This window comes from Rhizophagus irregularis, chromosome 23 (genome assembly GCF_026210795.1).
Source record: "Rhizophagus irregularis chromosome 23, complete sequence".
Taxonomy (NCBI): domain Eukaryota; kingdom Fungi; phylum Glomeromycota; class Glomeromycetes; order Glomerales; family Glomeraceae; genus Rhizophagus; species Rhizophagus irregularis.
Genome location: NC_089451.1, coordinates 3,072,134 through 3,176,329, shown reverse-complemented (window position 1 = coordinate 3,176,329; position 104,196 = coordinate 3,072,134). Strand labels below are relative to the sequence as shown.

At 25.2% G+C, this 104,196-nt stretch overlaps 21 protein-coding genes across 22 annotated transcripts in view; 5 read left to right on the top strand and 16 right to left on the bottom strand.

Moving 5' to 3' along the window:
• Positions 1-646: 646 nt before the first annotated feature.
• Positions 647-2,029, bottom strand: OCT59_015640 (uncharacterized protein; the record flags this gene model as incomplete). The annotated part of the gene is made up of 1 exon (XM_025328605.2): positions 647-2,029. The coding sequence occupies one exon, from the start codon at positions 2,027-2,029 to the stop codon at positions 647-649; it is 1,383 nt and encodes a 460-aa protein (XP_025165870.2).
• A 1,242-nt stretch (positions 2,030-3,271) lies between these two features.
• OCT59_015639 (uncharacterized protein) lies at positions 3,272-3,922 on the bottom strand (the record flags this gene model as incomplete). Its single annotated transcript, XM_025330934.2, has 1 exon — positions 3,272-3,922. The coding sequence occupies one exon, from the start codon at positions 3,920-3,922 to the stop codon at positions 3,272-3,274; it is 651 nt and encodes a 216-aa protein (XP_025165869.2).
• Positions 3,923-5,248: 1,326 nt separating this feature from the next.
• On the bottom strand, positions 5,249-5,815 carry OCT59_015638 (uncharacterized protein; the record flags this gene model as incomplete). The annotated part of the gene is made up of 2 exons (XM_025332886.2): positions 5,249-5,284; positions 5,375-5,815. The coding sequence occupies 2 exons, from the start codon at positions 5,813-5,815 to the stop codon at positions 5,249-5,251; spliced, it is 477 nt and encodes a 158-aa protein (XP_025165868.1).
• Positions 5,816-8,287: 2,472 nt separating this feature from the next.
• OCT59_015637 (uncharacterized protein) lies at positions 8,288-8,896 on the top strand (the record flags this gene model as incomplete). The annotated part of the gene is made up of 1 exon (XM_025322611.2): positions 8,288-8,896. The coding sequence occupies one exon, from the start codon at positions 8,288-8,290 to the stop codon at positions 8,894-8,896; it is 609 nt and encodes a 202-aa protein (XP_025165867.2).
• A 4,895-nt stretch (positions 8,897-13,791) lies between these two features.
• On the bottom strand, positions 13,792-14,366 carry OCT59_015636 (uncharacterized protein; the record flags this gene model as incomplete). The annotated part of the gene is made up of 2 exons (XM_066140160.1): positions 13,792-13,812; positions 13,905-14,366. The coding sequence occupies 2 exons, from the start codon at positions 14,364-14,366 to the stop codon at positions 13,792-13,794; spliced, it is 483 nt and encodes a 160-aa protein (XP_066002968.1).
• Positions 14,367-15,686: 1,320 nt separating this feature from the next.
• On the bottom strand, positions 15,687-17,043 carry OCT59_015635 (uncharacterized protein; the record flags this gene model as incomplete). Of its 2 annotated transcripts, XM_066140159.1 has the most annotated exons (10): positions 15,687-15,691; positions 15,775-15,843; positions 15,914-15,937; positions 16,014-16,025; positions 16,148-16,158; positions 16,246-16,270; positions 16,445-16,527; positions 16,600-16,660; positions 16,845-16,962; positions 17,041-17,043. In XM_066140159.1, 10 exons carry the CDS (start codon positions 17,041-17,043, stop codon positions 15,687-15,689), a joined length of 411 nt encoding a protein of 136 aa, XP_066002967.1. The 2 variants fall into 2 exon arrangements, with proteins under 2 accessions (XP_066002967.1, XP_066002966.1); XM_066140158.1 differs by lacking the exons at positions 15,687-15,691; positions 15,775-15,843; positions 15,914-15,937; ... (1 more) ...; positions 16,148-16,158; positions 16,246-16,270 and adding an exon at positions 16,346-16,368.
• Positions 17,044-19,553: 2,510 nt separating this feature from the next.
• On the bottom strand, positions 19,554-20,960 carry OCT59_015634 (uncharacterized protein). Its single transcript, XM_066140157.1, has 2 exons — positions 20,694-20,960; positions 19,554-20,611 (listed from the first exon to the last, which is right to left on the bottom strand). The coding sequence occupies exons 1-2, from the start codon at positions 20,913-20,915 to the stop codon at positions 20,114-20,116; spliced, it is 720 nt and encodes a 239-aa protein (XP_066002965.1). The 5' UTR covers positions 20,916-20,960; the 3' UTR covers positions 19,554-20,113.
• A 5,118-nt stretch (positions 20,961-26,078) lies between these two features.
• On the bottom strand, positions 26,079-27,674 carry OCT59_015633 (uncharacterized protein; the record flags this gene model as incomplete). Its single annotated transcript, XM_025312037.2, has 4 exons — positions 26,079-26,110; positions 26,188-27,067; positions 27,162-27,178; positions 27,482-27,674. 4 exons carry the CDS (start codon positions 27,672-27,674, stop codon positions 26,079-26,081), a joined length of 1,122 nt encoding a protein of 373 aa, XP_025165865.2.
• A 488-nt stretch (positions 27,675-28,162) lies between these two features.
• On the bottom strand, positions 28,163-29,560 carry OCT59_015632 (uncharacterized protein; the record flags this gene model as incomplete). The annotated part of the gene is made up of 3 exons (XM_025329626.1): positions 28,163-28,190; positions 28,359-29,158; positions 29,228-29,560. 3 exons carry the CDS (start codon positions 29,558-29,560, stop codon positions 28,163-28,165), a joined length of 1,161 nt encoding a protein of 386 aa, XP_025165864.1.
• Positions 29,561-29,621: 61 nt separating this feature from the next.
• On the bottom strand, positions 29,622-30,044 carry OCT59_015631 (uncharacterized protein; the record flags this gene model as incomplete). The annotated part of the gene is made up of 1 exon (XM_066140156.1): positions 29,622-30,044. The coding sequence occupies one exon, from the start codon at positions 30,042-30,044 to the stop codon at positions 29,622-29,624; it is 423 nt and encodes a 140-aa protein (XP_066002964.1).
• A 9,311-nt stretch (positions 30,045-39,355) lies between these two features.
• On the top strand, positions 39,356-40,277 carry OCT59_015630 (uncharacterized protein; the record flags this gene model as incomplete). The annotated part of the gene is made up of 8 exons (XM_066140155.1): positions 39,356-39,452; positions 39,531-39,542; positions 39,629-39,670; positions 39,742-39,774; positions 39,869-39,922; positions 40,001-40,048; positions 40,115-40,183; positions 40,267-40,277. 8 exons carry the CDS (start codon positions 39,356-39,358, stop codon positions 40,275-40,277), a joined length of 366 nt encoding a protein of 121 aa, XP_066002963.1.
• Positions 40,278-42,855: 2,578 nt separating this feature from the next.
• On the top strand, positions 42,856-43,140 carry OCT59_015629 (uncharacterized protein; the record flags this gene model as incomplete). Its single annotated transcript, XM_066140154.1, has 1 exon — positions 42,856-43,140. One exon carries the CDS (start codon positions 42,856-42,858, stop codon positions 43,138-43,140), a length of 285 nt encoding a protein of 94 aa, XP_066002962.1.
• A 5,445-nt stretch (positions 43,141-48,585) lies between these two features.
• Positions 48,586-48,888, bottom strand: OCT59_015628 (uncharacterized protein; the record flags this gene model as incomplete). The annotated part of the gene is made up of 1 exon (XM_025322610.2): positions 48,586-48,888. One exon carries the CDS (start codon positions 48,886-48,888, stop codon positions 48,586-48,588), a length of 303 nt encoding a protein of 100 aa, XP_025165862.2.
• Positions 48,889-51,177: 2,289 nt separating this feature from the next.
• On the bottom strand, positions 51,178-54,129 carry OCT59_015627 (uncharacterized protein; the record flags this gene model as incomplete). Its single annotated transcript, XM_066140152.1, has 2 exons — positions 51,178-51,225; positions 52,150-54,129. The coding sequence occupies 2 exons, from the start codon at positions 54,127-54,129 to the stop codon at positions 51,178-51,180; spliced, it is 2,028 nt and encodes a 675-aa protein (XP_066002961.1).
• Positions 54,130-64,950: 10,821 nt separating this feature from the next.
• OCT59_015626 (uncharacterized protein) lies at positions 64,951-68,698 on the bottom strand (the record flags this gene model as incomplete). The annotated part of the gene is made up of 4 exons (XM_066140151.1): positions 64,951-65,321; positions 65,757-65,835; positions 65,912-65,976; positions 66,238-68,698. The coding sequence occupies 4 exons, from the start codon at positions 68,696-68,698 to the stop codon at positions 64,951-64,953; spliced, it is 2,976 nt and encodes a 991-aa protein (XP_066002960.1).
• A 4,105-nt stretch (positions 68,699-72,803) lies between these two features.
• OCT59_015625 (uncharacterized protein) lies at positions 72,804-74,810 on the top strand (the record flags this gene model as incomplete). Its single annotated transcript, XM_066140150.1, has 1 exon — positions 72,804-74,810. One exon carries the CDS (start codon positions 72,804-72,806, stop codon positions 74,808-74,810), a length of 2,007 nt encoding a protein of 668 aa, XP_066002959.1.
• Positions 74,811-81,529: 6,719 nt separating this feature from the next.
• On the bottom strand, positions 81,530-82,663 carry OCT59_015624 (uncharacterized protein; the record flags this gene model as incomplete). Its single annotated transcript, XM_025330826.2, has 1 exon — positions 81,530-82,663. The coding sequence occupies one exon, from the start codon at positions 82,661-82,663 to the stop codon at positions 81,530-81,532; it is 1,134 nt and encodes a 377-aa protein (XP_025168113.2).
• Positions 82,664-87,993: 5,330 nt separating this feature from the next.
• OCT59_015623 (uncharacterized protein) lies at positions 87,994-88,682 on the bottom strand (the record flags this gene model as incomplete). Its single annotated transcript, XM_066140149.1, has 2 exons — positions 87,994-88,375; positions 88,456-88,682. 2 exons carry the CDS (start codon positions 88,680-88,682, stop codon positions 87,994-87,996), a joined length of 609 nt encoding a protein of 202 aa, XP_066002958.1.
• Positions 88,683-88,804: 122 nt separating this feature from the next.
• OCT59_015622 (uncharacterized protein) lies at positions 88,805-89,557 on the bottom strand (the record flags this gene model as incomplete). The annotated part of the gene is made up of 2 exons (XM_066140148.1): positions 88,805-89,152; positions 89,225-89,557. The coding sequence occupies 2 exons, from the start codon at positions 89,555-89,557 to the stop codon at positions 88,805-88,807; spliced, it is 681 nt and encodes a 226-aa protein (XP_066002957.1).
• A 9,275-nt stretch (positions 89,558-98,832) lies between these two features.
• Positions 98,833-100,238, top strand: OCT59_015621 (uncharacterized protein; the record flags this gene model as incomplete). Its single annotated transcript, XM_066140147.1, has 6 exons — positions 98,833-98,892; positions 98,964-98,974; positions 99,036-99,180; positions 99,267-99,465; positions 99,826-100,155; positions 100,231-100,238. 6 exons carry the CDS (start codon positions 98,833-98,835, stop codon positions 100,236-100,238), a joined length of 753 nt encoding a protein of 250 aa, XP_066002956.1.
• Positions 100,239-103,372: 3,134 nt separating this feature from the next.
• Positions 103,373-104,196, bottom strand: part of OCT59_015620 (uncharacterized protein) — a gene marked incomplete at both ends in the record, with an annotated part of 1,709 nt that continues 885 nt past the window's right edge. The window contains 2 exons of the mRNA XM_066140146.1: positions 103,373-103,490; positions 103,550-104,196. The exon at positions 103,550-104,196 is cut by the window's right edge and continues 580 nt beyond it. Coding sequence (XP_066002955.1) covers positions 103,373-103,490; positions 103,550-104,196 — 765 coding nt within the window. The remainder of the gene's footprint in view (positions 103,491-103,549) is intronic.

Genomic DNA, 104,196 nt, shown 5'->3' with positions numbered 1-104,196 from the left:
AGAATACCTTCATAATTGGACGGATAAGTTTACCAATATTTTTGTCAATAACGTGTTTCAAACTTTTACTATCCGGGTCCCACCAGAAAACCCCATGAGGATCTGCACAGGGAATGAAATAACTGCAAAGATACCTCTTGGCTTGATCGAGGTCACTCATACTCTTTGCAGCGACAATAAGCCGTTTAAGCTCATTGATACTAAAGGCTTTCGTTTGTTCACCGAATTTGGGGATAACTTGAGCTTGAGTGGTCATTTTTTCGTTCTATTAAATCGAGTACTAATTTATAGTTACCTAATCTTCAATTGCCGAATATATTTTTTCCAAAGATCCGCGCTTCTACCCGGTTATCTCTCTGTGGCTTTACAGACCTTTTAGGGGCTATTAACCTACCTGTTTACTCGGTTTGCTATCTCACTGCTTCCGACAGATGAATAGACTGAATCCTGATCATATGACAGATCTATGACAGAATGACAGATCTGGGGGGGTAAAATCAAAACTTTTTTCTGGGAGTATCCTCTCCCGATTTTTCTGAAACATCTGTCATATCCGTCATATCTGTCATACCCCTCTGATTCTATCGTATTTTCCTCTCTTTTCCCTTATTTCATTCTTTTTTAGTATATTATTATATGACAGATGTTAATGACAGATGGTGACAGATATAGGGGATTCCCTACCCCACGGAGGGGAGATGTAGGTACTGCGAGGCCGCGAGGCCGAGGTGGGGTGAGCGTAGCAAGACACACTACCAGCCCGACGACGTTTACGGTTGTCACTTGTTGTTTTGAAGTTCTTATCGTCACAGTTTTGAGAAATGTGTAACGGTGATCCACAAGTGTTGCATGTTTTGGCTGATATGTGCCCTGGGATGATGAAGATGGTGTGGTTAGCAAATTGTGATGACGCGCCTCCCGTTGCGTTATCAGGATAATTCTCTGGTGAAACGTATATGTAGGCATTTTTCATGGTTGAGTATCGAGTAGTTTGTGTAAACGTACAAGTACGTCCATAAATGTGTTTGATAAGTGGATCAAGATCCGTAGCAGTGGTGTTAAGTGGTAGTCCAGTAATTTTAAAATATTTACTGGTACGTTTTTGAAATTCAGGATCGTTTTGATTGCCTGGTAAAATTCTTACTACGAAATTTTCTATTTCTAGGCTCCAATAGTTTTCTTTCATGAAATAGTCATAGGCAGATTGTTTATCGAAGCGTACGATTAGTTGTTTGTATGCAGGTTTGATGAAAATTGGGCGTCCGCGATTGTTGCGGTTAGGTAATTTTCTCAGCGGCTTTTTGAGCTCTTTTTGGTCTATGATGTTGCTGCCGGTTTTAATAGCGAGGTGTTTGATAAGCATTGTTGTGTCGTAATTATAAGGTATGTCCATGATTTTTATGACAGCTGAGTCCAAATCAGCGAATTTTTTATCCAGTAATGTGTTGATAGCTTCATTGGTTAATTCGTATATTTTAACTTGTTTAAGGTTGTCGGGACTCTTTTCTATGTAGTAGTTAAGCGAGTCACGTGTTCTAAAGTATATAGTGAAATATTTGTATGTGGAAGTTGTATTAGATTCAAATTTAAAGGCGTTACTGTCACAGATAAATGCCGTTTTTAGTAAGTTAATGATTTCATTGTTAGAGAGTTCAGGTTTAAAACTATCTCTGGGAATAAATCCTTTGTGTGCTTTGTTAGAAGCTTGTGATGTTTGTGTAAAAATATCAGTTAGCACGGTCATTGGAATCGCATTTGGCAAGTTTGTTTGTGTGGCTGTTTGTGATTCCGGTGATTTTCCTTTATCTGGGTTAGGTTCTGAGGGATCTTCTTCCATATTAGTCAAGTTATCATTGATTGGTGTTTGCATGTGAGTATCATTTTTTATTGAGTCACGTGATGTGAGTTCAATTTCGCTGTGAGAAAGGTCGTGAGTTGAAGAGGTAGCTATTACTTCTTCTATAGGGCAGTCCGTAGATACTTTATCGATATTGGTAACAGTGTTATTGTTGGGTTTACTGTTAGACATATTTTTAACTGTATTTGGTGAAGAATATGTAAAGTATATGTCTTCTTCGTTAGTCACCAAACGATGAGATTTTTCTATATTTTTAAGGAATTTTTTTGAAAATTTTTTTCCGATATTAAAACTCATATGATAATGTTCCGAAAAGAACGTAGAGGCCAAAACTGGTGAAAAAAGTGGTACTTGTCTATAAAGAAATATGTGTTTTAACGAAAATTTCTTCTGTGAATTTTTGGTATTTTACGATCGTCGGAAAGAGTTCTCCTTTTCTTTACACTACAGACATACACTACATGTTATCGTAACACCATCATCAGAAGAATGCACCCCTGATGTGGGCGTGATTTATATGATCACGTGAAATTTATTTATACAGTTTACAGTAGAATTGGCATCATGCATGAATAGAAACCGCGCCCACAAAACGGAGCGGCCAGAAAGAATAAATGGATAAATGAGGATATCATCTACAATACATGTGACATTTGGCCAATTAAATTTCGGCTTTATTTATATTCATGAACCCCAATAAAAAAAGTACTTGGTGGCCGGCATTATGCGGAATTATGCACTGTCACGTGAACAGTGCGGTGACAAATAATAGTGATGAATAAGTTTTTACCCGATAAATTTAAACATTGAAAACACTGACAGAAGTGATGATTTTTACATGGTCATGTGTCAAGTGCTTTTTTTCTTGGGAACGTTAGGGATGATATATATATAAGAATTTAAGGCCGGGCAAAAAAAAAAAATTTAGATTCTCGTGACCCGGCCGGGTCAGTTTTTCGAGAAATGGGATTTTTTTTTTTTTATAGTAAAAAATTTTTATCACGTGATTTTAAGTTTTTGGCCAATGTGCGTAAAAAAATTTTACATATGAAAAAATTTTACATCGGCCGGCCGGGTCATTTTTAAAATTTTATGTCACGAGAATCTAAAAATTTTTTTTGCCCGGCCTAAGAATAGAAAATTTAATGTGTGATCGAATAATAATAATTATAAATATTACAAAATATATCTATAGGAGTCACTGCAAAAAAAGTACGTATTTGATGTATAAATTTATTGTTTATTCCATTAAGAATATAAAATAAAATAAAAAAAATTCTATTAATAATTTTAATTAAATGCTTAATAGATATAACTTATTATATTGTAAATTCACATTTTCCTTAATTAAAAAAATTTAAAAATTGAAATATTATATAAAATAATCCCAAAAATGAATATATATTATAAATATCATACCTTTAAAAATTTTTTTAATAATTCTCTATTTCTATATTTATGTAAAAAAATTCTAGATTCCTTTTTAAAATCTCTTTTATGTTTTTTTGTTTCAATTTCTTTCTTATATTTTAATATTAAGTGATGATCTATAATATATTGTGGATGTTTAAATCTACAAAAATTTTTTTTACAATTAGCTCCATACCAACACATTCGATCATCGGAAATTGGTAATTTTTTAATCATATCTTTATTACGTCTCTCTTTAAAAATGGCTTGTGAAAATTTTTCTGGTAAATCTTCATTAATTATATTTGCTGTTATCAATGAAGTTTCCGTTTTCTCTTTTTCTTTAACTGTTGAAAATCTATACTTGACTTGTTCATTATGTTTAAAAGAATGAGTTTTATATTGACAAATATTTTTCATCAAATTATTTAATTGATTTCTTGCATCATTAATTCTATTTTCAAATGGAGGATTTTCTTTTTTCTTATTAATATAAATTTTAATTTGTGCAGGATTTGATTTTGTATCAATATAAATATGGGTACCAGTTTTTTCTGAAATGGGTTTTAGGTTACGTCCTTCACGACCAATTAATTTACCGATCTCAATATTTTGAGGGATCAAAATTGATGATTTTTGAATTTGTTTTGACATTTTGTAAAGAAAGTGAAAAGAAATTTAAATTTTTTTTTTTTTTATCCAACTATGTAAAATAAAAAGTAACGAAGGGTATATTTATAATGAAAATCATCTTTTCTTTTTAACAAAAGCAAAAGTATATTATTATTATTTATTTATTTATTTTGTATTTGTTTTAATTTTTCAATTACGTATTAAATGTTATTGTAATGTCATTGTTTAAAGATATTCAAATATGTCGGATATCAGTTTCCGAAAGAACGACGGGACCTCATGATTCATGAATTACCATATTGGTACAACAAAAAAGAAATTCCGACTTGACAAAAAATGGAACGATCTTCGAATTACGTTTTGTGTAACATTATCAATTTTTACGATTATTATTTTTTTTAAAAAAAAGTAATAATTAATCTCTAAAATAGTAAGTGAATTTGTATTTTGAAATTTAATAATATTATTTTATTGGCATGATAAATTTAATTTTAGACATTATTTGACGTAAATGTTTAAAATAAAAAAACTAATCATTGTAACATTTAAAGGATCATCTAGAAGCTAATCATTAGTTACACGTTCAGAAGATCATTGCTACGCTTAAAGGATCATCCGTTATGCTACGCTTAAAGAATAATCTAGTAACTTCATGTATTAACGTCCAGAACGGAAATCTAGCAATGATAAATCGGAATCGAATATAAAAAAAAATAGCTCAGCGCAGGAATAATCATAAATAATAAGAGTCATAGTTAGTAATTTTGCATTTAGCTACACTTTTAATGTACCCCTCGCTAGATTATTTATGCAAGGGATCACAGGAAAAAATTTTGCAGTGGTTTGAACGTTAGTATAACAAAAAAACTTGACGAAATTAATCAGTAAATGTATAGCCATTACCATCATCTCTGCTATAGGTTATACCTCATTATAACACATACATCCTAGTAAACGATTTTTTTAACGTAAAAAAATACTCGAAATGAAAAAAATATGATATTACTTCTAAAACTTCCAAAGAAAGGAGTTTTATAAAGAGCAGTTTTAACTAACTAATGACGAGATTGAATTTCGTTATGATGAAACATTTTCTCTCAGTGAGAATTGAGAGTGATTAATTGATTTTGATTTTTGATACTAATATATTTTGGCTATGAATTCCTTTATTTTTTTTAAAAAAAAAGGTTACATAAGGATATTTATTTCTATAACTAAAAAATGCATAATTGATAATAAAGAATAAAATAAATGATAAAAATAATGCGTAATTGAATGATAATAAAATGAAAAAAAAAATGCATAATTGATAATTGATAATAAAAATTAAAAGGGAAAAAAAAAGAATTAAGCATTTCTTTTGACATTTTCCTTATTTCGTGACTAAATATGGGAAAGATGAAGAATATTATATATTAAAAAAAAATTATCAAATAAATATTAATAAATTCAAATGTTTTTGAAATATCTTACTTGTCGTGTTTTGGTCGTATGCGACATTTTTCGGTTAAATCTTTTTCTTTTTTCCTTCGAATCGTTATCTTTATGATTTCTTGGTGTTGCGTGTTGATGGTTACCATTATCTGAAATTCTAACATTTTTTTCCTCTTTTTCCATATCTTTTCTTTGACTTTTTGTCTCGATATCTTCTAGTAATTTATTTAATTGAAATTTTGCTTCATCAATCCTCTCCCAAGGAGAACTATTTCCAATTCTATCTTTAATTATTTCAATTTTAATTTCTATTGGATTTGTATTTTCAATTATGTGTATATGTGTACCAGTCTTTTCAGCAATGGGTTTTAGGTTACGTCCTTTACGACCAATTAATCTGCCAACTTCAATATCTTTGGAAATTTTAATAGTAGTCGAAACGATTGAATTTCTGATGGAATTTTGCATTTGTTTTGCCATTTTGATGAAGAATTTAGAGATGATTGATTATTCTTTATTATTATTATTATTAGAAGAATATTTTTTTTTTTTTGAAAAATACGAACTCAAAAGAGGGGAGTATTTATATTTTAGCAAATATCTCAAAATATAAACAAAGACATTTTATTAACATAGTTATCTCAAAATACAAACAAAAACATTTTATTAACATAAAATCAACAAAAAGTTTTTTGTTACTATTTTTTTTCTTCAAACAAAACCAACAAAACCATCGTTTTTTATTAACAAAAAAAAAAATTAAATGATTTTCACAATAACGAGTAAAACTATTTTTAAATAAATTTTGTAAAGCCAAGATTTTATTATGAACTCTTTTTAATCATGAAAAACAAAAAATATTTGAAAAGGATTTTCATGTGATGATGATGAGTGAAGACTATCACAAAAAGGGTATGGCCGGATACTTTTGTCCGGATCATCGGGTCTTGTGTCATACATTACCTCATTAATTTAATAAATGTTTTGTTATCAAAAAAGGAAATTCTTACTGCGTTGACTATAATTGAAACATATTGAACATATGATTTTTTATAATGAATTATTGATAGTAATTAATCAATATGTTTTTGTCTTTTTCAAAAAAGGAATTTTTTCACTTTTTTGTTTACGGTATCTTATAAAATTTTTTTGACTTAATTAATTTTTCTTTAAATTAGAAAGTAACTTGCATTGATTTTAACTTTATTTTGCACTAAACTTGTAACTGGATTTCGTACATGTTGTTACTATAATTCCTATAGTCCTATAATTCTCTCAACAATGACACTTTAGAATTAAAAAAAAAAATAATGAATTCTATTTTTGACTAAACTTTTAATAACAATTTCTAGATAATTTTTATTCAAAGCAATTTAACAAGATAAAATTGGTTCATATTGCGTAGTTAATATTTTGGAAATTCTTATAACGTAAAATCACGTGACTTTAACGAAATAGTGACGCTCTTTATTATCCAAATATTTTTAATTATTGTGAAGTAATATACTTAATTACTTATTATGTCTAAAAAGATTTGTTATTTGTTAGCACTGCATCCTTAATACAAAACATACGATAAACGTTCAATCCATATAGTATTTGAAGGTCGCAAACGTGTCGAATTTTATTACGTACCGAGATTAATATGAATATTATTATATATGAATTATTTAGAAATGAAGAAAATATAAGTGTAAAATTTACTAATACTTTATTATTGCTACAGTTTACATGGGTAGACTTTTTATATTTAAAAATATTTTAGAACTAAAAAACACTATTGATTATAATGATAATAATAATTCATACGGGTAATTATTATTTTAATTTTATTATGAATTCTAACCCTGAAGTATTTTTGAGCGTGAAATTTATGAAATTATTACAAACAAAAAAAAAAATATTTAAATCATTAATCATAATTTAAAAGGGTTTAAATGTTTAAATACTGTTTTGTTTTGGAAATACCAAAGAAAATAAATTAATAAAAAAAGTTCATGTTAGTAAAAAAGAAAAATGATTTTAAATAAATGGGAATTTTAATTTTAATTTATTTTTTTAATCATAATAATTATTTCTATTTACCAGCAGTCGCATTTTTTTTTTCATAAAGCATAAAGACTATATTATAAATATATATATAACTGAACTGAATACATTTGTTAATAATTCATTTACCTATAACTAAAGAAATTACATATTGAAAATTTTAATTATTTTTTTTTTATAAAATAGTCGATAGTCGATAGTTGAATAACGCAGTACGAAATAGGGATAATAATAACTGATAACAAAAACATTTGTTAATTGAGATAATTTGTGGCACAAGTCCGGTGATTTGATTTGGACAAAAGCAGTGATGTACATTTGTACTTCCAATAGTACAATAATTTGGTTGAAACTAGAAGCTTCCAATCCAAATGGCTTTATTAGAAAATTATGCTTCCAATCTTTCCAAAGGTGCTTCAAAAGGCGCTTCCAATCTTCCAAGGGCACATCACTTGACAAAAGTATCCGGTTATCCCTTTTTTGTGATAGTCTTGACTATCAATCACATCATCACACGAAAATCCTTGTCATGTTTTTTTTCATGCTTAAAAGAGAACAATTACCTTTTATGATAAAAACATGATAAACATGGTTTAAAAATAGAGTTTTCCATTTATTGAGAAAATCATTTTTTTCATGGATCGTCATCAAAACCATCGTCTTTGTTAATTAAAAAAAAAATGGTTTTGTTAAAATAATATAAAACTTTTGTTGGTTTTATAATAATGGAATGTGTTTTGTTTGCAATTTGCGATGTGTTTTTTGCTTATAATTTGCGATAATTGCTAAATTATAAATACTCCCCTTTTTTGTTCTGTTAAAAAAATCATATTTTTCTTCCTCTTTTTTTTTAATAAAAAAAAATAATACTATAATATATCATCTTTAAATTCTTTATAAAAAATGGCAAAGGAAATGCAAAATTCCATCAGATACTCAACTGTTTTGACCATTTTTGAAATTCCAGACCATGTTGAAATCGGTAAATTAATTGGTCGTAAAGGACGTAACCTAAAACCCATTGAAAAAGGAACTGGTACACACATTTACATTTATAAAGAAATAAGTCCTCGACAAATTGAAATTAAAATAAATAATGATAATAAAGATAGAGGTGAAAATATTTCAACTGGGGAGCGGATCAATAAAGCAATATGTCAAATAGACAAGTTATTAGAAGATATTAAAATAAGAAATCAAAGAAAAGATAACGAAAAAGAGGAAGAAAATGTTAAAATTGCAGATAGTGATACTAATCATCAAGACGCAACAGTCACAACAATCACAACAGTCGCAACACCAAAAAATCATAAAGATAACGACCTAAAGGAAAAAATAAAAAGGTTCAAACAAAAGAATATCCCATACGACCAAAACACGACAAATAAGATATTTCAAGAATGTATGGATTTGTTAATATTTTATTTGATAATTTGTCTTTCTAATATAAGATTTTACATCTTCTCCAAGGAAGATGCTAAAAGAAATTCTCCTATAAACCGTATGAATTAAATCAATCCAATTAGTCATATTTTTATTTTTATTTTTATTTTTATTATTAATTATGTATTTTTTCATTCGTATTATTATCACTCATTTATGCATATAGTTTTTATTATAGATTATAGATTATACATTTTTTTATTATAAGAAATAAAATTTATTATTATATAAGCAATAAAGTTTTTTTTTTAAAAAAAAAAATAAGATTTCCCAATTCTTCACAAATCATAAAATTGGCAAATTTTTTTTAATATTAAACAAACGCAATAGTGATCCTTAAAATAATTTATTTTGCTGATTTTATTTTCTTCGTTTCGAATATTTTGGCTAGTTTTTTATTGTCCTACCAATGAAACATGTTAGCTATTTATAAAACAATTAAACAATTGCATCCCTCCCTAATTAAAAAAGTTTGTCATCGTAATTCTTTAATTAAATCGTGATTCGTGAGATCATGAATATAATAATAAAAGATTTTATATTAAAAATGAGAAAAAAAAAAATTCATGTAAATTAAGTTAATTGACAATTTGTTGCCTTAAGTGACGATTTATCTTAAATATAACGATATAAATAATGATTTTATATTCAGTATCGTTAATATTATGATTTTATAATAACGATTCTTATGCAAAATAATTTGTGCTCATATAACTATTTTATATTATCGTTCTTCTTTACTTGCAAAGAAAAAGATGAAATTCTGAAACATATTAAATTAAAAAAATATTTTACCTGGGGTAATAAAGAATCATATTAAATTAATGTTTTTATTATTTTACAAATATCTATTTTAAAATGTCTAAATATTGTTCAAATTATGCAAAGTAAAAAAATAAATAAAATAAAATAATGACTTCCGAAAATTTGCCTGCATTTTTTTTAGGTTATTTCATTGTATAGAAATTAAAAAATTAATATAAACTTTATGGCCATTTGTTTTCTACAATCACTTGCCAAATTGCCACATGATATTTAATATTGTTTTATCTAACGATAAAATAATTTTAATTCAAAATGAATCTTCATTATCGATATGTAATGTATGTAATGATAATTGAATTACGCTTTATAAAAGATTATTATTCAAACCATAAATTTCTCAAATTCAATTAACAAATACTGTAGGTAAAATCAGTGTTTCATAATATTTTATTAAATTTTATAAATTCTTTGTCTTGAGTAGTCTAAGAAATTTTTACTGTATTTATTCTTGTGCTGTGCCTGTGATCAACTGATCATCAGCTGATCATCAGCTGATTCTAATTATAAACAAGTTAACATTAAACATAACAGGGAGCTTTAAGCAGTTTTATTTAAATTAAATCATTATAATTTGACAAATCTTACTTAAATGTTAAAATTTATTGTTATTAAAGTGATAAAATCATGCATTACAAAAAATGAAGTTTAAGATATTGTTAAATAGTTAAAACCCAAAAGATGTGATTAATCTATCATACTTTTCTTGCAGACGACTATATTCCATGATGACCTTTTCATCTGTTTTTATTGAGTCATAATCAAGAGCAGTTAAAGTTAAAGAATCCCAAGTTTTGGCACGACTAATTGCAACATATGCTTGCCCAGCTGCAAACATTTGTGAGTCTAATGCTACTGTAACATCTGGTAGGGTTAGCCCTTGAGTTTTATGTACTGTTAAAGCAAAAGCATTCTGAATAGGAAATTGATGTCTTGAAGCTGGTTTTCCATTGTAATTGAATCTATCAGTTGTTTTTTTAACAGTTATATAGGATATTCCAGTTTTGGTTGGAAATGCTACATCAATAAGTTCTTCATTTTGAATTTCCATTATAATGCCAATTGAACCATTGCAAATTCCATTTTCATATAGGGTATTATTGAGAAACATTACACGTGCTCCTTTTTGAATTTGAATTGTATCTGGAAGATTAGTGTATTTTCTGAAATGTTTGTTACATTTTTTAATATCCCAAGATTCATTATCAAGTTTATCTTGTGCAAATGAAGTAAATGATAAATCATATGATTCATCAATTGGTAAGTAAGACATAGCTATTTCATTAATCCTATCAGCCATAGAGCGATATCCCATTATATGAGTTGTTTCTAAAGGAGATTTAGTATCTGAAGGAGCTATTACTTTACTTTTTAATTTTTCCCGTGTTTCATTTGTAATTTGATTAAAACGTATTTCTTGTAAAGTTTCAAAGTAATCTATATCTTCTGATTGTCGTTTTGGTGTATGAAGGAATAAAGGCATAAAAAATTCCCATGATACTGATTTAAATACAAATGGTGCATTGATAGGAGGTAATTGTGCCAAATCTCCAACTAATAATACCATTATTCCACCAAATGGCAATGTACAATTATGTAGTTCACAAAACATTTTGTTAATAAAATCTAATAAATATGGAGATACCATAGAGATTTCATCAATTATAATAGCATGAATTTTTTTTAACCTAGTTCTATTTTCAGCATTTTCCATAGCTAATGACATATAATTGCCTGAACTTGGTCTTATTTGTAATTCAGAGTGAATGGTTTTGCCATTTATATTTTGGGCTGCAACACCTGTTGGAGCCATAAGCAAATAGTTCTTATGATTATTAGTTAGATAATCTGTAATAAGTTTTAACATATAGGATTTTCCAGTTCCTGCTGGTCCTGTTAAAAAATAGCAGGGATGCTTTTTTTGGTGAATAGGTCCCCAACTTGTAACTAATATATTATAATTGAAATATTGATCATTTGTACTTGTTATTGATGAATAACTTGGTAAATAAGGAGCTGGATTAATTAATGAATCCAATTGTTGACTAATTAGGATTTTCAAATCTGTATTGAGATTTACAGTAATCTGTTGAATTAATTGTTGATAATTTTCAATTACTAAATTGTATCTAACAATTGACTTTTGCTTTATATCACTTATTAATTCCTGATATTCTTGGGGAAATTTTGATTGAAAATGTTCTTTATATGTAGTATAATTATTCAATAATTCTGCTTCATTACGAAAAGAAAATTGTAGTAGCAATTGTTGATAAAAAAATTCTTCACCAGATTCAATTGTAGTGTAATGAAAACGCACTAATATTTCCTTTTGTCTTTTTACTACATATCTTCCATTAAGATCTATCCAATATGGCCTGTTTGAATTGGGTAATTTAGAACCTATTTTATATTGCTGATGATATTTTGGATATGTTATTTCATCAAAAATAACATCTTGAGGTCTTTTAAGATATTTGTCTATTGCATCATCCCAATAGGGATTTTCATTATCATCTAATATCATATGAACAGGTTTAATTGATTTTGATCTGGAAAAAGGTGGTGCTGAAGGTAAATATTCAACAGCTATTGAAGATCGACAGAGCTTATAGCCAAGTAATAATACCATAACTTCTAATGAAGAAATTCTTCGAGCTATTATATGCTGACGATAAGCATTATGTTCTTCTAAATCAAATGCTCCTATAGGTTCAGCTTTTGTAATATATTTGGTAATATAATGAGCAAAATATTTTGAAGTAACATACATGAAACAACAATGTGCTTGCCATAGCAATAAAGTTGGTGCATGGTAAGGAATTACCCATTGGTCTTCAGGTTTGGTTCTTTTATAAGTGTAATAATATGCATTAGGTAAAACATGAGTTGTTTCTGATAATGGTTGAGGAAATCCTTTGGAACATCTTTCACCTGGTACACAAGGTCCATTGCACATTTCAGGTCGGCAATGATGAATTTGATATTTCATTACAAGTTCATATAATTCAGGTTCATATTCTGGATTTGGAACATCTGCTCTAATTATATTTAAGTTAATTAGTTCTTCAATTGGTTTTTCTAGCCATGCTACTCCATGTGTATGGATAGCACCACGGTTTTGAAATTCATCTCTTTCCCAATAATGAATCCATTTACCCCAATTTGAAAGCTTTGGATTTTTCCATAATTTGTTTTTTATTGATTCTAATCGATGATGATAGTGTAAATATGTATGTAATGGTCCATTTGTAGGATTTGTATCTCTGTTATCAGTCAAAGAAAGTACAGTTTTAAGATGTTCCCAACCATTTTCATTCATTGTAGTAGTATAGAATATCTGTGGCAATTGAAATGCATCAACTATTGTTTGTACTTGAAATTCCTTTTCTTTAAAATAAGTATTACCTGTTCTTATATAGGATGGCAATGTTGTTGTAATATTTTCATTGATTATTGGTCTATTATTATATACACTTGTAGAAATTAAATCTGCAGCAGTTAAACAATTTTGTTGATTTGCATTTTTTTGTCTTAGCATTCTGGTGCGATTTTGATGGTTGCGTATTTTTTCTAAATTCATATATGACCAATGTGGCCAATATGGATGCAGACGAAATCTAGGATCTGGTGACAATAAGCAACGTTTGATATATTTTTGATAACTATCAACATATTTTTCTCTATTTTCATTATCATTATAAAAGCCTGATCCTGTTGGAAACAGATCTGGAAATAAAAGAGCTTCTAAATGCTTATCATTATAAGAAATTGGAAGTTCTTTTTCGTCTGGATTGGTAATAAAGCCTGCCATTAATTTATTATAATGAAAATCTTCATTATGAATTTCAGGATTAAAGTCATAAGGGGGCATTATTAATTCAGGGCGTCTTATAGAATTATTGGGAGAAATTAAATTTTGAGTATCAGAAATTCTTGCTGTTGGAAAAACTACTCTTGAGCCATTTCTATCAGTATTAAGAATAATATGTGTATATGGTTTAAAAAAAGGATTATTATTTTTAAGCCAAATTGCAGCATCATTTAATGATTCATGGTACCAATTTTGGTTTGAATTATTTTCTAGGATAGCGCCCATCATTCCAGAATATAAAAATAATGCACGAGTATTTTTTGAAAAATTAAATTTTCCTGAAAGAGTCCTATAATTTGTATATGAATTAGAATTTGGAATTCTACCCAAAGAGCAACTTAAAAATATTGGGGAAAGCCAACGTCTATAATAGATTGGTACATTTTCAATTTCAGATGGAGTTTCAACAATATTGGGTGGTGATCGGCGTAATCTTAAATTTTTGCAAGTAGAACAAACTGCAATTTTAGAAGAATCATTTATATGTTCAACTGGTTCTTCATCAGGAAATACTGTTGTTAAAGGATAAGTTATATTTTCTTTATCAATCCATTTAACATTTAATGGAAGCATAAGCATTGAACAGAATGAACATGGTACCGATGGAAATTGTATTAAAATCTTTTCATTGAACTGATTTTGTAGTGATAATAACTCTTTGGATGGTCTCCAATATAGAAAAGTTGATTGAAAGGGTGTTTGATAATTAATATTTGGTACTCTTGAGTGATTTAAATTTTGATAGCGAAGAAGTTCTGCACTGTTCCAAAATGAATTATTTTCATTACTATCTTGTTCAATATCAAAATCGTCAAGAGAGTAATTTATAAATCGAAATGCCATTTTAAATTTCAAATATTTATTAAAAATATTTTTATTTTTATCTTTTCAAACTCTGGTATGGATGGGATTTTTTTATACTTTCGCCTGGATGGCCTGGCCATCATACAGAACAATCACATCAAAAAATCATATTAAAAAAGAGATCTAGAAGTTTTGAAAATCTAGTCGGATTAACCCGAGATTATTTACGATCTGACCCGATTTGACCAAAAATTTATTTAATATTTGTGTTCTAGAATTTGCAAATATAGTAACTTACCAATTATAATTTGCAAATTATAGGGAAATTGTAAATTCTAGAACATATGGCATTAAGTATAATAATTTACAATTTACAATTCACAAAATTATTCATATTATATTTTATTATTAATAAAAAAAAATTATTAAAAAATTGGGCTGAGTACTAATATTTTTTTTATTTATATGCGTAATTTATCTTTTTTTTTCTGCTTATGGTTAGAATGAAGATCCAGAAAAGACTTTGAATTTACCACAATTGATTGGTAGATCTTACCAATACTATTTAGTAGTAGAAAAATGTATTTTTTATCTAGGTTCAATTTTGGCGTTCTTAGCGATAGCATATACTATTTCTTTTTTGATTAACAAATTAATTTTTTATTTCTTGGCTAAGTAAAAACAATATTAAATTTTGCCAATTTTACAAGGTTAAATATTTAATGGTAGTAACTTTTTTTTTTGGTTATTAATTCGTGATTTTATATCAATCACTAGTAATTTTTTAATTTTTTCTGATATCTGATTTTCATTCTTTAAATAATGCTTTTTATATGTATTCATTCAACATTAACATAATATATAGTATTTACCCCAAAAGTTTATTTTTTAAGATAATTTTTTTTAGAGATAAAAAAAAAAAAAATTTCTTAAAATACATAATTTTTTATTTTTTTATTTGACGCAACCATTTTCTGCAGATCTTTTGCAGTTGACTCATGGATGACGGATTAATTTTAATTTAATTTTTTATTGATATATGTTTTTTTTGACTACCTTTTTTAGTATCATTTTAATCAAAATACATAATATGGCTTAAAGCGAGGTGTTTTATGGTAGTTATAAATTTATTAATATTTTTGAAAATTCGGTTGTTTTGGTAATACAGGATAGCATCCGAGGGACGGGACAGATGGAGATCAGCAGTTACTGTAAATCTTTAAGATTAATATAAACAATGCATACATCTAAAGTAACATAAGCATTACAGTAGTGTGGTAAGATTATCTCACCATGTATAAGCTAATCATATGATTATCTAAGATTGTTAAAAAATTTTCTTTATTATTTATTATTAAGCTATTCTAATAATACACGGTATACAAAAAAATTAAAGTATGTTATATTTTTATTTGTTATGAAAAAATGCCCATAAATTATTCTTAACGTGATATCCTTTTTAAGAATATATCATCTTTTTTGACTTGATTTTTTTGATTCGGCAAAGTCCGGATCACTGTAAAAAAAAAATAAGAAAAAAATTAATATGGTTTTTTTAATGAAGTTTAAAGATTTTGATAACTTACCATTTTGAAATCGAAGCCGGTTTCCTATATAAAGCATTAATTAAATATTTCATTAAATTCATTAAAATCAAAAAAAGAAAAAAGAATAAGAAAAACTTACCGCCAAAGCTGTCTTAAATCCACAATTACAAAAGAAAAAAAAACAAAGGAAAAGATAATATATATTTTGTTTCTTTAAAGATAAGAAATGTAAATTAAGAAAAATGGACTACTTATCGTAACTTGACGTTCAACCAGATGTTAAACTACAAGAGTAGAAGAATGAAATATTATCAAATATTTTGTTTTGTTAAAAGTAAAAAAAAACAATAAAAAATGACTTAAACATCTACCAAAACCCTATATCCATAACAAAAGCTACAAAAGAAGTATTAATAAACGTTTCGTTAGAGAGACAATTCATAAAAATCTTATCCTCACTAAAATCCATGATTATAAATATTTAAAAAAATTGCCTAAAAAAAAATTAAAGCATTAGAAATATTTTGTTAGTTTTGTTAAAACAAATAACAAAGAAAAAACATAGCTCACCTAAATCAGACGCGTCTAGACTGGGAATAAGCCGTTTAAAAATGAAAAGATAATAGCTTTCCGACCAATGCTCTCCTGGCCATCTAATAAAAGAAGATAAGATGTTAGTAAATATATAGCTGAAAGAATTAATTTAAAATAAAAAAATACTTTACCTATCTGTATCTGCATTCGAGTGACTTAAAGAATCACTTACGAAAGAAAAAGTAAAAAGAACTTTCTGTTAGTACTAACAGTTCATTAAAAATAAATTCTGAATAAAGCAAATTTCAAATTCCCTAAGAATTTAGAATTGTGGTAAATTACCTAAAAGGAAATCCAATCTAAGTGCTAAAGTTGAGACGTCTAATACTCGAATAACAAAACCCGTTTACAAAAGAAAAATTGAACTGTTAGAAACAGTTCGTTGCGCCAAAGTTTTCATTTATCCAGAGGCTTGGAATGTTTTCATCGAATTTCGCGTCCAAAAAGTTGAGAATCTGCCCGTTCCAGAGTTTCAGACCAAAATCCAAGTCCAACTAAAGAAAAAAAAAAGAAAAAGATCGTTGGTAACATGTCCATAATAAAAAAAACACGAATTCACCTTTTCAACTTACCATTCCAGAATTTCAAGCCGAAATTTGAGTCCAGGCGAAAAAATATATATATTTTTTTAAAATTAAAAAACCAATAAAAATAGTTTTTTTAAAAAAAAATCATTCGGTTAAAAAGGTTTCTTTTTAAAAATTATTCGGTTTAAAAAAACTGAAGATAAATAATTTTTTTTATTTAAAAAATCGTTAAAAAAAGCTTCAAAAAATGATTATCAACGAATCGATAAGTTATATGATCTATGCTGAAGTCGCAGTTATTTTTTGTAAACAGAAAATTTGTAAGTCGAAATCTAACAAAGGTCGTGAGAAAATCACCTTGATTTTATAAAGTAAGACTATAAGAATAGCGTTTAATAAAATACAGCTATAATGTAATCATACTCACTTGGCTTTTTAATATAGTCTTCAAGTTTAATGTCATTATGAATTTTTTATTATCGGTTATTTTTTCATTACAAAGTTTTGTAAAAAGTTGTTGTCAAGTTCTTGACTTTTTAGTTTATTAATTTATCTGCAAAATAAAAACTTTTCAGTTTCCATTCTTACAGCCTGTCAGCAGTGGTTTCCGCTTTGGTGGAAGACATCTTTCTTTTCTAAATACGAGACTATAGTGATAAAGTACTTCGCTGCTCACATGTATGCCCCAACTTTTGACGCATACAGTACAAAAGTCTGGGGAATGTTGGCTGAATTTCTACATGTTCTCACACTTTATATCTTACTGAAAAAGAAGGAAATGAGATATAATATAATTAATGTCTATTGTTTGATGCCAAGAAATCTTTGAAAACACATGAATATGGAACTTTCATACCTTTTCACATGGGGATCTACCGTAAGACGCAAATTGGACTAACTCCGCCTGGCGATCTTGAAATTGAGAAGTCCTCAGCCTTCATAACATATACTCTTGACACTTATAAGGTAGCTCCGTGTTGCTGTGGATCTTTTCACATTATTCTTACATTCGGTTGGGAAAAAATAAAGGTACTGGTTAACTTGAATTTTTTTTTTTTGAAAATCACTGTCTGGTGATTTATTTATTTATTTTTTCTTGTCGTACAAAAGTACATGGTTTGTCATGTGTGACATAACATTTTATTTAAGCCATTTATAATAATAAAAAAAGCCGAAAATTAATAAAATTTATTATGTAATTTGTAATTTTCTAAGCTCATAGACAATATACAAATTAAAATTTTTGAAACTACTACTAAAATACTAAGATTTTCATTTCGCTTTTGTGAAAATATTTTTTTGTATAATTTTCTCGTGATTTACCCCTGCAGGTGATACGTCTCACTAAATGGTAGTGGTGCATATAGACCAGACTGAAGGGTTACAACATTGTATCACTCTCAACTGCAAAAGGAAGTAAAGGAAAAAGCTTGTGCTCCTGATTCATGTCATATCGAGTAAACACAGAATGTTATTAACCTGTTAGAAGGATTATAAGTTGGAATAGAACCTATTTGTATTTTTTCAATTAGAATTAATATTTTTTCAATTATAATTAACTAAATTAAAATTTAATTAGGCGACTCTTGGGCAAAGGAGAGTATAATGTGTGTTATTTTTTATTTTAGATATTACTAATAAAAAGAATACGCGATTTTTTTCTATGCAGCCATAGTATTTTTTGTCGATGATTATATATTTGACACAGTTATTTTAATATAAAATTGTCGATCCCAAAAAATGGATTAGTTTGTAATTGGGAGTACGACCAAATTGTTGTAGTTGTTGTTACAATTTGGAAAACGTGAACTTTGCATTGCACAATTATCTATATATGCGTTCATTTGGAGGCTTAGCTCTCACATTGATAAAGAACGTTGTTAAAATTTTATGTTTGAACTTCTTTTGAAATGTTACATTTAGTTGATCATAAAAAAGGGAGTGATTATTATTCATGGTAGTTTATCCTTCAAGATTATTTATAGATATCAAAGGTTATTTTGGAATATATCTAAGACCATAATGTTTAGTATGATGGTAAATACAAAAGCACTTCTCATAAGTATTTAGATTGTATTTAAATTTTATCCAATTAACTGTATTTCGAAACTTTAATTATGAATTAAATATAAAGTTCTTCCAACATCTATAGTATTTTTTTTTAATTTTACATTTGCAATATTATCTATAAAAATACTCCGCTCATATAATATATGCAGGTGAAATTTTGGTATTTGACAATTAAACCAAGATATATGCAGGAGAATATCACAATAAAGAATTTGTAACACATAAACGTGGTGCAATTGTTAGTTTATTTATACAGGTAGTCTAAACGGTATAAATTTTTTGATATTCTTACAAATTTCTTGATAATTGTATAAAACCTTGGTATAATGAACGTCAAGCAGAGCGAAAATCCATTTTTTCCCACAATATATTATTATATTGTATTACTACATATTTTTGGTCAATGATAAAAAGAATGTACGTAAATTTTTAGTTAGCAGGTATGATGTAGTAAATTGACTGATATTAAAAAAAAAATTATAATTTAAGAAGCTATAATTTTATTTAAGCATTATATATCATTATAAGAGCTAAGAAAAAATAATACTCATTTATTATAATAATAAGATTATAATATATAAAAAAAGCTAAAAATTAACTTCTCAATAACAAAATTTACTATGTAATTTGTAATTTTCTAAACTAATAGACAATATACAAATTAAGGTTTTCGAAACTACTATTCAAGTACTTTCTTCTGCTTCCATTAGAACATTATCCTCCTTTTGATTTTCATATCGCTTTTGCGATCTTGTTTTAACTTTGGTATTTTTGGCTGCTTTCTCTAAGCGTTGGATTGATAAATCGGATAATTCCATCTTTCTTTTGCTATTTTTTTTGGTTGATTTTTCAGAGATTGATGAATCCTTTGCCTCAATCTTTGAAGCAGACGTGATTGGTGATTTTTGTTCTTCTTCACTTTTGTTATCTATTTGTTCATCATTATCAATAATTTCAATTGTTTTATTCTTTTTTTGTGGGGGAGACTGAAGTAATTTTTTATTACTTTTAAATTTAGCATGTGGCAATTCTTCTTCACTCTTATCATCTATTTGATCATCATTATCAATAATTTCAATTGTTTTATTTGCTTTTTGTTGGGAAGAATGAAGGAATTTTTTACTGCTTTTAAATTTAGCGGTACGTGAAAAGGGGATTGTAAAGTATTATTTGATTGAGTCTGTGATGGATTGTCAGAAAATTCATTTAATATATCAATTTCTTTTGCTTCAACGAAGGGAATTTCATTTTCATTAAGATCAAAAAAGCCAGAAATAAAAATCAACTTTCCAACTTGTAATCTTGATGCGAGCTTAATAAAGCGCGAGGTAGGCCCTGCCTCATACACAATATGTATTCTGAAATTAATTTTTTCTTTACTTGCAAAACTAAAATTATTATATTCTAGCAAATTCACTCCAAATTTGCAATCACTCCCGTTTTGTTCCACTTCTTCGTATATTCTCCCAACAAAGGAACCATAAGGCAAATTAATATTATCATGATTTTCTGACGTTGGAATTTTAAACGCTGCAGAGACTAGCACCTATATTAATAATAATTTTTTTACATTAAAAAAATTATGCAGTAGTGCTGTATAAAGAAAAAATAATATTCTTAATACTTACATATATATTTCCACGGTTAAAAACAAACTTTCCACATAGTAACCCATGATCACCGACTTGCAAATCATGTAGGAATAGAGGAGAAAGCTGTTTTTTAAAGTATCCATAATGGAAAGTTTTAAACACTCCAGGTTCAGACATATAATGTGCTAATCCGGTGACAAACCCTCCATCTAACCCTTTAGATTTTATTTGACATAGAATTGTAATAGAAGAAGGCATTTTGAAAAATATGTTTGTTTAAAAAATGAATAAATGATTTTTATTCTGATTTGAACACGCTATCAACTCGCCATTTTTATATAAAAAACCTGTGCTGATCACTCATCGAATGAAAATAATAAACCATTTATATAGCAATTTATTTTAATTTAATAAGAAAGAAGAATAAATAAAATAGATTATAATAAAACAACCGTTTTTATTGTTGTTAATTGGCTATTAAAATTTTAAAAAATTCATATTAATTATTGTTTATACAATTTAATTTACAATATTAGTAGATTTATTGATTATTTTTGGAATTATGGCTTTGGAAAAAAAATTTTCGTGATAACATTATAATAAAATGAAAATAATGGAAAATTTTACTGCTTGATTGTTGTCTATTTTTTTGGTTCAAAAATAAGTATCTGAAATATGTGATTATTTTAAATAATATGAAATAATACGAACAGATTGTTTTTACTTGATAAAGCATTTATTTAAAATTTATCATCCAATTGTTGATCATTTTTGGAATTATGATTCTGAAAAAAAAAATTTTCATAACAAAATGATAATTTTACTATCTAATTGTTTACGGCTTTGGGAAAAAATTTTTCATGATTACATTGTAACAAAACAATTCTAATATCCGATTGTTGATCATCTATATCTATTTATCATTTATCTATATATAACATATAATATAATATAATATTAATATACTAAAAAAATACCTGTTAAAATGGTGATTTGATATTTGTACGGGTTAATCTAAATTTCTGAAATGCATGATTTACCTGCGCCAGTTCTGCGCCTATTTTTTGTTAGCTAGGGTTAGCTAGATCGGATAGTTTGATCGGCGGATCCACTTTACCTATGGACAATAATTTGATCAGACAATTTGATCAGCAGATCCTGAGGTTGATTACTAATGTATAATAAAAATTCTTTAAATTTCCCAGTGACCGATGTTTGCTAATACTAATGGGTTGTAGATCAGTATACTGTCTTTAGTAATTTTTTTTGCTTTTCGGTAACTGACGTTTGGCTTATACTAATACGTATAATAAATAATTGATCTTAACTCTTTAGTAATAATAATAATTCACAAGAGATTTTTTTGGGTTTTTTTTCGAGAAATTTTTCTTTTTTGCGATAATAGGCAGATTTTTTTTTCAAATTTTTTTTTTTTTTTTTTTTGCAATACAATTTCATAAAACTTTCACTACATTATAAGTTATAATACGTAATAATTATCAAAACAATCATACAAAAATATTATATGTAAAGAAATCTTTTATTTATTCATATAGAACATAAATATAATTGTATTTATTAATAATATAAATAAATTGTAATTATAATTGTATATAGTAATATAAATTGTAAATATAATTGTATTTATAAATTGTGCCATTTCAATATTGTGAAATATTCCAAACTATAAATAAATAATAACCGATAATTAACATTATAAAATTTTAATATACCCGTTACAGCTAGTTTTTAACTGAAAATATTTCATGATAACTGAATACCATAATAATGAGATGACAATAATGAAAGTTTTACCATTCGATTGTTGTCTATTTTTTTTGGTTCAAAAATAAAAAAAAAAAATTTTCTGAAATATGCGGTTAACTTTAAATAGTAATACGAACAGATTGTTTATTACTTGATAAAGTATTTATTTAAAATTTACTATCATCATTTTTGGAATTATGGCTCTGGAAAAAAATTTTTTCACAATTACATTGTAATAAACAAATCTACTGTCCCGATCGTTGATCATTTTTTAATTCTGGAAAAATTTTATAACTGAACATTATAATAAGACAACAATAATGAAAATTTTACCATTTGATTGTTGTCTATTTTTTGTTTCAAAAATAAAAAAATGTTTTTGAAATAAGTGATTAACTTTAAATAAATAATGCGAACAGATTGTTATTACTTGATAAGGTGTTTATTTAAAATTTATTATCCAATTGTTGATCATTTTTGGAATTATGGCTCCGGGAAAAAAAATTTTTTACGATTACATTGTAATAAAATAATCCTACTATTTAATTGCTGATCATTTTTAGTTCTGGAAAAATTACACGATAACTGAACATCATAATAATAAGACAACAATAATGAAAATTTTACCATTTGATTGTTGTTTATTGTTTTGTTTCAAAAATAAAAAAAAGGTTTTTGATATATGTGATTAACTTTAAATAAATAATACGAACAGATTGTTTATTACTTGATAAGGTATTTATTTAAAATCCCTGGAAGAAAATTTTTTACGATAACATTGTAACAAAATATCTGATTGTTGATTATTTTTAGAATTATTACTCTGGAAAATTTTCATGGCAGCATTATAATAAAATGACAATAATGGAAACTTTTACCATTCGATTGTTGTCTATTTTTTTGGTTCAAAAATAAAATAAAAAATGTTTCTGAAATATGGGGTTAACTTTAAATAGTAATACGAACAGATTGCTTATTACTTGATAAAGTATTTATTTAAAATTTACTATCATCATTTTTGGAATTATGGCTCTGGAAAAAAATTTTTCACGATTACATTGTAATAAACAAATCTATTATCCGATCATTGATCATTTTTTAATTCTGGAAAAATTTTGATAACTGAACATTATAATAAGACAACAATAATGAAAATTTTACCATTTGATTGTTGTCTATTTTTTGTTTCAAAAATAAAAAAATGTTTTTGAAATAAGTGATTAACTTTAAATAAATAATGCGAACAGATTGTTATTACGTGATATGGTATTGATTTATCCAATTGTTGATCATTTTTAGAATTACAGTTCTGGGAATAATTTTTTTACAATAACATTATAACAAAACAATTCTATTATCCGATTGTTAATTATTTTTAGAAAAAAAATTTTTCATGATAATATTATAATAAAACAATTCTACTACTCAGAAAATTTATTATTATAATAGTATTATAATAAGATGATGATAATGAAAATTTTACTCGTTTTTTTTAGTTCAAAAATAAAAAAAAATGTTTTTGATTATGTGATTAACTTAAATAAATAATACAAACAGATTGTTTATTACTTGATATAACATTTATTTAAAATTTATCATCCAATTGTTGAGAAAAAAAATTTTCAGGATAACATTATGACAATCTAAAAATTTTACTATCTAATTGTTGATTTATTTTTGGAATTATGGCTCTGGAAAAATAATTTTTTACGATAACATTGTAACAAAACAACAATTCTATTATCTGATTGTTAATCATTTTTAGAATTACTACCCTGAAAAATTTTCATGATAGCATTATAACGATAATGAGATGATGACAATGAAAATTTACTGTTCAATTGTTGTTTATTTTTTTTGGTTCAAAATAAAAAAAAATATGTATCTGAATATTTTTAAATAAGTAATATTAAAATTTATCATCCGGTTATTGATCATTTTTGGCTGACAAAAAATATTATTCAGTTTTCACATGATTTGCCAAAAATTTTATCCCACAATTTTTTAGCAAGAGAGGACATTCTATAAAAGTGCAATATGACCTTATGGGTGGGTGGGTGGCGCGTCACGTTATTGTAATGACTTGAAATGATTGACATGTCATGATAGGTTAACGTTAACTTAACGTTAACATAAGATTAGTTTTTGAGTGATTTCCATTTTAAGATGCTGATCCCCCATCTTTGGTATTGATTTGCTGATTATATAAATACATTTGAATCAAGCTTTTCTATTTTAGTACGATCGACAACCAACAAATCTTTTAGTGTTTTAATTAGATTTGTTCGTGCGAAGATTTTTAATATGAAAGATATTAAAGATCAGTGATAATATATTTGAACAAATTAAAGTTTTTGACCATCTTTATTTAACAGAAGAACAAAATTTGTTAATTAATAAACCAATATTAAATAAAGAATTAAAAGTACGTTATAAAGATTATGGTTTGTGTAAAGAATGTAAGCAGCCCAAAATTACTTGTGGTTGGTGTCAATGTAAATTGCAACAGAATTAGACTAGTTTCTAGTGGAAACAATGTAGTTGATAAATTTTTTCAAAAATTACAACTTAAAGCTAAATATTATATTAAAATTTTGAAGTGGATCGAATATGATAGGGTTGAAAATATTGAATATTTGGAAAGGGGATAAAGCGATTTGAAAAGATGGACATATAAAATATTGATTTTGAACATAATCGGTAAAAAAAAATATGTTTACATTATTCAAAATATATTACAGCAGAATTTTTAAACGAAGTCAGTCATTTATTTGTATTATTTTAGATGTCTTCCATTTATAAATATTACTATTCTTTTTTTTTTTAAATTGTAACATATATTATTACGATTAATTCGCATTGTAATTCGCTGTCATGGCTTTACTAAGGATCCAAATTAAATAATTTTATCATGGTAATAGAACTTACAGAAAATGGTACTTTAAGACAATACTTAAATAATAATTTAATTCAATGAATTTGGATGAAAAATTAGATATTTTGTGCCAATTCGCAAGTGGCATGCCTTCATTTGATGATATTCATAATAAAGGACTAACTCATCTTAATTTTCATGGTGGTAATATAATAAAGTAGAAATATTACTTATTACTGATTTAGGATTATATCAACTAGCAAATGTAAAATCTTCATAAAGTAAACGAAAAAAGTATTTAGAGTATTACCTCATGTACACTTGAAGTTTTAAGAAAAGAATATACTCGAGAAAGTGATATGTATTTATGTCTTAATACTTGTATTTCTTTAAATGACTTTGAATTCTTATAATAATTTTCTTTCATTAAATAACAAAGGCATTTCAACGCCACATTTTTAAATTCATATTACAAGGGATATTATTTTCATTCATGTATAAGTAATAAACACTTAGTACTAGGACTGGGTTAATTTATACAATAGATTTATTTATATACTGAGTAGTTTCATCAATACATATCAAGTTTTTATTATAAAAAGAATATTCCAATAAAATATGTAGTAATAAAGAAAATAAATAGTAGCAAATAATAGATACTAATAAAGAAATTTATATTCTGAATAATTGTATATTTTCTTTCTTTTCTTTACTTTAGTTGTTTCTATCCATAAATTGTTAATGTTATTAATAAAATTAAACATGATGTAAATTAATAACTAGGTAGTGAAATCTATTGGTTCTATGGATTCTATAGGATAAAGATAATTTTACATTAGTAAGCATTTCAAGAATTATTTTGCGAAAATAAGCTAAGACATGAATTACCTGAATATTCAAATGAATTATCGCCATCATCCTTACTATCAACAGCATTTTTTGGTTCTGGAAGATTTTTAAAGTCTAAAAGTCTACTTGTGTAAACTGCTTGAGGATTTGTAGTATATGAAAGGGTATTACCAGTATATAATAATGAAGAGGAAGTTAATTTCTCATTAATTTTATCTGCTTCTTCAATTTGCTTATTGATTATGTCATGGTCACGTCTACTTGAAAAATAACTTGAAATATATAAATTATATAATAAATCATATAATTCATTTGCTTTAGGTCGTTTTAAAGGATCAGCATCCCAACATTGTTTAATTATATTTAAAATTAGTTGAGGAATTTTATAATCAGATTTTGGTCTAAGTCCTTGACAAATGCTAATAGCTAAGAATTTATCATGAGAAATATCATGATAAGGAGGAAACCCTGTACAGACTTCATATGCAATAATTCCAAATGAATAAATATCACTTTCTTGGGTATATTCTTTTCCTCTTAAAACCTCAGGTGCTACATAAGGTAATACTCCATAAATTTTTTTATTTTCATCTTGAGAAGGTACTACATTTGCTGGTCGGCATAATCCTAAATCAGTTATATAAGTAATATTGCTTGCACCATTTAATATATTACCACAATGAAAATCATGATGAATTAAATTTTTATTATGAATAGCAACAAGTCCATTTGCAGTCCTTTGTAAGATATCCAACTTTTCTGCCCATTTCATTGAATTAAAATAATTATTTAAACGTTGTCTTAAACTTCCATTTTTTGCATAATCCATTACCATCATAAAATTATTGGATTCCGGATCTTTAGTAATGCCAAAACATTGAAGTACATAAATTGAATCAGTCTTTATATGTAATTCAATCTAAAAAGAATTCATAAAAGTTAGTTTATCATTTACATTATTTTATAAATTAGAAAGTTTCAACATATAACAATATCTTATATAAGTAACTCACTTCTCTTAAAAATTCGGCTGTAATATTTTGCGAGTTATGTAAGCATTTTAAGACAACTGAAGAATTTACATTAATTCTATTCCATTGATTATTTTCAGAATCCCATTCTTCTATATTTCCATCTTTCCAAATTGCTTTATAAATAGTTCCAAATCCTCCTTTAGTCAAATATTCAACATTTTCAAATCTATCATATTCAATCCATTCTAAAATTTGTTCGTATTTACTAGCTTTAAGTTGTGCATTTTGAATAAACTGGTCAACTTCATTATTTCCACTAGTCCAATTTTTGAAATTTTGTTGAAAACGTTTGGCATTACATAGCTGACACCAATTATAATAAGTTTTGGGCTGATTACATTTATTACATAAACCATAATTTTTATACCGTTTTTTCAATTCTTCATTTGATATTAACTTATCAATTAACGAATTTTGTTCATCCGTTAATTTCCGATGGTTAAAATTTTTTATTTGCTTAATCACATCACCACTGAGCGTAATTTCTTCCATATTTGGATGTTTAAATAGAGTAAAACAAAAGGATTTTTTTTAAAAAGACAAAAATCACAACATTATAAACGTATTACATTCGCACAGCAGCGATCGACAAATCTTATCTTAATTTGGGTCAAAAGGGTGCTCAAAAAATCAGCTGATGATCACAAAAATAAAATACTCCGTAATACAGATTTCATAAACTTATTATTTGTGATTATCATTATATTGTACAGATATATTTGAATAACTTATTTTATAAAATTTTTAATTGGAAATCCGGCACTATTTTTATAATTGATTTTGGGGATAAGGTACTTAGTAAAATTTACTAATAGTTTGAATCTACTGTGCATAGAAATAATTATAAATTCGAAGAATTGATTTTTTGAGCTTATAGGATAGTACCTTTTATATTTAAGAAAATCTTTTTTTTTTTTCCAAATTTAATCTTTATTAATATTGTGATAATTATATCAAAACAACCTATCACAATCTAGACGCTATGCATCTGCTAATAAAGTAACTATCCTATATTTACATAAAAACAAAACAAAATATAAATAACATAACAAAACCAAATAAACTAACTATCTAACATTTCCTGCGTTAGCATTTTTTAATTTCAATTTAACCATTTTTTAATCAAAATTTATACTAACCCTTTCACCATTAACACGTCCCTTACAAAATACTTACCACCCTTTCTTACTTTTTTTCTTTGATTTTCCACCTTTGCCACCCTTTTTACCTTTTCCTCCTTGTATTCCCTGCTTTTTATCATTTATCTTTAAATCTTTAGTTTCTGATCCACTATCATCATCAGTATTATCACTACTAACCATGCCTCTATTTAACTCATCCTTATTATTTCTCTTCTGTCCAACTTTTTCGTCTACCACAACTTCCTTTTTAATTTCAGGTGGCAGGCGTGATGAACAAGCTTCATTAACTTTATTATATATTTCCAAATCTTCTTGAGACACTGAAACCTCTCTACTATGATTATCTTTGCCCGTAATCTCACTTCTATCTTTCATCCCTTTGTTAGTCATTTCATTAATCACATGATTATTCACGTCCAAAAGTTTTCTCAATTTATCACCTGATTTTGAAATATCACCCTTAATCATCTGTTTAGCATTAGCTTTTTGTATTTCTTGGAACAAAACTTCAGTTTGTCTATCTTTATTTACACTGCTAATGCCAAAATCTATATCATCTAACTTTAAACCCATCATACCAGCGATCTCTCTTGCAGTCTTTATAACGTTCTCTTTGAACAAATTCTTCTCTTTTATCTGGTCCTCTATTGCTTTTGCCACTAACTCATTCACATCTTCTTCTGTGTATTTAAACTTAGAAATTATCTCTTTATCTTTTTCTCTTTGTTCATTAATCCGTTCCTCTAATTTTTGTGCAACCATCAACTCTAAGTCTTTTTCCGTGTATTTATATAACGCCAACATATCATCCACATCTTTTTCCGTATATTTATACTTACCATAATCAACAAAATCTTAGGTCCATTCATGCTTTCTGATCAAATGATCAACTGCTTTCTTCACCTTCTCTTCTGCTTCTTTTTCTGTATACTTGATTCTAGAGTCTCTACTATTAACTGCCTTTGCAACTCTCTTTTCCAAATCCGCTTCTGTATACTTAAATCTTGACAATTTTTCTTTAATCAACTCTTGCTCTTTTATTAGATCATCAGTTTCCTTTACAACAATCTTTCTCACATCATCATCCGTGTACTTGAACTTTAACAGCTCTTCTCTAATCAACTCTTTCTCTTTTACCTGATCATCAATTGCCTTTTCCACAATCCTTCTCATATCATCTTCCAAATATTTAACCTTGTCAGAAATCTCCTCTTTATCAATATTATCCACAACCATTTCATTTTCGTCCTTTCCTTTCACGTGACTTGACGTACTGCTCCTACTTGAAATAAAATAATCAAAATTCTTTTTTTTTTTGTGGAAATATCCAAGCTTCCTGTAAACCCTGACCTAAACTCTCAGTTACTGCATGTTCTAACTTGTTCTCATTCGCAAAATATACATATATAAACTTCTTTCCTTTAATAAAAATAATCTTCCCATAAAACCAATCTCCATGCCCTTTATAAAATTCCAAAATCTCTTCGTCTGTCAAATCTTTCAAATCTGCCTTAACCTCTTTGTAAGCTGTATACTTAAACCTTTCTCTAATATCTGACAACTTCATATACTCTGGAAACCATCTACTAAACCAATACATTTTATCGTTCATTTGTATATTAATACTATGTCTACTTCTCCATTCAGCATCCACTTGATCCAACTTTAAAAATATACATAACTTAACTGACTTATACTTAAACTGCTTTTTAATTGACATCCTTCTAACTATACCTAAACTTCTAAAAACTTTAATAATATCTTCATCTTTCCATCGTGCTGGAATGTTGTACACAAGTATCTTGATCGGCGTCACCTGATATAATGACGTATCAATTTTCTCAATCGGCAGCTGATCAACCTGAATTTCAGTAACACTTTTTTCCTGATTTACTCTATTCCTTTTACTGTAATTTTTAGTGCCTACCCTAGCCTTTTTCAGCTCTATCCTCGTTGATTCAACTTCTTTATGGCAAGCCGTACTGGTCAAAAGGTTGATAACTTTTCATCATGTTTTATGATGATTTTTCATCATGTTTCATGATAACTTTTCATCATGTTTCATGATGACTTTTCATCATGTTTTATGATAACTTTTCATCATGTTGACATGACGACTTTTCATCATGTTGATCATATTTTTCATCATATTTTATGATGTTTTTCACCATGTGACATGAAATTTTTTCATCATGTGTTGAATAATCTTCATCATGTTTCCTAATATGAAATTAAAAATGTCTTGCCAAACTACTGGTTTTTTGATGTTCAGATTTAGAAAATAAGAAATTTTTTTTTTACAAACTTAGAAATTTACCGATTTTCTGGTATTTTGCCATTACACAAATATATATCACATAAAAAATTTTATCACATCACATTAACAGTATATGAACAAAAGAAAAATAATTCAATAAAAACAATACATATACATAAATATAGGTTGTAAAATTTTTCGTATGGGAAGAGTTCGTATGGGATATCTTTGATAGAAAATATTTTTTTTTGAGATTTTTTGAGTTCGTATGGGAAGAGTTCGTATGGGACTTTTTAATAAAGATTTTCTTTTTGTAGGGTTCGTATGGGATATTTTTAATAAAAATTTTTTTTTTTTTTTTTTTGAGATTTTCTTAGAGTTCATATGAGAGGATGTCTTTGATAGAAGAGTTTTTTTTTTGAGTTCGTATGGGATATTTTAAATAAAAAATTTTTTTTTTGAGATTTTCTAAGATTCATATAGGATATTTTTGATAAAGATTTTTTTTTTGAGATTCTCTTAGAGTTCATATGGGAGGATGTCTTTGACAGAAAAGCATTTTTTTGAGAGATTCTAGGGTTCGTATGGAATATTTTAAATAAAATTTTTTTTTTTTGAGATTTTCTAAGATTCATATAGGATATTTTTGATAAAGATATTTTTTTGAGATTGTTTTTAATTTGATAATTCATCAAATAACGTTGTGAGAACGTTTTTTAATATATAATTCAATAAAAAAAAAGTTCGCAACATTTTTTTTATTGAATTATACATTAAAAACATTCTCACGGCGTTATTTGATGAATTATCAAAAAAATATTGCGAAACTTTTTTTTTATTGAATTAGTATACATTAACGTTCTCGCAGCTATTGATGACATCAGGAAATTTTTTATGCGCAGTAAATGCACAAAAAGGTTGCAAAATTGTGCAAAATTTTGTGCATAAAAAAAATTGATTTGCGCACCCTGAAAATGCACAATGATTGTATATTTAGTAATGTGTAATTAATTGTTCAAAATTTTGCACATTTTTATATAATATATTGTAACTTTATTGAAATGTGCAATATTTGCAACTTTAATAACATAACTTTATAAATTGTGCAAATTTGATATTACTTTATTGCATAATTTGTATTCTAACCTAAAAATACAAGCTAACGCTAAAATCTAAGGCTAAAATCTAACACTAACGCTAAGCAAATTGACAAAATCTAAACCCAACCATAAATATAAAAATTCCAAGAATAGTAAAATCGAAACGCGTGAAAATATAAAAAATAACCAAGTAAAATTGTTAGTAAAATTGAAATTAACCGAAATCAATAAACGAAATCAAATAAAATAGTACCAACCACAAATATAAAAAATCCAAAGAGTAAAATCAAAATAATACCAAGGAAATTAGCAAAATCGAAACGCGCATGTAATAACAATTAAAGGAATAAAAAGTTGAAATTTACCGAATTGTCACATCCAAGGAGACCGAATAATGTAAAAAAGAATCGTTAGAAGCTGTTTGTGAAGATAAAAAATATTAAAAGAATAAAAAAATAAAAAACCATACCGAAATATCGCATCTAGGATAATATTTTAATAGGTAGTAAGCATTAGTATACTTCGGAAGGTTCACTTCCTACAAAATAATGAAATGTTAGTACATTTCTTCAAAGTAAACATTAAACAAACTGACCTCCACACACTTACCCCATATTCCAGGAAGCTGAAACCCTGTAAATTAAAGAAAAAAATTAAAAAATAATTTATTTTTTTTTATTTTTTTTAAAAAAACAATAAGTTTTGAAATGAAACTTACCTATCGAACGTTCAAGAACAGAAGCTGAAACCTACGTTCAAAATGAACTTACCTATCCAAAGTCCAAGAACTGAAGCCGAAACCTACCAAATAAAAGAAAATAAATTAATTAAATAAAAAAAAAAATTTAAAAAAAGACTCGAAGCTTTTGCTTCAAAACCATCTATCAAAGCCCAAAACCGAAGTTGATATCTACAAAACAAAAAAAAATCAACATATAATTTTTTTAAAAAAATTATTTAAAAAAAAAAAGAATTTCGAAGTGTTTACTTCAAAATTCACCTATAAGAGCCCAAGAACGCCAATACCTACAAATAAACAAAAAAAATATTATTAAAAAAGTATATTTATATTGAATAATAAAAGTTTTGAAGCTTACACTTCAAAACTTACTCATCCAAAGTCTATGATCCGAAACCCGAAACCTAAAAATAGAAGAAAGAAATTAAAAAGAAAATATTTTAAAAGTTTCAAAGCGAAAGCAAAGCTTCGAAACTCACCTAACAAAGACCAAGCATCAGAAGACGTAACTTACAAAAAAAAAAAAAAATTATTAAAAGTTTAAAAAAACTTTTTTAAAAAAAAGTTTTGAAGCATTTAACCACCTAACAAGGCCCAAGTATCAGAAGGTGAAACCTATAAAATAAGAAAAAAAAATTTTTTAAGTTTCAAAGCCAATATCTATACAATAGAAGAAAAATATTTAATAAAAAATAAATAATAGTTTCGAAACGAAACTTTGAAAAACATTAAATTAAAAGAAAAAAATAAATAAAAAATATTTTTTTTATAGTTTCACAATGAAACTTTGAAAAGAAAAAAAAATAATTTATTTAGTTTTGTTGTGAAACTTCGATCGAAAGAGTTTTAAATAAAAATAAATTAAAGAAAAAAAAATAAAATAAAAAATATTTTTTTTTATAGTTTCGTAACGAAACTTTGAAAAGAAAAATAAAAAATAATTTTTTTAAAGTTTCGTTGTGAAACTTCGAAAGAGTTTTAAATAAAAAAAAATTTAAAAATTAATTTGTTAAAGATTATCACTTATCTATTATATACGTGATAATCATTCTTCGGAAAGATATCATGTGTCAAAATTTTGGTCAAAATTTCGCACAGTCCGAACTTTGGCCAAAACTTAGCCGAAAGTCACATGACCGAAATCGACTAGTGGAACGCAGTGGTTATAAATAGTTTTAATTGGCTATATTTCTCTTATGTGTATATGTGCAATATTTTGTGCAAAAATGACATATACAATATTTTACAATAAATTGCAAAAAATTTTGCTCATTATTGCATAAAATTTGTGCAATTTAAAATTTTGTGCAATATATTATTGAACAATATTGAACTTATTGCACATTAATGTACAATATTGACCCCTCCGAAATTTACTGATGGAATTATCAAAAAAACTCTCAAAAAAAAATTATCAAAAATATTTTATATGAATCTTAGAAAATCTCAAAAAATTTTTTTATTAGAAATATCCTAGAATCTTTCAAAAAAAAACTTATCTATCATCCCATAGAATTCTTAAAAAAAAAATCTTTATTTATCAAAAATATCCTATACGAATCTTAGAACATCTCAAAAAAAAAATTTTTACTAAAAATATCCCATACGAACCCTACAAAAAGAAAATCTTTATTAAAAAGTCCCATACGAACTCTTCCCATACGAACTCAAAAAATCTCAAAAAAAATATTTTCTATCAAAGATATCCCATACGAACTCTTCCCATATGAAAAATTTTACAACCTATATTTATGTATATGTATTGTTTTTATTGAATTATTTTTCTTTTGTTCATATACTGTTAACGTGATGTGATAAAATTTTTTATGTGATATATATTTGTGTAATGGCAAAATACCAGAAAATCGGTAAATTTCTAAGTTTGTAAAAAAAAAATTTCTTATTTTCTAAATCTGAACATCAAAAAACCAGTAGTTTGGCAAGACATTTTTAATTTCATATTAGGAAACATGATGAAGATTATTCAACACATGATGAAAAAATTTCATGTCACATGGTGAAAAACATCATAAAATATGATGAAAAATATGATCAACATGATGAAAAGTTATCAACCTTTTGACTTAGTACGGCTTGCCATACTTCTTGAGATACTTTCCTAATTTATTTAAGAAAATCTTTGAAAATTTGTCAAAAAAATACTTAATTGGTATATGTACACATACAGTAAAATAAATCAATAATTTATTTTAATATTTATTACTTACCTATAGTATACGCAGCTCAGATTCCAAAATGATAAAAAATCATAATAAATTTGCCCCAAAATTTATTAATACGTTTATATAGCGATAATGCCGGATTGCCAATTAATCTACAATTCTAACGTGATGCGGATAATGATAATCTTTATTATTAATATAAAAAAAATTTTTACTATAGTTATTAATGTTTATGAAAGAAAAATTCGACTGCTGGTAAATAAAAGTAATTATTGTTATTATAAATAGTAATAATAATAATAATAAATTTAAAATAACTCATTTAATTTCGTTAATAATTTAAATATTTCTTCAAAATATGGTAACTGGTAACTAATAATGTCATAGGTTTTACACTCAAAATACTTTAATCATTTTTTTAATAAGAACAAAATCAACGTATTGTTCTTTGAAATAATAATTATTATATTATATTCTACTTTCCATGGGAAAAAGTCATCGCTGTATTAAAAATGCCGCAATCTTGCTTTAGATAAATATAAATTACATATGATATCTAACGACATTGGTATTGCCAAATATTACAAAATTATGTAAGTGTATCTCTTTGCTTATCTAAATTAGAATGTTTCGCTTTTCATTTTTCAAGCTTATTAGTTAGGCAATTACAGTAATACACTATGAAAAAAAATTAATTGCTGTGGCTTATTTTTTATTTGAACGTACAATTTTATTTCGACATTTTAATCACTTTTTTAAAGCAACTCCTTTTTCATTCAGAAATTCTTTATGATTTCGAAGAACATGACACCTTTTACAAGCCTTGCATTATTGACTTAACAAAGTTAAATATATAGTGAAAGAATATTTGATTTGTGAAATCGTTTATCTATTTTGACGTAATTAAAGTAAATAATTATCCGAAATCACGTGTAACTGGCATGTTGTACCGGCATATAAATCCAGCTACCATTTTTCGATAGGATCGTTGATTTGACCTGATAGGTAGGTTGGGTTATATATTTCCTTGACACAGTTTTTGACCCGGATGTGTTTAACTCTGGCTAAATTATAATATCGGCCGGAATTAACCTTGTAGTTGGCTATTAGTAAAAATAGTAAAATAAAGATACTAGAACATAACAACTAGAACCATTTTTTTTTATTAGTAAATTTAACCAATAATCAAATTAAACTGTTGTATTTAAAATTTTATTGATTTCTTTATTAAATATTAATATTAAATGATTAATAATAAAATTATGAATTTTATCTTAATTTAATTGCTAAAATTCACGAATTTAGTAGATCTACTTGATTGATCATTTATAGATCAATTCATTGAATTTAGTTAACTATGCTTGGGTCGAGTCAGGGTCGGCCGTCGGTTTATAAAAAATGTGAACCGATCACTTACAGGTCTTGCTTTTTTTGTTTAGGTCGGGTCGAATATTTTCTCCAAACCCGACTCGAGTTGACTCGGTAGGAGCACTACTGCGGTAAGTTTTATAAAAATTATTTTATGAACAAATAAACTGATTTATAAATTCATATTACAAGGGAAATTATTTTTCGTATAAGCCCCTTAGTACTAAGGCTGGCTCATTTATACAATAAATTTTACTTTATATACTGTGCATTTTTATAACTACTATTGTTATTCATTAATTTACGAATGTATTTCGTAAACTCGTACATTCGATAAAATTAATCTCATAACTGCGGGACAGTAATCACGTGCTACTGCGGAGAAAAACCTTAATCGTTAACAGCTTCGTCTAAAATTAAAGACGTAGTACGATTCCTTTCTAACATCAATTTAAATTAAGTTTCTATTACAAAAAAAATATTAATAAAACATATATTTTGAACAATATGTGATTAAGAATTCATAAAAGTTAGTTTATCATTTACATTATTTATAAATTAGAAAGTTTCAATATATAACAATATCTTATATAAGTACACTGTGTAACTCACTTCTCTTAAAAATTCGGCTGTAATATCCTGAGAATTATGTAAACATTTTAAAACAACAGATTTGTTATTATCTTTCAAAATTGCTTTATAAATAGTTCCAAATCCTCCGTTAGTTAAATATTCAACATTTTCAAATCTATCATATTTAATCCCGAACATTCTAAAATTTCTCTGTATTTACTAGCTTTAAGTTGTGCTTTTTGAATAAAACTGGTCAACTTCATGATTTCCGCTAGTCCAATTTTTGAAATTTTGTTGAAAATGTTTGGTGCTATACAATTGACACCTAAAATAAGAAGTTTTGAGTTGCTTACATTCATTACATAAGCTATACCATTTATAACGTTTTTTCAATTCTTCATTTAATATTAGATTATTAATTAACAAACTTTCATCTGTTAAACTCCAAAAGCCAAAATCTTCTTATTTGCTTAATTACATCGTCACTGAGTAAAAATTCTTCCATATTTGGATAATAAAAGTGACATCAACTCCATGTTTAAACAGAGTATAAAAAAAAATAAAAGCCACGGCATTATAAAACGTATTACTGTCGTACGACAACACCGACAATCTTAATTTGGCAAACAAGGTTGTCAGCTGATGATCACAAAGAATTTCGGTAACAAATTTCTGTCAAAAAAAATAAAATCACTCCGTAATGTAGATTTCACAAAAAAAAAAAGGTCTTATCGCCGATTACTATACATAAATTCGAATTTTATAAAAATTTTAATCTAAAATTCTAACGTGATTTAAATTATTTTTAATTTTTAATACATGTTAATAATATATGTTTTCAAGATTCATTAAATCTATTTAACTAAAAACAAAATGTCTGACGTTTAGAATAGTCTCCATATAATAATTTGAATTGTGTAACATGAAAACCCATGACATATTGACATAACCCCTTATTTATTTTTACACTAAAATAACAGATAAATTCAATTGAAAATAACAAAAAAAATTGGCTTTTCATTGATTTTTAAGTAAGATATAAATAATTACAAATTAATAGTCTATTGTAGTCTATTGAATAACAATCATTGATTTTTGTTTATCTAATTATTTGAATATTAATAAGGATACTATCTATTCATTAAGTATGACAATCAAATTTGTTAAACGCAAATTATATTCAAAAAAAAAAATAAAAATAAAAATAAAAATAAAAAAAAGTAAATTATTAATTTTTAAATTATCATTAAGTATAAAAAAATTAGGAAATACGAAATATTTGGTTATGAGGCGTAAAAATACTACGCCTTAGGATCACATTTATGTGGGCACAATATGAAGTTTTGATCAACAATTTGCATTTTACTAATTTATCACGGAGTTCGAGTGAACTTACTTAAAATGAATCATTAATTATTTCTTTCTTATTGTTTACGTTATGTCCACACTTCGATATGGATTAATTTATGCAATAAAAAATAGAACACTTGCATTATTAGATACTAATATTTACAATGATATATACAAACAATTAGAATTTCAAAAACAAACAGTCCTTGCTGATAAAATTCTTACAAATGATGAAAAAACTTATGCAATAAGGTTGTTAACTAAAGATTATGATCGAGATAAAGTTATTTTTAATTCAGGAACAAAAAGAATTTGTGAAAATTGTAAGCAAGAATGTTTAGCCACATTATATTGTGAATATTGTGTTCTAAATTATTTAAAAGAAAATTTTTCAAATTGGACATCCGGGAATGATGATATTGATAATTTAATACAGAAATGTCAAATGGAATCACTCATGCCGAATATAATAGTTGAATGGATCCCATATAGTAAATTAGAAAATATTAATTATTTGACAAAAGGTGGATTCGCTGAAATTTATACAGCAGACTGGATTAATGGAGAGTATGTTGAATGGGATTCTGAAAAAAAAGAATTAAAAAGAGGTAAAGTTCCTGGAATACAAAACTTAGTGGCAAAAGTAGTACTTAAAACGTTAGAAAATGTTGAAAGAGCAAATCAAAGTTGGTTTGAAGAGGTTTGTAAAATTTATTTAAAATTTATTTATAAAATCCTAAGTTTTTTGTATTAACAATAGCATGTTGTCATTTAGGCTAAATCACATTTAACTATAGGTAATAAATGGGCAGATATTGTTCGATGTTTTGGTTTAACACAAAATCCATCAAATGGAAATTGTATGCTTGTAATGAAGAAAATGGATATAGATTTAAGGAAATATTCACAGCAAAATCATAATAAACTTACATGGAAAGTTAGAATCAAATTATTAATGAAATAACTCATGCACTTTATTCTATTCATTTTGAGAAAGCAATTCATAGGGATTTGCATTCTGGAAATATATTGTATTCACAATTTGATAATTATTGGTATATCAGTGATCTTGGATTTTGTGGACCTGCTGATAAATCTTCAACAAGTATATATGGAAATCTTCCCTACATTTCACCCGAAGTTATTGTTGGAAGAGAGTATACTTTTGCATCTGATATTTATAGTATTGCAATTCTTATGTGGGAAATTTCATCTGGACAAACACCATTTATAAATTATGAACATGAAAATGATATTGTAATGAATATTATTAATGGTATAAGACCAAAAATTGTGCCAGGAACTCCATTAGAATATAAAAATTTAATGAAAGAATGTTGGGATGCTGATCCATTAAAAAGACCTGACGCTTGTGCACTTATGAAAAAAATGCATAAAATTAATTTAGATTATCAAAATATGTCTTATGAATTATTCAAATCAGAAATAGATAATTTAGAAATGAATAAAGTAAAAGAAAATTATACGAGAAGCAGATTATTTACAAGTAAAATTCACAACTTTGAAAATCTACCTGAACCAAGAAATGCAACAGAAGGTATAAGTGTATAATATTTTATTAATGAATATATTTATTTTAAAATACATTATTAATGTTATCTTTTTATTATAATAGAAGAACAAGAAGGTATAATCATATAAATAATAATCTCTACCATTTTTTGGTTACTATAATAATTTAGTTTTTAAAATAGTTTATTTTACTACTAATAGTGTTTCATAGTAAATTGTATGATTTTAACATTCCTAACAATAGTAAGTACTGTAATCATTAACGTTACCATTATAATGACATAGGTTTATAATTGAATTATATTTGTTTTTAGTTAACGATTTTAATGGATCAAATAAGCAGTATAGTAAGAAATTAATAAGTATAATTAAAATGACTTATTTGAAATAATAGATTAATAGATTAAATATTAAAATCTATTTCTACATTCTTAATTTTAGGTGATAGTGAAAAATTACCCGAAGAATTTATAAAGTTGCAAATAAATTCAAATAGTAAGTAAATAAGTGAAATAAAAAATATTCATTGTATCAGTTTCATTTATTAAATAACGTGACTTTTATTTTAAAAAGAAATAATTCAACAACAAATGAAAAGACAAAATATTGGTGATATTGATGGTATGCTATGCGAATTTTTAATTTAATTTTATATTATTTTTTAATTTAATTATTTATTTCTTACAGATGAAGACGAAGTATATAATAATCCAAATCTTCATTCAAAAGAACAAGATGAACTGGAAATTCCTGACGGTAAGATCTTAAAATAAAGTTTAAAAATAAATTTTTTCATAAAGCAAATAATTAATTTATAATTTGTTATTTTTAATTTTTAGATGGATTTTGAATCATTTAACAATGTTTTTTTTATATTTTAAATTATTGTCATTTATTTATTTATTTTTTTATGTTGGATTATTTAAACGCTAAGATTAGAGTAGTAAATGTTTTACAAATTCTTAGTTTGTAATTAAATAATTATAATAAATCTATTCAAATTATTAAATGTATTTACTACCATATATTGATTTGGGCGAAAATTAAATATCTTATCGTAAATTTATATCATAAACATTCCCGAAATTATTAAAACAAGTTGAAAGAATATTCTTGCTTATATTGTGCAAACGTTTTATTTATTTGTAATAGATAGGTTAGATAACTTATTATTTTAATCTTACGATAAAATTATTAAGAAATTTATAAGATAGTTAAGAAGATAAAATTATGATCTTCAGTATGCAAAACAATTCACTTAAAAAGTAACAAAACATTTTTTTATCTAATATTCGATCGGAATTACTGATGCAAATGATAAAGAATTTTTTCAAAATATTTAGATACCGAAAAATTATCTTCAACATTAAGATTAGAATAATAAGTATGATTATAAAAGTATCACTCAATTCAGAACGACTATAACTAATAATTTATAAGAAATAATAAACAAAAAAATTAATTTTCGTGCTTTATATAATTAATTAATGTCAAATAATCAAATCTACTAACAGATTTTAATCGTGAAATTTCTTAATAATTCTGAACACGTGATCGACATGCAATGTATTCTGTGTGACATATATCAAATTAGGACGTTAAATTTTTCTTGATTTCTTAACCAATTTTAGAAGATTTAGAATCAATAACTTATTTTTATTATAGTTTTGCATATTTACAATATAAATATGTAGTTTTTATTACATAATTTCGATATGTAACGAAAATATTTTCATTAATATGCTCTACTACATTATTTTGAAAATGGCGATAAATTAATCATGAAAATTGTCATTATCAATAATAGTAAATAACTTCGCAAATATCAATTAAATATACTACGCCACCCTAAATTACAGTATATTAATATATCCTCCGAGTATTGGTATACAACATAGAATAAGAAACTCATGTCATTTCAAAGAAATTGTTAATTTGTTCATTAATCAACGTATTTTTGCGCCAATGGCATCATCAATTTCAATCGTTATTCGTCGATCATCCAAAATATTGAGATAAAATTTATAATTTTAATATCTTTTTTTTAAAGAAAAAAAAAGATTTATGAACGGTCGTCTTAAATAATTGTTTTCTGTTATTACTCTGATAATTCTAATCAAAATTTTGAGTATAATCAAAAAAAAAATTTAAAGTAACGAACAAATAGTCAAAAAAAAAAAAAAAAATATTATTAGCGAAAAATCTATATTCTTTTAACATATAAAACGACCACTTATTTTAATATTTAGATATAAAATTTCCGGAGAACTTAAATCCTGTGATTTCATTTGCGTATAAAAAAAATTGTCATTCAATATGACGGACAATTAGTAGCGGACTGAATAAATTACCGCATATATTTTTTTGCAATACCTCTTTGGCTCTTTAGTCTTTTGTATGTGAGTTGTCTATTAAATTTATAACAAACAAACAAATCTCTTCACTTTAATTTCGTTGAAAACTTGTTATACTAAAAAATATTCAAAATTTCATTGACTTAAATCATATAAATATTAAGAAGCGATAATGGCTAGTCAGATTACTAGCTGTGGGAATTGCTGTTTGTACCACGAACCTAAGCCTATAATCTGACGACTGACTTTTTTTTTTTAAAAAAACTGTAACGCATTTCTTTATTTAGGTTAATTCTTTGAAATATCAATATCATTTTCGATGAAATCCAAAATATTCAAGAATTAAATACTAAATGTAATCGCTATTTTTACTGTTTAATTTTTCGATAATAAACCTTCATTCAATGTCGGTCAAAATTACGACTTGTGTCATGTTTTCCGTAAAGGTGACATCATGAATTTGCCAACTCCGACTCCGATCCGTTGCAACCATTTTATGGAATTTTGATTCCATATTTATTTTCATTGATTCTAAATTAACGAAAGAAATAATAAATAGGTAACAAGAGAGAGATCGGCACTCATCTCTTCTGGGACAGAATTACGTATTACCGGCTGACATTATTCAAAAAAAAAAAGGATCTACACATTATTTAGGCATCCTTACTATTGCTCTGGATTTTCTTGGAATAAAATATTACTGCTCGGGTCCTGTAACGCCCAATAACACTATTTATTCTTTTATTAGGAAACTGATTTCTTTTTTTAATCTAAATGATTTAATTAATTAATTATAAAAAAATAACGCTCAATAACGTAAAAGACGCCAATCATTCTTTTTATGAGAAATTTTAATTTTCTTTTTCATTGATTTCATTGATTAAAATGGAAGCCCAATAACAAGTATGGTATACTATTTCCATTATTTTATTCCTTTATTTAGAATTCTAATTCCTTTTAATCCTCATAAATTTAATTGAATATAAATACGCCTAATAATGTAAATAATTTTCTATCGCAAATATACGAAAAAAAAATAAAAATAAAAATAAATCTAAAATCTTCAAATATAATATGAATAAAGAGAATGAAACTCGAGTTTCAACAGAATCTAATGAATTAAATATTTCCGATAATTCTAACATCAACCTTGATAATTGTTGTAATTATTGTAATAAACTATTTACCAAAGAATTATGGTGTGAAGAATATGACCCATTTAGAATGATTGAAGGTTGGACCAGTGGAAATAATGATATTGATAGATTTATCAAAGATACAATTTATGGCGTAAAAAATGATGAAAGATTTCTTGAATGGATAACACAAATTTCTTTAATTCACATCACCTACCTTTAGAAGAAACTCCGAAATCCAAGAAATGTTATATAAGCTTCGTAATTATTTATTTTTCTTATTTTTATCATTTTTTATCGAAAAACATTTTTAGAAATACAAAGTCATAGTAATTTTCTATTTTTCTTTCAATTTCTGTGATTACGGATTTTTGAGAAACAGTTCTACTTTTACATGTAACTTATCTGTAACTTTGCTTATTCAATAAAAGATTGTTATATTGCACATTTAAAGTTTTTACGATTTAGTATGTTAACAATTAAAAACATATATTTATTAATGCTTGCTCTTGGCCAGATATAGTTAACCTATAGCTGTTTCTCCTGAACACCATGTAGAGGTGGCAAGCTACGTTCAGGCTTACCTGCTACAACCAGTTTATAATTATTTAAGAGCAATGACATATAATAACCAATAAAATTTATAAGAAAAATGATTAGTTGCAATATCTTACCTGAAAGTATAAAATAATATTAGCTAATACATGTCACTGCCCTTAATGGATGATAAGCTACAAAATATTAAAAAATAAAATATGGGTTTATTAAGAAAAAATTGAGTAGAGACTTTCTGATCCGTGCCTCTTCTGTTACGTATTATACCTTCTAAATCCTTTACCTATGCAACATGGCACTAAAATGAGAAAGAAATTATTCTTAAATAAACTTTCCCATTTTACCCATATAATCATATATAAATATTTTGAACTAGGATCAAGGATTAAACACAGGTTTCTCTACCAAATTCAAACTTTTATATTCATTCAAGTATGCTTTATTATGTGGAATATGTGGAAATACGTAGAATTGATTGTACCTTACTTTTGCCATACCTGACGAAATATAATAGAAGAAAAAAAGAGGAAAAAAAGAAAGGTAAAAAATTTTTTTCTGCTTCATGAGGTTATTTAAATATTAAAAATAACTATTGATACTCGTTGACTCATTGAAGATCACAATGTGCTGACTCATTTCTTTGTTGATGTCGTCACTTTTATGTTAATAATACACAAACTATAGTTAACAAAGGATGCAAATTAATGAGATGGAAAAAATTAAACGATAAACAAATAATCATCGTTATTGTTCCTTAGAATTGAATCTCAACTGATGTGAGTAGTTTTAACTAAGAAAAAATGTGAAAATATTATGGTCTCCAAATTTATATTATATGATAAAGATTTAATAGGTTTAAAAAAATATATGATTTACAACTAGAAATATTATGTAAAAATTTACTTTATCAAGCAAATGGTAATAAGATGATGAAAAAATTATTTAATATACAGATAAGACAATTACAAAAGACCTTTGGATCACAGGTTGTATTAGGGATAATGGTAAAATTATAATGAAAAATAAAATAGTTTTATTGGAGACACGATCAATTTGAAAATCAGGAGGTTTGACGGAAATTAGAAGTATATTAGAATGTAATTTTTCGGGAGTGCAACCAAAATGGTATAAAATAATACGAGATATAATTACTACGGGTGATAGTAGATTTTTAAAAAGAGAGTTTGTTAACAGAGAAAAACAAAGTAAATAGAATGGAGGTTTCAATGAAGATGTTAAAATTAACAAAATGTGATTATAACGTGAAATATTTTTAAGGAAAATGATGCTTCATATGGAAAGATGCAATTTAATTTAGTCATAGCATTTTAAAATAGAAAATAGAGTCTGATGATGAATATGTGATTTTCTTTGTCGTTAATGTTTAAAGATTTTGGTAGAACTAATAAACTAAATCGAGAATGATAGTTCAAATGGATGATTATGATATAATATTAATATTATTAATAATTCCTTCTAATAGTAATGTAATGAGCAGATAATGAGAATTTTTATTAAGTATTGACTTTATAAATGAGAGAAATATACGAAGACATCTTGATAATAAATATATGGTCGATTGAGTAATCATTTATTGAAGAATGGTAAGAAGGATTTAGAAGATGATATTAAAAAAATTAATGTTCACTTATTAATTGATTATATGTTAAGACTCAAAAGTAGTAATATAATAATTCAAGAATTCGTGTTATTGAAAGAGTTTTTTAATTACAGGAAATTATCGTAACTGGGCAATCGCTAAATACAAAATTGAAATATTACATTGTGTGCTATTAAATGATATTTTTGGTATTATTAGTCCTCATGAAATTGATTGGCAGAAGGCATTTGATTTATTAGTAATAGAAATACTGATAACAACTTTCAATGTAATAAGAAAGATCAAAAATTTCTTGAGAATTTTACCAACATACATTTATTACTAAATCCGCTATAAAAGTTGATAGTAATTTTTATATTTAAAACGACAAGTAGTTATGAAATATGTTGAGTAAAGTAATTTTGAACAAACAAAAATATTGCCAGTATTTTATTAGTCATAAAGGTACTGTAAAGCCGAAAATTTGTTAACTATTGTTTTTTAATAATGCATCCTATATTAATGGGCACATATTATTAATGAAAGGTATAAACGTGTTCCTTTATTGGAAAGTTCTTGTCTCACATATTACATCAAATTTACATAATATCAATTTATATCACATGTTATATTTATAATAGTTGCGTGTAAGAATTCAGACTTCTAACTTTTCTAAATTACCATATACTGTCTATAAGATAGTCTTAGTTATATCAATGTTATGCCAGGAATAATTGTAAATTTTTTGTTTAAATTCAAAATAAATTAATTATGACAGAATCTTTTACTGTTTTTTATTTCACTCCTTAACTAAATAATATAATGATATACTACATAAGAAAACCTACGTGCACACACATAAATACGCGTCGATCCTACTTTAATGCACTAACACGTGATCATATTACAATTGTTCCGTAGGGGTAACCTACTACATAATGCTATAATTATATAGAATATTTATGTTGAATTATTAAACATTTGAATCTATTATATCTTTGCCAATATTAATACTGATCAAATATTATGCCTATTAAAAAAAAAAAATTTTGATTAGTAAAATTATTTTATTCGAGTTAAAATTAAAAACAGGATAATTTACTGATTTTGGGAGATTTTTGTAATTTAATGTCTTAATCCGCTTTTAAATTGTTTTTCTTCAATTTTATTACATTCTTTTATTTGAAACAAATTTCACTTTTTAATTCACTATCTTAACTATCTCCACTACCTTTATTTTTAATTTTATTATTCCAGTTTTTTAATATCTGATGTAACTCTTCAATGGTTGGTTTATTTTCTTTTTCGGTATCCCAATATTTCATTATCAAACCTGCAATAATTTTTGGTATATCTTTAGAAATTTTATTTAACTCCTTTAAATATTTTAAAATTCATCATTAGAAATATTATTATAAGGAATTTTTTAGAAAGAAGTTCATCTATTATTATTCCAAATAGCTCCTTATGTATATTGATCTACGTAAACCTTCTGGTGCAATATAGGGCAATACCTTCTACCATTTACTGGTTGACACATTCCTAATCACTTATGTATGAAAAAACTAGTATTTTTCCTGAATGACTTTTGCAAATTCAGATAATCAATATACTTAAACAATACTATTTTATAATCATACAGTATAATTTTTATTAATTGGATCTTAAGTTATACCGAAACATCTGACAACGTCTTCAAAATAAATAAGATGGATTTGATCTAATATGAACATTAATAAAAGATAAGGAAAAAAGTCAAATTTATTTCTCATATAAAAATCATATTTATTAGCACAAAATAATTATATACATGAAATAATATAGATTTCGAATTATTCATTTTTATTTTATCAAAAGAATTATTCAAACTTTTAATGCAACCGTGAAATACGAATTTTTTTTATCGATTCTGATTCTCAATACCCGACACCTAATATATCCTTCACCAAATAAATTTACTAAATCCACAACATGTAATATATATAGTAATATCTTGTAATATCTTTAGGAATTTTTAATGTATCCATTCAAAACATTTCGTAAAGTATAAAATTTTTATAATTTGGAATTAATTCATCAATTTCTTTATTTATATTGGTCATATTTTTAAAATTTTCTTAAAATTTTTAGTATTACAAGGTTGACATCAAAAACTTCTTGCCCAGGTTCATTACATTCTCCACATATTCATATGTATTTAAGAGGGAAAGAAGGAGAATAAATTAACAATAGTAAAAATTTAAACATTTATATGAAGTTTTCAGAAAAAAGTCACATAATCATGTGGCACTATGTTTTACCATTGATTATTTATGGTCTTTTTTCAAAATGTGATCATATTAAACGAACTTTAAATTGGTGGCTTTTATCATTAAAATTATAAAATATATATAAACCATTAATCATATAACATTATTGTAAAAAATAAATTTTTTACATACTAATATTTTTTCCTATAATCATGTTTCATAAATTCCTTAGTCGTTCGGATTTCTTGATAATTCCATACTAGATTAATTTGAATTAATATATTTATTTTATTTCATATTTAATTATATTAAGTCAATACAAAATAAATTTATTTATTTCAAATTATGTACAATGATGAATGAAAGTTGAATTTGTAATTTTGAAATAGGAATTTAAAATTGCATAAAAATCTATAATCACTATTCATCACTAATTTACTATCTATCAATCTCAAATCTCAATTAGGAAAGGAATACTAGGGGTAATAGTTTAAGTTGATTCAGTAAGACTAACATAAATGATACAACTTCAATAAATAAATTTTATGATAATACTTGGGTGTAAAGTTGCTATTATAGTTGATATCCAAGTTCATTTCATTAAAAACCCATTTTTCTGAAGAAATTTCGCTAGAGATGTTTCACTAAAGTGCCATTTCGCCAACAAACAATTTCCTGAATGGACATTCTCCCTAAATGGCTATTCTGCTGAAAGACGTTTAACAAAGCCATTTCAGTGAAGGGACATTTGCCAAAGATATAGAACTTCTTAAATTTCCTTTTATTTTAAAGAAAAATAAATTATTTATATGATATATTAACTCATTTCTTTTTTATTAATTTTATTTGATCTTAAGTTTAAAAAAGATAATGAAATCACCATACTCCAATTTTCTGAAATAAGAGAAATATGTCAATCGCTAACATTTTAGGCAGTCCTCCAACAAAATAGATGATTAGTCAGCGAAATGCCCATTTTCCCATTTGATGAAATATCTCTTTTACAAAACTTCCAAAACTTCCCTTCAGAGAAATGACTTTGGAAAAATGAGTTTATGCGAAACAGACTTAGGTGAAATGTACCATAATCATTATAATTATAAGGAATAATAAATAAAAATATTGTATAAACGAACATTATTCAATAATTATAATACTTGTATTTAATTACAGTATATTTATTTTATTGCAAAAATTGTAAATTACATAATAATATAAATATTTTCTATATAATAACCAATAAATAATTCAATAAATAACAAGATCATTGATTTTCAATTATACATTCAAAACACTCAGAATTTTCTTGAACTACGATTTCAGATTTTTCTTGAGCTAAAATTTCAGTAAATTTGCGACTTCTATAATATGCTTGTGGATGAGATTGCATAATAGAAGTATTTGCTTGTTCTTGTACTAAAGTTTTGTCTGCTTTTACAAATTCAAGCATATCATCTTTTAATTGATTATCAATATTAGGTACTAAATATTTATAATCTCCATCCCTGTTTATTTCATAATATTCATTAATACATCTAATCCATTCAGATACAATATATTCAAGCATTCTTATAGTTGGTCTATTAGAAGGATCTGAATCCCAACATTTTTTCATTAAATCCATATAACATTTTGGAGTATTTTTTATAATTTCAGGACGTTTCCCCCTACAAATATTCAAGCTAAGGTGATGATCATGTGCTTCATGATAAAATGGAGGAGTACCAGATGTAAATTCCCACATTATTATTGAAAGACTATAAATATCACTTGCTGGAGTATAGGGTTTATTTCTTAATATTTCAGGAGCCATATTATATAGTTATTGGGTAAGAAGTATTCAATATGAAGATTTATGACCGTCGATGTTAAATGATTGGCCGTTATTGTGCCACGTAGTGGCACAATGGCCAATCATATAATGTTGATGGTCAAAATGGTAATATTGAATACTTCTTACCTAATAATGATTTTATTGTGGCAGACCACCAAGATCATGTTTTAAAAGTTTATTTAAACTTTCTTTTAAATTTCAATTTTTACGCGTCTTTTTCTTTACGCGTTTAAAAGTTTATTTAAACTTTCTTTTAAATCCACTCATTTGTACACATTTTTTCTTTACGCGTTTTTTCTTTTACACATTCTTTTTTATATACACTTTTTAAATACCCTACTTTTTCTTTACACATTTTTTTCTTTCAACCTATTCTATTATTTATTTTAATAATGAAGGAAAAAACTAACAAAAATAAAATAAATAATGATAAAGTATGTTGTTATTATTACCAAAATATTGTTATATTAATTTGCTAATACAATATTTTCTATTCAAGTTTTATTTACCTACAGAAGACGAAATAAATTTTTTCAAAAAGAAGTCAAGAGTAGTAAATACAGATAAATCCACAGCAAATTGGGTTCACCAATTTGAAAACTTTCGTGAAAAAGCTGGATTTACTGGTAAAAGCATAGATATTACTGATAGAAAGGAATTAGAAAGTCAAATCTGTAGTTTCGTAACAGTTATGAAGACTAATTCTGGTGAAGAATACAAGGCTAGATCTATCCTCAGTGCTATACATGCATTAAACCGACATTTAAATGATTTATCATCACTATCTCCAATGGATTTTACTTCAAGAAAACAATTTCCAATATTATATGATGTATTAGATGGCAAAATGAAACATGTAGCAGAACAAGGAAAGGCCAATGTTCAAGGAGCTGATGGTCTTTCTGTTGAAGAATGTAAAAAAATACTGTATTCACCAGTATTAAACATTGACACACCCACTGGATTGTTAAAAAAAGTCTTTTTTTTAAATGCATTATTCTTAGCTCTTAGAGGTGGTGAGCACTATTCATTACAATATTCTCATTTTAAGTTTAGAGCTGATGGTCAGGGTTTTGATGTAAATATTCCTCGAAGTAAAACAAATCAAAGGGGTATTAATGGCTCATTAAATGATGAAAAATTAAGAATTCCATATCATCCAATGATAATGGAAACTTATAACAAATATTTTTCTAAAAGACCAGGTAATGCCGATAAAGAATTCTATTTAAGAGAATATGTGTCTGAAGATGGTGAGTTCAATGTACTTTATCATTTTATGCTATTTTTTTCAGTAATATGACATTTATTAGTTAACTTATTTATTTATTTATAGATTATATTATTTATAATCGTTGGTTTCAAAAGTTTCATGTTGGTGAAAAGCGATTAAAAAATTTTTTACATGAAATTGTAATAGAATGTGGTATTGATATTGGCAATCGAAAGATCAGCAACCATAGCGCCCGAAAAAGTTTAGTAGGAATATTGAAAGAACTTGGTACTAGTGACAATGAAGTTATGGCAATTACCCGGCATAAATCAAATTCAGGATTTACTAGCTATGAAAGAACTAAAGAAAAAATGCAGAATGTTAGTTTAAACAACTTAATGAACGTTCTTATAGATAATGATCAAATGGAAGGCTCGGGTGAGTTTTAATTTTAATTTTTAAATTGATTTTCAATATACTAATTATACAATATGGAATTTTAGATGTTTTAGAACCTTTGCCACATTTTTCAATGCCAGATAAGCAAGCATTAACACCAATTGAACTTAAATCAACTTTTACTAGTGCACGCGAAATTTTTAAAGGTAATTTATTAATAGTTTGTTTTATTTTATTTTATTTTATTGATTTCTATTAATAAAATTAGCTGAAATCAATCAAGAAAGCCGAATTCCATTTTCTAACAAATCCAACAAATTGACAATAAATGAAACTGAAACTTTACAGGATATTTTTAAAGGAAACGGATCAATTTTCAATAATTGTACATTTGTATTCAATAGATAATACTAATATAGTTTAAGTAACAGTTTTTCAAATTGCTGTACAGTATTAAGCTAAACTAATGTAAATGATATTTGGTAAATGACGTAATGCGTTAGCAATATTGAGCGGAAATTAAATAACATGATCCTATAGGGATGCCCAATAAAAGGTAAAACTCCATAAATTTCATTAACCTTATTACCAGAATCACTTATAGGTTTACATAATCCTAAATCAATAATAAATAACTCATTGTGATTATCTGACATTAAAACATTACCATCATGAAAATCGCCATGAGTTAAATTTGATTCGTGAATTACTTTAAGTCCTAACATAATTGTTTTCAATAATTGTAACCTATCTTGCCACTTAAATTTAATTATATCAGATAAACATTTTCTCAAACTTCCTTTTTTCGCATAACTCATTATAATTATATAATTTAAATTATTTGGATCTTGAGTAATTCCAAAGAATTGAATAAATTTTGAAAATGATTTTTTTTGGCAATTATAATGATATTTCCACTATAGATGATAAAAAATTGTTAAATTTTTTGCAAAAAAAAATAAAATTTGCTATTAAAATAAATACTATACCTCATCCAGAAATTTACTATTTAAACTTGATGAATTATTAAGTATTTTAAGAATAACCTCATAATCTACTTGTCTATTCCATTGTTGTTTTTTAAAATTCCAACTATAAATAGGTCCATCTAACCAGATAGCTTTATGGATTTCACCAAATCCTCCTTTATCATAATAATCAATACTTGACAATTTATTATAAGGTATCCATTCTAAAATTTCATAACTATTTTTAGCATATAGTTGTGCTTCTTGAATAAATTTATCAACAAATTTATTGTTACTAGTCCACTTTGAAAAATCTTGTTGAAATCGTCTAGTATTACATTGTTGACACCACTGATAATCAGTATATTGTTGTTTGCATTCATTACATGATTTAAATTCATTTTTAGTATTTACTTTATCATTTTCTGCTGCTTTTTGATACCAATAAAAGGCTTTTTCTAAATTCTTCTTTGTTCCTTCTCCATTTTCATAACATATGGCTAACCTATTCATTGCTTTAATATGATCTTTTTCTGCTGCTTTTTGATACCAATGAAAGGCTTTTTCTAAATTCTTTTCTGTTCCTATTCCATTTTTATAACATATGGCTAAACTAAACATTGCATCAGTATAACCATTGTCTGCTGCTTTTTGATACCAATGAAAGGTTTTTTCTAAATTCTTTTCAGTTCCTACTCCATGATAATAACATACAGCTAAAGCAAACATTGCTTTCTCATTGCCATTGTCTGCTGCTTTTTGATACCAATGAAAGGCTTTTTCTAAATTCTTTTCTATTCCTACTCCAAGATAATAACACATGGCTAAACCAAACATGGCTTCAATAAGATCTTTTTCTGCTGCTATTTGATACCAATGAAAGGCTTTTTCTAAATTCTTTTCTATTCCTTTTCCATCTATATAACATATAGCTAAATGATTCATTGCTCTAATATGATCTTTTTCTGCTGCTTTTTGATACCAATGAAAGGCTTTTTCTAAATTCTTTTCTGTTCCTTCTTCATTTTCATAACATGTGGCAATATTAAACATTGCATCAGTGTAACTATTTTCTGCTGCTTTTTGATACCAATGAAAGGCTTTTTCTAAATTCTTTTCTGTTCCTTCTCCATGATAATAACATACAGCTAAAGCAAACATTGCTTCCTCTTTGCCATTGTCTGCTGCTTTTTGATACCAATAATATGCTTTTTCTAATTTCTTTTCTGTTCCTTCTCCATTTTGATAACATATGGCTAAATTAAACATTGCATCAGTATGACCATTTTCTACTGCTTTTTGATACCAATGAAAGGCTTTTTCTAAATTCTTTTTGGTTCCTTCTCCATTTTGATAACATATGGCTAAATTAAACATTGCATCAGTATAACCATTGTCTGCTGCTTTTTGATACCAATGAAAGGCTTTTTCTAAATTCTTTTTGGTTCCTTCTCCATTTTCATAACATATGGCTAAACTATTCATTGCATTTTCATCATCATTTTCTGCTGCTTTTTGATACCAATAAAAGGCTTTTTCTAAATTCTTTTCGGTTCCTTCTCCATTTTCATAACATATGGCTAAATCAAATATTGCATCAGTATAACCATTGTCTGCTGCTTTTTGATACCAATGAAAGGCTTTTTCTAAATTCTTTTCGGTTCCTTCTCCATGATAATAACATATGGCTAAATCAAACATTGCATCAGTATGACCATTTTCTACTGCTTGTTGATACCAATGAAAGGCTTTTTCTAAATTCTTTTCTGTTCCTTCTCCATTTTGATAACATATGGCTAAATTAAACATTGCATCAGTATAACCATTGTCTGCTGCTTTTTGATACCAATAAAAGGCCTTTTCTAAATTCTTTTCAGTTCCTTCTCCATTTTCATAACATATGGCTAAATTAAACATTGCTTTCTCATTGCCATTGTCTGCTGCTTTTTGATACCAATGAAAGGCTTTTTCTAAATTCTTTTCAGTTCCTTCTCCATTTTCATAACATATGGCTAAATCAAATATTGCATCAGTATGACCATTTTCTGCTGCTTTTTGATACCAATAAAGGGTTTTTTCTAAATTCTTTTCTGTTCCTTCTCCATTTTCATAACATTTGGCTAAACTATTCATTGCTTCTTCATAACCATTTTCTGCTGCTTTTTGATACCAATAAAGGGCTTTTTCTAAATTCTTTTCTGTTCCTTCTCCATCTCTATATCTATTGGCTAAATTAAACATTGCTACTTTATCACCATTTTCTGCTGATCTTTCTAAAGAGTTAATACATTCTTTACACCATAATTCTTCAGTAAATGGTTTACAACAATTTTTGGTATTTATTGTATCAGTATCTTTACCTGAGATATTTAAATTACCAAGTTTAGTTCCCATTTGGTTAATTTAGAAATTTGAAATTTTTTTATTAAAAAAAATTTTTTTTTTTATTTTATTCAATATGCCATGAATGAGTTACTGAAAAGGAATATTTAACCAAAAGTAGAAGTTACAATAAAAATGAAATTTTTTCGGGCCATATTTTTTCCGATGCACTGATCTGCATCAATAAAATAAGTAGTCACGTTTTCCATAATATACCAAATTTTTGAGATTGGTTCAATTTCACTGTGTTTTAGTATAGTAGACATACGTAAAATTTCAAACAATTTATGTATTTTAACATCTTATTATTTAAATAAACTTAATTAAAAGCTTTATTTAAGTATAATAATCTAAATAAAAAAAAGTGTTAAGTTAAAAGCTTAATTTTTGAAAAATTTTAAGATTATAAGAAGCATTTTTATCAGAATGTTCTTCAATGAAATTGATAGACAAATGGGTATGAATTGAAATTAAAACTTATTATATAGGTGTACAAATATCGTCATACTAATATAATTGTAATAATTATATTCAATAGTATTTTTTATGTTCTCAGAATCTGACGATACATAGTATAATAAATGATTATTATAAATTAAGAATCCTGTTATACTCAAAAATATACTTACAAATACACAAATAGTATTAAAAAAAAGAATTTTTTTTTTTTAAAAAAAAATTTTCTGGGTATCATAACTATCATATGCTTAAAAAACAATAAAAGTTAAATATATAAATTAAATCTATTTTTGATAAAAATAGATGTCAAAAGTACAATAAATAAATCCTAAATTTAGATTAGCCCATGTGCTATTTATACGTTAAAAAAAAAAAATTTTTTTAAATTCTTCTACTGGTAAATAAGATTATAGGCATTTCTTACGCAGATCAATGAAGCCTGAAAAAATAAAAGTCAACGAAAAATTTCTAATTTAGTTAAAACATGCTTATCAAATAGTATATAGTTTGCGTTTTTTGTTAGTAGTTAGTACGTATGATTTTAAATCTTACGTACTATTTTGATTGCTAAATATAGAAAATTGTACGTATGTAGTCAGCCATACATACTTTTTTACCAGCCTCGCCATACACTTTTTCAATCCATTGAAGTCCTATGCTATGGCGCTCGCTCCTTCTTTAAAATATGAAAATAAAAATTTAAATGAATATTTTCATTTGTTATACACTTATACTAGCATATCATTATTTATGTGCATTTATCTTTAAATAAATAAATTATAAATATAATCATATTTATTAAATTTTAAATTTTTTTAATTTTTTTTAATTTTCTCGCAGAACTTAAGTGAAAAAAATTGAAGCTACAAAATACTAAATTACCCATAAAAAAATTATATAGGATTTCTTGCATACATTATAATTCTAATCCCTTTTCTTTTCTAAATTAGCCAATTCTAAAGCTTCGATAATTTCTTTTACATCTGAGAGAACTATTTCCATTTTATTAATTATTTAATATTTTAATTGATATAGTAATCATTTTAATTAATGTGAAATTTATTTATAATTATGTAATAAAATATTTATAAAGAATTTTTTTTTTAAAAAAAATAAATCTCGAATTGATAAAAAAATTAGGGAAAGAATAATTAATTATATTTTTCGTATTTAATTTATTGTGTAATTTTCTTCTGTGTAACCGTTTATCAAACTTCGATATTTGTATGTAATAAAAAATTTAAATCATACGACTCATTTAATCATTGCTGCGCAAACTGCGCAGGTTAATTGCTGCGTATGGGAAATTATTTTCCAATACGTCTAATAAATAATTAATAGTAATTGCAAAGCGTACGATCAATTTCCAAATACTGTTAGCTCAATTATTATGTTACAATAACGAATTAGGGAAACATAAAAATACCTATTCTTTCAATAATGTAATAATAATTATAATAAAATTTTCACATTAATAACATTAAATAATTTAAAAATTTCATCGATGCGTATTAACTATTAATATTAAGGTAAATAACGTGAACGTCACGTCGTCACGACGTCATGATCGTCATGTCGTCACAGAGAATAAAATATCATGTGAACTTGTAATTCTGGTCAAAACTATCGATAATCATTTTAATTTCATATCTCTAATATTGTAAATTTACATGACGTCATTCGAACGTCATTAAGAAGCTCATTTTAAAAATTATCAGTGATCTGGTCACTTTACATCACTGTATTCTAAGCTACACGTGTAAAGAAATCGTTCACTAATAATGACTGGTTCAACTTAGATAAAAAAGTACATACACAGTATATTTTATTGCTCTAAATTGTAAATTGTAGGTAACGTTAAAAAACATAATTTATCTATCATATAGACTTAAAAAGATGCTCGTTCGCTTATTTAAAATACGTTTATTCCACGTTTATATATTTTAGGATCAGTCGAATTCTTATGTATTCCTCTTTTTTGATATAAAATATTAAATACATTTTTTAAAAAAATACTGATACTGCAAACTTAGTTTTGTATTGTGTAATAATATGCTTTATTGAGTGTAATAATATAATCTTAATTTAAGATCACCTATATAACATTTGTGGAAATTATAATTTGCATAAGGATCATAGGGATCGCTATTATATAACCATAATATTAATAATACGATTTCAGGGTTAGGGATTGTTTAACAAATTTATTAAAGATGTAATTGTTTAATTGTTTTATAAATACCAACAAGTTTCATTGATGTGACAATAAAAACTAGCCGAAACAAAAGAAAATAAAATCATAATTGTTTAGTAAAATCAATTATTTTAAGAATCACTATATTTGTGTTGTTGTTTGATTATTAATAGGAATTCTTTCTTTGCTATTGATTAATAAAGCCACTTTACGTCATATTTTTAGTGAGACAATAACAGACCATAATCATTTGATAAATCATTACTAATAAGTAATTTGTGATCATATAATTATTTTATATTATCGTCTCTTACTTGCAAAGAAAAAGATGGGCCTCTGGGACATTAAATTGTTAAATATTTTATCTAAGGTAATAAAGAAACATATTATATTGAAATTTACAAATATCAATTAATGTCTAAATAAAATAATATTTTCCAAAAATTTTGAATACATTTTGTTGCTCATTTGTTTTTTACAAAATATTTTTATCACTTACCGAATTGCCGCCTGATCAGTCTTAAACCATTCGTTTCAATTTTCAAGCTAAGTACCCATATAAATTCCTATTTAGTTAATAATAAATATTACTAATTAGTAATTTATCTAAAGAAATAATAGTAAGTCATCAGAAGCTGACGTTTTCGCCCCAGCCGAAAAAAATCCCGTCACTTACCGAATTACCATAGTGTGACACCTTGATCTTCGAAGACCGTACCTAAGGTAAAAAAGGAAAGAAATTTTTATTATTTATTTATTTAATAGTATAATAATATAATAATAAAATTTTTTCTTATTAGAGACTTACCCGAATTTACCTCAGCCGATGTATCCTCTTGTCCGTTCCAAATCTGAATCTCAGATGTAAAAATATTAGTAATTATTTAATAATAATAAACAATAATAATAAATTCTTTTTATTCTTAAAATAGGACGGCTTACCGATTGTCCGCAGCTGATGTATCAAAGTCGAACCTAGAGTAAAACGAAAAGATTTAAAAACAAAAAATAAAAAAAATTAAAAGAAAAATTTTGGTTCAAAAAAAAACGAAAAATATACTGTAAATATAATAAATAAACTTCGGTTTAAAAAAAACGAAAAGTAATTTTTTTTTTATTAAAAAAAAACAAAAAAATATTTAAAATGTTGAAATTTGATGACCTGACTTCCGAAACCACATGTTATTATAATACTAGAACGGCATAAGATTTATTTTTTTTTTTTGTACTGATACGCGTTTTTAATAGTTTATAATATCAAGTATCTAGGTAAAAATGTAGTTGTCAATTAATTAAAAAACCACCTTTTAAAAAAGAAAAAATTTATAAATCTTCACAAATTAATAAAGTGAATTCTTTATGCATCATGTATCGTGAAATAATCTCACGTATTTAATAATTAATAACCTCGTAAGGAATCAGCGCCGGAAACTATACCTACTGTGTTACGATAAAAAATTTAATTATAAAAAAATTCATTTTTCAAAGAAATATCACGAAAATTTCTTTATTTATAGTAATGTATATTGTATAAACAAACATATAGGTTTTTTATTTGTTATATGAATTTTTATTTCTGGCTCGCTCGAAACTTTAAAAATTTTTTTTCAAATTTTTTTTTCCAAACTTTTTTTTTCTTTTTTTTCTAAACCTGAAATTTTTTTTTTTCAAATATTTTTAATTTTGCTTTTTGATTTGGTTTTTTTAACCAGAATTTTTTTTATTTTTTTCCTTGGTTATTTTTTTTACTAATATTTTCTTTTTTCCTATGATAGTTTTTTTTTTGCCTTTTAGGTTTGGATCGCGATGTAATCGAAATGAATATTTTTTAGTTAGAATAAATATGATTTTTAAAAATATCCAGCCAAAATAAAATAAATTATTAATAATTTTTAAATTATATAACTTTTTTAAATAATTATATAATTAATACTTATTTTAATATTGCTCTTTTTTATTATTTTAAATTATTATTAATTATTTTATTTAATTTAGTAATATTCACAGTTCAATCAATTTTATTTTTCGAGTAAAGCTCATAATGAGCTTGGCATTTAATTCTGTTAATGAATCAATAGATGGAACGTTTGACATGATTGAGAATACTTTTTTTAGGAATTATTCAATGTTATGTGGCAAATATAAAGACTCGCTTTATTAACACACAAAAATAAATATAAGTTCGGGACATAACCGTGATACATGCTGTAATTTCATTTTACAAAATGAAATATTTCATTCTGTCAATTATCGTAGACTACGAAATGTGTTTTTTAGTCGCTTTTTTGGTATTAGATTTTGTATCTGATCTAACTTTATTAGGATAAAAACAATTAAGATCCACGTTGTTAAATCCGAAGATGGTATGGAAATTATAAATGATAAATCTGTTAAATCGAACAACTATTTATAAAATTTTAAAATAATGATTATTTGTAAGGTTGGATTGGCCGTTCTTCAGTCTTCACGGTCTTTGGTCCAGGATTCCGGACCATGACCGATATATATATAAATTTTTCATCAAATAAAAAGATAGCAAATTACATATTATTAATCAAGTTTTCATTTTGAATTATTAAAATTTTCATATTCTGTTATTTTATAATATCAATATCATTTCGATTCCTTATTGTTGCTTTATAAAAAAAGTTAAAGTACGGGATATAAAAATCTTTGTGTTACGTGATCGACACCAGCTTTTATAGTTTTATTATTACAGTTATAATAGTTTTACAATTTTTTTTTTTAATACTCCTATAAATGTAAAATTTTGTCAAAAAATGGTTATTCTTAAACTTTGAGATTTCATTTAAGCTATACCTGGATCATTACAATGAAAACAATGATCTGAATTTCATCGTCATGTTGATCAATGATCATCAACTGACGTCATAAATAAAAAAAATTGAAAAAGCTTAAGGACCTATCTTACAAATGGTCAAAGACCTCCAGACCGGTCTTTTTAGGACCGGACCGGTTCAACCTTAATTATTCGTAATTAAATTTTTAAAACTTAATTACATGATTTTCATCGTTATTGAAAAATTGGTCATAATCGAAATTTATCACTATTTTATTTTTTTGAGATTCATTTTCTCATTTTCTAATTGAACAATAACGAATAAAACTTACCATAATGAAGAGTAAAAAAAAAAAAATAACATTTTCTTTATTCCTTATTGATAATGATATTAGTAAAAGTACCACCTATAGTACACAATTATCTGTGCATTTGCGCTGCATGAAAGAATTTCTTAGTGCTGAAAGCAAAAAGCATAAACATAAGCACAAGCATAGAATAGATAGGAATTAGGAAGGAATGTTGAAAGGATAAAAGTAATTATAAGCATAAAAAAAATATCCTGATATAAAAACATTGAAAACGTTTAAAATTTTATTTACCGATTAAATTAAACCAAAAACTGAAATCCGGCTAATGTGATCACCACCATACATATAAAGTTAAACAACAGATATTCATTTACAAAAATAAAAAAATTGGTGTCCGTACAAATTAGAAAAAATTCCTTCTAATAAATTTATTTCAATATCCAAATTCTAAAATTATTTGTAAATTTTTAAAATTTTTAAATATAAATGAATGTACACAGGGATGTGGTGTCATATAATTAATTATATATACTGTATATATATATTGATACGTCTAAATAGCCAGCTAAATTTTAATTGCTTACTACAGAAAAAAAATTTATTTAAGGGTTTGAATTTTAAAATAATAGTATTTAAAATAAAGAAGGAACATCTTATTGGCTTGATTTAGAATCATGTGATCGGTTGTTTTTTGACCAATTTTAAATTGTTGTAACGCCAAAGGAACCTTTTGTCAATAGCAAAACAATTGACATTTCATTATTAGTATCTTTAAAATTTTACCTCAATTGTATTGAATCAGATACTTCTAAAATCGAATCATAAACTTTTTTAAAAAAAAATCATCCAAAATTTTTTAAAATAAATTTTAAAATAGAAAATATCCAAAAGCACGAGAGATATTAAGTGGTTGGCTGAAATCAATTTTTATAACAGGTTGATTTCGTAATGCCGATTTTGAAGGTCTCACGAAAAATTCCAAGGAAAAGATCATCCATTTAGCTCTTATCCTTCTTATTATTGCTCACATGAGTCTAGGAACCATTTTTATTATAAAAAAGACCAAGTTTTATAGTCTTTAAAGGTTGCAAACCAATATACCAACTTCGTGTAACATGTAGGTATAGTTCAAGTTCTTCCTAGTAAAACTTGGTGGAACACTGGATGTCATCGGATATCTTTAAATATGTTGGTAGTTTTCAATAAAACTTTGTCAGGTGTTAAGTTTACTATGTACTATAATACATTTTCCTATGGCAGATTGAATTCTATAGTAAAATCATGTGTAACATTGATAAAACACGGTTTCTAAATTTAGAATAATATTAATAGGCGGTAAACTACGTCCTTGTTTAGTTAAGTTATCCGAAAGTTCACTCTTTAGTAAAAGTTGACGTAATTCATTTTTGATACGTGATGGTGTTAATTGGACACCGTAGTTGATCTTTAGTCATCCCTATAAAAAATTTTTATCCGAATATTTCCATTATTTCTCCGTGTCTTCCATAAAAATTCCATGAAAATGATACATTTAGTGCTTCGATCCGGATGAAATCCGTCATCTGGATTACACAAAAAAAAAATCCGGATTATATCCGGTTTGATCTGAATTGAAATCCGGGTCAGAAATCCAGGTAAAATCTGGAATCCGGATCAGATTTCATATATAAAATTTTTTAGATTGCATATGACGATCCATATTAGAGATAATGGTACTTATTAATACAATTTGGTAGGTTTTTTTAAATTTTGTAGCCTTTTTTCCGATTTGATTATTGAATTTGAATTAGCTTATTTTATCGTAATTCAGGCCGGCACTATTAATTTGGCCTGAGTTACAAATTTTATTCAAATTTTGATAAAATCAGGCTTAAAAAACAATATCGCTTCTTAAATTATGATTTTACTTAATAAGATTAATAAAAATGTAAAAATAATTTTCACTTTAATTATATTAAATAAATTAATAATAAATAAATAATTTTTTACTAATCATCAATTTATCGTTGTTCATGACAAAATTTATATATTACAAAATTATTTATCAGTTGCGAAACTAATTAATAGACTATTTATTTATTACAAAATCTATAAAAAATATTAGAAAAAATTTTTTTTTTCTATCCGGATTCTGGATGAATCTGGATATTTTTCATCTGGATCAAATTTTGGATCAAAACCGGATATCCGGATGAAAAAAATCCAGATTCATCCGGATTCATCCGGATGGACTAGAAACGGATCGAAGCACTAGATACATTAGGACCCCGGAAAATACTTATATAGGTAAGGTCCCAAAAATATTTTTTATTAGTAGCTCTAAGCATAGGTTTTTACTATGATCGCTAAGCATTGTTGATATCTAACCTTAAAAATTATATGAAAATAAGCAAATTAATCTTCTAACCTAATTAAATTTTTATTATAACACATATAATTTATAAAATATATTTATTAATTAATATATTTTATTAAATCCAATTTTAAATATGTTGTGAAGCTAAACTAAACATAATATACAAGTAGATTAACAATATTCAATTAATAAAGTTAATAAACAGTAAAAGAAAAATTCGAAATTAATACTATTACAAAAAATGTAAATTTCTCCATAAGTATTATACTTACACCCATAAAAATTAATATATAGGTAGTTTCGACCTTGCTGAACAACTTTCAATTAATTTAGAAAGTCGACTTCATATGACTGAAGTGGTGTAATTACGCTCTGAAGTTATAAACGAAAAAGTGAAAAATTTAAAAGTTATTACCATTAAAAAAATATGCTTTTCTATATAAATATCATACTTAGCCTTATGAAAATTAAAATACAAGTAGATTTAACTTGCTGAACAAACTTACTTAAATATAAAAGATAATTTGATATAACCAAAGTGGTGAGTAGTGAAATTATATTTTAAAGTAAAACATATTTATAGTAATTTATTTAACAAAATAAACATGTATAATATAGTAATTTTATATTAAAAATAATACACTGAGTTTAATAAAAATTAAAAAGATACTATTGACAGATAATTAATAAAACATTGAAAAAAAAAAGAAATTTCATCAAAAAAAAATTTTTGTTTATATATTTATATAAAATTGTGAAATGTAGTACAAAATTAACACTCACCATTAGTGAAAATAAAATAAAAATTAATTATAAATTCAATATATAATATTTTAAAAAGTTATATAAATATGAAAAATAAGCAACTAAAAACTCTTAGTATTTTAAAATAATACCAAAAATATGCAATTTAATTATCTTACATAGTATAAAATTTTCTTAAAATTAAGCATTATAAAATTCTTACATCATAAAACTTTACTATGTTGGCTAAGCACCTTGGTACCTTACATATATAAGTATTTTCTGGGGTCCTGATACATTCATGGATATCCATGTTAGCGAGATGAAAATTTCCATGATTTAAGGCTATAAATTCCATGAAAATGATACATTCACGGAAAAAACAAAGATAAACACGGATCAGATTTTTTACAGGGCATTTGGGAAGTTCATTACTAATATTGCTATAAGTAGAAATGCTGTACAATAGTCACATGTCTGTCATTAGGACAGCATAAAAAAGATGCCGCTATTGCTAGGGCCTTCAGCTTTGTTGATAATGGGTTAATATTATACTTTCTGAAGGAAATTGTACATTAATAAAAAAATCGGCATAAATGAAATGTAAAAATAGATTGTGACACATGATAATATTTCATTGTCCATTGTCATGCGGCACTTATTATTAAATATATACCCTATAAAAAATTTTTCGGAAAAATAGTCACGTGTATGAGTTTCTTTGTAATATCGTAATAAAAACTAGAAAAATGAAGTTTTTCCCCAGAATTTCTATTATAGGAATATAAAAAATTTCTGTTATATAATGTTACAAGTGATATTATTTCTATCAACATGTTTCCATAAATTTTTTCAATAATTCCATATTAAATTAATTTAAATTATATATATTTAATCATATCTAATTATAAAATATTAATATAAATTTGCCTCAAATTATGAACAATAATAATAAATGAAAGTTGGATTTGTAATTTTGATCTAGAAATTTAAAGATCACATAAAAAACTACAATTATCATTCATCACTAAATTACAATCAACCTTTTATCTACAATATAGGCCATTCTCAAGTATCTCCTTCAATTTGATCAGATAGTGATGTTATTATGCTCAAGTATCACTGAGAATATCTTTTTTATAGCTTGTCATTAAGCAACAGGTATTTTTTATTTTTTTTATAATGATGACTTGAGTAAAAGTTAGGAAATTAAAAATTTCTTGCATTAAAAGTGAAATAATATAAACTTAAATGATAATCAAGAATTTTCTATCAATAGAAGATCATTGAGATCATTTGAAGAAAAAAATGGTTTTAGCTTGCTTGTTAGTCATTAAAATAGGAAGCTTTTCAAAACTCTTTGAATCTTACTGATACATTTTTGGTTAATTAGATCACTCATCAATTTATCATTTGAGTGCTTGAGAACATCCCTGTAAAAAAAGTTGATCCATTTTTTATATTCTATCATTTTTCCAGAATTTATAACCTTATATCACGGAATTTATTGAATTATTTACATTTACCATGAATGGATCCGTGAAGGGCTAATTTTTACAGATTTTTACAGAAATAACGGATAAAATTTTTTATAGGGCACAAATAAAATAGTTTATCAATCTAAATTAGAAAAGAGATTAAGTTGTTAAATACTAGTATTGATTATGCAACTTCAATAAATGAATTTCATGGTGATATTTTAGGTATTTAGCTGCTTTTATAATTTATAAGAAATAAATCATAATTATAATATTACTCCAAATTTTTAAAGTATAGATTGGATATAAACTTAAATCTGCTAAACAAATTACAAATAAATTATATATATAAATAAATGCTATTTCAATAATTATCAATATTTGTATATAATAATAATGTTTACTTTATTGTAAAAATGGTAGAATAACACAATTATTTACTATTTAATAACTAATAACTGATAAATAATCAAGAATAAACAACAGAAATGTTAATCTTCAATTGCACATTCAAAACCCTGAGTCTTTTGAACTAAAATTTCAGCAAGTTTGCGACTTGTATAATGTGCTTGTGGATGAGATTGTGTAATAGAAGAATTTACTTGTTCCTGCGCTAAAGATTTGTTTGCCATAACAAATTCCAACATAACATCTTTTAATTGATTATCAATATTAGGTACATCAAATTTATAATTTCCATCACTGTTTATTCTATAATAATCACTAATACATCCAATCCATTCAGATATAACATTTTCAAGCATTATTATAGTTGGTCTATTGGCAGGATTTGAATCCCAACATTTTTTCATTAAATTCACATAACATTTTGGAGTATTTTTTATAATTTTAGGACGTTCTCCTTTACAAATACTCAAGATCAGATCATAATCATGTGCTTCACATTTAAATGGGGGAATACCTGATGTAAATTCCCACATTATCATTGAAAAACTATAAATATCACTTGCTGGAGTATAGGGGTTATTTCTTAATATTTCAGGCGCCATATAAGGTAAAACTCCATAAATTTCATTATCAGAATCCTGTAAATCACTTACAGGTTTACATAATCCTAAATCAATAATAAATAACTCATTATGATTATCTGACATTAAAATATTGCCATCATGAAAATCGCCATGAGTTAAATTTGATTCATGAATTACTTTAAGCCCTAATATAATTTTTTTCAATAAATGTAACTTGTCTTGCCACGTAAATCTAATTATATCAGATAAACATTTTCTTAAACTTCCTTTTTTTGCATAACTCATTACTACTATATAATTTAAACTATTTGGATCTTGAGTAATTCCAAAGAATTGAATAAACTTTGAAAATGATTTTTTCTGACAGTTATAATGATATTTCCACTATATAAATAATAAAAAATTATTAAATTTTTGCAAGAGAAAATAAAATTTGTATTAAATAATATAAATAACATACCTCCTCCAGAAATTTATTATTTAAGTTTGATGATTTATTAAGTGTTTTAAGAATAATCTCATAACCTGTTTGAAAATTACATCTATTCCATTGTTTTTTGTCAAAATTCCAACTAAAAATAGGTCCATCTAACCAGATAGCTTTATGAATTTCACTGAATCCTCCTTTATCATAATAATTAATGCTTGACAATTTATCATAAGGTATCCATTCCAAAATTTCATAACTATTTTTAGCGTTTAATTGTGCTTCTTGAATAAATTTATCAATAAATTTATTTTTACTAGTCCACTTTGAAAAATCTTGTTGAAATTGTTTAACATTACATTGTTGACACCACTGGTAATCAGTATATGGTTGTTTGCATTCATTACATAATTCAACTTTATTATTAGGACTCACTTTATTACTTTCTGCTACTTTTTGATGCCAATAAAAGGCTTTTTCTAAATTCTTTTCTGTTCCTTTTCCATTGTCATAGCATGTGGCTAAATTATTCATTGCTTTAATATGATCTTTTTCTGCTGCTTTTTGATACCAATGGAAGGTTTTTTCTAAATTCTTTTCTGTTCCTTCTCCATTTTTATAACATATGGCTAAATTAAACATTGCTTCTTTAATACCATTTTCTGCTGCTTTTTGATACCAATAAAAGGCTTTATCTAAATTCTTTTCTGTTCCTTTTCCAATTTTATAACATATGGCTAAATTGAACATTGCATCAGTGTGACCATTTTCCACTGCTTTTTGATACCAATAAAAGGCTTTTTCTATATTCTTTTCTGTCCCTTTCCCATTTTCATAACATATGGCTAAACTAAACATTCCATCAGTGTGACCATTATCTGTTGCTTTTTGATACCAATAAAAGGCTTTTTCTAAATTCCTCTCTGTTCCTTCTCCATTATTATAACGTATGGCCAAACTAAACATTGCTTCTTTAACACCATGTTCTGCCGCTTTTTGATACCAATAAAAGGCTTTTTCTATATTCTTTTTGGATCCTTCTACATTATACCTATTGGCTAAATTAAACATTGCTTCTTTATCACCATTTTCCGCTGCTTTTTGATACCAATAAAAGGCTTTTTCTAAATTCTCTTCTGTTCCTTTTCCAATTTCATGATATACGATTAAAACAGAAATTGCAATAATAAAACCATTTTCTGCTGCTTTTTGATACCAATAAAAGGCTTTTTCTAAATTCTTTTCTGTTCCTTTTCCATTTTCATAATAGAAGGCTAAAATAAGCATTGCTTCTTTAATACCATTTTCTGCCGCTTTTTGATACCAATAAAAGGCCTTTTTTAAATGCTTTTCTGTTCCTTCTCCATTTTCATAACATATGGCTAAGTTAAACATTGCATCAGTGTAATCATTTTCCGCTGCTTTTTGAAACCAATAAAAGGCTTTTTCTAAATTCTTTTCTGTTCCTTCTCCATTTTCATAACATAAGGCTAAAATAAGCATTGCTTCTTTAATACCATTTTCTGCTACTTTTTGAAACCAATGAAAGGCTTTTTCTATATTCTTTTCAGTTCCTTCTCCATTTTTATAACATATGGCTAAATTAATCATTGCTTCTTTAACACCATTTTCTGCTGCTTTTTGATACCAATAAAAGGCTTCTCCTAAATTCTTATCTGGTCCTTCTCCATTTTTATAATATATGGCTAAATTAAACATTGCTTCTTTAGCACCATTTTCTGCTGCTTTTTGATACCAATAAAAGGCTTTTTCTAAATTCTTTTCTATTCCTTCACCATTATAATATCTATTAACCAAATTAAACATTACTTTTTTAACACCATTTTCTGCTGCTTTTTGATACCAATAAAAGGCTTTTTCTAAATTCTTTTCTGTTCCTTTTCCAATTATATAATATATGGCTAAAATAGACATTGCAACAATAAAACCATTTTCTGCTGCTTTTTGAAACCAATAAAATGCTTTTTCGAAATTCTTTTCTGCTCCTTCTCCATTTTCATAACATAAGGCTAAAATAAGCATTGCTTCTTTAATACCACTTTCTGCTGCTTTTTGATACCAATAAAAGGATTTTTCTAAATTCTTTTCTGTTCCTTTTCCATTTTTATAACATATGGCTAAATACGACATTGCAATAACAAAACCATTTTCTGCTGCTTTTTGATACCAATGAAAGGCTTTTTCTAAATTCTTTTCCGTTCCTTCTCCATATTCATAACGTATGGCTAAAATAAGCATTGCTTCTTCATTACCATTTTCTACTGCTTTTTGATACCAATAAAAGGCTTTTTCCAAATTCTTTACTGTTCCTTCTCCATTTTCATAACATAAGGCTAAAATAAGTACTTTTTGATAACAATAAAAGGCTTTTTCTAAATTTTTTTCTGTTCCTTTTCCATTTTTATGACATATGGTCAAATTAATAATTGCTTTAATATGATCTTTTTCTGCTGTTTTTTGATGCCAATGGAAGGCTTTTTCTAAATTCTTTCCTGTTTCTTCTCCACCTTTATAATGTATGGCTAAATTAAGCATTGCATCTTTAAGACCATTTTCTACTGCTTTTTGATACCAATAAAAGGCTTTTTCTAAATTCTTTTCCGTTCCATTTCCATAATGTATTGCTAAATTGAACATTGCTTCTTTATTACCATTTTCTGCTAATTTTTCTAAAGAATTAATACATTCTTCACACCATAATTCTTTAGTAAAAAGTTTATTACAATATAAACAATTTTTGACATTCATTGTATTGATATCATTATTTGAGATATTTAAATTACTACATTTCGTTTCCATTTTATTATTTAGTAGAAACTTATTTTATTGAAAGAATTTATTTTTTTTGACAAATTTTTTTTTATATGTTATGAATGAGTTACTAAAAAGGAATACTTTTACCAAATGTAGAAAAAAAAAATAAAATTAATTTTTTTCGGGCCATATTTTTTCCGGTAAGTGATCTGCATTGAGGTAGAATCAACTAGTCCAGAAAGTATATTTCAAGAGTATTTTAGGTACATTTTGGATATAATAAACTAGAATATGCGATTTGCCGGGGGACTTCGTCCCCCAAATATAACATTTATAATTAAAAAAATTCTTTGATATAAATAAATTGAATTGTATGTAAAATCACTAAAATATTACTGAATAATAAAATTTATTATAATTAGATCCTATAAAAAATCATGTTTTTAATAAGGTTTTATACAATTTTTTCTTAAAAATAATATTTCTAATCTATATAGGAATACAGAAAATGCACAATTCCATATTACAAAATGCATCATTTGCATAATTTGACCATAATTTATGCTGAATTTATATTGATTTGATCACAGAAATTACATACTTTAAGCATAGAATTTACATGATTTGGTTAATGAATTTACTACTTAAATTACAATTATTAATATTAGTTGCATTTATATGAATTTGATTTTAATAATATTTTATTAAATTATTAAATCAAATATAAAAATAAAAAAAATCCTTAGTATCAATGTGATTATAATTAGCCAATAATATAAATTAATTCCTATGATTTAAAATAATGATGTAAGTTGTAATAAGTGTTTTAAAGTTAATACAGCTACAAAAAAAACGAAATCTTATAAAAATTAATATTCAAGTAGAATCAACCCGCCTGAACAACATTCAATTAATAAATGAAGTTGATTTAATTTGTCCAAAGTAGATATATTATGCTCTAAATTAAAAAAACAGAAAAGAGAGTTAATATCATTAAGAAAAATGCAATTTTCTTTAAGCACTACACCTACATTCATGAAAATTAATATTCAAGTGGTTTCAACCCACCTGAACAATTTTTAATTAATAAATGAAGTTGATTTCATTTGTCCAAAGTAGAGATATTACGCTCTAAATTAAAAAAAAAAACAGAAAAGAGAGTTAATATCATCAAGAAAATGCAATTTTCTCTAAGTACTACACCTACATTCATGAAAATTAATATTCAAGTAGAATCAACCCACCTGAACAACATTCAATTAATAAATAAAGTTGATTTCATTTGTCTAAAGTGGATATATTACGCTCTAAATTAAAAAAAAACAGCAGAAAAGAGAGTTAATATCATCAAGAAAAATGCAATCTTCTCTAAGCACTACACCTATATTCATGAAAATTAATATTCAAGTAGAATCAACCCGCCTGAACAACTTTCAATTAATAAATGAAGTTGATTTCATTTGTCCAAAGTGGAGATATTACGCTCTAAATTAAAAAAAAACAGAAAAGAGAATTAATATCATCAAGAAAAATGCAATCTTCTCTAAGCACTACATCTACATTCATGAAAATTAATATTCAAGTGCTTTTAACCCGCCTGGACAACTTTCAATTAATAAATAAAGTTGATTTCATTTGTCCAAAGTGGAGATTATAGTGTGTTTGGAAAAAGAAGTTTAATTTAAAAAAATTTTATATAAAAAAAAATGTAATATAAAAATTAAGAACTGAGTTGACAAAAATTTGAAATAACATGAATTTTAAATTAATTCTTTCATTAATTATAAATTCAAGTAGTTTAAAAATAAAAATAGTAAAAAAAAATATTTTTTATGAAATATCACAGTATTTTTTAAAAGAAATACACTTATAATTTTAATTTGTAATTATGTAATATCCAAATATTTAATCTTACAAATAGAAAAAAATGTAAAAAAAATTTTATGATGTTTTTATAAAAAAAGAAAAAATTTTAAATTTTTGAAAAAAAATTTCGTCTAACACTTTTTTAATTGATTATCACAAGATCTGCATGATCATCTATACGTTTTTAATTTTTTTAACTTTATTTATTTCTTAAATAAGGGGACTTCGTCCCCAAGCATATCATTTGTTCATATATGCCAATTTTTGGAATTAGCACTTTTTGACTCTAAAAAACAAACTTTACCAAATTACCAGTTGCACAAAATAATAATTTATGAATAAAATTGTTAATCATATTTTTTTTAATACACCATTATTAAAATTTAAATAATCATTATAAAATTCTTGGAACAAAATTGCAAATAACTTGATGTCTATGTAAGATAAATGGATGAATTTATATTCATCCAAAAGAGAAAATTAAGACCTATCTAATGAATCCAAAAACAAATGAATTGATTCACTGGTTGCTGAGCAAATGCATTCAATATATTTTTTTTTAATTTTTATCTTTGATTGTTGATATCACCATGCCTAGTAATGCTAAAATAAAGTACATTCTTACCTTTCAAATGAGTTTAAAATTATTTGATTAGCATATGTGAATGCCAAGATATTAATGAACTTGTTAATTGCATAAACTGACATAAAGTTATCATTTCTTATCAAAAAAAAATTTTAGAATCTTATTAACTTAAAAAAAATAAAAAATCTTATATTATAGCTTATATTTTTAATATTTTATATAAAAAAAAGTAGGGAACTGAAGTTAAAACAAATAAAAAATAATTTTTTCTTATGAATAATAATTTTTTTTTTCCTTACTGTTTAAAATAACCACTTTATATATTTATTAATTTTTTTTAACAATAAAGTGATCGAAAAGTGATTGAAAAAAAGAATTGGTTATTATCTTTGTTTTTGAATATAATAAAAAAAATTTTTTATTTTCTGATAAATTTGGATTATCTGAACATATAACACATATTTAATTTAGGTTTATAAAAGTTAAATGGATAAAATTTTATGAAAAATTTAATTTTGGGTTAACTTTACTAACTGAAAGTTTCTTGAAGTTAAATTAGATGACCTTTGATTAAATATGTATTAAATTTTTTGTGAAGTTTAAAAATTGATAAGTATTGAATAAAAAGTAAAATAATTCTACAAAAAATAATATAGCATTGAACAATACAATGAGCAATTCTTGAGTGAATAATGTTCAGTAAATGTCAATAATCAGTACATAATATTATTTTGCATATTGTTTAAAGCTCCTGGCCAAATGGTTCCAATTTTTATTTTTTTTGATAATGTGTCAAAATAACTCGCCATCTATCGATGCTAAAATGATGATTTTGGCATCATTTGAAAGCTCTCAATAAGAGGATTCTAATGAGCTCTTAATCGTCTTTCTACGATCACTGGATGGTGAGTTATTACGTGAAAACGATTCTGACCAATTAAAAAAGAATTGAAAATTGGAACTGTTCGGAGCTTTTTTATTATTCAATGTTTTGATCATTGAAATGATCAACGCACTAGTATTATTGGTTTAATTTTTTAATATAAAAATTATATTGTAATGGATAAAATAATTAAAACAATATATTATTTTTATTTAATAAATTTTAGTAAAAACTTCATTATTTAATTAAATGTTAAATTGTTTTTTCATTTTTTAATTTTTTTTAATTTTTTTTTATTTATCTCTTTGATGATGATCAAAGAAAAAAGATGATCAACAAAATTTTTGTTTTACAAAAGTTTATTATTTGATAATTAAACTTAACAAGCAATAAGAGTATCACAGAAGTGCCCAATTTATGATTTTATTCTAATGATGTCAAAAGAAGCAATATTTGCATATAGCAATATTTTTTGAAATATTAGCATTAAATAATGTATTACTATTGAAATTGCGAATATGCATATGCATATTTTATATATATATAAATTTGAACTCTAAAGTTCGCGTTGCACACTTCCAAATTTCTGAAAAAATACTTGAAGATCACACAACAAATACCAAATTAAGCGAAAAAGTACATTTATTTGGAAAGTGATCATCAATAACTATCACATTAAAAGTATACTATCGCGAATGTAATTTTAGTAATGGAAACTTCTTCTTCTTTGTATTCAAGACCATTTTTACTGCAGAATTTTTAAAGGAAAAAGTTCAATTTTAAGAGTAAGTTTATTAAGTTTTAACTTGTTCGAGATGTCAGGGTCGCAACCTAGGGTCCACGCCACTCGGTCAAGTACAAGACAGCAACAAGATAAAGAAGTTAACAAACCAGGACAACAGCAAACTCTTCAAGACTCGATACATAAACCAGTCTTCAATATCAATCCTATTATTCAGGATTGGCAACCTGCAAGTTCTCGTAAAACTAAAAGAAAAGATAAAGAAAAACAAGTTGAACAAAAACAACAGAAAAAACAACCTCGTTTGTCTTTTAGGCAACATAAATCTACTGAAAAAACTACTGATGATATGGATATTAGTCAAGATACTTTTGCTTCTTCATCTGAAAGCGGTGGCGCAGCAAAATCCAATACAGATAATCAAGTAACACCAGAAAATCTAGATGCACCAATTGATGGTGAAAAAAATGATGAAATGATCGTTGACAATGGAAAAATTGATAATCAAACAGATGATCAATCTTTTAATAAGGATAATCAGAAAAATGGTGATACTAATGACATAATTAGTGATAATCATTCAGAAATTTTTAATAAGGCTAAACCTATTTTAGTTAAAATCAAAAAAGATTCTATTCCAGGAAACAATATTATTCAAAAAAAGTTTAATTTGAAAAAACAACTAGCTGGAATTAATGTTACCCTGGCCGGGGGAGTTATCTTAAATAAGAAAGAACCTGAATTTATCATTTTACCAATCATGAAAAATGATTATGATAAAATTATTAATCTAGAAATTGATATTATTGATGATGAACAGTCACATGAAAATGGTGAAGATGCAGAGTCGAGTACTAATAGTAAGGTTAAGGAAATAATAAAATTTACACCATATCAAAAAACTAAAAAAGTTTTTACTGAAGAAGAAATTAAAGATAGAAATTGTAGAACGATTAAAGTTATAAATATTCCAATTGAAATTCCTAATTATCAAATTAGAGCTGTATTTAACAAATATGGTGAAATAGAAGAAAATGGCTTTTATACCAGAATTAGAAATTTATATATTCAAGCTTTCATTACATATAAAAAAGAAGAAAGTCTACAAAAATTTTACAAAGGCATATGGTCAGAATGGATTGGAAAACATCAAGTACTTATTGTGCCAAAAATTTTGTCAGAAGATGAAATAGAAAAAAGATCAATGTATACAGTTAAATTAACTGGATTACCATGGAATTCAACTGCTTATGATATACATGAAGCTTTAGAAGTTAACAATCCTAAGTATATTTTTATACCACGTAATCCAAATAATAATAAACCATTGAATTATGCAATAGTTTATTATGAAAATGATGAAGATATAGGTATTGCAGCAGAAAGAAATATTATTTTTTGTAATAGAACGCTTCATTGGGGAACTCCAGGTGAAAAATCATGCCATAGATGTGGTTCCTTTGATCATTTAATTAGTAAGTGTGATATTGAACCATCTGCTAAACCACGTGTAATGAATAGAAAGCAAAAGCTTAAGGAGTTTCGTCAAGAAAATAACAAGAAGTTTAAAAAAGGCAGTTATGCAAATGTAACAAAACAAAATTCATTTGAAAAACGTCAGCAAAGTAATAATTCAAATAATTATTCTAAATATAATAATGGAAATATTAATAGATATTGGAATAAAAATATTTCACGTGATAGAAATAATAACGTTAATGAAAAGTCACTTGATCAAGGAATTTTCACGCAAATTAAACAACTTAATGAGAATTTGAATAAATTAGCTAATGATTTCAAAAAAATCCAACAAGAAAACTATCGTATTAAATCTGAATTTTATAAATATAAAGAAAACAAGTCTACAACAAGTTCAGGAAAAAATATTAAAGTCAATCAAGATAGAAGTACAATCGCCTTACAAAATGAGAATAACAAAAGATCAAGAGTTGATAATGAACAACTTGAAGCCTCAGGATCTTCAGATATAGAAAATAGTTTAAACAAACAAAATAACGAAATTAATAGATTCGGTGATGCTTTATCAACTATGAGTAAAAATATCTCAAAAATTATGTAATATTTTACTTCTGACAATAATAATGACGTTAATAATTTTCAAGGGGATAAAATTATTGACAATAATGAATCCCATGAGGATTAAATACCTCTTTAAATATTATTTTTAATGATGAACAATAAAAAAACACATTCTTTTAAGAAAAAACATTATAATAATCCTTCCCCTGTTAATCAAAAATCACGTTCAAATTTAAATAATCAACAAATTTATCGTCCGAAAACACGTCAATGACTCAATTTATCAGATATAATTAAAATAGCTTCATTGAATATTAAAGGTATAACTGATGTTAAAAAACAATTCTTAATTGATATATTAGGTGAATATAATATAACTATTTTGGGTCTATCAGAAACTAATATATCAAACAAAATGGCAAAACATTCTTTTAATTTTTATAGAAATAATTATGTTACTTATTTTGCAAATGAGGAAACTAATTATAGGGGAAATGGTGTAGGTCTTATTATTAAGAAAAATTATGCACGGCATATAGTCAATTATAATAGCTTCAAAGGAAGAATTATATATGTTGATTTTATTTTTAGTGGAAATAAAAAAATGAGAATCATTAATTATTATGGAAAATCTGGACGAGTTACTTTAGACAATTTTAATCAAGAAGTTAAAATTTATTTTGATAAAATCAAAGAATTGGTTAGAGAAAGTAAAGCACAAAATGCAGAAATTATTCTTCTTGGTGATTTTAATCTTCATTATGAAAAATATCTGGATGATAAAAATAATAATCGTAAAATGAAAAAAGAACATAAACTTTTTGAATGGATTGAAGATGAACAAAATTTTTATGATCCTTTCTATATCATGTTCGATAATTTATCACAACATTCCTTAAATACTTTCTATCCTTTTAATACAAATCAAAATCCTTCTAGAATAGATTACATTTGGGTAACAGAAAATTTATTTTCAGAAACACAAGAATGCAAAATTGTTAATACAACAACAATTAATACTGATCATAGAATGTTAGTGTATTCAATATGGTCAGAAGATTTGATTGGAAATATTGCTAATATCAAATGGAAGGAAGGATTTAAAGAAGTTTATAAGTATGATAAAATGGATGGAGAGCAATGGGAATTATTTCAGAATGATCTTAATAAATACATTTCAAATTCAGAAATTTTAAAATTTAATTTTAACGATAAAAATAATATTAATCATATATGGGATAAGATCAAAAAAGGTCTTGTTCAAGCTAGTAAAAATTGTATTCCAATAGAAAAAATCAAATTAACTAAAAGTCAAGTCAACCCAATGAAAATATCTAATGCATATAAAGTAATGAAATTTTTAATAAATTTCAGACGTTCAATTAAAGATTCAAGAAAAAGAAATCATGTGATCAGAAATTGGATTACATATAGAAAAAAATTATTGGAAATTGGAAGAGAAAAAAGTGATTATTGTTGGAATAAAATTCCTAAGGATAATAAAAGTGTCAAGGAAATTTTTGAAGAAATAAAAAATTTATATCAAATTTATTTAATCCTATATAATCACGATCTTTTACAATTCAAAGAAGAAAAAATTAAACTAGCAATTGACCAACGCTGTGAAGATTTATTAGAAAATCAAAAACGTATGATTAATAGTGTAATGGAACGTGAAATTAAATCCATTGTATTAGACAGAGTTCTAATTAAAGAAAATAATGAAGATAAATTAATCACTGATGAAGAAAAAATAAAAGATATTGTAAATGATCATTTTCAAAATATTGCAGGATCAACAAACCAACCTAAGATTTTATCAGAATATTGGGCAAAATTTTATTTTCCTCAAGATGAAATTAATGATAAAATTTATAAAGATTTGATGGTAGAGCCTACAAATGATGAATTGAATGAAGCTTTAAATAAATTATCAAATAATAAAGCTTCTGGACCTACGGGTATTAGTAATGAAATGTTGAAACACGCATCTCCAGAATTTAAAGAAATTATTAGAAAATTAATTATTTTAATTTTTAATAATCAAGAGATACCATTAGAATGGAAATATGCTAATGTTTATCCTATACCGAAACCAAAGCCATGGGGTTGTCAATTAGTTAATACACGCCCAATAACTTTGTTGGAAACGGCTAGAAAATTAATGGTATCAATAACGAATGCAAGATTATCAACAATTCTTCAGAAAAACAAAATTCTTAAAGGTTTACAATTTGCTGGATTGCCTTTCAGTTCAACTTTTGAACCATTAAGGATTATTAATGAAATAATTCAAGATGCTAATGAGAATGATAAGGAACTGTGGATTTTATCATTAGACATGTCAAAAGCGTATGATCGTGTTAATATTTTTATGTTAGAAAAAGCAATGCAACGTCTTAAAATACCAAGTTCTTTTATTAATTTAACAAAAGAGTTATTTTTAGGACGGAAAAATAGTGTATTTACAGCAGGAGGATTAAGTAATCCATATGATGTAATGGTTGGAATCGATCAAGGGGAAATAATCTCACCACTTTTGTGGTGTATATATTATGATCCACTTCTTACTGCCATACAGCAAGAACACTTTGGATATCGTGTAAAGGCAAAAAAGAAAATCAATTTATATGAAAATATAGAAATAGAAGTAAAACAAAACATTACCAGCATGGCATATATGGATGATACTAATATGTTAGCTGGTAATAAAGAAGAATTAGAAAAAATATTAAAAACAGCTGATGACTTCTATACTCTTAACGATATTCAAATAAATAAAGAAAAATCTGAATTGTTACTTAAGAAAAAGCATTTTAACTTTAATGAAAAAATAGAGTTAGAATTTGGCAATCAGAAAATCAAAATCAAACCTAAAGGAAAAACAGAAAGTCTTAGAATCTTGGGTGTTTGGTTCAATATATATAATGATAACAATTTTATCAAACAACAAGCCTTTGATGAAGTCAAAGATTTAAGTAATAACCTGCTGAAGAACAAATGCATAACAGACAAAATTAGTTCCTATATTTTTAATGCTGTAATATTACCACGTATCGAATATAGGACACAAACGATAATACTATCAGAAAAAGATTGTGAAAAAATCATGGTTCCTTATAGAAAAAATTTTAAAAATAAATTAAAGTTAGCTTCAACTGCACCAAATATAATTATGGAATTGAATTTATTATATAATATTCGTTCAATTTTTGATAATCAATTGCAAGCTAAGGTTAATAATTTTATAATTCAAATTAATGATCAAGGAATTCTAGGAAAAATAATGGAGATTCGTTTAGTAGATATTCAAAATAAACTACTTTTACCTTTCAATCTTTTAATTAATTTTCCTTTTTCTAATAAAGATTTAATCTTTATGGGTCAACATTTGCGAAATAATTTTATTATTAATAATTTATTATTAATGAAAAGTTATAATTTTAGTATAGAATTTAATAAACACAATATTGGGAAAAATAGTACTGTATTAGGAAGGGGTCGTCATATTATGGAAATTGTTGGAACTGAAAGTTTTTTGAAAAATATAAAAATTTTACGTATGAATAATTTATACTTTTTGGACCAATTTTTATCTCCTGATAACAAAACTCTTCTGACATGGTGGAATATAAAAAATAAGATATTTGCTCTTAGTAATAATAGAAATAGTAATGTAGTTAATACGCCAAATATATATAAAAAAATTCAGTCTTTAGTTACAACTAATGGAAAAAATTATAATGTTAAAGAGGAATATATAGATAATAATGTAGTCACAAATTTGGGTGGTTATGAATTTTTACCAATTAATATTCATATTAATAATATTATAACATCTTTTAATATGTTTCATTTTGAAAATATTTATGGAAAAATAATTGAAGAAAAGCCCTTTACATATATTTTTGAACATTTTAAAAGAATATCAGACACAAGTGAAATTAATTTGTTTATTAAAGTATGTAATGGTTGTGAATATAATATTGGTCAAATAGAGGGTAAATGTATAATAGAATCAATGAAAACTGAAATATATGAAGTGAGATATAAAAGACTTATTAAATGGAAGGGATGTAAGGCATATCTTCTAAAGGAAGCACAACATAATTATATGGAAAATATTATAAGATATGATCAATTTTTTAAACGAAACCCTTTATATTACTCTTCATATGATAATTATTATCAATTACGTTTTGATGAAAATAGTTTAGATATTATTGAAAAATATATAGATTTATCATTAGATAAACAGAAATTATTTGATTCAAGAAAAATTTTATATGATTCAAATGTTAAAGATTTTGTTTGCTATACAGATGGTTCAATTAAAGATATTACCAAAGAATATGTATCAGCTACTTTTGGAACAACTTTTTATAATTTGTCCTTGCAAAAAATTTTGGAATTAATATCATCTTATAATAATTGGATTTCATCAACACGTGCAGAAATTTTTGCTTTATTAATTACTTTGCTAATAGCACCTTCTAATAGTAATTTAACAGTTTATACAGATAGTGCTAGCGTTATTAGTAATTTTGAAAAATTTAAATTTTATAATTTTACTTTAGTTACTAGACAAATTTTTAAAATTAGTAATAACAACATTCTTTGGAAAATAATTATGGATATTATTAAAGAAAATAATTTATCTGTTAATATATTTAAAGTTAATGCTCATACAGATGATTCTTTAAATAATTATGTCGACAATATTGTTTCTTTGGCACATAATGATCAAAATTTAGGAATTAATTTAAATTATAATAATTTTTATGATCTTCCTTGGATTTCCAAATGGAATGGCATAGTTATAGAAAAATCTTTAAGAAAGTTAATTACATTAACAACCAATACGAAAAATTTGGAAAGGTTTTTAAATTTAAATAGAAATGATAAGTATAGAAAATGTGAAATAGATTGGTCAATTTTTTTTAATAATTTTTTGGGAGAAAAACAAAAATTATACACTGATTTCAAAGAATCAAAAATTAGAAGATGCAAAATTCAGTTGATGATTGAAGAACTTCCTTGCATTGAACAAATTAAAAGAACTTTATTTTCATTATATAAAGAAATTTTTTGTCCTATGTGTGAAGAGGATGAAGAAGATTTCAATCATATCTGGTTTTGTGAAGAAAGACGAGAGGATATGAATGATTTAATTTCAGGAGTACAAAATTGGCTTCTTTTAGAAATTAATAAAATTTTAGATCCTATTAATCATATTACTCTTGAACATATTAAAAATCTCAATGATATTTGGAAACTTGAAGTATCAGAGGATCACATAACTTTCATAGATTTAATTAAAGGTTTCTTTCCTTGTTCGTTAATTAATTTTTTTAAACAATTATTATCTACGAAATCAAAAGTTGAAATTTTGTCATATAATTTTAGGAATGAAATTTTGGATAAATCTATGATTTTTTGGAAAGTGAGGTGTAATAAACTTAATGAAATTGATAGAGGTTTGGGAATTAATAAAAATGTTAAAAAACAACATTTTGGTAAAGAGCAGTTTATTGACAAAACGCGTAAATCAAAAAATAAGAAATACTTTAATCTACAAAGTCTTCAAAGTCATATTTATTTTGGGGGTAATACAATAGATTACTATAATATTGTTGATTACGGTAGTGTTTCGTAGTATTATTTTTATTATCTTTGATGTTGTAGTAGTAATTAAAGGAGTTGTGGTGAGTTTTTATATAACATTACCGAAGTCCATACGAATAGTAGTAGTTATGCGGATAGTTTAGTGAACCTATTTGGGTGAGCAGGATGGTAGATAGTTCTTTTGAACATAAAATCTTAAGTCCCTAATAATATTATAGTATTAGTTCGATCGTGTTCTTTACTAAATGTTATATAATGTAGATCTTTTCCTTTTTTGTAATTTTTCTTATTTCTAAATAAAATTGACTTCGTTAAAAAAAAAAAAAAATGTAATTTTAGTAATAATCTGATAATCTAATAATCTAATAATTTTTTTATGCACCGACAATTTATTTATTTATTTATTTTATTTATTTTATGTAAAGTCGGAAGAACTATTCTAAGAGAGCATTTATCCTTAGGAATGTGCCCAACATTTAGTCCATCATCTATCCCGAGGGGCAGACCCTACCTAATTATTATATATAATAGACTGCTCCAACAACACGACCGATGAAGGAGCAGGTAAAAGGAAACAGAGAACTAGAGAACCAAAGAAGTGAGGACATCTATCTAATGGCTACATTATTATGGTAAATTATCATGTAAATAAAATATCTTATGTATAAAAATTAAGTGCGGCAAAACTATACATTATAAAATAACAAACACAATTAAAATATGTTCCGTATTTTTCTTTTGGCCACATGGCCACCAACTGTAAATACTGTCAGAGTTGGAATGGTTCACACTATTCTAAATTGTTTTTTGGGTGTAAAAAAAGTTGGGTGACTATAAACAATTTGGGTAAAATATAAACAATTTGGTAAACTATAAACAATTTGGTTGACTTTTAACAATTTGGGTGAATATCAATAAAGTAAAGCGTAAGTAAAATAAATTGTAAAAATAAAATTGTTTCAAAAATAAAATTATAGGCTAAAATTAAAAACTATAATTATTAAGTATAGTAACGTTATCTTCTGTTGAGACGTCTTTGAAACCAGAAGATACGCGTTGTCGTTTGCATCTATGAGAGGTGTCAGATAAAGAAAAAGTTTTGTTAATAATAGGAGGGAGTCGTCTTTTCTTAGGTCATTTTTCAAGTTCGACGGTAGCGTCTGAAGTATCTTCAGAAGTGCCTGACGGAATTGCCGATGATCGTATATTATTACGGTGTTTTTGAGTTCTATCCGAAATTCGGGAGGCTTGATTGACCATTGATGAGTGAAAACGGGATCTCAGGTATGGGTCCTCTATAGTTTGGTAGTAATTGACAAGATCCTTCATCGTCGAATCGAAGGTGTTGGTTAAATCAGTCAAACTTTTTATGGCGACCCTACGCTGATTGAATCTATTAAAGGATGTACCGTGAAATTTAGCATCTTCACAGTGTTTTTTGTTTAGCATTATATTTCTTTCACGTTGTTTTATCGCACGTTTTTGACCTTTAGTCAAAGGAGGAGGTAAATTAATGTGTATATTATGCATATAAGTAAACCATTCACGAGAACCAGGGATTATAAAAGCACCCTGTTCATTATAGATAGGGTCTTTAGGAATAATGTTTTTGTATTTTGCGGGAAAAAACATATCAGGGATAGGGTTATAAGGTGCAACTGTAAGGACTGGATTTATGAACGAGACGTCCTCAGATAATACTGTCGGTGGTGGCAAATAATTACTACGGAGTGGCGTCTGAAAATTATATTTCGATTGGTCCCAGCCGTGTGTATATTGTAGATGTTTAATTGGTTTGTTGATAGATTGTAGGGGGGTGTATAAAAATCTATATCGTTGAGCAGTAATCAAACGATGGTGTTTTCGATTATAAGGGTTATGTTCTTTGCTGTTAAAGACACGTCTTTTGGATCTTTCAAAATGAATTTGCTGAGCCTTATTCACATGAGTATTATCACTTCTACAAAGAGAGAAATTAGATAGTTTTTTCTTATACATGTGTCTGTTGAACGTTTTCCTAGTATTGTTGTCCATACGAGCGTGAAGGGTTTGTTCAAAAGAAATGCCCAATCTACGAGAGATAACAATTTTCTTTTCATTCTTACGCCAACGGTCGTATAATAAATTGGCATGATAGGTCTTGTGATTGATATTACGAATTCGAGGTGGAGCATTCGATTTGTTTTTTCGTGGTTTGATATTTTTATATGCATCATTTTTAAAAAATAACGGTTGGTGTATGACGCAAGCACGTCTAAAGTCCGACATCATGAATGGCGTTTGTACTTGACAAGTACCTTTTGGGAGTATAAGACCAGGGGTAGAGTGATTATGAGAACAAGGAATATATATTCCAAAGTGAAAACGATATCGTTTGTAAGAGAAATTAAAAAAATTTTTGGTGGTTGTGTTACGTGAATCAATTTTACTAGCACGTGACATGATAATCGCCTTTCTTTGTAATAATTTATCTCGGATAAAATTAAAAAATTTTTGTTGAATACGCCTGGGTAAAACTCTTTGTAAAGAAAAAAAATGCGTGAGCATAATACTAATCTGGTATTTGTCATTAGGGAGTTTACTTGTGTTAGGATAACTAATTGGGGTAGTTTTCATGTGATAATCATTTGTGTGTATTTTAAGATGAATTTCATTGGTGTTTGTAGGATGATCAACTAACTCAAAAAAGAAACTTTTTGATCTACTGATGTCATAAATTTTGTTGTAACCAGCTCGATTAGGACGAGTCACGTGAAATTTGGAAAAAGAAACGTCGAGGGGATATTTTTTCTCAAGGGAAGGTAAAATGTTTAAAGACTTTAAAGATGACATAACTACAAAAATTTTGGTATACTATAATGAAAAAACTCCTTCCAAAAGCAACGGGGTGAATAAGGAGTACTTTCCGTCGAGGCCACCAAGTGGTCCTCACTCCTTTTATACCAACGTAAAGGGTTAAAAATTATTTTTTTAAAAAAAATGTGTATACTGCGGATTTCTATGAAATCTGACGGAAAGGGGAAGAGTTTTTTTTTTTACCTTTATGCACCGACAAATATATTTACCCCAGTATCGCCTAAGTAAAATTCCACCCACGTGACCGGTGATGTTTAAGGGGCGTGAAAATATTTTTTTCACCACTAAAAATTTTCTCTGTTCCCAGAATACTTATGAAAAAATGAAACGGTGAGGGCGTGACACGGGGTGACATTTTATGCAGGTCACGTGGAGGTGAAAAATCTTGGGCGATGCTGCCGACGCTGGGGAAGATGACAAAAATCTTCTATTTATCAAAGTGTTATCCTTTTTCTTCTACCTGCTCCTTCATCGGTCGTGTTGTTGGAGTAGTCTATGGTATATAAAAATTAGTTAGGGTCTGCCCCTCGGGATAGATGATGGACTAAATGTTGGGCGCAATTCTTGTAATTAATGCTCTCTTAGAATAGTCCTTCCGACTTTACATAAAATAAATAAATAAAAGATGACAAAAATCTAGCGATCACGTGACACAATTTTAAATCATCACAGGTCGCACTGAGGGACTAGTTTTTTCTGTCACCTTAGGCCGCTCCAAGCCAATTCTTTGTTTAACATAACATAGGGGTCCCAATCTAGGGGGGGGGGGAACAAAAAATAATACATAAAATAAAATACATGGCCAGAATTACCATTAATTTTAGCCAAAATTTTGACCAAAAGAGTGAGCAAAAATTTTGGATGATAATTCTGGCTAAAACTTAAAGATTTGTCTAATTCTGGCCTAAATTACATGTATTTTTTTTACATAAAAAATCCAAAAACAGGGGGGGGTATGTTAAACGAAACATTGAATTGGTGCGGCCTTATCGTCACTGTTTATTCACGTGTTCATGCATAATGCCGTAACGCCGGCCCTTTGCTAAATTTTTGTCGGTGTGACTGGGGTAATTGTTAAAATCAATAGATAATACAGTAGTCACTTTTTCTATCATAGTTAGATAATATTATTTTGAACTTAAAATTTCAGATGACAAATTCTACATTCTAAGCCATAAGTTACTTATTTAGTACGTGATTTATTTTGTTCAGCTGTGTCATAAAGATCTTCATGTGACTTACAAGTTACAAATTTACTGCGCTCTAAAATTTATAAGTCGCAATAAGATTGGGAACAAACATTAAAAATTTTTTTCTATACAATAATTTGGTCTTCTTTTAAACCAAAAATATATTAAATATGATTCTGATAATTTTGATAATATCCGTTGTGAGTCTCACTTTACACAATAATTTCTGGAATTTTTATTGTAAAATTGAAAGTACATATGTTTTACAATCAGTTTTGGTTTAAAGTTTCTATAATATGTATAATAAATCAATGTGAATTAGTTATATTATTTGAAAAATGTAAAAAATAGACAAATTTTATAAAAATTATCAGTTTAAAAATATTATAGATGTTGTTTTATTTACATTTTGTTTTATTGAAGTATACTTGCTTTCTAATAAACATACTAAAATTATTGCGACTACTTTGTGTTGAATAATTTAAGTTTCGTGAACGTAGATTTTTATTCAACTTATTAGTCTATCGGGTGATTTTTGGTGTTACATGGAAAATGTAAATTACAGTTAATGCAAAGTACTTGCTGCAGTTAATCTTTTTCTTCATTATTTATTTAAATTAATTCTAGTCAACAATTTAACTTAATTACCTTAAAATTCAAGATAATCAGTATTTATTGATTGATTAGTAATACGTTTATTAATTATTAATTGTTTAAATTTTTTTCAGTAGGTCGCACCCACGTTCTGAAATGGATCGGGTACTATTATGCTGCGGATAATCGGTAAGTTATTCCACAAAAAAAATTTATGATAATATTTATTTATAAACATGATCTATTAGTTATCGTATAAAAATCCAATCGCGCATAATTTAAGTTTAGATCTGTCTACAATTACCAAATTTATTCAAAATATAACTAAACGTGGTTTAACACTTTGCATAAATTTTAGGGGTTCATAAAATTTGTTGTTACAGTATATTTTTTTTCGAAATTCTTTTTTTTTTTAACCATTCCTTCATTTGATGAAAAACAATAATTGATTACAAATTTCTTATTGGTACAGATTTAATTTTTTAGGTGAAAAATATTTATAAAGTATAAATGTCGCGAAAAATGATTTTTTTTAATAATAAAGTATTAAAATATGTATATATATAAACTTTATTCAATACAATACATATAATATTAAACTTTTTTTTAATTTCCTCTTTTTTCTTTTACTTTTTTTTCTGACTCGAATTTTTAATTTAATTATTTTTTGAATGGAGTATTCATATAATTTTCACTTCCGTTACGCTTCGGAAAATAAGATCTAACTGCTAATATTTCCTTTAATGTAACGTAGTTTGTATTATTTTATATTTAAATTATAATAAAGAGATGCATATGTGTCAAAATCGGTTAACAAATAGGGCGGGATAAAGAGCTCGACAACCTATAAAAAATTTAGAATTATTTCTTCAAATTAACTTCAATCACGATAAAAAAAAGATACATCGAATATATGCATATTTATTATTTTTAATTGCTAAAAGTTTTGTATTTACTGTAAGATTTGTTTCTTTGCAATTAACAAATTAATGTTCATAACATTAAATATTATTATTCTGCCTATTTTGTCTGGCTATTAAAAAGATTCTTTTTTGGCATCGGTGAAGGTGAAGACGGATCCTCGAACTCCTCACGCTTCATTGGATTGATATTACGCGCTTTTTTGCCAATAGGCTTTTTGGGAGATTGTTAATGTGACAAATATATGTTTTCAATTCCGATTTTTTGGATATAATTGAATTGCAATTGTGTGGCTTCTTTAAATTCTCAAGTACATCAACAATGTCATTTAAAACTTTTTGTAAAAAAAAAAAGATCAGAAATGAGATACTTCAGATACTTCACAAAAAAAATATGAACTTACACCGAAATTCCATAATATTGGTAGTGCGTGCAAAAGTTCATGATGATCTTCCCAGCTGATCGGGAACCGAAAAGCACCAAGGAGAAACATACGATAAACTTTCTTAACGGTCCATTCCCCAAACTTGAACGTCTTGTCCTATTAGTAAACAAAGACACTTGATTTAACAGTTATTTGGAAGTTATAACTCGAATGTTCACATTTTACTTACCACGCGTATGAAGGAACCATGCACGAAGCTGACTTATATCTTATAATCACCAAATGCAAGCTTCGTTGCAATGTTATTGAGAAGATCTCGCATACCCCAGCAACAACGAACATTATCTTTTAGATATCGAGGAATATCATTAGTATTATTTCCACAGACAATTCTATCATCCCAAATTCGAATGGCTTGTTATCAGCAGACTGAAAAACTCCATCAATCTTAAGACCTAGTGGATTACCATCTTCCGGCTTAAGTTCATGCCGAATTAAGCGCTGATTTGCGCTTGCTTGAAGGTAGAATTAGCCTCTATTTGAAAGAAAGCTTTTAATTATTACAAGCAAATAAAAAAATGATATACATATTGAATGGTTGGTTTATAAAGTTCAAAAGAATGAAGAGGAAATTAATATCAAATCTATTGAAAATATGAAATTAAATGATGTAAAAAAATATTTTGTATAACACTTAATATTTACTGAAAATTATAATTTATTTGCCTGTTTATTCAATCATTTTACTTTTTAGTTATATATCATTAATTAGTAAAATTAATGAAATCAATTTTTAGATATTACTTATAATTTTATGTTCATGGGAAAAATATTAGAATTTGTTGTGCTTTGATTTCAAAAACATATTGAACTACTTACTAAACTTCAAGAAGAATTTTCATTGAAAAAAATAATCAAAAAACATTACAGTTTACATCAAAAAAGAAACTAACCTGTGCGTTAACAAAAATTTTACGTGGACTAATGTAATCATTTGATATTTATTCATGAGGGTTTCATAGATATTTTTATAAAAAATTATTTTCATTAAAAAGCTTATTTAGCTTATTTGTGTGGTTACAGATCTAAATTCTAAATTGGGTTAGATGTTCATTTAAATCCCAACTGATTTATAAAGGGTCCCCTTTTTTATTACAGTTAACGCTCAAGCTTGTTATAGTGAATTTAGCTTATGGTGAACTTTTTTATTCCTCCAGTTCACTTACTAATAGATCTTATCCGTTATAGTAAATTTACTAATTATAAACATTCTAAACACAAAATTAATATTGGTATTTCACTCTATTATTGATAATTGAATTACAACAATGAACATATTATGAAATGCCAATAGAACAATTATCAGATAAAGAAATTATAAGTAGAATAATTCTATATCCTGAATATGATAATACAAAAGAGAATGAAAAAATCATAAATAATACTACTATTAATAAAGAAGCGTGAGTAATTTAGAAAATAATTCATTGGTTTAAAATCTACTAAATACAAGAATTGGAAATCTAGTAAGAGTTAACATATTATTTATTGATAAAAAAAATATAATAAAAATAAATAAATATATATATATATATATAATGTTTTTTCATCATAATTAAATAACATAATAATTTAACAAATAAAAAAAAAATTTATAAGTTATGTTCCTTACAAAATTTAATAGCTGCTTCATAATTATTATAAGTAGCTAATTTCATATAATATTTAGCTTTTTCTATATCTTTTGTACAACCAAAACCATCATAATACATACTTCCAGCGTTATACATTGCTACTTTAAAATCATCTTCAGCAGCTTTTTCAAAATATTTAAGAGCTTCTGAAAATTTTTGATCAACACCTTTTCCATGATACAAACAATCTCCATATCTTACTTTTGCAGCAGGGAAATCATTTGCTTCATCATCAGCAACTTCTTTAAATAATTCAGCAACAATTTTATCTTTATTTGGAGGGCTTCTAACATATCCTTTTGAAATGTAAATTGCTTTATAATATTTTGCTTTGATTTGACTATGATTCGCTGTACCTCCTGTATTATCAAAGTATGCATAAGCTTCAAAACATTCATATGCACTTTTTGCATTTCCAACCAATCTCCATAGTTATCATACATCCTTTCTTGTTTTGTTGCATCAGTAAGTGTCATGTATCCAAATGATTCAAGATCTGGAAAAACACATGCATCAATGTTGTCTGCTCGTTTTGGATGAGACTTTTGCATGGAGTTGTTTTTGATGTTTCCGCTTAGGTTTGGGCCACTAGAACTTGATGTAACTTGCGAATATTTCTTGAAACAATTATTAAGAACTTTAAACATTTTCGTGATTTTTTGCCTAAAATCTGGGTCATGATGAACGGCTAAAAAAAACCTGTAAAAAAAAAGAAACCAATTAAGTATAATAAATAAATTTTAATTTAAAATATTTTCTTTTACATACTTTAAATTTCTAATCGCTTGAATTCTTCTGGCATTTGACCATTTTCAGAAAATGGTTCTCTATACATTTTATTACTTACCTTATCAACTATATCTATAAGATCATCATTACCCTGATGTGGAAATCTTTTTTCAGCAATTTCCCAAAGTAAGATTCCAAAACTAAAAACCTCACATCGATTATCATATTTGACATATGGAGACCTCTTCATCAACTCAGGAGCACAATAACGAATTCTGTCTAATTTGTGGCTTGGACTTAAGGCTGCAATGCTATTAAAATTTGCAAGTTTTGCTGTCTCATTAAATGTAATTAATATATTTTCAGCCCTAATATCTCGATGAAGAATCTAAAAAAAAAAAAGAATTAAATTATTAAAAAAAAATTTCGTTAATTTAATAAAAGCTGGTTGTATAATTACCTCTACAGTTCTTAAAAAATTTTTAATTTGCGTTATAATAATAGATAATTCTTGTAAACGTATATAATTTATTTTATTAAAAAAATCTTGTCTGTCTTTTCTTTTTTCTCTAAGATCTTGTACGGATAATTCTGCAACACGAACTCTATTTTTTAATATTTCACAAATTCGTTTATTATGTTCAGCATCTTCTACTAATTCGATGATTTCGTTAAAAAAATTTCCAATTTCATCAATAAAAGGAAGAAATTTTGCAAATGGAACAACCATTAAAGCACTATCTCCCAAATTTTCAGCGAAATCATCTTTTTTTTTTGATCCACTATCTCCCATTCCTAATAATTTAATCGATTTTTTTTTTCAAAAAAAGATCATCATTTTATTTAATCATGTATGTGCTGTACTACATTGTATAATAGAACTGTATTACATTATAATAGCACTATATTATATTAGGATATATCATCATGTTGCACACAGATAATTGCTAAAAAAATGAGTACATAAACCAAAGGTATACTACCACGATATGTAATTTATTAATTAAATATTGACTTATTAATTTATTAATTTTTATTCATAATATTATACACAACATAGCGAGATTACCTTTACTATGTTTTTGTAAATGTAAAAATCTTAATAGCTACACTATTTTTTTTTTATAAATCTTATCGAACTTTTACTTTTTTTTATAATAACAATACGCATTTTTTTTTATTTATTTTATTTTTATTTTATTTTATTTTATTTTTTTTTAACAGAATTATGAATTCAGTTTAATTTAATAAAAGTGTTTTGTTTAGAAAAGAGAAAAAAAATAAAATCAAATTATCAAAATGAATATATTGTACATATGTATATCTATATTTTTCATCACAAAAAAAAATAAATAATAAATAAAAAATGAAAAAAAATGAAACTAAAAAAAGAAGATTGCATCACATAAAAATTATATCATTGACAAAGGTTGATGTCTGGACATCACGTCTGATATATGAAATTGATTTTTGATATGACGTTAAAGACATCACTGGCATGATGTCTAAAAATCACCAAGGTGGCTTTTCATATTTCTGACTTAATAAGAACTATTGGTTAGACCAAATAAAAATAATTTCCAAAAGGGTGAATTTATTCCTCACCCCGAGTGAGATTCGATATTCCTCACCCCAAGTCATAAATTGTCAAAATTGTCAAAATGGTATTTATAACCTTTCTTAAGACGTTAAGTAAATTTGTAGAGCAGTCCAAATTACTCATAAGTCATTGTTTTGAAGGCACTTACATTAAGTTTTATTTTTAAAAATTTTTTTTTCCGTCAAAAACTACTGTTCCTTTTTTGGAAATGATCGGCAAATGATCAACATGACGTCATTTTTTTTATATTAAATTCGGGGCGAAATCACCCGGGTGAGAAATAAATTTTTTTTTTCCAAAAACTCAAAAAAAAAAATTTCTTAATTTGGTTTATCAAATTTTAGAATGACATCATTATGAATCAAGATCACTATGGAAACTTCAATTTTAATGTAAAAAATTTTTAATTTTACCTTGATATACAGAATCGTATGCAATACGAACTACTTTCTTAATTTTTTAAGATAATTATTTGTAAATAACTTGAAATACTTCGTATTCATCTACTTCAAAATATCCATTACTTTGTCTAATCGTTTTTTCATAACTTACTTTATAACATTGACCTTTGTTGATATATAAAAAACGCCGAAACGTTTTTTTTGGCCCTAAAATATATCGGGTCAATGGGTCGGGCTGAGTACCCGACCAATCCAAGGTCAGGTCGTGAACTTGATGACCCGACACATTCGGAGCTCTGACTGTCTGTCACTCACTCTGTATTTTAAGAAAAAAAATGTTATATATATTGTAAGTAATAATATAAAAAATATGTATGTACATACCGGCAGATCATTTGATGATATTTACAATTATCTTTGCATTTTAAATAACTTGAAGTTTTATATATCATGTATTAAGAAAATTTTATCTGATTTATGATTTTTACTACGCAACGCAACAATAAAATATCATCGGATTTGTTCACCTTGCGTTAAATGCTAAATTTGAATGACTTTCATAATTTCCATCAGCCGAAACTTAAATTATTCAATGTAAAATAGACGCAAAAACCCATTTCTCACCTGCATAGTATTTTTTTAATGTGTATTAAGTATGTTTTAATAAAACAAAAAGTAAAATAAAAATTTATATAGGTACAATAGCTATGAATATTTATAAAAGTATTTTAAGACTCATTAATATTATTTAAAATTTTTTTTTATAATAATTTTTATAAAATTACCCATTTTTTGTATTTTTCAAAACATATTATTAATTCACATTTATCTTACTGTACATTATATTCAAACAAATTGTAAACATATGTATTATTGATTTTTACTTCAGAAGTTATTGCATAAAGTGAGATTCCACAACAGATATTATCTGTATTGCTAAGAATAATATTTATTGTATTTTGGCTTAAAAGAACTATTTATCAAATTTATCAAATTATTGTATAACAAAACCTAATAAAATTTTTAAATATTCGTCCCTGGTTGACTACCCCAGCGTACCCTACAAAAATGTCACGAAACGGCTGGCATTAAGAAATTAAGAAATTAACTATGTGACAAATAAAGTGGAGTATATAGAAAGTAAGTAACGTAAGATGGTTAAGTGAGTAGCGTAATGTCACACATTTTGCTTACGTTACTTCCCTTAAAAATGTATGGAACGTAAAGTGAATTTTTTAATTACTTTACGTTATTCCCTCACTTATATTGGTTGCGGAAAATGATGATCATGTGACTTTACGTTCTTTGGAGTATATATTACTATTTTCAATCGTATTACATAAATCAAATATAGTGTGTATACATGTTAACCGCGTCATCTCAACAATTAAAACTGACCTGCCTTTTTATTTCCTAAATTTTTTTTCGTTTGTGTCGTTTACGTTAGACTTTAACAATTTTCAATATAATAGATACAATAAGTTCTTTTTTAATTTATGTAAATAGTGTAATACAATAGTTTTCGCAAAAATCAAATTATTATTTTGTAACAATATTGTTTTTGCTATTTTAGGTTATATCTTTGCGAAAAAATGGAAAATATTTATGACTATGACAACACAACTAATACGGTGGAGTCCGATTTTCAGTTATCTAATAATGAAAAAGGCAAAACTCTGAATTGAGATAACTACATTTTTAAAATTCTGAAAAAGATCGCGTATGTATTTTAAAATAATTTCTATATGTAATAATAATTTTTTAATTTAAAATAGAAGCAATTAATTAAATGTTATATTATTTAAATAGTAAAATTAGAGAAAATTGAATAATATATTGATAATAATAGCTTCTTATTTATATTCATTAAACAATTAAAATGTAGGGGAGTAACGCAAGGTGTATAAAGTTCATCTTACGTTCCGTGCCATATATATAGGAGTAACGTAGATTGAGTAATATATATGATATTACGTTACTCAATTAGCCAATTTACATTACTCACTTTCTACTCCCCCGAAAATCTCCCGGTTCTACTGCGCCATATGTAATAATTTGTGTAACAAAAGTATATCCGCCGAGATGATTGAGATAATTGACACATTGTTGTGATTATGCAGTGTTATGCAGTGGTTGTGATCAATGTAATAAATATTATTACCACATTTATGCTAATAAAGACGTTTTTTTTTTAAAAAAAAGATATTTATCTTTTTCAATTAAAGAAAATTTTAATATAGTAATGGCTCAATATATTGGTAAAGGTAAGCATATAGCATAAACACATAATATAAATTAGAATTATTCAAAATTTTTAAAACAAATTTGCAATATAACAAAACTAGTTTCCAGTAATATTGAAGGATTTGAAGAAAGTGGCACTAGAGAAATTGAAAGAAGTAGTATTGTGGAATTTGAAGGAATTGGTACCAAGGAACCTAAAAGTATTAAATTTTTATTTATAAACAATTCAAATACTATCTATAATTATATAATATGAAAAATAGTAAAATACTAACTATTTTATATAAAATATTTAGCTCGTAAGTTAATATAGTAATTGAATAATAATGATTTTATTTTATTCCATATAACTAAATAATTTATTTAATGATAATAAAACTATAGTTGGTAAGTTATCAAGTTATTTAAATCTTTAATTTTTCGCTTTATTTTTTACAATAACTAAATTCTTTATTTCAATAATATATATATATATATGGAATATACCCTATATATGGAATATGTTTTTTTTCGCACCTGCGATATGTCGCATCTCCCTTTTTTGGTAATTTTTATATATTAATTATGTCGATCATTTTTATCACATGACTTCGTTAAGATTTCCCATTTTTTAAAAAATCCTTGCGTGAGACCTTATGCACTTACTATGTACTATAAGAAACCTTATACTATACATATTTTTGACCATTCTACAAGTTTCTTAATATATCAAAAAGGATTTAGAATGTCATTTTTGACTTTTATATGTAACATATTATAGGGGTGCGACATAACGCAGGTGCGATAAAAAACAAAACCCTATATATATATATATATAACGATTTAATAACTAATTATGTTACAGATGGTAAGTTATAATATATATATTATATTTATTTGTTTAATATTTTATATGATTCAACTAATTATATTCTAAATTTAATAACTAGATTGTAAGCAATATATATAACTTACAGTAAATACTTTCATATTATATTTATATCTAACTAATTAATAATTAATAATACTATAGGGTGTAAGTTATATGGCATTTATATTTCTATTATTTATAAAATTTAAATTAACTAATTATTTAAAAAATTATTTTACTTTAGTTGGTAAATCATAAGTTATTTATTTAATTCTATTATTACTTATTGTTATAATATTTACATATAAATTAAATTAACTATTTTCTTTATTTAAAAAAACCTATTCAATAATATAGGGAGTAAGTTATTTATTTAATTCTATTATTACTTATTTATATAAATTACATATAATTTAAACTAACTAATTTCTTTATTTAAAAAAATTATTAAATAATATAGGGAGTAAGTTATTTATTTAATTCTATTATTACTTATTTATAATATTTATATTTAATTTAAACTAACTAATTTCTTTATTAAAAAATTATTAAATAATATAGAGAGTAAGTTGTTTATTAATTATTTATTTAATTTATATAATATTTACATATAATTTAAAATTATTAAATAATATAGAAAGTAAGTTGTTTATTTAATTTTATTATTACTTATTTATATAATATTTACATATAATTTAAACTAACTAATTTCTTTATTTAATAGATCGTAAGTTAATTCTATTATTACTTATTTATATAATGTTTACATATAATTTAAACTAACTAATTTTTGCATATAATTTAAACTAACTAATTTCTTTATTTAAAAAATTATTGAATAATATAGAGAGTAAGTTGTTTATTATTACTTATTGTTATAATAGTACTTACATATAATTTAAACTAACTAATTTCTTTATTTAATAGATCGTAAGTTATAAGTTATTTAATCCTATTATTACTTATTGATATAATATTTCCATATAATTTAAACTAACTAATTTCTTTATTTAAAAAATCATCAAATAAAATAGGATGTAAGTTATTTGTTTAATTCTATTATTACTTATTTATATAATATTTAAGTATAATTTAAACTAACTAATTTCTTTATTTAATAGGTCGTAAGTTATAAGTTATTTATTTAATTCTATTAATACTTATTTATGTAATATCTATATATAATTTAAACTAACCAATTTCTTTATTTAAAAAATTATTTTGTAAATTATTTTAGTTGGTAAGTCATAAGTTATTTATTTAATTCTATTATTACTTATTTATATAATACTTATATATAATTAAACTAATAACTAATTTCTTCATGTAATAGATCGTAAGTTATAAGTTATTTATTTAATTCTATTATTACTATTTATATAATATTACATATAATTTAAACTAATCAATTTCTTTATTTAAAAATTATTTTAGATGGTAAGTCATAAGTACATTTTAATTCTATTATTACTTATTCATATGATATCTATATATAATTTAAACTAACTAATAAATAATAGGAAGTAAGTTATTTAATTCTGTTATTACTTACTTATATAATATCTATATAATATTTAAACCAATTTCTTTATTTAAAAAATTATTTTGTAAATTATTTTAGTTGGTAAGTCATAAGTTATTTATTTAATTCTAATATTACTTATTTATATATAAATACTTATATACTGTATAATTTAAACTAACTAATTTCTTGATAAAATAGATCGTAAGTTACAAGTTATTTATTTAATTCTATTATTGTTTATTTATATAAACTAACTAATTTTTTTATTTTAAAAATTATTATATAATACAGGGTGTAAGTTATTTATTTAATTCTATTATTATTTATTTATATATAATTACATATAATTTTATACTTTAAACTAACTAATGTCTTTATTTAAAAAATTTTTAAATAATATAGGGTGTAAGTTACTTATTTAGTTCTATTATTACTCATTTATAATAATTTAACTAACTAATTTCTTTAATTAAAAAATTATTAAATAATATAGGGAGTAATTATTTATTTAATTTTATTTATTTACTTATTTATTATAATTACATATAATTTAAACTAACTAATTCTTTATTTAATAGATTGTAAGTTATAAGTTATTTACTTAATTCTATTATTACTTTATTTATGCAAAATTTACATATAATTTAAACTCTTTATTTAAAAAATTATTAAATAATATAGGGTGTAAGTTATTTATTTAATTCTATTATTACTTATTTAATTTAAACTGACAAATTTCTTTATTTAATAGATCGTAAGTTATAAGTTATTTATTTAATTATTTAATTCTATTATTACTTTATTTATATAATATTGAGTATTGCTAAATATCACTCCTGATGATTGCCACTATACCAGATTTAGAGTAGATTTTGGGCAGAATTAAAATTGTCATGTAACTCCGCCCATTAATATTTGCTAATACTGGTATGGTGAAAATCACCTGCGATGAGATTTAGCAATGCCCTATAATATTTACATATAGTAATTTAAACTAACTAATTTCTTTATTTAAAAAATTATTAAATAATAATATAGGGTGTAAGTTATTTATTTTACTTCTATTATTACTTATTTACTATGATATTTACATAAAATCTAAACTAACTAATTTCTTTATATAAAAATTATTTTGTAATTTATTTTAGTTGGTAAGTAGTCATAAGTAATTCTATTATTACTTATTTATATATATTTACATATAATTTAAACTAACTAATTTCTTCATTTAAAAATTATTCAATTTATTTTAGTTGGTAAGTTATAAGTTATTTATTTAATTCTATTATTACTTATTTATATAATATTTATATATAATTTGAACTAACTGATTTCTTTATTTAAAAATTATTAAATAATATAGGATGTAAGTTATTTATTTAATTTTATTATTGCTTGTTTATATGACATTTATATATAATTTAATCTAACTAATTTCTCTATTTAAATAATATAGGGTGTAAGTTATTGATTTAATTCTATTATTACTTATTTACTATATATTATTCACATATAATTTTAACTAACTAATTCTTTATTTTAAAAAATTATTTTGTAATTTATTTTAGTTGGTAAGTCATAATTTAATTATTTAATTCTAATATTATTACTTATTTATATAATATACATATAAATTTAATCTTAATTTCTTTATTTAAAAATTATTGAATAATATAGGAAGTAAGTTATTTGTTACTTGATGTTATTTATATTATATTTATATATAATTTAAACTAACTAATTTCTTTATTTAAAAAATTATTAAATAATATAGGGTGTAAGTTATTTGTTTAATTCTATTACTATATAATATTTATATATAATTTTAACTAATTTCTTTATTTAAAAAATTACTATTTTGCAATTTATTTTAGTTGGTAAGTCATAAGTTATTTATTTAATTCTATTATAATTATTTATATAATATATGTAATTTAATCTAATTATTTGTTTAATTTTATAATTACTTATTTATATTATATTTATATAAAATTTAAACTAACTAATTTTTGTAATTTATTTTAGTTGGTAAGTCACAAGTTATTTATTTAATTCTATTATTACTCATTTATATAATATTTATATATAATTTAATCTAACTAATTTCTTTATTTAAAAAATTATTAAATAATATAGGGTGTAAGTTATTTATTTAATTCTATTATAATTTATTTATAATAGTATTTACATACAATTTAATCTAACTAATTTCTTTATTTAAAAAATTATTAAATAATCTATATAGGGTGTAAGTTATTTTGTTTAATTCTATTACTATATAATATTTATATATAATTTAACTAACTAATTTTTTTATTCAAAAAATTATTTTGCAATTTATTTTAGTTGGTAAGTTATAAGTTATTTATTTAATTTTATTATTATTATTTATATAATATACATGTAATTTAGTCTAATTATTTATTTAATTTTATTATTACTTATTTTTATTATATTTATAAATTAATTTCTTTATTTAAAAAAATATTTTGTAATTAATTTTAGTTGGTAAGTCATAAGTTATATATTTAATTTTATTATTACTTATTTATATAATGTTTAAATATAATTTAAACTAACTAATTTCTTTATATAAAAAATTATTTTTATTATTTTAGTTGGTAAGTTATAAGTTATTTATCTAATTCTATTATTACTTATTTATATAATATTTATATAATTTAATCTAACTATTTTCTTTATTTAAAAAATTATTAAATAATATAGGGTGTAAGTTATTTATTTAATTCTATTATTATTTATTTATAATAGTATTTACATACAATTTAATCTAACTAATTTTTTTATTTAAAAAATTATTAAATAATATAGGGTGTAAGTTATTTGTTTAATTCTATTAATGTATAATTTTTATATATAATTTTACCTAATTAATTTCTTTATTTAAAAATTATTTTGCAATTTATTTTAGTTGGTAAGTCATAAGTTATATTCTATTATTGTTTATTTATATAATATTTATATATAATTTAATCCGACTAATTTCTTTTTTTAAAAAATTATTGAATAATATAGGGTGTAAGTTATTTATTTAATTCTATTATTGTTTATTTATAATAGTATTTACATGCAATTTAATCTAACTAATTTCTTTATTTAAATAATATAGGGAGTAAGTTATTTATTTAATTCTATTATTACTTATTTATATAATATTTACATATAATTTAGACTAACTAATTTCTTTATTTAATAGAACGTAAGTTATAAGTTATTTAGTATTTAATTCTATTATTACTTATTTATATAATATTGGCATGTAATTTAAACTAATTTCTTTATCTGAATAATTATTTATGATATAGCTTGTAAGATATTTATATTTCTATTGTTATATATTTTATATGATATTTATTTGTTAACTGAATTTTTTCTTTTAAAAAAATATCTGTTACTTTAGTTGGTAAGTTGTAAATTATAGGTTATTATGTATATTTATCCTAAAACTAAGATTTATATTATATTAAATTCTTATTTAAATTTTAGAGTAAGTAATAATTTATTTTAGTGTAATTATAACACAAGCTATAATATAATTTTAACTATTTAAATTTATAGATTTGGAAAAAGTAAAAATGCAATTATAGATGATTTTATTCTTAAAAATGGATTAAAATGGATTCCTTATAGCAAATTTAAAAACGTTGAATATCTTGATGAAGGAGGATATAGTACTATATATAAAGCTACTTGGTTAAAGAATAATAAAGATGAAGTAGTAATTCTTAAGTTCCATAAGCCTTTAAATGAAAATTTGAATGAATTTTTAAAAGAAGTATGATAGTTTATTAGTATATTATTTTTTATTTTAATTTAAATTAATATTCATTTATATTAATGAATTATTATTATTATTTATAGTGGGAATATCATACAAGTGTTTTAAATTCGAATAATATCATATATTTTTATGGATTTACAGAAGATCCAAATACTTCAAAATATATGGTAGTAATGGATTATGCAAATAAAGGTAATTTAAGAGGAAATTTAACAAGGATAGTTGAAAATAATTGGAATCAAAAATTATATATGTTGTACGAAATTATTTCTGGACTTAGTAAGATACATGAAAAAAATCTTATTCATTGTGATTTTCATGATGGCAATATTTTAAATCATAATGATAAGAATAAGGATAGTTTGTTTATTAGTGATTTAGGATTATGCCAACCTGTAAAATCATTTTTAAAAGATGAAGATGGTATTTTTGGCGTTATGCCATTTATGGCACCTGAAATTTTAAGAGGCAAACCTTATACACCAGCAAGTGATATTTATAGTTTTTCTATGATTATGTGGGAATTTACATCTGGAGTACCACCATTTAATAATAGAGCACATGATATTCAACTTAGTTTAAGTATTTGTAAAGGTGAACGTCCTGAAATTATTGAAAATACTCCACAATGTTATGTAGATTTGATGGAAAAGTGTTGGGATGAAGATCCATTAAAAAGACCAACTTCTAAAGAAGTATTAAAAATTATTGAAAAATGGATTTTCCGTTCTCGTGAAGTCAGTGAAGAATTAAAAAGCAACATTATGGAATTTATAAATGCACCAACTGGACATAACAATCTTGCTACTAAATCTCATCCTAAAGCATGTTATACAAGTCGCTCACTTAATTTTACTGGTAAAAAATCAAATGAAATTCTTGAAAGTGAAGGTTCACAAGCTAGTATAAAAGCAAATGAAATGAGTGAAGATTTGAATGATTGTATAATTAAAGATTCGGGATCATCAGGTATGCACTGTGATATATAAAAAATTAATCTTGCAAATTAATTAACTTTATTTATTTATTTATACATTAAAACAGATAATTAATTAATTGTTTGTATTTTTAATTAAAAGGATTTATAGATTCTTAAGTGATATATGATATCATGCATTTAACAGAAGTTGTTTTTTATTTTATTCTTTTTGGATTTATTTAAACACTAAGGTTAGAGTACTAGTAAAATAATTTACAAGATTCTTAGTTTGTAATTTAAATAATTTCTTTTTTTTATATTTTATCCAAATATTAAATATTGTATTCTTTTTTAAGAATTATTTAAACACTAAAGCTAGAGTATTTACAAATTTCTTAGTTTGCAATTTAAATAAATCCTTTTATTTATAACTTTAATTATTAAATATAAATTATCAAAATAATAATAAGTATATAAAGCTATTTCTAATGTATCAAACTAAAAATAATAATGTAAAACTTTTTATACTTATTTCAAGAATTGATTGAATTTAATTTATATTGCTGACTTTTATTTTTAATATGATTTAAATATTAAGGCCAATGTAAGGATTGTAAGGTACTACACCGAAGTTATCTGCTCCCCTGCTCCCCTATAAGAAATCCGTATATGGAAATGATACGTTTGTATACGTTTAACCGTATGATAATTTCATATATTTAATACACAATTTATTTCAATATATACGAAATGTATACGGAAAAATTAATTAACTTTTGGATTGAATCGGGTACTCAACCTGACCCATGATGTTAAGGTCAGATCATCAAATTTATGTCCCACCAGATCAGGTCAGTCAATTACCTGACCTAACCTGTTTGGAGCTTTAGACTTATTTCTCTTGATAAACCAAAATCCACTAACTTTATACTATTTTATTTATAAGTACATTTTGTGCATGCCATAAAATGAATATACAGTATATATTAATTTATTGCATAATGTAATCAAATTAAAAAATCAATGTATATTATTAGGTTACCAAATTGCAGTGAATAATTTCCTTATTATGCGAACATATTACCGTACTTTGCAAGTTGGGATGCCAATTTATATTACATTCCATTTTGAGTTTATTAAAATTCTACTCCATAATCAATAAATATTTGCTTTCCATTTTTGAGATTCCATAAAATTACCATAATAATTAACTTCATGTATTTTTAAAATGTATTTTTAACTATATTTATAATGCAGTATAATATTAGCAAGTATACACATCTATATATCTATATAATTAAAAAAATTGTTTTTGTGTGACTAACGTTTAGATTAGCCTATATAAATAATCTTTGAATTGTCCAATTAAGTGTTATTCATCTGCGCCTCTACACCTGATCTATTACGTTTTCTTATAGACCCTATGAAAAAAAATTTCTTTAAAATATACTTAAAATGTACTTATATATTTTAAAATATATCTAAAATGTACTTAAAATTTTTAAATGTACTTATAATATACTTAAAATTGCAATTTTAAGTATATTTAAAGTATAAAATTTTATACTTAAATTACATTTAAAATATACTTAATTGCACTTTAAATATAATTTAAGTATAATTTAAGTGTAAAATTTTATACTTTAAATATACTTAAAATTGCAATTTTAAGTATATTTTAACCCTATAAAAAAAGAAAATTCGGAATTTGTCCTGAAAAGTATGGAAAATGTCCGGAAATTTTTCGTGCGTCCGGAAAACATTCGGAAACGGTCATGTTTTGGAACATTTTCCGGACGCTCGATTCTGGACAAATTCTGGACAAATTCTGGAGTGTCAAGAAAATGTCTGGAATTTGTGCGTCCGGAAAGTGTTCCAAAACGTGACCGTTTCCGAATGTTTTCCGGACGCACGAAAAATTTCCGGACATTTTCCATACTTTTCAGGACAAATTCCGAATTTTCTTTTTTTATAGGGTAAGTATATTTTAAAATGTTAAGTATATTTTAGGTATATTTTAAAAATATATAAGTATATTTTAAGTATATTTTAAAAAATACATAAGTATATTTTAAGTACATTTTAAAGAATTTTTTTTTTTATAGGGAGACATACAATGATCTATTAATGTATTTGCGCCTGATCTATGCTTAATAGTTAAGACCAATTGATCGGCAAATTCATTCTAATTACTAATGTGCAGGAAAAGGAAATTTGTATAATTATGGCCGGAATTATACCTTTGCAATTTTCTCCCAAAATTAAAATGACCCCCACGTTATAAAGCGAAGCAACGGGCTACTGCTAGTAATATTGCAAATATTTTTAAATATTTCACCTCATTAACAATTTTGTTAATAGTTAAATTAAATAGAAACTTTAGAACCATAACAGTTCAGAATCTTTATGATTTGCATGAATAACATTTCCAAACTTTACAGAAAGTTAAAATTTTTTTGAGAACTTTGTCAAAATGTTGCAGAGGTATTAAAACAATAAATTGCCATAATGTTGCATCAATTTTGCAAGTAAATTTAGCTAAAATATTTTAAATCTGTAGATACAATTATGTAAATGTACTTTAAACAATAAGCATTAAAACTTAGCATAACCTTTAAATATTCAGTAAATTACTATGCAAAGTTACTGCTAATATAATGAAATAAAAATATAACAAATATTAATTTTATGTCCATTAATTTTAACCACTAATCAGATATCCGATTGACCAAATTTTGATCACACCTCTATACCACAGAACAAGATATAAAAAGAAAATATTGATAGGTTAATAATGAAAAGGGTTAGAACTTAGCAAATTCATTGAAAAAAATAGATTCATGCCATTCATGTTATCAATTAGAAACATTACAGCATCATAGTAATAACATTACATCACTTTGCATATGACTTTCAAGTTTTTTAAATTTTTTGATTTAGCATATATATCAATACTTTATTTCATAAAATAATAATGTCACAAAAAAAAAAGTAAATACAGTTATATGTTGTGAATACAAATAAATAAAACTTATCATAATTTGAGTGTGTACTTGCTTTAGTTATTGATGTGCGTTATGTACATAATGCATAGTCACAGCCCTATTCGCAAATATACTATATTTAACTATCTAAAAACCACAACTAAAAATGAATGGAATTATATGTTTACCAACCTTACACATTATTTTAATAGCAACCATGAATAATAATATAAATATTAAAAACAATACAAAAATAACAATAATTGCAAGGGGATCAGTAAACTTAGTAATGCCACTGAAATACCATAATATAACTGGTATGATGAAAGCGTAATAAATCAGGTTTATGCATAATGCAATGTAAAGGTAGAGCAAAATTATACGAATAATTATCATGATAACTGTTATTATAATATATAGAAAAATAATCATAATATATAAAAAAATTTTCATAGCCCACTTCATAATAAATTGAAACATTCTATAATAAGAAAATCCCTTATCAATTTGAAATACTTCATATTCTTCTATTTCAAAAGTTCCTCCGTTAATGATTTTCTTTTCATAAGAGTGCTGCCTGCTTTCGCAAATGACATTAAAATTATTTGAAGGTCTTAGTGGTTTGATACACAAATCTCGTAGACCAAAACAGGGTCCTTTATTTCTACACCAAATAATCGCTTCTTTTTTAGAGGAAATTTGGCTTAAAATAGGAAAATTTTGATTTGTTAATGAAAATATAAAACTATTTGATGCTTTACATTTATAATCATTATAAAAATCTTGATTATGAGATAATAGACGTGATGTTTCATCATCTTCTATTTTGATGCTACGCCATTCTAATGGATTATATCCACCAATTATCTCTCCTGAATTGCGAATCTTAATGATGACAACTGTTGATTCCTTATTATCACAATTTTTATGAAAATTATTAATTCCAAAACCATCTCTACTAGCACGATAAATAAGTTTAAATTTAGAAGGTAAATCTCTATAATTATTATAAGGTGTTCGTTTCTTATGGACCCAACTTGCTATTAATGCTGCATCTTTAGCATTAATAATATTAGAATCAAATGGATATCCTCTTAATGGCAAAAC

Coding starts and splice junctions, on each gene's coding strand:
- OCT59_015634 (XM_066140157.1), bottom strand. CDS start 20,915: ATGCCTTCTTCTATTACAATTCTATGTCAAATAAAATCTAAAGGGTTA. Junction 20,612..20,693: donor TTAACCGTGGAAATATATAT/GTAAGTATTAAG, acceptor TTATTAATATAG/GTGCTAGTCTCTGCAGCGTT.